Below are 144,179 nucleotides of genomic sequence, written 5' to 3' on the forward strand. Positions count from 1 at the left end.
AATAACGTGACAATTTATAAATAAAGTGTTTCTCTATCTCTGTAGTTTTGTCATTTGGAGAATGTTATACATTGAATCATACAGTATGCGGGACTATTATTTTTCCACTTAGGCCTTGAGGTTCATCCACTTGCTGGGTGTAACAGTAGTTCCTTCCTTTTTATTGTTGAATAATATTTCTATGGTATGGATGTACTGTGGTTTATTTAGTAATTTACGTGTTGAAGGACATTTATTTACATCTATAAATACAGTCCACTCACTGTATTTCATTGTCTCTAAGATGGAAACGTGAAATAAAAATCATTTTTATTTTCCATTCTTGTTTCTGTTTTTCTGTTTTTATTCCATCCAGCCCCCCTAAGTTTTTCACGTTTGCTTTTCTGAAATCAGGATGGCTCTTAGAGTCCACAGTGTGCTATTCAGGCCATGACAGAATTACCTGCACAGGGTGTGAACACCCAAATGACCAGCGGACATGTGTAACGAATACACAACTGACCAGCATCAGTGCGCTGGAAAAGAATCCAAGATTGGACAATGGAGCCCTCTTTTAACCCCTATGAATGTCGTGGTTTCAGGGACAGACTGGAGGACTGGGGCAAGTCAAATATGTGTAGTGACGTTGCTGAAGTGGGACCCGAAACAGAAAAACTGTATATAATTTTAAAGTGTCCTCAAAGCCCGGCACTCTTGACTTTCAATCTTTTTATGGATTCTTTGAAGAAATGCCATATCATCAGTGCTCGTGGATGAATGCACAGAGGGTGATAGTGTGTGGAAAAACCCCAAATTGATGAGTCTGAGTTGAACAGTGATTCACAAGAATTGGACTCAGTGTAAAGTAGTTTGAGGAATAACAGCCAATTTATTTCACTTGTATTTTCATTTTTATGTATGCACAATAGTAATATGTGATAAAAATCTGTCTAATTAAGTCTCAAAGAACTCTTACAATAAGTAAAATTAAAAATTCTAAGTGATAAGAATGCATTGTGTCATGGTTTAATTGGCAGCTTATTTTTCTTTCACAGTGGAACAAAAAATAATGGTGCTTCTTGCAATTGTGTGTCTTAGAGGTGATGAAATGTGGTATTTCTTTTGGAGACTGCCCTTATCACAAAGACATCTGCTGTGTCATTCAGTTCAATTTTAGTTGAGTTTAACAAGGCCTCTGGCCATTTAGAAAGTTGGCTCATTTGGACTCAGAGGCTACTGTGATTTTAAATTTGACCAGATACCTCGAGAAGAGCTGGAGTTTTGCTTCTAGCAAATCCATTGGGTGCCTAAGGTTAGCCTGGCCAGAGAGTCTGCTCCTGGTTGAGACTGGGCCCTCCACCCCATGGGAACAGTAAACCACAGAACTTAGGGATGTCTGTCACCATCGCAATGTTTCTTCTGCATTCATAAATCACCTGACTACTATTTAATTAATATTCTTCATTTCTGAAGCCTTTTACTTTTCAATAATTATAGATCCACAGGAAGTTGCAAAAATAGTACAGAGAGGTCCCAGGGACCTTTCACCCAGTTTCCTCCAATGCTAACATCTTATTTAACTACAAACTTTTCAGAGTGACCGTCCCATTTTACATTCATACCAGCAACTGGCTCTGGGTGACCTAGTTTCTCCACATCTTTGCTAGCATTTGGTGTTGTCATTTTAAATTTCAGCCATTTTGACAAGTGTGCAGTGATATCTTATCATGACTTTACTTTTTCATTTACCGTTGAGTTTGGAAAGTTCTTTATAATACTCTGTCTGCATATTGGCCCTTTGTCAGATATGTGGTTTGTGCAGGGTCTTTTGCAGAGTGATAGTTTTAAAATTTATTTATTTATTTATTTATTTATTTATTTACTTACTTACTTACTTACTTACTTATGGTGGCATCTCACTCTGTCATCCAGGCTGGAGTGCAGTGGTGCGATCTCAGCTCACTGCAACCTCCTCCTCCCAGGTTCAAGCAATTCTTCTGCCTCAGCCTCCCAAGTAGCTGGGATTATAGGCACGCACCACCACCCCTGGCTAATTTTTGTATTTTTAGTAGAGACGAGGTTTCACCATGTTGGCCAGGCTGGTCTTGAACTCCTGACCTCAAATAATCTGCCCATCTTGGCCTCCCAAAGTGTTGGGATTACAGGCATGAGCCACTGCACCCAGCCATTTTTAAATTTTAATAAAGTCTAATTTATGGATTTTTTTCTTTTATTGATTGTAATTTTTTGTGTGACATCTAAGAAGTCTGCTTTGATCTTAGGTCTCAAAGTTTTTCTCCAATTTTTTTCTCTAAAAGTTGTATAGTTTTACATTTAAATCTATGATCCATTTTGAATTACTTTTTGTATAAGGTGTGAGGTGTAGAATAGATTTTTCTTTTCTTTCTTTCGTTTTTGCCTACAGAGTCCATTTGCTCCAGCACCGTTTGTTGAAAAGATTATCCTTCCTCCATTAAATTGCTTTTGCACCTTTGTCAAAATCAGCCAAACATATTTGTGTGGGTCTATTTCTGGGATCTTTATTCTGTTCTATTGATTTAGGTGTTTTTCTCCATGGCCCTCTCTGGGTTACTGTTGCCAGAGAGTGAGTCTTAAAATTAGGTCATGTGATTCCTCCAACTTTATTCTCCTTTTCACAATACTTGAGTTATTCTAGTTCCTTTGCCTTTCCATGTAAATTTTGGAACAAAATTAATATTTTTCTTTAAATTAATGGTTACAACTTTATTTAAAAGGAAAACACATGAGTTTGCTGTGTCAGCTAGAGCTGTACTGTCAAAGTCAGTTAAAATAAAAATATAACAATTACAGTTTAAAAAACTATCTGTGAACCATGTGAAATGATCCCATGAACCCCCAAATTGGCCTGGAACCTCATCTCCCAGCACCCCTGTGTTGGGAAGAGCACTCTGCGGTGAACTGCTGGCTCTGCCTATCTGGGGAAACTCACGTGGCTTGGCCGCCTCATTCAGTGCTGGCTCAGTGGTGTCTGTGTAGCCCCACAGCAATCCTCTATGGATGGCTTGCAGCTAATGGATTGGCCCACAGGGCAAGCTCTGCCCAACTGTGAGGTGCCATATGGACTAAGTGAACCAATCAGATCCTCCCTCAGCACAGTTGAGTGATGGGTAGTAGAGAGTCAGTAGTTGGCAGTGGGAATAGGGTGGAAGCTATGAAGGAGCAGAGCCATGAAGGAGTGAGGCATGAAGGAATCAGTAGACTCCCATGGAAAGAGTAACTGATTCCTCGTGGTGGGAAGCACTTGAGCTGGGAGCCGTACTTCCTCCTGCCAGCAGCCTGGGAAGGATGGGAAACTAGACGATGGGCACTGGAGCTGTCCTAGGTCCTGAACAGCCTTCTTTCCTCTGTGAAAGGCCTGAAGCTGGCTTGTGTTCTCTTCTTCCCCAATACCTCCCACCCCCACATTTAAGGTAGTGTTTCCAAAGCTTGGGATTCATAGCCATGGAAGAGCACAAGATGACGTTAGGGTGCACAGAACCTGGGATTAAATAACAACACATCACAGAATCAGCAAGCTACTCCCTTTCCAGTGATCTCAGTAGAGTAGGTTGTTAACACCTAGTCCTTCCTAATCCCTTTTAACAAAGAGAGGTGGCCCTGCCTTTACAGCATTTGATGAGCAATGCCTCTAGCAAAAATTTCACAGTGCTTTTCTGTTTTCATTATCGCTTTTGACAGTAATTTGCCTACTCATATTTTCAGTGCCTAGCACATCGTAGAGGTTCAAACTCTCAGCCATTGAATTAATTTGATTATTTTTCATTATTCTTTGATTTTTGTCTTTTTAACCTCAACCGACTGTGAACTCCTTGAAGACAGGGACTGTGCTTTTCATTTTTATTTTGATTTTAATTTTTATTTTTAGACCAGGGTCTCACTCTGTTGCCCAGGCTGGAGTGCAGTGGCATGATCATGACTTATTGCAACCTCGACCACCACCTAGGCTAAAGCAATCTCCTGCCACAGCCTCCAGAGTAGCTGGAACCACAGGTGTGCACTACTACACCTGGCTAACTTTTTGATTTTTGCAGAGATGGGGTCTCGCTCTGTTGCTGGAGCTGGACTTCAGCTTCTGGTCTCAAATGATTCTCCCACCTTGGCCTCCCAAAGTGCTTAGATTACAGGCGTGAGCCACTGCACCTGGCCCTGCTTTTGTTTTTTCTTTGCTTTGCCATTTTGCTCCTAGGGCCTAGAAAAGTGCTCAAATACACAACCATTGCTTGTTCTGGTGAGTGAGTAGGCAGGTGGAGAAGACATAGGAAAGTCAAGTCTAGCAGGCTAGGCTTGGTCTCTATGCTGATGCCCAGAGGTAGCTGATGGAACTGGCTAGTGTGAGTCCCATTCAGAGTCCATGTCAGAAACTTGGCTGGTTGTCCCTTCCTTGAAAGCCTCATTGGGAGAACGGTGAGCTGTGTACTTGTTCCTCACACAAGACTCTCTCCCTTCCCTCCTGGGCTATGCCTTGACCTCGCTCCAGCCACGGCAGGCCTGGCCCTACCTGACTCTTTGGAGCTCACACCCACCTGGGACTTCTCTGCCATGGAAGAAAGAACCATGTCCTGGGCCTGTGGACTTGGAATTGCACCTTTGGGGTCCTTCTGGGGAGGAGGATGGGTTGCCCGATCAGAACATGGCCAGATTTTCTTCTTAAAGGCTAGATGGTCAGCCTGGGGATCAGTCTGAACTTTAACTTCACTTTCTCCTTTTCTTGGCCTTTATTAATTCAGTGTGTGCTAAGGATTATATTGCAAGTCTGGCCAAGGATTTCTTTAAAAGAAAATCCCCAACCAGGCTGGACGCATTACTGTTGTCAGCATGACCGTTAGCCTCCTTCAGAGTGAAGGTCAACAAATAATTTTCAGCTTTGTTTAAAGCCTCTTTAATGGATTCTATAAAATGCTCTAATTACCAGTGATTATCCGTTGAGTGCTCGCAAGCTTTTTAAAGCTTTTCTGTGCCCATTTCACTCTGTTCACACAGAGTTCAAGTTGTCTGATGTACTTAAGCAAGAGGAGGCATTTTCTTTCTTTCTATTTCTTTTTTTTTAAATCATATAATTTGGAGTGTTTATAAGGCAGGCCAGCTTTCTCTTTTTTTGGTCTGAAGCAGAGTTTTTACTCTACTTTCCATCTGTTTCCATCTTGTCACCCAACAAGAAATTAAATGCCATTTAAATGATATGACAGTCACTTCCTTACCACACACAGTAGAACATAACTGCCTTCGATGTGCACAGAATTCTCACAGGTGTCATCTCAGTTGAGCCCCACAGAGGGAGGCTGGAAGGGCTGCTGAGGCTGGGATTCCTCACCTTCTGTCCTCCTGACATGGAAGCCTGGATCAGTTCTCTGTGGTGGGGGCATCCTGGGCATTGTATGGTGCTCAGCAGCATCCCTGGCTTCTACCTGCTAGAGGCCTAGCACCCTGCCCTAGTCGTGACAATTAATAATGTCCTCAGACATTACCCAATGTCCCCAGAGGGGGAAAAAATCACTCTTGGTTGAGAACAGTTGACTTAACCCATTTTCAGATGAGGAGATGGTGATGGGAAGGGCTTGCCCAAGGCCCCACAGATGGCGTGCTATGGAGGGTCTGTCAGCCTCTTCTTTGCTACACTGATGACTCATAGACACCCTCAAACCCAGCAGAGGCACCATTCTTTCCTCTCCTACCCCCTGTGTCAACTTCCCTGCCTCTCTTCCTGGTAGAGTCACTGCCAACATCAGTGCCTGTTTTCAGCAAATGTGTCTTCTGCAGTTGATGTGTTTCAGGCTTCTGTTCTTCTGCCTCCTAAGTTTCGTGTCCTAGAGGACATCTCATTTGATTTTTATAGTGTCCAGAAGACTGTCTGGAGGGCTCTTGGGCAGGGAGGCCCAGTGAATTTGTCCCACAGTACTTGTTCCTGTTGCCTGGCCATAGGCTGCCCGCCATGCGTGGTCAGGAGCAGTGAGGAGTAGACCTGCTGGGGTGGGAGGGAAGATGTACTGACAGTGACCCATAGTTCTGAGAAATCATTTGTGGATGGTTCAGTTCACACTCTGTTCATGAACCACAGCCACAGTCTTATGTTCATTGATAACCATTTGTGGCACCTTGGTGAATTCCAAGCTGATAGTGTCCTTAGATGGTGAACTTTGACCTGACCCCTTACCCACATGTATCCTTTCCTGCCCAATCTTGCTCTCTGGTGAAAATAATTGACTTGGGTCATGTACCATTGGGCTGAGGGACAGAAGATTGTGTGTGTGTTTGTGTGTGTCATTGTCTTTGTTAAGGGAGAGGAGGGGTCGGTCCTTTAAGGTCTTACACATTTTGAAAATGTTGGATTAAACAAAGTAAAACAAGATTCTTTATTGCAGGACTTCTCAGAGCCTTTACCTGGTAATGTGCTCTATGATTATTCCAGAGCAATACAGGATGCAACATTTCCCAAAGTAATTTGACCACAAGACCTCTTTTCTTTTCGTGGAGTATCACATTCCACTGTGTGCATAATATTCTGCGGGAAAAAGTGTCACCTAGATATGAAAGTACATCTCGCCCCACTTTGTGTTTGGCCATTTCTAAGGTGGCTTTAAAACTAGGAAGGATGAAAGATTGTCAGATATGGAAGCCCACACCGTCTTTTGGTTTGGTGGCTCTCAGTGGCTGGATTCTGAGCGGGACCCTGGAGGAGAGAAAGTCCTTCTCACATGACTGGACGTTCCCAAAGCTGGGGGAGTCAGTTTGGAAGACCTGACTTCCCAGTCCATGTGAGTGGCCATGGGAGTGGTGTGGTCGGAAAAGAGGGGGCCAAGGGAGCCCATCGAGAGAAATGCCCACCCTCACCCTCCTCCTCCTCAACCGAAGAGGAGAGGTGCAAGGGGAACGAGTGAAGAAAGAGAAAGGAGAACAGAAGTTTCCATTTGTACCGGATGGTTTTGTTTTTTTATCTGTTTGCAAATGTTCAGTGTAATGGTTTGAAACCCAGCCGTGTAGCTGCCGCCGCCCACACACAGAGCTGCCGTGGCACTGAGCTTCAGCAGGCAAACCATATCACCAGCGTCGGCCATTAAACCCGAGCCCACACCAGGGCAGGCTGCACACCTACCCCCGGTGTCCCTCTGCCACCCCCACCGCCCCGGCACCCCCGACACCCACCACCCTCCACACACACAATTTTTCTTTTTTTAAATTTCCAGCAGTCGGTTTTTCTCTAGAGAAGGCATAAAGAGAAGCAGAGGCAGAGATGGGACGAGCAGGGAGAATGCTCCTGCCTCATCGGAGCCACCGGTTTTCGGGAGAGAGCAGCAGCCCCCACCTGCCTGTGGACTGAGCACTTAAAGGTGAGAGAGGACTTTGTGATTTCTTTGTGCACCTGGAGGTCTGGGATGCAAGGCCAGATGAAGGGATCTTAATCATTGAGCCTGGTCTGTTGCCTCCCGAGTGATTCTATCAGGCAAGCATGATGGATGATTCCTTCCAAGCACACGCAGTTATCTCTGACACGAGCCCCACTCAGGTCCCCGTGAGATCTTCTGAACCAAGGGGCTTCTAGCCCCTCCTCCCCACCTTTCAGTACAGCCTTGTAAACCTCAGATGTGGATGAAGGTGCCGTCCTGCCTTTGACTTGACCTGTTGATTTCCAACCGGGGCTGCTGGCCCTTCCTCTCTAGAGTGAGTAGTGACTCACACTTTTGGGGGCCTATGAAATGGTCCTCCATCCAAGGGGCTTTGGGAAGCCTGTTTCCCTAGTGGCCCCAAGCCCAGTAATCAGAAGCAATCAGACCCAGCTGTCCAGCTAATTTGTATAAAATAGGCTTCCTTCCTAGCAGAAATCAACAAAGTCTAAAATAGAAGGGACTGTAATAGGAAATGAAGCTGCAGAGTTCTGTGTGGAATGCAACAGGCAGGGACATCGGCATGGAAAATACTAAGTACAAATTACATGGCTGACAACCATGGGAGCAGGAGAAGCAGTGATCTCCTTGCTTATCGAGCATGTCTCTGGGTCGGAGGGGAGCTGAGTGGGAACATCGCTTCTGAAAGGTTTAGACCTTTCACCAAGGAGAGGAAAAAGGAAGAACAACAAAGATGGAGAAAAGGGGGAAAAAGGCCGTAATATAATATACATGTAGAAGAGAAGCAGATAAAAAGCTCCAAATTCTGTGCAGTCAGGGGATGAATCAGTTAGTAAAGATCTATTTTTAGTTTCCAAGATCTGCTGTTGCATTTTGCCTGGCATTAATTAATGTCACAGGCATGTTCCATGCACAGGCTCTGAAGGGCCCTCGCGTGTCACTGTAGCTGGAGGTGCCAGCCCGTCTTGATGGGAGCTCTCCAGTCCTTTGGGGTCTGGTCTCTGACACAAACATGTGTCCAGAATGTTCTGCTCTCTGACCTTGTCCCCTCTGGGTGTATCCGTTAATCTCCTCGCTCTGGCCCTTGGATGTCTGGCCACTGGCCAAGGGAGAATTGCAATTGTTATACTTTGTTTTTTAAAAGGAAAGGCTGTACAAGCTGAAATTGGGAAAAGACAAAGATGTTGGATCTTGGCTTAGAATTTAAAGAAAAGGCTTTGAGGGCCGCTTTCCCACTGCAAGGAAGAAGAATGAGGCCCCCCTCCTCTCCAAACAAGGCTGGTTTTGACAAATCAGATTTCATAACTGGAGAACATCTTCCAATATAGTTTAGGCAAAGTGTAATATGTTAGCAAGAACTCATTATATGACTGGGGTTGATCAGCTGTTGGCTGAAATTGTGTGTGAGACTATCTCCAAAAAGCCCGTTCATATTTCAGAGGCGAGGCTGTAAATCTGAAGAGCAACTGAAATGCAGGCATTATTGTACGCCTGAAGCTTTGCTTTCTGAGGTGGTAAGGGGGGATTACAGGCGAGAATGAAAAACCCAAGGCCACATGTCAGCACACTGTTGGGACAGCTGTTTTTGTATATTTGTACCAATTATTAGATCAATGAGAAAGTATGACTACATCAGGGACTCTAATTAGAAGAGACGTCCCTTATACTCTGACATTTTTGAGAATATTCTCCTACTAACCTAGAGCCTGATGGAGCCATCGACGCTAATTGTTCAGTGCCATTGGTCAAGGCCAATGCATAGTCTTCATTTAGTTCCTAAGTCATTTGTGGTCGACCTATCCAAGACAGGGGCACGGACAATCTCGTCAGAGTCGGCTGGGAGGGTTTCCATGATGGAATGGGGCTGGCCTCTCTGTTGAGGGGGGATATCCAAGGGGTCCACATGAGTTCCGAGGACCAGTGGCAAAGTCCCTGTTCAGTCCTCGGGAAGCATCACTACCGCTACATTTCTGATGTTCTGAAGATGGGTTAGAACAGAGTGTGAGAGCAAGCAGGGTGCTGACCTTGGGTCTCGTGTCTTGAGGCTCAATTCCTTCCTCTCACCCAGCCAGGAGATTCAGAGGTCCTGCAGCCTCCCACCTCAGACCCACATACCTGGTGTGAGTTCTGCCCTCCTGACCACACCCCTGCACCTTGGACACAGCTTACCACATCCTTCCCCAAAGCATCTTGTGCCTTGGAGGGCAGGTGCCGTTGCAGTGTTCTGGGCTGGGGGCACTCGAGTTCAGCCCTGGCCAAAGGCCGTGAGGGGCAGAGCCAGGGGATAGTGTCTCCATTGGTAATGAAGGTCTCCATCCCTTCCAGGCTGGCCATGTCTGTGGCCACAGATGAATAGGATGGGTGCCCACCTTGATGGGTCAGACAAGGTAAGGACTGTCAGACCCCATCCTCTGTTTGAGATCAGACCAGAGGTGCCATCAGAAAATCAACTGAAGATTAACCAACTTCCTCTGGTGCTCAAAACCTAGACTCCCTTTGCTGCTTTGCGATTTCTTTCTGTGTGTAGAGGTCTGATAAGCCAGATAAGATGAAGGGATGTTAATCCTTGGGCCCAGTCTGAACGGCAAAGTTCCAATTAAAGAAGATATGACCGTGGCCTGGGGCTGTGCCTAAGAAGGGCTTTGCTTATGTCTCTTTGTCTAATTTCTGTAATGGGCCCGTGTGGATGGCACCTTCACCAATACCATTTTATGGAGGAAGAAATGGAGTCTTACACAGTTCATTGTACTTTTTGCATTGTATCTTAAAGATATAAAACTTTAACCTTACACTCCATAATATATCTATTGATCTTACTATAAAATAAGATCTCCCTCCTCCAAAAAAAATTGTGAAGGAAAATGGTTCCCTCCTGAGTGAGTGCCAAAAGCCTGGGCTTAGCCTGTCGGAGAGAGAGGCTGCAGAGCCCCTGTGTGGTGAGCAGACGCCCTCCACAGGGCCCCCGACACACGCTTCGTGCCTGAGCCTTGTCCCTGTGATGTTGACACTGTGTGGATGGTGGAGCTGGAACTTGCCCTGAGGGCCCCAGGGAATCTGGCAAGGCCCAGTCTCCACAGCGTTTCTCTGTGGAATGTTCCAGCTGGCCGGTGTGTACAGGGGAATCTGAGTCGAGGGCTTGAGGGGGGCTGTCGTCCCACACAGGGCTAAGGCTCTCCAGGGAGCCTCAATGGCTGGACCCCCATCCAACACCAGTGCCAGGGCAGCCCCCTTCGCCCTGCCGTGGCCCGCCTCTTCCTCTGTGACCTGCCACGGGCCTCACATCCTGAGAGGAGCCCTAGAAACGGGCTCTGTTGATAAAAACACACATACCCTTTGCCACAGGAAATGTGGCCTCACGTTCACAATGGTAACCACCAGGCTCCTCACAGAAACCAAAGAGGAACAGATTTTAGATTTTTACCTCAATTAGGAAACACATGTTTTCTCTCTCTCCTCCCCTCCCTCTCTCCCCTCAGCAAGTCTCAATTTTCCTCACATGTAACCTCTGCCCTCCCTATTCTAGATTGGGAAGCTGCACATTTAGGAAATGGAGACTGTGTTCCTTTGAGTTTAGGTAAAAACTGTGAGAAAACAGGATATAAGTCGTAATGGAAACCAACGGGCCTCGGGTCACAGGTAGGGATGTCAGATAAAATACAGGATGCCCAGTTAAAATGGGAATTTCAGGTGAACAATGAAAACTTTGTTAGTAGAAGCGTGTCCCAAAGCCTGCACAGGATATACTTATGCTAAAACATTTATTATGTCTTTGAAATTCAAATTTAACTGGGCAATCCTACATTTTTATATATCATCTATGAATAGTAACCATAGCACAGGGGATCCACCATGTGAGACTCAGAACCAGCATCTGGGAAAAACATTGAGGCAAACTTCTCCATCCAGATTAATTCCTGATCTTCTGAGAATAACAAACAGCCCACTACGCTGTGGCCAGTACTCTGCGCCAGCACACGCTGACATTCTGTGGGCAAGGAGCTCTCCTTGAGTCTGCCCAACGGAGGTGTGTAGTTTTTTGTTGTCCAGGAGAGAAACAGAGGCCCAGGGAAGTCAGCGGGACGAGCCCGAGCTCAGTCAGCTCCCGGCCTGTCTCTCTGCATAGTACTCGCCGGCTGTGGGCGGGCAGGCAGTGCCAGCTTCAGAGGAGCAGTAATAACAGGTTAGCTTGGAAGTGCTCCTTGCAGAGATGGGAACGGCTGTGTCAACACACGCAAATTATATGCAAATACACTTGGCCTGCCTGCCCAGATGGGAGACCCATGAGCACAGCCTCCAGGCGTCCATGGGTTTCTGATAGGGCAGGGGTACCAGGCTGATAGTGGCTGGGTCTCCTGAGAGGCCCATGTTCCCAGTGCATGTGGGCTGCTGGGACACATGCACACACTTGTCCTCCTGGCGTGGATGAGGATGCGAAGGGGCTGGTGTGGAGGTGGATGCCTAAGGCTGGAGGGGGTGTGTTGAGGCGCTTGTGACCTGCCACCCTGATCTGTGTATTCCCAGCAAACCGCATGGCTTCTGTCTCCTGGGGTAATCCTTCCTGAGGCTCCAGCACCCATCTCTGGACAGAAGGAAGCGGCCCTTTCCCTGGGCACCCTCCTGCTGAGATGCCACAGGACTGCAGACCTTTGAGGAGAATAATCCTAACCACAGTGATGCTACCGTGAGCGTTAACCGGGTGTTTATGATACACCCTACCCAGTGCTGAGCATCTTGTGTTTAATTCTCCCACGTGCCTGGGGTTCTTGTGGCCCTGACTTGAAGATGAAAACCTTGAGGCTTAGGAAGGTAAAGTAACTTGGTCACAACTGGTGAGATATGGAGCCAAGATTCCACCTGAGTTCTGCAGGCTGGTCAGGTGAATCACTGACAGGTGAATGAGGGATGACTTTCAACACCAGCTCCTGGGCATGGACTTTCTGAAGAGAGCACTGTTTTGAAAAGTCCTTTATGGAGATTTGTAGTGCTTTTAGCTAAGATTGTTGGGGATTTGCGCTCTTAGAGTTAGCAGGGTTGGCCTCAAACACTGCTGCCGACTGAGCCCCATTTGGAGATGTTCTCCACGAGGCAACGCTGAACCTTCAGGAGACCCATAGGAGGTGGCTGCCCAGCCCCTCTGTCTAGCAGTGCGAGGGGAAGGTGTACACCAAAGGTGGGGCTTGGTTGAGTGGTTGAACATGCCGGTGTGGGGCCAGATAGCCTCGGCCACAGGTTGTCTTTGCCATCCTCTGGCTGAGTGGTTTGGGGTGAGCTGCTTCACTGCTATCAAGCTCCTTTCCTCATCTGTTAAGTAATATTTGTAATGACAGCATCTCCCTCACACACCAGGTTTCACTGGTCTGTTGCCTGATCAATCATAATAGTTATTACTCATTGCTGTTTGCCAGGCACCAGTTTAGGTGCTAGAAAGAGCTAGCAATGAGAACAAAAAGTACAGCGCTCACCTTTGAAGATCTTAGGAGTCCAGAGAGCTAAGCTAAATCCCCTACAATGTGAGACAGGCAGAGATTCACCTAAAAGTGTCACAGGGACCCTGCTGCTGAGGTTCGGGGGCGGGGAGATCACCACTCACAGAGGGTTGGGGGGTCCCAGAGGCCTTTGTTGAGGAGGCAGCGAGTAGGTGGACAGGTGGATTTTGGGTTTGTGGATCAAAAGAAGGAAGGGAATTCCTGGCTGAGGAACAGCATAAGCAAAGCGTGAAGGAGAACCTGGGGGCCTTCGGTTTGATTGGAGGGTGCATGCATCCATCCATGCATGCCAGGGCAGTGGGATCTGAGCTGGGGAATAGGGTACAAAGTCCCTGCTCTTATGGGGATTGCAACGTTAAGCAAGTAATGATACATTAAATTTTTAAATTGTAGTTGTGATGAGCACCCTGAATCTGAGCTGGTCAGGGAGCAGGCGCCTGAGGCTTCCCTGAGGACATAAGTGAAGCTTGAGTAGGAGGCATTTGGGAATGGAAAGAGCACTTCAGGCCATGAGTACAGCTCCCCTGGGGCCCCTGACATGGGCCGGCATCCAAGGAGCCAAAAGGTCAGTGTGTGGCTGTGCTGCAGGCAACAAGAAGTGGGGCTTGGGAAGTGGCTGAGGAGGTGGACAGAGGCCAGCCTACATGGGCCCTGCTAGGTGGAGGACATTACTTTGTCCCAAGAGCGATGGGGCTATTGCAGGGTTTTAGCTAGAGTGGGGATGTGTAGGTGGACTTTTATGTCTAAAAAAGATCCCTCTGGTGGTGGTGGAGAAGGCTTTGTATACAGCAGGAGTGAAGGTGAAGGGAGGAAACTGGACTTTGGCCAGCTGTGGACTGTACAACTTGACCAAAATCCCACTTTGCCATCGCCACCATCCTCAGCCCAACACACTCAATACCTCACTCTTTTGCCCCTGAGCAGTGTCTCATCCAGTCCCTGTTCCTGAGCTCAGCACCCACCTGATTTCCCCACCACCCTTGCTGCTGAGCACACGTGTCTTGGCCCCCAGCCCACATGCTCTATGTTCTTCCCAACAGAGCCAAATCCTGTGGAACTGGACCCGGAGAGAACAGGAAGGAGTCAACAAGATCTTAAGCCTGCTCCAGACCCCTTGCCTGACTTTTGAGAAGGTCAGGGCCCGATTTCTGTTTGTCCCTCCTCCCTGGGCTGGGCGCATCTTCCTGGGACAGCCTACCCCTGGGAACGGAAGGCTTGGAAGGAGTGGTGGATTGCCTCACCAAGGGAGTGAGTGCCGAGGCACACAGGGCCAAGTGCTTATTCGTGCTGGAAGCTGCCCTGGCAGCCTAGGTGCCCTGCTGCCAAGAGCTGATTGGAAGGCTGGACAGACATGTTCAATGGTCCTGGGGCCTCACCAGCACACCCTATGAAGGGCAAATGGGAATGGGGGCTGGCGACTCCATCAAGTTGAACTCCAGGAGGTCAAGGACAGGGCAGGAGGGACTTTGGCCAGCATGGTCTTGGAGAGGGAATTACTGTCCTGCTACTTCCTACTGTAGCAAACTCTTTGAAAAAGCCACAGCAATTTTTTGCTCTCCCAAAATAGCTGAGAGATTCCATTGGACAATTGCTTACCAAATACCTACTTGGAGCTGGGCTAAGAAAGAGAAATTTTCATCTACTCCTTCAAGGAGTGCATGGTCTGGTGAGAAAGCCTGATGTAGAAACCAGTCATTACAGGGCACTGTCGTGTTCAGGTGGTGAGGAGTGACTATGGTGGCACGGGACTCTAGAGGTGGTGGAGACTCCTGCAGCCTGGCAGGTCGGTCACGCTTCACAGAGGATGCTAGAAAGAGCTAGTCATAAAAAAAGTGCAGCTCTCACTTTTGAAGATCTTAGAGTCCAGAGAACTAAGCTAAATCCGCTACAATGTGAGAAGAGCCAAGATTCACCTAAAAGTGTCATAGGGACCCTGCTGCTGAGGTTCGGCAGCGGGGAGATCACTTCTCGCAGTGGGTTGGGAGATCTGGATTTGGTCTTCCCATGTAGGATTGCGGAAAGATATACATGCAGAGACTAAGTGCTTCTCCAAGAATACACACATGCTCATTCACACGTGTTAGTAACCTGCATAGAAGGCACACATAACCCTGTTGGGACGGGACCCAGGTGGTCCAGTCTCAGAGCAGCTTTACGAACCCCAGACTCAGAGCAGCAAGCAGAAAGCACCATGAGAACTCAAGCTCTCTGCTCGAACCCTGTGAAACCGAAGCAGGCTCCACCCCAATCCCCTGCGACTGATGCCTCTTTTCCTTCCACTTTCCTGCCATCCTGCAGCAACTCCAGTGTCCCTCTTCTTCAGACTCCGTGAGAAGTTCCTCCTTCCGCACTGCCCTCGCTGCTTCTCTTGATGACTTTCTCTCAGAGACAAGTCCTATGCCACTTGGAACAAAACTTCTCCTGTGGCCTAACCCCTGTGTCATCTGTCCCTGGCATGCTGCCTGGCTTCTCTCCTGGCTCTGCCCACTTTGTGGTGACCCTGACAACTCATGAGCCTTCTGCTGGTTTCTGCATCACAGGGAAGAGTGCCCATCTCAGCGCCTTGGCACTCACCGTACCCTCTGTCTTTCACCCTTAGCCAGATGTGCCCGGGGCTGAATCTTTCTTATCTCCCAGGTCTGTCTCCATAGACAGCCTCCTACCCCTCCCCTGTGACTCATACCACTCTCTTCCTTTTCTTCATTGCAGTGTTCTCTAAAATCACTTCACTCATGTATGTATTTTCCTATTTATACCTGTGTCTCACACTGAAATCTCAGCCCCGTGAGGGCAAGGGGGCCACTCTCTTATTCTCCCCCAGTCTTGCAGCCCTGAATGAAACTTGGGATGTGCTGGGGACTCAGTCAGTATTTGCTGGACAAGTGAGTAACTGTTGAATACAGTTTCCCTGACACCTGGAAGGGATAATGTCTTCCTCTTTCATAGCTTTTTTTCGTTACAATCTGCCTGTTTGGCTTTTGTCATTATTTCCCAATCATCTTGATTATGCATCATACAAAAGACTATAGAACAGTCTAGTAAAGGCAAAACCTCTCAGAGGTAGGAGGAAGGGAAGGAAGAGATTGGACAAAGCCAGAACACTTGTTAGCAGGTGGGAAAGCAGACAAGGCTGGGCACAGAAATGCACTCATATTTTTGTCTGCGTGCACCTGAGTCTGTGTCTGCACATACACGCCTAGAGCACTCTGATGTGAGTGGGAGCAGCTGGAATTTGGTGTTTTGGGTGACTGGCTGGGCTCTGGTGAGACGTAGGTCTGTTCTCATCTTGCTCCTTAGCTGGTCAACTTTTCTTGCTCTGTGATCTTTAGAATGAGGGGGTAGCAAATTGGTTTTAGCTCAGGTGTCAAATCTTACTGGCAATGATTGCCTTGGAAGTCCAGGTAAAGCTGGCTTCCGCTGCCCAGCACAGCAGGGAGAACCGCTGGGGCCAGGCTGCACTGTCCACCCTGAGTGTAGGAAGGAGAGAGGGGGCACCGTACTGTGATGTGGCTGTGTTAGATAATTCCCGAAGCACTGTTGGCTCTAAAATTCCAAAAGTCTCCCCCGCTTTGGGAACGGTAAGAGATGGGTTGGAGACCCTGAGTGAAAGGAACAATTCTCCTCCCCTGGGAAGACTTCATCTTCAGAGGCTGGCCTTGAGACATGTGCCAGGAAACCCCTCCTAGAGAGGAAGAAGTAGGGTCCACCTAAAGGGTACATGAGGAGTTGTGTGCTTCCCCTCATGCTCAACTAAAGACTGAAATTCCCAGCACTTAAAAGCGAGTTGTGTAAAAAGTGGTCTATATTTAACATACACTGTATGACTTTAGGGATAAATATGGGCCTGTGAGACCATCAGCACCATTAAGGCTGTAGACGTATTCACCTCCCAAAGTTTCCTCTTGCCTTCTTTATTGTTATGTGTGGCCAGAAAACGTAACATATGATCTACTCTCTTAGCAAATTTTAAGTGCATGGGCTGGGTGCAATGACTCCCGCCTGTAATCCCAGGGAGGCTGAGGCAAGCAGATCACCTGAGGCCAGGAGTCTGAGACCAGCCTGGCCAACATGGTGAAACCTTGTCTGTACTAAAATAGAAAAAATTAGCCAGACGTGGTGGTGGGCGCCTGTAAACCCAGCTACTCGGGAGGCTGAGGCAGGAGAATTGCTTGAATCCAGGAGGTGGAGGTTGCTGTGAGCCGAGATCGCACCATGGCACTCCAGCCTGGGTGACAGGGTGAGACTCTGTCTCAAAAGTAAATAAATAAATAAATAAGAAAAAGAAAAGAAAGAAAATGTTAAGTATGCAATACAGATACTCCGCTGTACACTAGGCCTCCAGAACTTAGCCGTCTCACATAACTGAAACTTTGTACCCTTTAACCCTCACCTTCCCCATTTCTCCTTCCCTACTCCCTGGTGATCACCACTGTACTCTCTGCTTCTATAAGTTTGGCTGTTTTAGATTCCACATAGAAGTGACATCAGATAGCATTTTTCTTTCTCTGCCTGGCTTATTTCACCGAGAATAACGTCCTCCAGTCCCTCAATGTTGCTGCAAAGCAGAATTCTTCAAAGGCGGAATAAACATCTCAACTAAATGTTTTTTTTTAAAAAGAAGAAAGAACTTTAAAAAATTCTTTAAAATTTTATTTTTATTTTCACTTTTTATGGGCACATGGAAGGTGTATATATTTATGGGGTACGTGGGGTATTTGGATACAGGCACGCAGTGTTTAATAACCACATCAGGGTAAATGGTGCATCCATCACCTCAAGCGTTTATTATTTCTTTGTGTTATAAACATTCTGATTATACTCTTTTAATTTTTAAATGTACTATAAATTATTGTGGACTGGAGTCATCCTTTTATGCTATCAAATTCTAGCTTATTCATTCTAACTATAGTTTTGTACCCATTAACCATCCCCACTTTTCCCCCCACTCCCCTACTCTCTATCTCCATGAGTTCAATTGTTTTAATTTTTACCTCCCACAAATGAGTGAGAAAGAAGAAAACAAAATTAAAAGCTAAAATGAAAGCAAGTCCTACTGAAAGTGTGGGGGTGGATCCCTGTGCTAAGGGAAGAGGAAAATGAAGCCAGGCTGGCTCTTTCCTCCTGCTGTGGCTGGGATTCTGAACTCTGGCTTGGGAGGCGAGTTGGGTAGTTTATCATTTGAGCCCTGCCTCCTTCCAAAAAGGATTTGAGGGGACTTACAGTGAGAGCATACCCAGAGGATAGACAGTGGGAAATAAAGCCAGAGTGAGAGGTCAGAGGCCACCAAAAGGAAGAGAAAACCAAACCCCGGGAAGGGCCAGGGTCTCTCAGGCCAGGACTTGGATTCAAGGAACAGTCGTCATTTGGTTTCATAAGGACAAAGGATTCTTGGCTTGGAGAAGAGTTGGCAGAGGCCAATATACAAATCTGTGTTTAAATCTGTTTATTGAAAGTCTTAAACATATTGTTTTTGTAAATACATCCAACAGACACTGATTAGTCAGCCTCCCGAGTGATGGGTGTGGCAGGGTCCCATCCCTGGCATTTTGTTCCCCATCTGGGCCAGTAAGCTCTTCCCTTTAAAAAAAACAAATAAGAAAGCAAACTCCTTACATAAGAAACTTTTGGGGCTACAAGGAGGGGGAACCAGCTTTTCTTGTTGTAGTTGAAATATAAACATTTTTTCTTTCTGGTCTGAAAAATTAATCTACAAAACCAGTAGGTGACACCAAAGAAATCACTTCAGGTGCTGGAAGTGATTTCATTTTCACACTCTATGATTAAAAGTCGGTAGCCAAGTGCTCAGAGCCACATCACATCTTCCTAAGCAGGAATATACCACGCCCTGCCCTCCTCTGGCTCTGTTTCTGTTCCTCAGGCGCTTTCATTATCTGTGTGATGTGGTGAGACTGGCCCGTGGCGACAGGGAGCTGCAGAAGGCAATTACTCCAGGGGAACATTGGGCACTGAGAGGCTGTGTGCCTTTTCCCCAGGACGCCACAGTCACAGCCTGGCGTGCGCAGGAAACCAGCTTGATGGAGCCATCTCCGTCAACGTGACGGGAGCATTTCCAGAAAGTGTCCGGGGGCATTTATTTCCCAAACAGCCTGTGCTGCACAGGGAGAGGGGATGAGGCCACAGGTCAGCGGAGGTGAGGGGAGGGCAGGATGCAGGGAGCTTGTTTGTGGGTCAGGAGGACACTGTCTTGGCAAAGTTCTGCCCACTCTGTGCCCACTGAGCCGCAGGGGATGGCGACGTGGATCATCCGTTTTCTCTTTCTCACTTAGCCTTCCCCGGAGGAGTTTGGGCTGGAGAAATCAACCTAAACCCAGGCCATCCCTGTTGTTCGAAGTATCAGACCATTCAGACCTGCAGGTTGCATGCCCAAAGGCTGGCATGTAGCCCCCTGGGGGCACTTTTGTTTGGTTTTTAACTTTTTACCTCATTTATTTGACATTAGGAGGGACTTTTTCTTTTTAATAAACTTTTTATTTTGGAATCATTTTAGATGTACAGAAAACCTGCACCGTTAGCACAGAAATTCCCACATCCCTTCAACCAGTGAATCCCCCGTAGCATCTTACATGCTCATGGGGCATTTGTCACGACTAAGAAACTCATGTGGGTACATTCCTATGAGCTAACTCCAGACTTTATGTGCGTGTCACCAGTCTATCAACTGATGTCTCTTTCTGTCCTAGGATCTAAGCCAGGGTGGGTGGTCACTTTTCGTATCACTTTTTTTTAAGTGCCACAATTATGGAGTTATTTTAATGAATATTACAAAAAATACCAGATCAATTATTATAGCTTGGGACAAATTAAATGATAAAAGCAAGTCAATTTGAAGAAGTGTGTTATGAAAATACATAAAGATGACATGGTACAGCCCTTTACTTCACAGACCCCACCAAGAAGCTCAGGCTTGCTGAACACCAAGCAAATCCCTAACGAAGTCCTGGTGGGGCTGGGATAAGGACTAGCAACCCAGTACCCCTTCCACCGCCCAACAGCGCCCCTCTTCCTGTTTGGATGCTGCGGAAGGGAGGAAGGACGTGGAGAGGAGAGGAACCCTCAGTGGGAATAAAGTTTCCATTTCAATTATTCAGCTGATCCTTGACCCCCATTACTATGGATAATCAAAAACTGGGTGGATGCATCATGCCTTAAAAACATCGCTGAAGTGGCCCTGAGGATGTGCAAGCAGATAATTGCATGGGGTATTCATCCAATGACACTCCAGGGGGAGGTAGTTTTCTATACGCACGGAGACGAGAGCTGTGGCCCTCAGCACAATGTCGCACATCTGAGGAGTGTTCCTTCCTGAGGGGGCTCCTTAGGTACAGCTTCCTGTTCCCTAGCATAGGGCTGGTGATGATCAACCTCTTCTGACAATGGAGAGAGCATGCAGAGGATGTTAGGGGAACCAAACCCCAAGAGGGAACCAGCTTCATTGGAAAGTGGAGCGCGTGCCTTCCCAAGGCAGGGCATTGCTGAGCCCCACAGAGGAGCCCTGGGTTCTGCTGCCTGTCCCACAGCACAAGGCGTGACAGCACCTGCACTGGAATATAGACTGTGCTTTGGAGCCTTTGGCGTCAGCTCCCACCTGGTGTGTAAGTTTGTGGTCTCTCCAGCAAGTTCAGGGAAGTGAGGGAGTTGCAGTTCTCTGTCATTCAGCAGGTGTGGACTGAGGGTTGGCTCTGTGCCAGGCCCCGTGCCGGATGCTGGCTTCCATTGTGAGACCAGGCACAGCCGAGGCAGAGATGAGCATTCCTACAGTCACTCACGACACCAGACTCCACAGACCAGAGAATGGACGGATCCACAGGAATGAGAGACAGGCTGCCAGGTGCCCAGACCTGGGGAGCCTCCGGAAGAGGAGAAAGGACCACCCATCATGGCTGACCTTGGGAGGACTTGGGTCTTCACAAATTGTGTTCCTTGGTATATACAAGAGACACAAGACACAAGAAATATTCATCTATTTCCATTCATTTATTTGACACATACTCTTGGGGCCATGAGTTCGATCCTCAGAAGAGGGTCATGATGATGGAGGGAGGAAGGATGTGGTGAGGGGCCGTGCAGGAGCCCAGGGGGCTGGTCTTATGGCCGCTCTTGATCGCACTCCTCTGAGGCCCCAGAGGTGCTCCTTCATCCCCAGCTTGCTTGTGAGGCTGCGTCAACTCCCCAAGCCCCCGTTTCCTGCTGAGACCCAGCCAGACACTTAGCCCTGAGTGTGCCAGATGGCTCCACTTAGGGTGCTGCTCCAGCCCCTCTCCCTGGGGCTTCCTGCCATGTGACTGCACATTGGGGTTCTGGAGAAGGGCCCAGGGACTGAACTGCAAAGGTGAGGGGTGTCCCTGCTCCTCCTGACCGCAGCTTCTGCACAGGCATGTGTGTCTGATGATGCAGAGCCAGAGGGGCATGGCTGATGAGAGAGTTATCCTTTCTACCCGTGAGTCTCCCTCGGACACACAGGATATCTCATGTCTCCTCCTGGTTTTCCTGCTTTTTTTTTTTTCTAGCTGCATGAGGTAGTTTTGTTTGAAAGAACAGTCAATGCAGACTTCAGTTTTCCGAATGAGGCTTGCTCTTGGCAAGTGAGAGAGACATCTTTTTGTTTGTTTGTTTCCTTTGGAAAAAAGGGCCTGAGAAAGCAAGTTAACAATTCTTTGGAATTAGTTTTCTTTTTCTTTGGTGACTATTGCCACATGCTTAGTTCATTGGATGCCTTTTATTTCTTTCTCTTGCCTGATTGCTCTGGCTAGGATTTCGAGTACTATGTTGAATAGAGTGATCAGTGCCATGTCTTAAAAATAAAAACTAATTCAAACAAATCCATGTTGAACAAAATATCACCATTGCTTTGTCAATTGCAGTGGAAATGCTCATTCTGGGCCCTCGGGAACCTCTGGGGTTACATGTGGAGGCTCTGCAAACACTTGTTCCATCCACATCTCCAGGAAAACAACCACCCAGGCTCTAATTCTTACTTCCCTGCACAGAACAACCTCATCTCTAATGCAATGGTTTTTGCACACCTACATTTCTGGGCAGCAGGCTCTGTTTATAGGTAGTTAGGCCAATAGTAACAATTACTAAAGAGCTGAGCTGTGGCTTTTTTTTTTTCTCTCTACTTCTATCTCTTCCTGTTTTCTAAGGGTTGCTATTGTGACGTTAAGTAATGTATAGGAAATAATTTACTTCCTATTTCTGGGCCATACCAAGTTTTATCTCTGCTTGAGTCTCTTCCAGGTTGCTTGAAATGGTGCTTTTCTCAGTTAAACGTGGACTTGACAAAAAGGCCAAGCCACAGGAGGCTGCCCTCTTTTATTTTAGTTTCTAAGGCTCAGGGAGCATCTCTGTGTTCTCTGAGATGCTGCCTGCAGAGCAGGAACTGGGAGAGAACACTAAAATGCCCTCTCAGCAAAGAGTAGCGGGCTCCCTACAGAGAGTGTGAGCAGGTCCTCTTGAACTCATCTCTCCTCTGCGGGGCCAGCCCCATGGTCCTTTCTGGACCTGTGGCTGTCTTCTCTGGGCAACCAGATCAGTGTGTTTGAATCAGAGCATCACTGGCTGAAAACACTCCACTCTTTACAAAGGTATGTAACATGCTCCATGACATAAGCATATATAAAATGTCAGTTAAAAAAAAAACAAACTCTTTACTCTGTGTTCTTAATGATATATTTATCTTCAAGCACGCAGTTAAAGGGAAAATGCTACGTAAAACTGTGTGACCCAGTTCAAGTAATTCTCTTGTGTGCTTAATACCGCTGTAGATTTTGTCAAAATATTTGCTACAATTCATAATGGCTGTCAAAAACCAGGTCCACACTCCACGTTCTACTAAACAGAAAAACATTTAGAAGAAAATTTATTGCTTTATAAACTGTTTTTTTTCCCCCAATGATGGACCTAATTAAACTGAAAGTGTGAATTGTTTAGAAACATATTAGCCCAAGTATTTGTGTATATATATATACATATATATATGTTTTATTAGCCCATTTTTATTTATATATAATATAATTGAAATATCAAGATATTTGATAGAGCTACTATTTATAGCAATTCTACTGATCAGCCACCCAAGGGTAGTATTTTTCAATTAGATTTACAAGGGCCAATAGACCATGTATTTATACACATATCTGACTTCCCAGTGTCCAAAATAGCAAAGAACTAGAGGCTATCTCAGATCAGCCATGGAAGCCATGCTCTGAGAGGTAACGTGTTTCTCCTTTCCCGTAGCAAATCTTTCTGTAAGAATGAAACCAGAGATGTTATCTACCAAAATGCAACGAGGGACAGGATGCAACTTAGAAAAATGATAACATTAGCTGACTGGGAAAAACAGAATCAACGTCAGGGCGAGTTTAAAATAATATGCTTTTTAACCACCCTCGCTTTATTGCCCCAGCTAAGAGCATGTATTTAGGACCATAAGCTAATATTAATCAGAGAGAATGCTTAGGTTCTGTAGCAATGTTGGGTCCTGTGAGATTTGCTTCCTTAGCTGTGCTTCTGCTGGGAAGCTGGGGAGGGGTGGTCATGAAGGAGGAGTGCCATGTGAGCAGGATTACCCAAAAGCGCCTGCCTAGGGAAAATGGGCTCACTATCAGGGGCCATGGAGTTACCAGCTAGAGAGACTTTTCTCCTGGTAGAGACCATGAACACCATGTACGCAGAGAACCAAGACTGTAAAAGGGAGGTATGGTAGGCTGTTTGGTTAGAGGGGTGGGGCAGGAACAGACACAGGGAGAGTCTACCATGTCTGGACAAATCACATTTATAGTTTTATCCAATCCTTCGAACAAATGAACATGAGCCCCACTTTTCAGATAAGGAAAACACAGCGTGGAGAGTTTAAGTGAATTATTCCAGATTATAGGGTTTGTAGGTAGCAGAGCAGAGGTTCAAAGGCAGGTCTCATCTCCAAGGTCTGGGCACTTTACCCACCGTGCTGCCTGTCTGGGTATGGCACGGCAGGGAAGACTGAGTTATGCTGGAAGGTCACACTCAGGGATTTCTGCAGAGCGACTTTGGGGCATAGGTAGGAAGCTTGTTCTCAGCACTGGCTTGTCACCAAGTGAGAGATCTTTGCAGATTTTCATTGCTTTCCTTGTAGTTCCTTTTTTTTTTTTTCTTTTTTTTTCTTTTTTTGGAGCTGTAGTCTCGCTCTGTCACCCAGGTTGGAGTGCAGTGGCATGATCTTGGCTCACTGCAACCTCTACCTTCTGGGTTAAAGTGATTCTTCTGCCTCAGCCTCCTGAGTAGCTGGGGTTACAGGTGCTCGCCACCACACCTGGCTAATTTTTTTGTATTTTTAGTAGAGACGGGATTTTGCCATGTTGGTCAGGCTGTTCTCTAACTCTTGACCTCAGGTGATCTACCTGCCTCGGCCTCCCAAAGTGCTGAGGTTACAGGCATGAGCTACTGTGCCCAGCCCCTTGTAGTTTCTTTATGATCACTTTGTATTCATAGCAATGTTGGAGCTTTTCCAGATATGGTAAATGGTAGTGATGTCAATTTTCCTTTGAATATATAAGGGTACATAAGGAAAAGTGAGTTGATATAAAGAAAATGAAAGGAAAATGGTCTGTGCGGAGTCAGTGTTTCTCCAAGGATAGGCTGTGGTGCTCATGGCTAGTGTCGGTTCTAGATACACTATGAAGGCTGTGGTAAATAACATTGACTCACACACTGGGAAGATTGTTCCTGTTTTGATTCTATTTATGTATTTATTATTTTTATAAATTAGCCTCTTTGTTTTGAGATCATTGCAGATCACCTGCAGTTGTAAGAAAAAAATACAGAGATCACATGTAGTTTTTACCCAATTTCCTCCAACAGCAACATCTTGCAAATCACAATCAGAATATTGACAGTGATATAGTCAAGATACAGAACATTTCCATCACTGCAAGGATTCCTTGTGGCCACCCCAACTCGCTCCTGCTCTCTCCCTCTCTCTGTACCCACCCCACCCCTTAACCCCAAGAAATCACTAGTCTGTCCTCCAGTTTTTTATAATTTGTCATTTCAAGAATGTGATATGAATGGAATCATTCAGTGTGGTGTGTAACCCTTAGGGACTGACTTTTTTCATTCAGTGTAATTCTCTAGAGATTCATCCAAATGTTTCATGTGTCAACAGCATCCTCCTTTTCATTGCTCAGTAGTGTTCTGTGATATGGACGTACCACAGTTGGTTTAAATATTCATCTGTTGAAGGGCATCTGGGCTGATGCCAATTTTTGACTATTACAAATAAAGCTTTAGAAACATTTATGTACAAGCTTTTGTGTGAACATAAGTTTTCATTTGTTTGAAATAAATGCCCAAGAGTGCAATTACTGGGTTGAATAATAGTTCTGTGTTTGATTTGTTAAGAAATGGCCACCCTTTTTTCCAGAATGGCTGTGCCACTTCACATCCACACTGAAATGGATCCTGGCAATGTGGGCAGTGTTTCCAGATCCTCCCCAGCATTTGCTGTTTCACTATTTTTTATTCTAGCCATTCTGACAGGTGTGAAGTGATATTTTATTGTGGCTTTAATTTATATTTCCCAGGTGGCTAAAGATGTTGAACACCTTTTCATGTGCTTATCTGCTGTCTGTATACCTTTTTTTGGTGATAACTTCCTTCATGTGTTTGTTCACTTTCTAACAGGATTGTTGTTGGATTTTTTTTAACTGTTAAATTTTCATAGTCCTCTATAGATTCTAAATATAAGTCCTTGTCAGATATGTTGTTTGTGAATACTTTCTCCAGATCCGTAGCTAGCTTTTTATTCTCTTATAAGCAGGGGTTTGCACAGCGCAAAAAAAATAACTTTGATGAGGTCCATTTTATTATATTTTCCTTTTATGGCTAATACTTTCTGTTTCAAGTCTGGGAACTGTTTCCCACTTTAGATATCCTAAAGATTTTCTCCTATGCTTTTTTCCCCTAAAGCTTTTACAGTTTCATATTTCACATTTACGACTGTTTTAACTATTTTGAGTTAATTTCTATGTAAGTAAGATGTGAGGTTTAGGTCAAGGTTTTTTTTTTTCTTTTTTCTGTTGCTTATGAAAGTCAATTGTTTCAGCATCATTTGTTGAAACAGCTACACTCTGTCTACAGAATTGCTTTCAACCTTTGTCAAAAATCAGTTGGCTGAGGCAGGAGAATTGCTTGAACCCAGGAGGCAGAGGTTGCACTGAGCCGAGATTGTGCCACTGCACTCCAGCCTGGGTGACAGAGCAAGACTCCATCTCAAAAAAAAAAAAAAAAAAAAAAAATCAGTTGGGCATATTTGTGCAGATTGATTTCTGTTTTTTGTTTTTATTATTATTCAGTTCTACTCATGTGTGTGTCTATTCTGACAATACAGTCTTGATTACTTTGGCTATATAATAAATTTTCAAGTTAGGTAGACTGATTCTTTACACTTTAATATCTTTTTTCAAACTTGTTTGAGTTATTCCAGTTCTTTTGCCTTTCTATATAAATTTTAGAATAATCTTATCTGTGCCTACAAAAATATCTTACTAGGATTTTGATAGGAATTGCATTAAGCCTATATATCAATTTAAGGAGAATTGACGTTTTCACTATGTTACATCTTCCAATGCATGAACACAATATGCCTCTTTATTATTTAGATTTTCTTTGAGTTAGTTCATCAGTTTTTTGTAGTTTTCAGTGTATAAGTGTTGTATGTGTTTTATTAGATTTACAAATACATATTTCGTTTTTCATTTAATTTTAGTTTTCAATCATTCACAGCTAGTGTATAGAAATGTAATTGACTTTTGCATGTTGATCTTGCATCCTGTGTTCCTTGCTTCACTCACTTATTAGTGCAAGGAAGGTTTTATTTTATTTTATTTATTTATTTTTTTTGTAGATTCTTTGAACATTTGTATGTAGACAATAATCTCATCTGCAAATAGGGATAGTTTTATTTTTTCTTTTCCTGCTTGCAAGTCTTTCCTTTCCCTGTATGTATTCTGTGTTTCTTCTTTGCTTTATTGTATGGCTAGAACTTTCATCTTCTGAATGAGAGCGATGAGCGTGGACATCTTTCTTTTTCCTTATCTTAGGGAGAAAACATTCAGTTTTTCACCATTAAGTATAATGTAAACTTTGGTGTTTTGTAGATGCTTTTAATCACATTAAGAGATTTCCCGCTATTTCTATTTTCCAGCGAGATTTTATTATGAATGGGTGCTGAATTTTGCCAAAAGCATTTTCTACATCAATTGATATAATTATGTGATTTTTCTTTTTACCCTGTTAATATGGTGGATTACATTGAATGCATTCCTGGAATCCTTATTCAAGGTGTATAATTTTTTTCTTATCACAGAATTCTATGTGCTGATATTTTGGGTTTTGAATCTGTGTTCATGAGGAATATTTGTCTATAGTTGTCTTTTCATGCTGTCTTTGTCTAGTTTGGTTGCTGGGTAATACTTAGGTGTTTAAAATTAACTGGGAAGTATTATTTCCTTTTCTGTTTTCTGCATAAAGTTGTGTAGAATTTGTGTTAATCCTTCTTTTAAAGTTATAATTATCCACATTAGGGCCTGGAGACTTCTTAGTAGGGAGCTTCAAAATTGCAAATTCAATCTGATAAATAGTTATAGTGTGATTCTCATGTGATTCAAATGATTGTTTCACATTAGGTGGATCATGGTAGTTTGTGCTTTTTGAGGAGTTGGTCCACTTCATCTAAGTCATCAAATTTATGTGAGCTGAGTTATTTACAGTATTCCCTTGAGGTCCTTTCAATGTCTGCAGGGTCTGTAGTGATAGCCCCTTTTCCTTCCTGACATCGATAGTTTGTGTCTTCTCTCATTTGTCCTGTGTCGGTTTTTGTAGAGATTCTAAAGACCAATTTTTGGCTGGGCACGGTGGCTCACACCTATAATCCCAGCACTTTGGGAGGCCAAGACGGGTGGGTCACTTGAAGCCAGGAGTTCGAAACCAGCCTGGCCAATGTGGTGAAATCCTGTCTCTACTAAAAATACAAAAATTAGCCCAGGGTGGTGGTGCGCACCTGTAATTCCAGCATGTTGCAAGGCCGAGGCAGGAGGATCACTTGAGATCAGGAGTTTGAGACCAGCCTGGCCAACATGGTGAAACCCTATCTCTACTAAAAATACAAAAATTAGCCGGGCGTAGTGGCAGACAATTGTAATCCCAGCTACATGAGAGGCTGAGGCAGGAGAATCCCTTGAACCCCGGAGGCGGAGGTTGCAGTGAGCCAAGATCATGCCACTTCACTCCATCCTGGGCAATAGAGAGAGACTGTCTAAAAAAAAAAAAAAAAAAAAGACTAATTTTATTAATCTTGTCTAAGAAAAAGCTTTTTCTTGATTTTCTCTATTATTTTTCTGTTTTGATTTGACCAGTTTCTTCCCCTACCTTTATTATCTCCTTTCTTCCACTTGCTCTGGATTTATTATGCTTTCCTTTTACTACAGTGAGGTGGAAGTCTAGAGTCTTGATTTGAAACCCTCTCTCTTTTCTTTTTCTTTTTAAACAGTTAATAGCAGTTTATTTTAAAATATTTTTGTGGGTACATAGTAGGTGTATATATTTGTGGGGTACATGAAATGTTTTGATACAGGCATGCAGTGTGAAATAATCACATTGTGGGAAATACTCCTCTTTTCTAATGTAAACATTTAGTGCTATAAATTTCCCTCCCAGCACTGCTTTAGTTGTGTGCCACAGATTTTGAGATGTATTTTTGTTTTCACACAACAGTGTATTTGTTGATTACCCTTGGGGCTTCTTCTTTGACCCATGGATTATTTAGAACTGTGTGCCATTTCGTTTTCAAGTATATGAAGCTGTCCTGTTATCTTTCTGTCGTTGATTCATAGTTTGATTCCACTGTGGTCAGAGAACATGCTTTGTGTGATTTTAGTTCTTTAAATTTGTTGAGGTTGATTTTATGGCCTGGAATGTGGTCTATCTTGATGTAACAGTCTGGGTCCAATCAGGAAGTGGGAGCCATACAATAGGCTAAATGAGAGAAGCTGATGATAAGAATTAGTAACTATAATGAAGAGGGACTGTAAGACATAAGGGAACTCCATGTGGCACTGTAGGATTGAGATTCAGCTTCTCAACTGAGAGAGATAGCTTCCAGTTCTCCCAGCAAGAGCACACGTGGAAGGAGTCAGACCTCCTTGGGGGAGATGTGATTTGGCCACTGGATAGCAGAGGAGTTGGCTGGCTTAGTGAGACTGAAGCTTATCTGGAGTTGCTGGGCAAACAATGGGCAACTTTCCGGAGTACAGGTGGGAGGTGGCAGGCAATCTGCATCCAGAGACGTGGGGATGTTTTGGGAGTGTGGCACTAGTAGGACAGAAGTCTCCAGAGCTCCCAGAAGGACAGTGTGCTGGCTGTGTCGTTGCAGAAGGAGCAGATCCATGTGAACCCCCCAGCCACAGGCAGGCTGTGCAAGAACTTTGGTTTTTATGTTGTGGGGGCTGCAGACAGATTACTGCTGGGCTGAGGCTGCAAGGTTGCAGAGGGAGTGAGTCCTGGGGCCTGTGGCTGGGAGGGGGAGCTCCATGGCATGTCCTCATACCCACACCACTGGCCCTCTCCTGGGCCCCTCCTGGAAACTGCAGGAAGCCTCTTCCTCCTGCAATGACCCTCCAACATCCTGTGTTGGAAAAACTTAGCACTGTGTCCACTTTAAAGGAGAAAAGCTTTAAAAGTTTGCATCTTTCATCATACAGCATGTATTGAATGGCATTTTTGGAGCTGAGAGGCAATACATTTCTACCTGGCACAGTCTATCCCTTTGCCTATGCAGCCCCATGTGTACCCTTTACATGCATTTGAACTTTCTTACAACAGAATATTTTATAGCAATATTTCCACCTAACAAGATACATCCATGCTTCTAGCAAGTGAAGAGGTTCTCACTTGTTCGAAATGAGCAGACGCAGTCATTGTACTCAGCACAGGCTGTGTCAATTGCTCTTCAAATTCAGATAAGATATCACTGAATATTCTGTTCCCTAAAGCCTACATTGTAAAGTTAACTTCTAATAACTCATGTATAAAAATTTAAAACATGAAGTAGGAGAAAGAAGTAGAGAATGATTAGTAAAGATAAAATAAAACTCATTCATATAACACATGTAGAGACCATACACGAAGCCCCTCCAGTCCTCGTTTATATAATTGATGAAGAAGTTGTAGTTCATATCTGTGACTTTCTTCTTCCACCACCTATTCCACATCTTCCTTGACCTCAGCTGCTCTGAGTTCTTTACCTCTTGGAATATCTACTAACTCCTGAAAAGTTTGAGTATTTACTTTTCTCCCAAATTGCAGTTGTTCCAGTATGTGGCAATAGGTCACTTTGAGAAGGCATAAATAAAGATTTACAAGGTGTCCTTTTGGCAATAGTAGAGTGTCCTTTTCAAGGGAACCTGGGTTTCCCTTCAATCAAGGGCCTGTAGGTCTGCAAACTGCCTTAGTTCTGAAAAGTGGGTAAAGGGCAGTGAGTCTCCATTCGATGACTGAGTCAGGTTATTTGCCACCACACTTAGAACTTTTCCTATTATTTCCTATGATTTCCTATGATATCAGGTGATATTTTAGTAGACTGACTAGTCTTTCCCTCCGTGGGACAACGTGATCAGTTAGCTACTGCTAAGATCTCTGCCAGCCAAAGAATTCGAATTCCTGCCATTCCCTATTGCTCTTGTGGTTGACATGCTCTCCTTGTCTTTGGCAATGAAGTGGTGCCACTTGGTCCTCTGCTATTCTGGGACCCCCCAACAACCACAGTGAAATGAGGGAGCCTGTCTCAATAGTGGTGTCCCCTACAACTCTTCCTGGCCTGGAAAAAGAGCAACCGCAAATCTTTTTGGGGATGCGGGTGCTTCCCTCATTAATGCATTTCTCAGTGCCCTCCTGAAGAGGGGCCTTCTGGGTCTTCTTGAGGCATGCTGTTGGGAGAGTTGAAGGTTGCCTGTGATACACCTGGCCCAGCAGGTGTATTTATCATGGTCTTTAGATCCCCTCCTCTGTGTCATGCCAGGGAAGCTCTAGCATTCCAGCCTCACTAAATGCGGGTCACCATCATTTCCAGGTTTCAGTCAACCAACCTAGGAAGCTTTAAAGCCATATCCAGCTGCACAACTAATACATTAAATTGAGATTCTCTGGTAAGTGCTCTCCTGTCAATGAATTTGGTCCGAAGGCTGGTGGTGTTTTCTGCCCTCCTTGGTATAAACCCACGGAATTCATTTGCACACACAAGTTCCCTAGGTTTCTGCTGACATGTTAGCCAAGGCATTCAGCTCTTCTTGTGTGTGAGCCATTTCCTCCTGGGTCATAGTGAGCACCTATCTCCTTGGGCCATGCTGAGATTTGACTCTAGTTAAATCTAGTTAAGTCTAGATAGAGGGAGCAGGGACTGGTTGTGGTGGATTCTGAGAATGATCAGTATCCCCTTTCAAGGCATCTACCCTATGTGAAGGCATCATAAGGTTTTCCAGCTCAGGAAGTCTGGCCTCTGTGGACAGTGAGGGGGAAGCTGCTGCCACTTGTACGGGAGGCTCAGAATGACCTGGAGGTCAATGTTGTCAGTTTCTCTAGGTCCAACAAGATGTCCTCACCTTGAGTTTTAGGATCCCATTTTTTCCTGATTATTGCCCAGATTTTCACATAAGAAGCTTGGCATGACTGTGAATTCAACTGCCATTTTAATTCAGTAACTTGCACCATTAAATTTTTTGTTTGATTTTCAGCAACGTCAGCCTTGTGGCTACAAAAATGAGAGATTCTTTTAGGACTATCATGGAAGCTATATGATTCTCAGACCATGACTCAAAGTGGGAATTAATGGACCAGAGCTTGTCATTTGCTCTCTGTAAGCGCTCAAGGACACCAAAAGAAATCCATTTCATACCACATCCCTTATGGTCATCATTCCTGCCATACGGCAGGAGCAGAAGCCACTTGAGCTTCCAAGGCACATGCTCTAAATTGGCACTTTGCCACAATCGACAACAGGTGATGGCTTTATTAGTTGTGATGCTTTTGTACCTCACGGGTTACAAGAGTCACATTTCTCATTGGCAAGGAGCTCAGCACTGTGCTCACATCCAAAAGCACAACACCACCAGTCCCTAAATCCCATCATTAGGGATCTCTTGGGACCATTCCCAGAGACAATTCTGTAGAATTCTGTGCCCAGTCAGAAGACAGAAACCACCCAGTGGGTTATGCAGGGGAAACTTAGCATAGGAATGATTAGGTACAATGAAAGAGTGACTATTAGGTACAAGGAAACTCTATAGAGTGCCCTAAGATTGAGGGAGAGTACTCAAGGAACAACACATTTGGAAGGCATTCAGGTCTCATCGGAGAAGCTGTGATTTTAGCCACCAGATAGCAGAGAAGTTGGCTGATTCAGCTAGACTTGAGTTTGTGTGGAGCTGCTAGGCCAACAGCTGACAACCCTCTGGGGTGCTGCTGGAGAGCAGACCATGCACAAGCAGAGATGCGGGCGTGCATCTGGGAGCCTGGGCACCAGCGGGATTGAAGGCTTTGGAGATTGTGGCATGCATAGAGGAAGTGGGGCTTGCAGAAGAAACGGCCACTGTGTGTGGACTCTTGGCACAGGAGGCTAGCTGGCTGTACATGGCTTTAGTTTCCCTGTCTGGAAGGGTGCAGATGGATTATCCCTGATCCAAGGCTGTAGGCTGCACAGGGAGCACTTTTGCAGCCTGCAGTTCTGGCTGGTTCTCTTAGATACCCCCACATAATGGTTGCTCTAGGTATTACTCTCTCTATATATATATATGGAATTTATCATAGTCTGCTGGTGTCATTATTTTACCAGTTGGAGTGGAAAGTAGAAATCTCAGCTCCATGTATGCACTCACATTTAGAATTATCTTAAATATTTCCTTTACATACATTTAGAACCATATCAGACAGTGTTATATTTTTTGTTTCAACCACCAAACATGATTGAGAAAACCTGCCCAGGAGTGGTGGCTCACGCCTGTAATCCCAGGACTTTGGGAGGCCAAGTCAGGAGGATTGCTTGAGCCCAGGAGGTTGAGGCTGCAGTGATCCATGTACGTACCACTGATCAATGTATGTGCACTCCAGCCTCAGTGACAAAGCAAGACCATCTCAAAAACGGAAAAACAAAAAACAAAACAAACAAAAAAAATCCCAAAACAAAAAACAAAAACTCAAAAGGAAATGTTTTTACCCACTTTTTTACTCTTTCCATTGTTCTTTTTCCTTCCTGATGTTCCAAGTTTCTCTTTTTGTTACTTCCTTTCTGTTCAGAGAACTTCCATTCTTTGAGGGTGGGCCTGCTGGTGACAGATTCTATTTGTTTTCATTTATTTGAGAATATCTTGATTTCCTCTTCATTCCAGGAGGATGTTTTCATACTTTCACTGGATATAAAATTTTGGGCTGATACTTCCTTCCCATCAGCTCTTGAAAAATATGGTACCCTTTTTTACTTGCCTCCAAGTTTCTGATGAGAACCCTGCTTTCATTAGCATTGTTTTCTCCGTAGCTAAGGCATTGTTTCTCACTTGCTTCTTTCAATATTTTCTATCTGTAGAGTTCAGGAGTTTGACTATGACATGCTTTGGTGTGGATTTCTTTGGGTTTATTCTGGTGGCGGGGGGGAGGGGGGGTAGGTGATTCTCTCAGCTTCCTGAACCTGTAGCTTTTTGCCTTCTGCCAAATTGAAGCTCCTGAACATTATTTATTTGAGCACTTTTTAAGCCCGTCTTCTTTCTCTTCTCCTTCCCTGACTCCGATGATATGAATATTAGACCTTTTGTTAGTGCCATGAGTTCCTGAGGCTGTTCATTTTTGAAATATTCATCCTGTTTTCTCTCTGTTGCTCAGATTGGGTAATTTCTATTGTCCTATCTTTAAGTTCACTGATTCTTTTTTTTTTCTGTCCTGTCCATTTTGCTGTTGAGCCCATCCACTGAGTTTTTAAATTTTTGATTATAGTATTTTTCATTTCTATTATTTGCATGTGGTTCTTCTTTTATCTTCTATGTCTTTGCTGGGGCTTTCTAGGTTTCCTTTGTTTCAAGCATGTTTGTAAGTGTTCATGCAAACATTCTCATGATGGCTACTTCACAGCTGTCGGGGAATCCCAGCATCTTTTGCATCTTGGTGTTGGCGTCTGTGCATTGTCTTTTTTCATTCGGTTTGAGGTCTTCTTGGTTCATGATATGACAAGTGATTTTTAGTTGCGACTTGGATGCTTTGGGCGTTATGGTATGCAAGTCTGGGTTTAGTGACCCTTCTGTATTAGCTGGCTTCCTTTACTACTGCTCTGGCTGGGGAAGAGGTGAATGGAAGTCGAGGTTCCCCACTTAGCCTCTGTTGGTACCCGTTGGGAAGGCCCTGTTACCTCCTGGGAAGGATAGTAGTGCTGGCTTTCTGCCAGGCCTTCACTGACATTTCCCTGTCTGGAAGAGCTAGGAATGCCTTGTTATTGCCTCCCACAGAAAGAGGGAGTGGATTAACACACTGTGGCACACCCACACCGTAAAATAGGACTTGGCAAGGAAAAGGAATGAATGATTGGAGCACACAACAGCTTGGATGTCTCTCAAAGGTATTGTCCTGAATGAAAGAAGCTAGACCAAAAAAGCCACATAATATGTGGTTGCATTTTTGGACATTCTGGAAAAGACAAACCTATAGGGACGGAAAACAGATCTGTGGTTTCCAGAGGCTGGAGGTGGAGGAAGAGATTGACCAGAGAGCGGGGGCATGATTTGGGGGCGTGATGGCCTTCTTCATTTTGATTATGTTGGTTGTTACATGACTGTATTTACTTGTCAAAATTCACAGAACTGTACACTAAAGAGGGTGCATTTTACTGTATGTAAATTGTACCTTAATTTAAAAAATACGTCCTGTTGAAAGGTGGAGAAATTTGAGGAACATGATCTCTTGCCACCTCTCAGTCTCTAGCCATAGAATGATGTTGGGTCCTAACTGACATGTCTTTTCTCAGTAACGCCCGCAGACCCTCTGTAACATGCATGTGTATTTTGCTTTCGTGCGTACGCTATGTCCATTTATAAAGAGTGCCTATCCATATCTTGTAGTTCCGACATGGGCAGTTTAAGAGGTAGGGTTAACTCATATAATATTTTGAATCACGTCAGTATTTGGGACACTTCTTTCTACCCTTTCTTTGAATTCAGCATTGCATCTGTTTGCTATTTTCCTGGATAATTGTTGTAATTATATAAAAGAATAACCATCACCAATGCAATATTCTGAATTCATTATTTCACATCATAAACAAATCTGTTGATAGCCTGCTAGGCAATCACGAATTGTGTGCTATGTAGCATTTTATTTTGTGTTCTAAGCCACGAGGAATCAAGATAAACTTTCAACACAGCTAGGCCCGTACTAGGAAGATCTGCCCTTGGCACACACGACAGCCAGCCGAGGTCACCTTCCAAGTGGCCCTCAGTGGCGGAAGGAGAGCAGTTCTGGATGGCAGTTCTCAACCTCATGCTGGCCTTGTCTTCTATCTGGCAATAAAGCTTTAGGCTTTGCTTTCTCCATTTGCCATGGAGGAGAGTAACAGTCACAGCAGTAATCAAGACAGGCCTCTTGTCATTTAATTAAGCATGGCATTCCTAGTATCCATAATTTCAGGTCATTAGGTGCCCAGACATTGTTCTCTCCATGTTGCAGATAAGGAAACAAAGTCCCAGGGAAATAGAATGCTTGCCCAGAAAGAATTAAAAAAATATATTGTTAAGCAGGCCAGCGTTTGTGGGTGCAGTTCCTCTGATTGAGTGTGTCATGCCGCAAACGTGCCAGGCACATTCCCGCCTCAGGGCCTTTGCACTGGCTGTTTGCATCCACTGGCCTTTGCATTGCCAGAAACACTCTTATCCCAGGTACCAGCATGGCTCATTCTACCAATAGGTTCCCATGTTAAAACCAGGCAAGTCTGGGGCAAACTAGGACGAGTTGGTGTACAGTACACCAGTAAATGAAAGAGCATGTGTTGCAGAGCTGACATTCTTGTTAGGGATGCTCCCCTGGCCCATCTCATTTAAAATTGCACTCTTCCCTCCTTCCTGGCCCTGCTGATGTTCCTCTGCCGTGCTCCTACCCTCCCTTCCCCTGCTGTATTTTTTTCCATAATACTTACCATTTTTCAATACATTATATAATTTATGTTTAAAAACTTTCTTGTTTGTCTTCCTAACTAGAATGTAAGTTTCATAATATAAGCTCTTTTACTTACCAATGTACTATACCCAGGGAGACCAATTCATTCTAGTTTGCCCTGGACTTGCTTGGTTCTGAAATGGAAAGTCCTGCATTCTGGGAATCCCCTTAGTCCCAGGCAAAGCAGGACCCTGTAGCTTCTAGCACATAAAATAGCACCTGGCATGTAGTAGGTGCTCAATAAACATTTGAATGGAGGAATAAATAAATATTCAATAGGTGGAAACTAAACTAGAACAATTGCCTTGGTTTTGCAATGGTCCTATGCTCCATGTAATGTCATCCTAAGAGTGTTAATTCATTCTGCCACTTTTCCTCTGAAATAGTTTACTACTATATTTACTACTATTACTAAATCAAACCTATTGCTTTGTTAATGTGGGTGCCTCAAGCACTACTGTACAGCCCCCAGCTAGTGAGACTTGGAGAGGCAGACCTTGCAGTGTCCTCTAAGCCAAGGAGAATTGAGGCTCCACATGCCCACTCTCTCAGCCAGTGAGGGTTCTACTGTACCATCCAGCATCGTGTGGCCTTGCTTTCTCTTTATTTTGCATTCCAGCCAACAGTTTGGACCTAAAATGGGTGTCAAAAAGTGTGCAAGTGCTTGAGCTGAACTGACCCAACAAACGACGGAAGAAAGTTTTACTGTGTGTTAAAATGCAAATCTGTGGACTGTCCAGGCTCTTCAAAGAAATGGATGACAAAGCAGAGGGGAAAAACCAGTTGACCACAAGTAGGCTCCAGAAGGGAAGCAGAAGAAACTCTGGTCTAAGCTGTGTCAAGGCCTAGGTGTTATATGAAGACAGTGAAAGCACAGTGCCATTTCCAGAGGGATGAATCAATAATGACTCCTTTCAATGCTGATATAATTGTTCATTCCAGTTATGCACTCTGGGAAAAGTGGGCTGTTCGTAGAGTCACAGGCTATGAGGGATGGTGGTAAGACAAAAATCACCACAGGGCAAAATTAACCCTAAAATTCTTTAGGCATGCATCATATTATTAGCCAGCATGTCATGCTATTCAGTTGCCTCTTGCTGTCTCATACATCACCCCTAAAACAGTGGCTTAGAATAACAACTGCTTATTTGGTTCATGATTTTAGGGGTCAGTATTTTAGGCTGTGCTTAGTTAGGTGGTTCTTGTGGCTAGGCTTATTTTTGTGTCTGTGGTCAGCTGCCAGGCCTGTTGGGGACTGGCTGGATGAGGAGGGTCTCTCCTGGGATTGCTCGGCTCCAACTCCACGTGGTCTCTCATCCTCCTGGGAGCTCACCTGGGCTTGTTCTCATGGCAGAGGCAGAGCAGAAGCGTGCAAGCTTCTTGGGACACCTAGGCACACCATTCCTAATGTGACACGGTGTTGCCTGGAGTTGAGGAGTGGAGAAAAAGTCTCCAGATCTTGATGGGAGGAGTAGCAAAGTGCCCTTGCAGAGGCCACGGAAACAGAGAGGATTGAAGAAGTGAGGCTGTTTTTCCAATCTGCTCACGGTACTTCTCAGTACCTCCAACTCAGCCAGTTTTTCTTTTGGTTTTGAATTTTGTCTTATTTCCTTGTTTAATCAACAGATGCGATGAGAAGCTTGTATTTTTGGCACATGCTGTACCAAAAATGCTGGAAACACTGGAATGGTGTTTAGCAGTAGCTGTGAGGGTGATGTGGGGCTGAGCCTGCTTAAGGGAACCAGGGCTTCAAGCCCCCTCCTTTCACTTGGGCATTAGAAGTTGACAGCCAGGAGCATTACCATGTGATGGAGATTGTTCTTTTTGTGTGCAGCCTGTGAGGTTGAATTCAAGTGAATTAAATTTGCATGTTAAGGGACTCTGCTGTATAAACCTTTGGGAATTTCTGAGAAATCTTAGATGGAACAGCATGGTTTGGCTCAAGTAAGTGAGGAAACTCTTCAGAGGAGTTTCATGTAAAAATGTCTTCCCTGTTTCTCAAATGTGATAATTTAAGTCAGGCCATTTCTTTATAGTCTTATCTAAGGCTATAATTCATTCACTCAACAAATATTTATTGAACACCTACTATGTGCCAGGTAGTGTACGGCGCCCTGGGCCATCCTGGGTCAGTGATTGATACTATGCAGCCATTCAGTGTAATGGTTCAGAAAGAGTCTCATGCCTTGAAAAAATTCTATTAATAACTCACTCTACAACTTGGACATACTAAAAAAAAAATTCCTTTACTCTTCCATAGCTGATCAGATCTTCTCTAAGATCAGTGGGAGTGGAAGAAAAAACATGCATTGATTGATTCCATTAGGGTTTTACTTTGGGCCAGGCACATTTACAGTTCATTTGAGTATCACATGATGCCATGGGGGAGGTGTCAATATTTTTCCATTCTACAAACAAGAAAACTGAGTCCCAGGGAGGCCGTGCAGCTCATCTGAGTCACAGGACTTGGAAATGCGTGGTGGGATTTGGGTCGTCGTCCAGAGCCTGCTCTCTTCTAAACACTCTGCAGAGCAAATGAAATAAACACCCAGTCTCCTTATGTCCCATATGTCGTGTCCTTTTACCCATCCTCCACCCCTAGCATGAAGAACTTGAAGGGTGGGTGATCCACCCTGGAGCCCTTATTATAGAGCATCTCTTCCCACTAGTTGTCCCTGCCCTGGTACCCTGTGAGCTCCACAACAGACTCTGTTCATGTCATGGGAGGACCATGGTGGCTCAGGACAGTGCAGCCCTGGGGCCCCCACTGCCTGACCGTGCCTCATACCAGGTCACACATGGACAGCCTGTGAAGATGACTTTTTGTACAGTCCATCAATGGGAAGTTGGGGGACAGCCGTAGTGTTACCCCCACTTATACCTGTTCCTCCCTGGTTGAAGCCTGACCCTCCCACTTGCCTTCCTCCTCCGCACCCATCCGCTTCTCACTACAGTCCAGCAAAGGGCAGAGCTTCCTTTCACATCCTGGATTTGTTTCCTGAGCCTACAGTAACAAATGACCACACACTGCGAGGCTCACAGCAACAGAATGGATTCTGTCACAGTGCAGGAGACCAGCGGTCTGAAATCAAGGCGTCCACAGGGCCACCCTCCCTCTAAAGTTCTGGGGGCGGGGGAGGTACGGGGCGGGGGGTCCTTCCTGGCCTCGTTCAGTTCCTGGTGGCTCCAGGCATTCCCTGGCTTGTGGCTGGATTGTGCCCCATCTCTACCTCTGTCCTCATGCAGGTCTTCTCATGGCCTACTCCCTGGGTCCCTGCATCCTCTCCTCTTCTTATAAGGACACCATCAGTTGCTGGATTTAGGACCCCCACTAAATCCAGTGTGATACCATTTGAGATCCTTAATGATGTCTGCAAAGACCCTATTTCCAAATAAGGTCCCATTCGCAGGTAGTAGGGGCAGGACTTGGATGCTGTTTTGGAGAATGCAATTCAACCCACCTTGCTTCCCTTACGTAAAGCTGCCCTCACCTATCAGGCAGCTAGGCCCATATCTTTGCTGTGCAACTGTTAGAGGGGCATCTTCTCTACAGGAGAGTTCTGGGCACAGGTCCTCCCTCCTTGGAGCATGAAACATTAAACAAAGAGCAAAGGTAATTTTGAAAAACTCTTCACTCTCATAAACAATATCTGGCTCTCTAGATGATCATTTTATTTTATTTTATTTTGAGACAGAATGTCACTCTCACCTAGGCTGGAGTGCAGTGGTGCGATCTTGGCTCACTGTAGCCTCAACCTCCTTGGCTCAAGTGGTCTTCCCACCTCAGCCTCCTGAGTAGCTGGGACCACAGGCATGTACTACCATGCCCGCCTAATTATTTATTTTTTGTAGAGACGGGGGTCTTACTATGTTGCCCAGGCTGGTCTCAAACTCCCGGGCTCGAGCAAAGATGATCATCTTACCAGAAATCTTTTTTATTTTTTATTTTACTTTAAAAGTTCTGGGATACATGTGCAGAATGTGCAGGTTTGTTACATAGGTATACATGTGCCATGGTGGTTTGCTGCACCTATCAACCCGTCATCCAGGTTTTAAGCCCTGCGTGCATTAGATATTTGTCCTAATGGTCTCCCTCCCCTTCCCCCTCACAATCCCCCAACAGGTCCTGGTGTGTGATGTTCCCCTCCCTGTGTCCATGTGTTCTCATTGTTCAACTCCCACTTATGAGTGAGAATATATAGTGTTTGGTTTTCTGTTCCTGTGTTAGTTTGCTGAGAATGATGGCTTTCAGCTTCACCCATGTCCCTGCAAAGGACATGAACTCATTCTTTTTTATGGCTGCATATTATTCCATGGTGTATATGTGCCACATTTTCTTTATCCAGTCTATCACTGCTGGGCATTTGGGTTGGTTCCAAGTCTTTGCTATTGTAAATAGTGCTGCAATAAACATACGTGTGAATGTATCTTTATAGTAGAATGATTTATAATCCTTTGGGTGTATACCCAGTCATGGGATTGCTGGGTCAAGTGGTATTTCTGGTCCTAGATCCTTCAGGAATTGCCACATTGTCTTCCACAATAGTCGAACTAATTTACACTCCCACCAACACTGTAAAAACATTCCTATTTCTCCACAGTCTTGCCAGCATCTGTTGTTTCCTGACTTTTTAATAATTGTCATTCTAACTGGCATGAGATGGTATCTCATTGTGGTTTTGATTTGCATTTCTCTAATGACCGGTGATGAAGATCTTTTTTTCATATGTTTGTTGGCCACATAAATGTTTTCTTTTGAGAAGTATCTGTTCATATCCTCTGCCCACTTTTTGATTGGGTTATTTGTTTTTCTCTTGTAAATTTGTCTAAGTTCCTTGCAGATTCTGGATATTAGACCTTTGTCAGATGGGTAGCTTACAAAAATTTTCTCCCATTCTGTAGGTTGCCTGTTCACTCTGATGATAGTTTCTGTTGTTGTGCAGAAGCTCTTTAGTTTGATTAGATCCCATTTGTCAATTTTGGCTTTTGTTGCAATTGCTTTTGGTGTTTTAGTCATGAAGTCTTTGCCCATGCCTTTGTCCTGAATGGTATTGCCTAGGTTTTCTTCTAGGGTTTTTATGGTTTTGGGTTTTACATTTAAGTCTTTAGTCCATCTTAATTTTTGTATAATGTGTAAGGAAGGGGTCCAGTTTCTGTTTTCTGCATATGGCTAGCCAGTTTTCCCAGCACCATTTATTAAATAGGAAGTCCTTTCCCCATTACTTGTTTTTATCAGGTTTGTCAAAGATCAGATGGTTGTAGATGTGTGGTGTTATTTCTGAGGTCTCTGTTCTGGTCCACTGGTCTATATATCTGTTTTGGTACCAGTACCATGCTGTTTTGATTACTGTAGCCTTGTAATATAGTTTGAAGTCAGGTGGCATGATGCCTCCAGCTTTGTTCTTTTTGCTTAGGATTGTCTTGGCTATACAGGCTTTTTTTTTTTTTTTTTTTTTGGTTCTACATGAAATTTAAAGTAGTTTTTTTCTAATTCTGTGAAGAAAGTCACTGGTAGCTTGATGGGAATAGCATTAAATCTATAAATTACTTTGGGCAGTATGGCCATCTTCACGATATTGATTCTTCCTTTCCATGAGCATGGAATGTTTTTCCATTTGTTTGTGTCCTCTCCTATTTCCTTGAGCAGTGGTTTGTAGTTCTGCTTGAAGAGGTCCTTTACACCAATCTTATTCTGCATGCCAGCCCAGGCTTCCCTGTTCTCTCTTTCTTCACTAGAAGGAATATACTTCCTCAATTCCTTGATGTTGGGTGAATCCCTCCATTTCTCAGCGCCTTATTCCTCTTGTTAGAATAAAAACAGAACCTCCCTGCTGTGTGGATTAGATGGCTTAGGGCATGTATAGACCTTGGGCCTGTGGCCTGGACATGGTGTCATGTAAAGGTCAGCTCCCTGTGCTCTGAACCTGCAAAGCTTAGGCAGAAGATGTCTTAGGCAGATCAAGGTAATGCTGATGGGCTTGGGAAAAAGAAAAAGAGAAAATTATCTGAATAATTTTCAGCAGATTTTCCCCATTTTGCATTGTGCTGTGATCAGTGCTTGTAGGTAGCATCTGTTTAATCCTCGTTTTCCCCATATTACAAATGAAAATCCTGAGGTTAAGGAACTTGCTGAGCCTCACAGGGAGGGGGAAGGTGGCAAAACCAGAACTCAAACCCAGGTTTTTTTCTTCTTCCACCAAGAAGACAGGGAACGGGGACGGCTGAGTGCAGCTGGCAGGCCCTCCCTCCTGCCAAAGCCAACCTGACATCAAGCTTCTCCCTCCACACATCTGCAACCGATTGACCATCTACAGGGAAACCACGTAATTTGTGTATGAAAATTAGGCAATTGCTGGAGACACTCTTCTCCTCCAACTTGCCTAAGCTTTCTGCACACTGTGTGTTTGTAAACTCTCTTCTGGCCTGCTTCTTTATCGTAATTGTTTAGGCAAAACATATTTTGTCACTAAACAGAATGAATTTGGGTGAAGTCGTAGTGGGAACTAACACGTATTTGGCCCTGACAGGAAGTGGGCAGCCTTCCCTGCTTTTAGGGAGGTGTCGTTTCTAACCAGCTACTCTCACCCTCGGAGACCCTTTCCGACCCTTCCAGAATCTGACAAAAGTTAGGGCTGCTCTTGCTCTCCGGGAACATTCACCTACACACATAATGTAAGCTGTAATTTCACTTTGGGTCCTGGCTAGCCTAGATGCACATTCAAGTGGGTAGGCAATTGAGAGGGGTTTAGATGCGGGGCCATTTACAAAGTGTGGGCCTGGTTCTGGGATGTTGGGGTACCTGAGGGCTGGTAGCAGTGGGGGAGTGTTACTTACCCCAGGCATGAGAGGCCAGCCTGGGAACCGTGCTTGGACCTAGAGAGGACCACCTAGCGAAAGTCTGTGCCCGAGTAGAGGGACAAAGGCCACCTTGGAGCCAGGCCTGACCTTCCTCTCCTTCCCCTGACTTGCCAGCACCTCCCTTTGGGCAAACCTCGCTGGGCAGCAGTGGACTAGGGAGCATGTTGCTACAGCTTTGCAGGTAGAGGGTCTATGCCAAGGGTGTATCAGGTGAAGATTTTAAGTTAGGGAGGTGCTTCTCAAAGTAGAGGGCCGTAGCACTCAGGTGTGCGAGAGCATACATGGTGGCCTACAGATACATATTTTTTAAAATGTAATAGGTATTTATGTTAATGGTTCATAGGGAAAAACGATCTTCTCTTTTTGATGATGATTTATTTAGTATCCCCACTCCCCACTTTCATGCCCAATTATTACAAGTATTTATCTCTTTTGGCTCCCTTGTTCCTGCAATAGGCAAAACATGACATCATGGTTTACACCTTGCATTTCTTGGCTGATCAGGATAAATATCTTTTCACATTTCTTTTTAAATACTGTTTTGATTTAAAACAATTTTTGAATAGACAATTTTTAAGAGTAGTTTTAGGTTTGTAGAAAAATGAGGATAAAGTACAGAGATTTCCCATCTGCCACTTTCAGCCTATGCCCCCACTGTTTTCCCTGTTATGAGCATCTTGCATGAGGGTGATGCATTGGTTGCAATTGGTGAACCCATTGATAGACACCGAAGTCCAGAGTCTACACTAGGGTTCTCTCTTGGTGTTGCATGTTCCATGAGTTTGGACAAATGTGTAGTGGCAAGCATCTGGTATTACAGGATCAGAACAGTCCCTTTCACTCCACCCACCTCTTCATCCCCTCCTCCCCCAACCCCTGGCAACCCCTGATCTTTTCACTGTCTCCATAGTTTTGCCTTTTCCAGACGGTCATACAGTTGGGACCACACAATGCAAAGTCTTTTCAGATTGGCTTCTTTCACTTAGGAACATGCATTTCAGGTTCCTCTCTGTCTTTCTGTGGTTTGCTAGATTATTTCTTTTTATCGATGAATAATATTCCATTGTCGGGATGTGTGTTTACTGATGTTTGTTTACTGAAGGACATCTTGCTTTTTGCAATTACAAATACAATTGCTGGCCGGGCGCGGTGGCTCACGCCTGTAATCCCAGCACTTTGGGAGGCCGAGGCGGGCGGATCACAAGGTCAGGAGATCGAGACCATGGTGAAACCCCGTCTCTACTAAAAATAGAAAAAATTAGCCGGGCGCAGCGGCGGGTGCCTGTAGTCCCAGCTACTCGGGAGGCTGAGGCAGGAGAATAGCGTGAACCCGGGAGGCGGAGCTTGCAGTGAGCCGAGATTGCGCCACTGCACTCCAGCCTGGGCGACAGAGCAAGACTCCGTCTCAAAAAAAAAAAAAAAACAAATACAATTGCTGATGTTTACATCAGTGTGCAGGTTTTTGTGTGAACGTCAGTTTTCAACTCACTGGGCAATGATATAGTTCCCCTTCCTCCCATTTGTTTTTCTTTTACTTTTTGAAAATTGTGATAAAATTTACATAAAATAGAACACTTTCACCATTGTGAAGCATACAGTTCAGTGGCCTGAAGTACATTCACATTGCATGCATTCCTTTTAAAGCAATGGCGTTCCAGCCACAAGGCTCTCTACAGGTAGGGTGGGACGGAGTAACAGTGCAAGTGGGCCCCATACGCAGCCCAGTGGGTGACGGTGGTCCAGGATGAACGGAAGTCTGGGAAACTTGTAACTACACCAGCCGTCTTAGCACCCAAGTTCTGTCTGCCTAATGTGTCCAATATGCTTCTCCATGGCCTTCTCTTTCGGGGCCCTAAATGTAAATTCTAAAAACCTACTTATGGCATTTTCGTGTTCTCTCTTGGCCCAGGCTCATTTATGGGTTGCTTTTGCAAAGGAGGGCTTGGGAAATTGTCACTTCTTCTCTTCAAGTTTCTCCCACCTCTTTGCTCCCCCTCTCCTCCATAAAGCTGCACATTTGCGCCGAAAGATATGACTGTTTGTGGGGGGGGGGATTGGGAGGAGGTGGGGAGCTGCACACGCAGCAGATGAGGGATGTGCCAAGTTCCCTGCATGCGGGAGTCTGGGGATGGCAACAGGGTGAGGACTTGGCATTCAGTCCAGGTGATCAAGGGGCTGTCCCGGACCCTTCCCTCACTCACACAAAGAGGTAAGCCTTCTGGCGACTGCCTTCCCAGTCCTGGCCTCCAGCTTACCCATCAGTCCAATGGGGACAATAGGACCTGCCATCTCTTTGATTCAGAGTGAGCAAAATTATCTGCAGCCTTTTGAGGTTTTCCTGAGAAAAGCGTCATCTCCCTGGAGGAAGGTGTTAGTCAGCTGTCATCTTGCCAGCAGGGATCAGCTGTTACTCAAAGGCGTCAATTTCGCTGTGCTCACAGAACAGGCTGCAGAGAGCACAAAACGATCATCGTGGCAGGTGTGTCAGAAGCGTGGCGCTCTTTCCTGGCATTTCTGTTTTGAAGCCTCAAGTCTCCCACCCTGTGAGAGTCAGTTCTGGGCTCCTTTTCCTCCTCCCCCTACCCCCAGGTTGGGCTAAAGTTTGTGGGGGGTGTGTGATGCTCAGCCCTCAGCTCCCCAGGCAGGCCCTCACTGAGACATCCCTCAGGTGACAACCCCCTCAATTTGGCCCCATTTTCCCAGCCACTTCAGGGCCTTCCTGGGTGCTCTGGAATTCGTCCTGCGGCGAGAGCTCTGCATGTGCCTTGTCCTCCTGTCTGGATGCGCGCTCTGGGCTGTTGATGCTCTGTGTCCTGGCACCCCTCTTTCCAGACTGCCCTGGGGAATGGAGCAGGAATTGCCACTGAGGCAGGAGCTGGACGCACTCACTCCTCCCTTCCTCCCTTCCATGACCTCCCCACCCATGACCCTTATAACCAGGGGATCAGGACAACAGGCTTGTACTCATCCAGTTTCCTTAGGGTTTAGGGCTTTTGGAATTAAAACACCTTTACTGAGTTTCTGCCACAGGAACAGAAGCTCTGCCCACCTATTCCCCGACTCAGCATTTCAGAGCCAACTGCAGGCAGTGCTTCTGTGTCCGATGGCTCCCTGCGGCCAGAGTCTGCCCCGTGCATTCATGCATGCACCTGGAAATGCCAGGACACGGCTGCTCCCAGAGGCAGCCCTGATGCAGGCAGCTCACTTGCCCCTGGGGTGCATGTTCTACACGATCTCCTGGTGTCCCCCGAGGGATTAAGCTCCAGTCACCCACAGTGGGGACTTGCTGGACATTTTGTAGCCTCCTTCACCCCCAGCCTTCCCATTTCCTTACAAGTGTTTCCTGGGATCACCTCCCAAATAAAATACTTGGAATGGAATCCTTTTCTCAGGAACCCACCCTGAGACAGCATCCCTTGCTAGAGGCGATGCATGGAGACTGCTGAGCTGACGGATGGGGGAAGAGACAAGGGTAGGAGGAAGACAGGGTGGGGGAGGAACCGGTAGTTAATAGTTCAAAATATTATGGCGTATAATTGAAAAGTGAAATAAATGGAGCGCTTATTCTGTGCTGGGCACAGCACTTGGTGTTTTCACATAACTTATTTCATCTGATCCTCCTGGTGGCTCTGCCCCAATACCATTGTTCTTAGAGATGAAGAAACAGTCTCAGGGTCACCCACTAGCAAGATGGTTAAGCAGGGACAAGAATTCAGGCCTACTGGTCTCCTAGGGAGATTCCTGAAATTCTTAACTAGTAGAAAGGTTGCAGCGTCTTGAGGTAAGCCTTTATCTTCCATTACTATTAGCTCTTATCCATTCTAGTAGCCACCTGTTAATCTCAAAAGATTCCTGCCTTTACATCTTTCCTTAAAAAATTAGAATGTCTCAGATTGTTTTGAAGCCAGGGGCTCTTGCGGACGGTGTGGTGTGGTGAGATTCATAATGAGACCAGAGGTTTAGGAGAGGGACAGAGAGTGGGTGCAATGGTCTTCTGGGTCCTCCCTTCTGCTCAGTGATGTGCTGGTACATATTGAGACTGACTTTCAGGATGAAAAAAAAAAAAGGACTGACTTGTAGCATTTGCAGATTTTTGTGGTGTCAGTGCTTCCACTGTGGCCAGTTCAAGCTGTGAACATGATGCTACTGACGCTGAGGTTGGGAAGAGCCAGAGGTGTGACGTTCCACACTGCCAGGGAGCGTTCCCACCACACCAGCACATTCCACATAAATGGCCCCAAGATCCCTGAGAATGGAAGATGCCATAGAATCCTTAGCAGGTGGTGAGCTCTGAGTATGTAGGAGCTGGTATGAACTGGATGTTTCTTCCCCCCAGCTCCAAATCTACATGTAAAATCCTTACTCCCCATGTGATGGTATTAGGAGGTGGGGCCTTTGGGAGGTGGTCAGGTCCTGACATGGAGCCCTCATGAGTGGAACAAGTGCCTTATAAAGGGGACCCCAGAGAGTGCTACTGGCATTTCCATGATGTGAGGGGGCTGCAAGAAGATGGCCATCTAGGAACCAGGATGCAGGCCCTTGCCAGGCACTGAACCTGTCTTGGACTTGGACTTGATCTTGGACTTCCTGTCTCCAGAGCTGTGTGAAATAAATATTTGTCATTTAAGCCACCCAATCTAGGGCATTTTTTTTATAGCAGCCCAGAGTACTTTTAAAAAATTGAGTACCTGTGCTCAATGAAGACAATACTTTTTAAAAAAATTGAGACAGTACCTGTTTACAATTGAGGTAAAATTCATATAACATCAAATTCACCATTTTAACTATTTGAAAGCGTGCAATTCTATGGCATTTAGTACATTCATAGTTTTACGAATTATCACCTCTGTCTGGTTCCAGAACATTTTCATCACCCCAAAAGGAAACATCATACCCAGTTAAAGCCTCATTTCCCATTCTCCCCCTCCTCTGGCAACCACTGTAATTTGTTTTCTGTTTCCATGAGTTTGTCTATTCCAGGTTCTTCAGACAAATGCAAAGAAGAAATGCTTCTTTATATGAAGAATTATATATTCTTCATATAAAACACGTGATCTTTTGTGTCGGGCTTCTTTCACGTAGCATGACGTTTTCAAGGTGCATCCATGTTTTAGCATGTGCGAGCACTTCGTTGCTTTTTATGGCTGATTACGATTCTACGGTACTGTATATTGCCGTTTGTCCACTCATCAGCTGACGGACATTTCTGTCATTTCTCTCTTTTGGCTATTTTGAGTAAAGCTACTACGAACATGCATGTACAAGTTTTTGTTTGAATACCCGTTTTCAATTCTTTGGGATATGTAACTAGGAGCAGAGTTGCTGGATCATATGGTAATACATGTTTAACTTTTTGAGGAACTACTCAATTGTTTTAAAAGTGGCTGCATCATTTTACATCCCCACCAGTCGTGTTTATGGGTTCTAAATTCTCCACATCCTCACCAATACTTGTTATTTTATTGCTTATTAGTTTATTATTATTATTTACTATAGCCATGGTTGGAGTCCTATCTCATTGTGGTTTTGATTTACATTTCCCTAATGGCTGATGGTATGAAGCATCTTTTTATATGCTTTTTGGGCATTTGGAGAAAAAAAATCTATTCAAGTTCTCTGCTCATTTTTAAATGGAGTTGTTACAAAATTTAGCTGGGTGTGGTGGTGCATGCCTACAGTCCCAGCTACTCGGGCAGCTGAGGCATGAGAATCACTTGAACATGGGAGGCGGAGGTTGCAGTGAGCTGAGATAGCACCACTGCATTCCAGCCTGGGTGACAGAGCGAGACTCTGTCTCAAAAAAAAATTAATTAATTAATTAATTGGGTTGTCTTTTGTTGTTGCATTGTAAGAGTTTTTTATATATTCTGGGTATATCATGCATATGATTTGCAAATATTTTCTCCCATTCTGTGGATTGTTTTTTCACTTTCTTGAAAGTGTCCTTTGATGAACCAAAGTTTTAGATTTTGAAGTAAAATTTATTTTTCTTTTGCTGCATGTGCTTTGGGTGTCATACTTTAAAATCCATTGCGGCCAGATGTGGTGGCTCACGCCTGTAACCCCAGCGCTTTGGGAGACTGAGGTAGGTGGATCACTTGAGGTCAGGAGTTCAAGACCAGCCTGGTCAACCTGGTGAAACCCGGTCTCTACTAAAAATACAAAAATTAGCTGGGTGTGGTGGCGTACATCTGTAATCCCACCTACTCGGGAGGCTGAGGCAGGAGAATAGCTTGAATCCGGGAGGCAGAGGTTGCAGTGAGCCAAGATTGTGCCACTGCACTCCAGCCTGGACAACAGAGTAGGTCTCCATCTCAAAAAAAAAAAAAAAAAAAGAAAGAAAAAGAAAAGAAAAGAAAGAAAGAAAAGAAAAAAACAATCCATTGCTAAATCCAAAAAAGTCATGAAGTTTTAATCCTTTGTCTTCTAAGAGTTTTATGATTTTAGTGCTTACATTTGGGTCTGTAATCAATTTTGAATTATCCAGTTGTCATTTATTTGTTTTTAACATTATTTAATTATTAGTTTGTGTAATGTATCTTTTAATTATGGCTGTGTTTCACAACTGGCTTGCATAATTTTTGAAAATTTAACAATCAGCTCTCGAGTCAGTGTGAGTAGTATGAGCCAGTTCAATGTGCCATTACTTCTATGTTTTTTATTATTTTTAAATTTTTATTTATATATTTTTTGAGACAGAGTTTCACTCTGTCACCCAGGCTGGAGTGCAGTGGTACGATCTTGGCTCACTGCAACCTCCACCTCCTGGTTTCAAGCAATTCTCCTGCCTCAGCCTCCGTGAGTAGCTGGGATTACAGGCTCCTGCCACCATGCTCTGCTAATTTTTGTATTTTTAGTAGAGATGGGGTTTCACCATGTTGGCCAGGCTGGTCTTGAACTCCTGACCTCAGGTGATCTGCCTGCCTCAGCCTCCCAAAGTGCTGGGATTACAGGCGTGAGCCACCATGTCCAGTCGTGCTACTACTTCTACCACACCCTGCTTAGAACACCTTGCTGCTAATGGCTGGAATGTGGTTTTCTTGGGGAACGGAGCTGGGGATGGGTGAAGTGTGCTTATGGAGTTCCTTGGCAGTGGGTATCTGTGGAAAAAGGATCTGGGAACCCCTGATTCTCTAGTCATGGGCCTGTCCAGAATTTCCTTCTTGCATCTGGCTTTTCCTTTGTGATGTGAACAGCATAGCTGGACCTCTCTTGCTCTCTCCCCTAGCATTTGCCAAGCTACTCCTCCTGGCTTAGAGGGAACCAGTTTTGTCCTAACTCAATGTGGAGGGGCTTTGGAAGCCCCACTTTTAAGCAGAGATCTAAGTCTTGTCTTGAGGCTGAGGAAGTGCTCCTTTTCCTGGTGGTGTCACCAGATCAAATACAGGATGCCCAGCCACATTTGAATTTCAGATAAGCAGCACTCAGTGTTTCAGTATAAGCATGGCACATGTGAGATTTGGGACACACTTATACCAAAAGTAATTCTCATGCAATATTTGGGACATACTCCCACGAAAGAGCTATGCATTGTGTATCAAATTGAACTGGGAGTCTTGGATTTTTGTTTGCTAAATCTGGCAAGCCTTTCCTTGGGTCAATTTTTTTTCTTACTGTCTTCATCCTGCAGCGGAGACTCAGAACCTCAGTGTGGGAAGGCCCTGATTCCCTGTCCATTTTGCAGATCTGGAAACAGTCCCAGAGAAGAAAAGGGATTTGTGCAAATGCATGGAATCACTGTGAACTCCGAGGACCTTGACAAGCTGCATGACTTTTTCGTGAAGTCAGCACATTTTCTGAGTCTCTGCATGTGGCACTGTGCTGGTGCCAGGGAATGATGGTGGCAAACCTGCCATGGACCTGTGTAGATGGCATGTTAAATAAGAGGCAAGATTCAGACAGATCTGGGTCCAAATCCCGCTTTGCCGCGTGTCAGCTTGCATGACAAGTTCCTTCTGCTCTCAGAGCCTCAGCTTTCCCTTTCGGATGAGAGTACATTCGTAGGGCGATCGTCAGGCTTCTGTTGGGTAGTGAAGTGCTTGGTGCGGGGTAGGGAAGATTTACTGCATGAGGAGAGAGGAGAGGTGCCCATGGTAAAGTCTGGTTGTTGTCTGCAGGTTCTCCAGCATCGTGGGCCGTCCAGATGATGTGGAATGGAGGTTCCAGAACCCACCTGCCCTGCCCCTCCTCCAAGGGACCAACCAGCTCCCACTCCTGGCCCTCCAGGGGCCCCAGGTGGCCAGGCCTCACCCCACCTGACCCTGGGCCCCGTCCTTCTGCCGCCAGAGCAGGGCCTGGCCCCCACTGTGTTCCTGAAGGCCCTGCCCATCCCACTGTACCACACGGTGCCTCCTGGGGGCCTCCAGCCACGCGCCCCGCTAGTGACAGGCAGCCTGGATGGGGGCAACGTGCCCTTCATACTTAGCCCTGTGCTGCAGCCTGAAGGGCCTGGCCCCACCCAGGTGGGGAAGCCGGCGGCCCCTACGCTGACGGTGAACATCGTGGGCACTCTGCCTGTCCTGTCGCCAGGCCTGGGCCCCACGCTGGGCAGCCCAGGCAAGGTGCGGAATGCTGGCAAGTACCTGTGTCCACACTGTGGTCGCGACTGCCTGAAGCCCAGTGTTCTGGAGAAGCACATCCGATCCCACACGGGCGAGAGGCCCTTCCCGTGCGCCACCTGTGGAATCGCCTTTAAGACCCAGAGCAATCTCTACAAGCACAGGCGGACACAGACACACCTCAACAACTCCCGGCTGTCCTCGGAGTCCGAGGCGGGTGGGGGCGGCCTCCTGGAGGAAGGAGACAAGGCCGGAGAGCCTCCCGGAAGAGACGGCAGGGGTGAGAGCCGGAGCCAGGAGATGCACGAAGGGGCCTCGGAGAGACCCCTTTCTCCAGGTGCCCACGTGCCCTTAGTTGCCAAGAACCTGGATATGAAGACCGAAGCTGCTCCCTGTCCAGGGTCCGCATTTGCCGACAGAGAGGCTCCTTGGGACTCTGCCCCCACAGCGTTACCTGGGCTCCCCGCGGCCAGCACACAGCCCTGGCGCAAGTTGCCGGAGCAGAAGTCTCCGACCGTCGGGAAGCCTTGCGCCCTGCAGCGGCAGCAGGCGACAGCAGCTGAGAAGCCCTGGGATGCCAAGGCCCCCGAGGGCCGGCTGCGGAAGTGTGAGAGCACCGACTCGGGGTACCTGTCACGCTCAGACAGCGCGGAGCAGCCGCCCGCGCCCTGCAGCCCCCTGCACAGCCTCTCAGAGCACAGCGCCGAGTCCGAGGGGGAGGGCGGCCCGGGCGCGGGACCAGGGGGCGCGGGGGCCGAGCCCGGGGCGCGAGGAGCCGGCCTGGAGCTGGAGAAGAAGCGGCTGGAGGAGCGCATCGCCCGGCTCATCTCCCACAACCAGGCGGTGGTGGACGATGCCCAGCTGGACAACGTGCGGCCCCGGAAGACCGGGCTGTCCAAACAGGGCAGCATCGACCTTCCCACGCCCTATACCTACAAGGACTCCTTCCACTTTGACATTCGCGCTCTGGAGCCGGGCCGTAGGAGGGCCCTGGGCCCCGCGCGCTCCACCTGGACGCCCCCAGACAAGTCTCGGCCCCTGTTCTTCCACTCCGTCCCCACTCAGCTCTCCACCACCGTGGAATGTGTCCCCGTCACCAGGAGCAACTCGCTGCCCTTCGTCGAGGGCTCCAGGACATGGCTGGAGCCCCGGGACCCCTGGCCCAGGACGCAGAAGCCTCTGAGCCCCAGGCCCGGCCCAGCCCGCCTTGGCTGCCGCTCGGGACTGAGCTCGACTGACGTTCCTGGTGGGCATCCCCGGGCCCTGGTCAGACAGGCCGCGGTGGAGGACCTGCCAGGCATCCCCACTGGCGATGCCCCGGTGCCCACAGAGGACACAGATGTAAAGAGAATTGCTGCGCGGGAGGCCGTAGCCGGCAAGGGCAGAGCAGGCGGCAGGAAGTGTGGCCAGAGGAGGCTGAAGATGTTTTCTCAGGAGAAGTGGCAGGTGTACGGGGATGAGACATTCAAAAGGATCTACCAGAAAATGAAAGCTAGTCCCCATGGAGGCAAGAAAACCAGGGAGGTGGGAGTGGGCAGTGGGACAGAACTGGGCCTTCCTCTGCAGAAAGAGGCAGCAGGGAGCTCAGGCACAGTCCCCACCCAAGACAGGAGGACCCCTGTCCATGAGGACACATCCACAGGGGCAACGCCAGAGCCTTGGGGAGATCCGCCAGCCCCGGAGGCCTCCTTGGTGACTGAGCCCACTAAGCATGGGGAGACGGTGGCCAGGATAGGAGACAGGAACCGACCCAGGGTGGAAGAGGCTGTGTCATCCCCTGCACTGGGCGGCAGAGACAGTCCCTGTTCAGGCAGTCGGAGCCCCCTGGTCTCTCCAAATGAGAGGCTGGAACTGGGGTGGCAGCTGACCCCAGCACCTGGCCCCCTCAAAGGGGGTGACCTAGAGGTCCCCAGGCCAGTTTTGCCAGACCCCAAGCTGGAAGGAGGCGCCCAAGGTGTGGGGGATGTTCAGGAGACCTGCCCGTGGGCCCAGACTGTCCTGAGATGGCCCAGCAGTGGCTCTGGGGAGGACAAGCTCCCCTCGGAGAGGAAGAAGCTGAAAGTGGAGGACCTGCACAGCTGGGAGCAACCAGAGCCTGTGGGCGCAGAGACCCCGGGTAGGCCCGTGCAGGCTGCCTCTTTGTCATCCCAGAAGCAGGACGCCGATCCCGGGGAGGTGCCAGGGGGATCGAAGGAGAGTGCCAGGCAGGGGGGCGAGCTTCTGGAGTCCTCTGGAGCCTCCTTGGCTGCTGATTCTGTTGCCCTGAAGAGGGTGGGGCCAAGGGACAAGGCTCCCCCACTGCATCCTGCAGTCCCAGCCCCTGGGGAGCAGCCCCCACTGGCCACCCCACCTCAGGCTCCCAGAGTCCTCTCTGCCCTGGCAGACAATGCCTTTTCCCCGAAGTACCTCCTCAGGTTACCTCAGGCAGAGACCCCCTCACCACTGCCCATTCCCCGGGGACCCAGGCACAGCCAGGACTCTCTCTGCAGCAGTGGGTGGCCTGAGGAACGGGCATCATTTGTTGGGTCAGCACTGGGGACCCCTCTTTCTCCCAGCCCAGCCTCAGGCCCCTCCCCAGGTGAGGCGGACAGCATCCTGGAGGACCTCAGCTCTTCCAGGCCACGGGATGGGAGAAAAGGGGCACAGTTGAGGGGGGACAAGGGGGACAGGATGGCCACTAGCAGGCCAGCAGCCAGGGAGTCGCCTATCTCAGCACCCGCGGCTCCCAGGGAGGCCACCTCCTCCCCGCCCACTCCAATGTGTGAGGCACACTTAGTTCAGGACATGGAGGGTGACAGCCACCGTATCCATCGCCTCTGCATGGGCAGCACTTTGGCAAGGGCCAGGCCCTCTGGGGATGTCCCAAATCCCTGGGTACCCAACTGGGAGCTGGGGGAGCCTCCTGAGAATGCCCCAGAAGATCCTTCTTCAGGGCCCCTGGTGGGCCCCGACCCGTGTTCCCGCCTCCAGCCTGGCTCCTTCCTCACTGCCCTCACTTGGCCTCAGGGTGTGTCCCCAGGCTGGCCAGAGCTGGCCCTGTCTTCCCACTCAGGGACGTCCCGGAGCCACAGCCCCCACAGCCCCCACAACCCCTTTCCCTCACTGAAGGCTGAGCCGCGGCTCACGTGGTGTTGCCTGAGCCGCAGCGTCCCTCTGCCCGCGGAGCAGAAGGCAAGGGCGGCGTCTGTGTACTTGGCAGCGCACTTTCCCGGTAGCAGCCTCCGAGATGAGGGTCCCAGTGGCCCTCCTGGGAGCAGTGGAGGATGGACCTGGACAAGCCCTGGAGAGGGAGGGCTGGCGCAGATGTCCAAGGTAAAGCTGGGTTTTGCCCCAGGGCCCAGGGTTGAGAGAGTGTGTCGTGACCCCGCAGGACCTCTCGTGTGGGGGGGAAGTCTGAAGCCATCCCATGTAGCATCTGCTGCTCACTGCTCACTTGTTCCTGAGGCAGGCTGGGGATACCACAGAGATGGCAGGAAGGAATAAAGGCCCAAATGCGAACCTTAACAGAGTTGTGGAAAACATAAATTCCAAAGGAAAGAATTACTATCCTCGAGACATTAGGTGAGATAGTCTTCATAACCAAATGTAAAATTTAACTGAGCTTCCTGGTAACAGAAGCAAAAAGTAAAATGAAACACTCCAGCAGAGAGGTGAGCTCTCTGGATCATTCTAAGATTATAAACCAGAGACTCCCAATAATTCAGAGAGTCATTATACTGGGGATTCTGGAGAAGGAATTACTGTTGATTGGATTCAGACCTCCCTCTCAGGTTCCTGGGAGCAGAGAGAAAAGGGGGAAGGTGGTGGATGCTCACAGCTGTTCTCACTTGGTGATGAACTGATAATGCCGAGCTCCACCTTGAGAGGGAGTTCACACACCTGGTTGTGATGACTGAGAGCTTAGTCCTGCTCTGGGGTGGCTTGGGCCACGGCCACTGAGGAAGGTGCTGGAGGCTCAGCTGTAATTTAACCCTTGTGGACAGTGACAAAGGCCTGGAGACCAGAGTCTTGCAGGCTGTTCAGCTTTCCCTAGGTGGAACCCAAAGTTGTGGGGAGTGCTGTTTTCATCTTGAGAGTAGTGGGTTAATCAGGAGGGCCCCAGAGGTGCGGGGGCTCCCGGGGAGGTGGATTTAGGGGAGAGTAAAGGGGCTGGTCACCGTGTTTCTTTGGCCTCCAGTTAACACCGATGGCATAGGCTTTCCTCTGTGGATCGAGCCCAGGCAGGGTTTCAGGAGGTTCTGTCCAGGAATGCTCTGCCCTTGCCTGGTTGAACTTTGCAGGGGCTCAGGCCATTTAGTGATGCAGTATCTCCGCTTTGATTTCTATAGACAGGCATCCTGTCTGCAGAGTGAGAACCCTTTGGAGTTTTCCTCATCATGAGGACTTTGAGTAACGTGATGCCAACATGCTTGGTGTTTTCAGTTCTCCTACCCAACAGTCCCAGGGTTGATGTCCCAGCACCAGGTGTCTGAGCCAGAGTGGAAGAAAGGCCTGCCTCGGAGGGCAAAGATGTCTCATGGGAACGGCAAGCAGAGAAAACTGAGGATCAACCCTAAAAGGTAGGGTGAGTGGCCACCTCGGTCACTTCTGCAAAACCCCACGAAGAATTTACTATGGGATTTGAAAGGTATCCGTGTGCTCCAGAGAAAGAGTTCCTGTTTGCTAGGGTTTAGAGTTTCATGATTAAAGGACTGAATTTGTTTCCCCGTTAGTTCCCCACCCCTTACAACTCACCGCCTGTGTATTTTTCGATGGCACCTTTCTAAGGCCAGGAATCCAGCAAATCTTTGAAATAACTGGGTGGAAAACAAATCCATTCAACTTAAGTCCAGAAGAGAGAGCCTGTTAATTATTTACAGCTTTTATTGCTTTTTTAATTATGCAAGCAATGAAAGTCTTTTGCAGAAAAATTAGACAATACAGATGAGCAAAGAGAAGACAATAAAACATCCTAGTAATCTCACCACGCAGAGATAATCACCGTGAGCATTCAGGAGTGTGCCCTTCCAGGCTTTTCTTTGCAGTATGCATATGCAAATGTCCACCCCCAACAAACGGGCGGCCATGAGGATTTTCCTGCCACTCTTTCATTGTGTCTTTCTTGGATTGTCTTTCTCCTTTGCTCAAAACCCTTCAGGCTGCCCATTGCATACAAGCTAAAAAGCAAATTCTCTAACCCCTGTCCTCTTTCTGCCATCATTTTCCCTGTGATCTCCTTCTCTCCTGCTCGCCCTCCACCCCCACCCTCACCGCATTCTCTAATCCACATTCTAATCCCAGATCCCTGATGCATTTATACTCCACACCTCAACTGTCAACATTCTCCCTCTAGACCGTCAGTCCTTTTTTCCCCTTTCTGTTTCTTTTTTGAAACTGAGTTTCACTCTGTCGCCCAGGCTGGAGTGCAGTGGCACAATCTCGGCTCACTGTAACCTCTGCCTCAGGGGTTCAAGCGATTTGCCTGCTCAGCCTCCTGAGTAGCTGGGGTTACAGGCATGGGCCACCATGCCCAGCTATTTTTTTTTTTTTTTTTGGTATTTTTAGTAGAGACGGGGTTTTGCCATGTTGCCCAGGCTGGGCTCGAACTCCTGGCCTCAAGCAATCCTCTTGCCCTGGCCTCCCAAAGTGCTGGGATTACAGGTGTGAGCCACTGCACATAGCCTGTCAGTAATTTCTCCAAAACCTGGACATTCTTTAAGGGGCAATCCAAATTCCCAACTCTCCCCTGTAGCTGCTCAGACCCTCAGTGGCTGGAGATGACCTCTTCTCTTCTGGCTCCCCCTTCCGCCTCTATCAATGGTCTTCCGGGACCATGTGTTCAGAGCTAACATTATGGGGCACTTGCTGTGTGCCAGGCTTTCCCTAATTGCTTTCTGGTGTGCGTCGTTTCAGGCGATCCCACAAAGTACTGCCCACGATGTGGATGGTATTATTATCCTATTTTTCTCATGAGGAAATGGAGACACAGAGAGCTTAGATAACCTCCCCAAGGACCCAGGCGTGAACCTGGGAGGTGGAGCTTGCAGTGAGCTGAGATCCGGCCGCTGCACTCCAGCCTGGATGACAGAGCGAGACTCCGTCTCAACCAAAAAAAAAAAAAAAAAAAAAAGAGCTGTGCTCTCCTCTGCGCTCTGTAGCTCACCTCTCCTTAATGTCTTACCCACGGCCAGCCTCTCTCAGTTATGCTATCTGCCTGGCCCCTATAGGATTTGAGTTCGCAAATTTTGGCCTTGTGGGACTAGACAGCCTCTCCACTCAACAAATCACAACAAGAGCCCATGGATGGGCACAGGAGGGGGGCAGGGGCATTACAGAACAGGGAGGAGTCTGAACAAGGACTTGGAGCTCTAACCAAGAGCTCCTGACTGGGTCAAATGAGAAGGAAGCTGTTGAGCTTTTTATATCCACAAACATTTATTGGTTGATCGTGATTTGTTTATCATTGATCCTTTTGTTGGCTCATGACTGTCTTTTGAGTTAATTTCAGCTTCAAGGCCTTTGCACCTGCTAGTCCCTCTACCTCCACCTGCACATTCCTCCTCTTGCTCCTCACATGGCTGGCTCCCCTGTCTCAGAAAAAGAATCAGCACCACGAGGGCATGGAGATCTAGGCACGGACATCTTTGAGGGGAGGTATTACTCTGCCTACCACACTGTTTATCCAACCACCCATACACATATGTTTGTAGATATTTATCCATCCATCTGCCTACCCACCCACCCATCCACTTACATATCTATCTCTCTATCTCTCTGTCTATCTTCGGTCTATCTATCATCTAACCCTTGTGTTCTCTCCTCAAGGAGGAAGCCTAGTGCTTGATTCATTTTCCCACTTTCAGTTGTTTTAATGTTCTACAGAAAATGAAATACTGTAGCAGAGGTTGCTCTGTAGTCCTTAGCTCACAGAGAATGATAAAGTTCTCTTCTAAGTAAAATATTACCTTAAATATTATATAACAATACATAGAAAAGAAAAATTTAAAAGATGATTATGTTGTTTTATGTATTTGGCACAAATCGTATCAATCTGTGTTTTCATACTTTGCAAATCACCAATAATATATAATATTGTTTGGTGTCTTTAAAGTACATATAAAAGTATCATAGTTATTTATCATTCTTCAACTTGATTTTTAAGGTCAACATTGTGTTTCTGAAGATCTCATCGTGTCAGGACATACTGATTAAATTTATTCATTCTGATTGCTACAGAGTGTCTCATCCATGAGTGAGAGTTTGCCCTTCATTCATATGCTTCCTAATATTTGTTATCAAATTTTTAAAGTGATGAATATAATTTATAGGATTCTATATATATCCTAGATTCATATGTATTATTTGCCTGTTATATATACTGCAAATATGTTTCCAAGCCCATTACTTGTCTTTTTAAGCCCATTTATTTATATGTACCCACATAATTGTCCATCTCTTGTCTTTTCATTTGTTTCTGCATGTCAGATCTTCCTTCTGGGATTATTTTCTTCTACCTAAATCATATTCTTTAGAATTTCCTTTATTAGAGAAGAAAATTCTCTTAGTTTTTATTACTCTGTAAATATCTTTATTTCATCATTGATGTTGGAAAATATGTCTGCTGGGTACACAATTCCAGGTTGACAGTTATTTTCTCAGCACATCAAAGCTATCATTGCACTATCCGTCAGCTTCCATTTTGTGGTAAAGAAGGCAGTTCTTAGGCTACTCATCTGTCTTTTGAAAGTCTTTTATCTCAAGCTAACTTTAAGATCTTCTTTTATCCTTTGGTGTTCCATAGTTTTACTTTGATATACATAGATGTATGTTGCTTTTTATTTGCTCCATTAGGAATCCACAGGGCTATTTTGATTTGTGGATTGGTGTCTCTCTATAAAAAATTCTTAGCCATCATTCTTCAGATATTGCCTCTGTCCTGTTCCCTCTCCTTCCTTTCTGAAATACTGATATAGTATATATTAGGCCTTTTCTATCTTTCATGTCTCTTAATACTTTTAATAACCTTGTTTCTCTGTGCTATAATCTGGATACTTTGTTCAAATCTGTCTTTAAAATTTTACCAGTTTTTTAATCTACTGAGTTATTTTTTGTAAAGCTTTATTAAAGTATAATTAAATTTTAATAAATTACACATATTTAATACATACAATTAAATAAATTTTGACATATGTATATGCCTGTGAAACAATATAACCAGGATCATGAGCATATCTGTCAAGTCCAAAAGTTTCCTCCTGTCCCTTTGTAATTCCTCCTTTCTGCCCATCCTGAAGTCCTTCCGTCCCCAGGTAACCACTGATGTGCTTTCTGTCACATAGGGATAGTTTGCTTTTTCTAGAATTTTGTAGAAACAGAATCATACAATATATGCTCTCTTTTTTTTTTTTTTTTTTTTTTGCCTGGCTTTATTCAGTTAGCATTACTATTTTGCGGTTCATCCATGTTGTGTTTATCGATAACACATTCCTTTTTGTTGCTAACTAGTATGCAATTGAGTGAGTATGTCACAATTTGTATATAAGTGCACCTGTTGATAGACATTTGGTTTGTTTCAGTTTGGGGCTATTACAAATAAAATGACTACAATTATTCGTCTGCAAGCCTTTGGATGGACATATGCTTTAAATTGTCTTGGGAAAATATCTAGAGGTGAAAAGCCTGGACCATATGGTAGATGTATTATTAACTTTTTAAGAAGCTGCCAAATTGTTTTCCAAAGTGGTTGTATCATTTTACATCTCCACTATCAGTGTATGAGAGTTCCATTTCTCTACATTATTGCCAACACTTGGTGTGGTAATTCTTTTTAGTTTTAGTCATTTGAATAGTTGTGTAGTGGTATCTCTTTATAGTTTGAATTTGCATTTCCCTAACAAGTGATGATATCCAGCGTCTTTTTGTATGCGCTTATTTAGTGTTTGTATATCTTCTTTGGCCAAGTGTCTCTTCAAATCTTTTGCTCATCAAAAATGGGTTGTTTTCTTATTGAGTTTTGAGAATTTTTTTATATATTCTGATTATAAGTTCCTTATCAGAAATGTGATTTGTAAATATTTTCTTTGAGTCTGTGGCTTATCTTTCTTTTCTTTTAGTAGCATCTTTTAAAAAGCAACTGTCTTTCACTTTGATGAAATTTAATGTACCTTTTTTTGTTGATTATGTTTTTAGTGTCATAGCTTAGAAAAGTGTGCCTTAACAGAGCTTCAAAGCTTTTCTTCTAATTTTTTCTCTAAAGTTTTATAGCTTTAAGTTTTATATTTAGGTTTATAATACATTTACACTTAATGTTTACATATGGTGTGATGTATGGATCAAAGTTCTTATTTTGCCTGTGGATATCTTATCTGGTTGTTCCAGCATCATTTGTTGATCTATTTGTCTATTTCAATGCAAATACCACGCCGACTTGATTACGCCTCTTGACTCTAAGACCTACTATAAAGCTAAGGTATGCCAAAGAGTGTGGTATTTGCATCAAAATGGATACACAGATCAGTAGAGCAAAATAGAGAATACAGAAATAGACCATGCTGTGGTCAATTGATTTTTCATACAGGCTCAAAGGAAATTCAGTGGAAAAAGTATAGTCTTTTCAACAAATGGTTCCAGACCTGGAAACTTTCTTCATCAATAAGTTGAGGTGTCATCAGGCTTACCTCATCTGTTTCTCTTCTTTCATGGATCACTGCCCTTATTGCTCAATGTCCAATGCCCTGAACACTATTGTTTTGTATCTTTATTCAGTTTTTTACTTGGGATGGTAAAGTTGGTTACTTTTGTAAAGTCTTGGTCAGAAGTCCCCGGCCTATTGCAGTGCCTCTTAGTTGATCTCCCCTACTTTTATTGGTCTGCTAAATTTTAAATTTAATTATTTATGTGAATTATATTTTATTTCCAAAAAGTTTTATTTAATTATTTTTCTAATTTGCTTGATCACGTTTGTAGTCTCTTGCCCTTGACTCTGATTTTCAACCTTTTTTTTTTTTTTTTTTAAAAACACATCTAATGTTTTGCATCTGTCAATGACAACATATGAAGTCTTGGCACATCTGACTCTGTTTTATATATTTGCTGTCACATATGTTAACTTATTTCCTTGTTTGTGTTAAAATTTTTGACAGTTGATATTTTTGGAACTTTGAGATGTGGGTTGAAGGTGGATTCCTCCAATAAATATTTGTTTTGCTTCCCCTGGGTGCCTGGGGGTGCTCGTTTGTTTGTTGTTATGTTCCCTGGGCAGGTGGTGGGGGTACTGAGTATTTAATCCTAATTCACCCACATATTGAAAGTATGCCTTTCAGAGGTCTCAGCTTTATGCAGGAAGGGACGTTGGGTCTTCCACTTGCCTCTCACTGAAGAACATTCTGGGCTTTGAGTCCTGTACCCTCAACTGCACCAGAGCACGAAAATGGGAAGGTCATCCTCACCTGGTTTGGCAGATTCCTTGAAGTGAAAGCAGTCTCACTTTTCCAGGGTGCAGCTCTCACTTGGTTTTTGCCTTTGAACTATTTCTTACCTTTTAATCAGAACATAAATAAATTTAAATATAAGTTTAAAAAAGTTTTACATTTTATGCTGCATTTTAAATTATTTTCAGTATAAGGATACTTTTGGTGGTAATCAGTCAGAGTATTGAGTCCACTGTGCTGTTGGAAATGGAGTTCTTATTTTTTAACCTTGATAATCACGGTTTTTTCATTAAGAATTTATAAATTTTGATGTAGTCAAATGGGGCTGTCTTTTCCTTTATGGTTATTACTTTTTGGTATATCAAAGAAATATTTCTTTAGTCTCAATTTCCTACTTTCAAAAATATGCAGATATGTTCTCTTATATTTTCTTCTTATATGAATTCATATATAGAGAAATATTTATTTCTATTTTTGTTTATAAAGACAACTATGGACCATGGGTTAAATATGGTTTTTAACTTACTTTAACCATGAGCAGCACATTATTTATACATATATATATTTGATCAATAGGGTCTCAGTATGTTGCCCAGGCTGCAGAGCCGTGGCTATTCACAGGTGTGATCATAGCGCACCACAGTCTCACACTCCTGGCCTCAGTGGTCTTCCTGCCTCAGCTTCTGGAGTAGCTGGGAGTACAGGCACACACCACCATGCCTGGCTTGGTTTGTCTATTTTTAAAAGCTTATCCATATAAAAACAGAAGAAGAATATGTGGCACAGATTGTCTGTGGCATACAAAGCCTAAAATATTTATTAGCTGCACCTTTCCGTAAAAATCAAGCAGACCCCTCCATTAATGCACTTTTGGCCACTTACATGTTAAATTTTAACTTCTTGTTTATACTTGAAGTTTCTTTCAGGGCCTTTCATTCTGCTTTCATTCATCTCTATGTTTTTTGCCAACTACAAATACCACACTGTAATGAAAACGGTTGTTTTCATTAACAAAACTACATGAGTTAAAGGAGAGAGATTAGAAAATGCAGGATCCACTTTCAGAGTGGAAATGGAAAAACGCAGAAAATTCATACTCAGAAGACTAATTGCCCTGACATTAAACTAGAGGCATAGAGATCCGGAGCGCTCACAAAATACCTCCCCGCCTTGCCCAAAGCAAGCGCAGGACCATGGCATTGGATTTTATTGATTAATTTGTAGCTGTGTACCGTGCTGTATGAAGCATGAAACACTCAGAGACTTGTTCCTAGGAAGCTTCCAACAAATGGAACAATGAATTGTGAAGCCCCAAGTGAATGGAAATGAGCAAGGAGAAGATTGCGGGTTGTATGGGAAAAGGGCACCCTGTAAAACCCTAAAATATACATTAGTCATTGAAGGGGAGAGTAGAGAAGAAAAAATCCTGGGGTTTGAGAATGCAATTCTATTAGTAGCTAGTGCTTTTCCTTATGGAGTGGATGTTTATCTGTCTAAGCCGTGTGTCTATTCACTTTAGTCATCACACAATTTACTTATTCAATGAGATAGCACTCTCAGTAATGAGGACACAATCTCTGCAGTGAGGTAAAAACAAAGGCCTACAGATGTGGCCCTGAGTCCTCGTGGCCTCTGCTGCATGTGACCCCCACCACACGTGGCTGAGACTCTTTGTCATGTTGGCCACAGCCCCAGAGTTTTGACAGCAGTCCCAGGTCCTGTTTAGCAGGATACAGCGGCTCTGCCATCCACACCTCCACTGCACTTCTCTTTGCTTTGTTCTCTGTGGGGTCAAGAGAGGAAAGTGAGGGAAATAGCATGTCAGATCTCATAGTTTCGCCCCAGAAAGGAATGTGTGTGTCGTGGGCTGCGTACACCTGCCAGACCCAGTCCTTGGGTCTACTGTCCCTCCCTGAGAGAGCCTGATGAAGGTGTCAGCGGGGTGAGGAGCACGTCACCCTCACAGCCGGGTGTGGAGGTGCAGCCTGGCGAAAGTCTCCTGGATGGGGCCCCAACAGCACTAGCCACACCCTGAGGGGCCTTGCATGGCTGGTGGTGGAGATGAGCTTGCAAAACCTTCCTAAGCCAGGATGCTGCTTCTCCAGGAGGGGCTGCACACAGAACGTTCTGGGAGAACCAGGAAAGACAGAAACCTACCCTGCCCATGACTAAACTAAACAGTCCTTTGAAGACATTGCCAAGGTCCACTTGGGCTCTTCTCGAAGACAAAAGGGTTGAAATTCCACCTTGATGAAGTGTGAATTCAGAGGCTGGGCCTTTCCTAGCTCTCTCCTCATTATTTTGCTTGAGTAGAAAGATCCCGGTTTCCTAATTTTCTAAAAGTAAAACCTCCCTGCAGTTCAAACTGTGCCGTTCTTAACACCTGCAAGTGTGTGGCAACCACCCACTGACTCGTGCAAAGGTGACCCAGCAGCAGGTAGAAGAATTCTCTCCATGTGCCACCCCTTCCTTCCTCCTTTTGTCTCTGCACTTTGAAATCTCTCTCCACCCAGGCCCTGCAGGATTTGGTTCAGGGGTTTGTCGGTCCCCACCCTGGCTCAGATAGCTCTTTCAGGAACCTGTGGTCTTGACAACTGCATCAAAGAACAAACCAGCCACCACCGCCCCCCCAAACCCCACAACCGCCCCCCAGGAATAACAGCTCCTGCCCCAGGCAGGGGAGGCAATCATGCCCAGATGAGGGGAGCTTCTCCCAAACACAGAGGCCAGAAAAGATGAACAAAATGTCACTTTCTCATTGTTGCTGCCAGGAAAAACCAGTGCCCAAGAGGATACTGCATTCTGCAGATCTTATTTAAAATTCTGTGAGCAGCCCTGGTGATTACGGGACTGCGGCTGGATCTTGGCAGTGGCTCAGATAAATGAGAAAGGAAAATAGCCAGTTCTGAGGAGCACTGTGGAGTAGAAATATTGTAAACTGAGGCTCGTAAAGGGAAGGGATTACTTGTGGCTTGACCAGGCAGTTAGAAGCAGTGCAAAGATCTTCTAAAAGAGCTTAAGGCATATTACAGGCCTGGCTTTTCGTCTCATTCTTGCTCCTGTATAATGGCGGTGCTGGACTAGATTGATGGCCTGTTTGTGGTTGCACATTCCTATTAGTAAAATAATTTATAGCCTGCACTCTATTAAATGTGTATTTGTTCATTTACAAATTATACATATATTCTACTCTATGACATGAAACAATAGAAATAAGAAATGACATGAAACAATAGAAATAAGAAAGACTAGATGAAAATAAATGTAAATAGAAGCTCTAGTATTTTTCTTTCTCTACTGTCATCATGCCTTCCCTCTGAGATGTGAATACTTTGTTTTGAAGATAAATAAATCAGATGATTCCGTAGGTCTCCTCCAGATGGAAGGTCTACGAAGAATACTATCCAATATGGTGGTCACTAGCCACATGTGGCTATTCGAATTCATTAAAGTGAAATACAATTTAAAACTCAGTTTCTCAGACACGCTAACTACATTTCAAATGCACAATAGCTACATGGTCCTAATGGCTACCGTATTTGTCAATACAGATTACAGAACATTTCCATCATTGAAGAATAATCTGTTGGACAGTCTGTGAACCAAGTAGTCAAGACCACATAGCTTAAAACCTAATTGCAGCAACTATCCTTGACTAAGCCCTTGCTATGAGTTAGCATCCTGGGAAGCATTTTGTGACCACCTCATTTAGTTCCTACAACAACCTCTGAAGCTAGGCGCATTGTCCTGGAGAGGTGGGGGATGAGGTATGGAGGGATCAGGAGTTGCTCAGAGCTGACCAGCTAGTTAGAGGTTGAGCCCCATGTTCTCCTGGGCACCCCGCAGGGACTTTCCAGATTTTTCCAGGCATGTGCTCTCCAGGCTGGTTGCTGTAAGTGTGCTTCTCTCTTCTACAGGTACAAAAGGAATTTCTTGCAGAGCTGTGTTCAGCTGAGAGCCAGTAGACTTCGCACACCAACCTGGGTGCGAAGAAGAAGCCGCCACCCTCCCCCACTTGAGGGAGTGAAGCCATGCAGGACCCCTGGACAGACCTCTTCAGAAATAGCAGGTAATGCTCTCTTTGGAGGTGCATCCAGACTGGGCACTCGAAGGCACCCACCCAAGGCATAGACACTGGGGATTCGGGATGGGCAGGAGTCAGCCCCAAGTGCCGCAAGGGTCAGGCCCAAAAGGGAGAGTAACAGAGGCGTGACGTCTATGAGACAATCAAAGTGACCCTAAACTAGTGGGGAGGGCATGCGGTAGAAGACGGAGAACTCAATATTGAGAAGTCATCAACATCCCTTGAGTACTGGCCACCTGTGCCAAGCTCTGAACCAGGTGCAGCTTCCCTCTGGGACCCAGGAGAACATGAATCACAGCTCTTGGTGCCTCTGCTTTCACCATCTCTAAAAAGAAAGCTTGTTTAGTTCTCTCTGCAGGGCTATTGTAAAGCTAAAGTGGGTCTGTGGATGGGCTTGAGAGCCCATGTGAAGTAGAAGGATGAGTAGTTCTGTGAAACTGCAGGGTACATTGCTTACATGTGGAGTGGTAAGAGGCACACTCTTCACCATGCTCGGAAATAAATAAAGGGCGAACCAAGTGGGGCTGCTTCCTGGAAAAAATGGCTATTTTAAGCTGCAATCACTGGGCAACCGGGGCAAATGGCTCAGCTTCTCTGGACCTCAATTTCCTCTCCCTTTCTCCCCTCTCCCCAGCATTAAGGAGCTCAGCCTTAGCCTTGCTTGATTGTTGATTGGGAAAAATGAATACCCTGTGGGAAAGGCTGCAGGGTCCCATCTGGCCAGCAGTGCCTGAATTACCATCCTTCTGTGGTTCATTGTTGTCTGTTTGGCTCAAGGGCTAACCCTGGGCTTTTTCTCATGCTTGAGGTCTTTGGCCCTAGGGGATCCTTTGCTGGGGCAACTCCGCCTCCACCTTTGTGTAGCTCCAGTGCCCCCTACAGACAGATGGCACTTGAGTGCTCTCCCCACACCTCTGCTCCCCAACCCCCAAAGGCCTCCAGGGTAGGCAAGGACAAGGACTAGTCTTGCTTCCCAGAGAGAATTTAAATCCAGGCAGGAATTCGTCTTACAGTTGGGGCCAGTTGTTGAAGAGGAAAGGTTGTTTTTGTTAAGGAAGGTCAAGGGTCAAGCCCCATGTGGGAGAGGCTGGGATGCAAGGGGGTGGGTAGGTGGAAATTCTATCAGGGAACTGGCTCTGAGCTCTCTTCCTCATCTGTGGCTCTCATCCGCACCTCCATCTCCCTCCTCTATATCCAGCGGAATTGCCCATTGGGCTGTGCTTGATGCTGCCATGCCCCATGGAGGGCATCTCAGGGCTAAATGCTGGTCTGTACCACCAGGACAAGAGGGTGTGCTCCCCCATGCAAAGGCCAGGGGGCCGTGCAGCTTTCTGCTTTATCATTGGGCCTTCTTGTGACAGCCACAGGGGCCATTGATGTCACCTCTGTGCTCTCCAGGTGCCCTGTGGATGCCCCTCCTCTCTCCTTAAGAGTTTTCCAATGTATAACCCATAGCCGGGAATCCAGGGCCAGCCCAACCCCCTCTGAAGTGCCAACTCAGGGCACCTGGGAATTGTGCACAGAATTGTGTGTGTGTGGGTGACTTCCAGAGGTGTGGGAACTCCAAGTGCAAAGTGAGCTCCCGGGGGTCATGGTACTTGCTGGTTGACTCCTTGTTCCCTGTTCCCATGGACTCTTCCCTCACTTTTGCCCCCATCAGCTCCAGTTCTCGAATTTTCCTTTATGGAGTAGAGCTTGGATGGAACCCCTGCTAAGATGCTGGCAGACAGCTGGTAGCCCCTCTACCTAGGAGGTTCTGATGGTCATTGGTAGAATCCAACAAAATCAGCCAGAGCTCTGCCAGTTGCCCCCATGGAGGAGCTTACGACCAGCTCTCTTCCCAGCACCTTAAGGACAGCCAAATGGAGCTGCTCCTGGAACTCCCCGTCAGCCTCCCTGCTTAGCTTCCCAGGCATTGGACTAGGCACTGTGACAGGGAGGGGAACAAAGGCGACCCCTGCTCTCGATAAATGTGGTACAGGACAAAGACAGACAGACTGACCCACTGACCACCCCTCAGCTCAAATGCCACTGGGAATGACATTGGCAGATCAGTTTGCTTCCCCGGGACATCTCCTGTCTGTCTGTCTAGGATGTTGATGGTCTGTCAGTGTGAGATTCAAGGTGCAGCAACGCCTTGCAGACTCCAGCACAGATGGCCAAGTATCATCATACGCTCAGCATTATAAACACAGGTGCACGACAGTTAGCACATGCTGAGTGCCCATGAGTGTGCACGTGGGTAATGAGTGTTTTCTTGTTGTTCAGCAGAGGACGAGGTCATCTCATTAGTGTTGGGCGGGGGTGGGGGGGGAACACAAAAAGGAGGCTCTTTCTGGAAAGATGGTGGTTCTTTTGGAAATCTGGATGTAGGGAGAACAGACAGAGGCTTTCTGGACTGGGGATTGAGTGGATAAAGGCTCAGGGTCAGGAAGAGGGAACATGGGAAGGTCAGATAGAGTGTAGGTGGGCTGGGCCCATGCTGGGTCGCCCGAAGATGTGGGACTGCCATTGATGACAGTGTCTCCAGTTGGGTGTTACCTGTATCAGTTTCCTAAGGTAGTTGTAAGAAATTGCCATAAACGTGGTGGCTTTGAACAATAAAACTGGATTCTCTCCCAGTTTTGGAGGCCAAGAGGCTCATGCTCCCTCTGGACTTTCTAGGGGATGATCCTTCCTGGCCTCTTTTGGCTTCTGGGGCCTCCAACTATTTCCTTGGTTTGTGGCCTGAGCTACATCTTGTGGCCTCTGCCTACATCTTCATGTGGACTTCTCCCTGTGTCACTGTGGATCATATCTTCTTCTGTCTTTCTCTTATAAGGACACTTGTCATTGGATTTAGGGGGCTCACTAAACATGGGCTTATCTCATTTCGAGACCCTTAATTTGATTACTGCTTCTGAGACCCTTTTCTAACTCAGGTCATAACCATCCACAGGTTCCAGGAACTAGGACCTGAGGGCCATTATTCAACCATCCTTACAGGTTTTATCCTATCTCTGAACCAACAGAAGTGACCTTAAAATGTGTTTGTAAACAAAAAAGGCAGGGACACACATGGATACTCAGTGCACAAGAATGCACATAATCTGGGCTTTCATTGTTTGTAAACCATTTTTGCAGGAAAGTTCTATTGTAAACCTAATACAATTCAAACAGAATTGCCCCAGCCACTGCCAGCAGGACATGCTCCACACTTGGGGGAACAGTTGTCCAAGTGACCACGGGTAGCCTCCATGCTGATAGCTATGGGGCCCACTGGCTTCCCTTCAGGAAAAAAGCCCAGTGGCTGGTGGGATGGGGCTTGACGGGGCTGCCATGTATGTGGATGGTGTTTGTTGGAGCTGAAATCTGGCTGTGGCCTGACTTGTCCGGCTCACATGCTGGCCCTGAGCATGAGACTGTGTCAGCTGCAGCAGGGACACCTGCTCCTCTCTCCCCCTCCACAGGGGACACAGTTCCCAACATGCTCCATGGAAGCGGGCGCCCCTGCCTCATCTGCAGCTTACCCTGCATGCTCATGGTGACCCTGGGGGCCTCGGTGTGAGCAGAAAGCCCAGAATGAAAAGCCCTTTCACCCCTTCTTCCCTTCAGTGTCAGGGAAGGGTCCTGCACACTCACCCCATGGACTAATGGAGGAATCCCAGAGATCCTGAGCTCCCTCCATGCAGGGGAAATCCCACTTCCATACACATCCTGTTTCAACATCAGTATTGCATTGCTTTCTTCACACTTAAATCCCAAGAGCAAACTGGGGGCACCAATGAATGGTGAATAAAACCAAATCCAAGGAAAAAAAAATTCAGAAACAAAACCTGAATATAGATCTAAGAAACAAGCGGCTTTCCATAGCTCAGATTCCTGCTGGGAACACAGCTCTACCACCCCATCCCCTTACATAGGTAATAAGGCCCCAGGAATAGCCTGGAATGGTGACAAATGTCTATGCTTTCATGTTTGTTATTTGAGCATCAAGTTGAACCAGGGGCCTAGGGCCCTGGCTCCCATTTTCAGAGGCCCTCCTCTCCAGCAATTAGGAAGGATGTAGAAGATGTCCATTGCAGGGCAGCTGTGAGCTGCAGGACGTGGTAGAAGCCCCAGCCCAGAGAATATCAATCACCAACTGCTCCTTATTGAAGTGTCAGAGAGGGGACCGGGAAGGCTGGTAGGGCAAACCAGCAAGCCGGACTTGACAGATCATGATGGACACCATGGAGTCGGAGGGTGGAAGAATGCTTTAAAATAAATACCACTGGAAATCAAAGGGGCACAGGGGTTTTATTACCAGCCCTAGCCAATACCAATATTTCACAGTGGAGTGACAGGCACTCTGAGGGCACTGGGTGTTTGAAGACAAAGCACTGTCACTTCAAAGGAACCCAGAGCTGAGCCTGGCGGTCCACTGCTTACAAACAACTTTCTCGAGTCTCCTTTGACCTGGCACGTCCCGGATGGAGAGATCAGAGCTGGGTCCTCGGTGAGGGAGCTGACCGTGTGTGTGTGTGTGTGTGTGTGTGTGTGTGTGCGCGCGCGCACACACGCGCGCGTGTACATGGGTGTGCTTGTGAGTGTGCCTGTGTTTTTTTCTTTCTGAGGAGAGATGACCTGTTTTCCATGGCAGTACAGTGATGGGGTAATCTGTTTTGGGTGACCAAAGGGGCTGTAACTTGGAGAAACTTGGTAGAATCCAACAAAGAAATTGAGAAGGATCTTCGTGTGTCGGGGGGGGGGGACGGGGGGGGGGGTGGGGGGGGGGGATTTCTCAATTTAAAGGTAGAGAAAAACTTTAGATCCCAATCCTTATAGGCCAACTAGAATCAGTAAAACATTCAGAAATAAGAAGTCATGAATGCTTTTGTCCAGGGACTGAAATAAGATGTGATAACTGATCATTTTTTCTTCTTTATTTTTTGGAGACACTTCCTGTCAATAACTTAAGAGGAAGATGGAGAGAGGATGTTTTTTTAAAAAATATTTTTTAAAAAGATGTTTAATTTTCCTCTCTCCTAAACTATTCCAAAAGCATGGTTCTAATCATTTGAATTAACAGATGGCTTGGCAGTGAAGTCATCTGAAAGCAGAAGGCCAGAGGAGTTATGAGGGATAAAGACCTAATGTATAAGATTGTACATTGATTGGAGTCTATGAGACTCCCTGGACAACAGAGTCTTTTTTCCCTAATCCTAAATCCAGTAGTCCATTCCATCCAAGTTTCCAGCTAGTTGGTGCAGGAAACTTGAAATTTCTTTTAAAATATCAACTAAGGTGTATTTCCCAGGCACCTCAGGCTGTGTGACTAAGAATGGACAGAAGTTTTGCTATTTTAAAGAACATCCTTCCTCATCACATTCGCTTTAGGATAAGGGCTGAGGGGTGCATTTAATCTCATAGACTAGGGCTGTCTCATTGAAGGGATTGGTAAAAAAGTTCTTAGATATCAAGTCATTGATGCGCCAGGGAAAACAGGCGTCTACCTTAAAATCCAGATGTTCTTTATGGAACACTCCAGTCATAAGGTTGGCTGGTTAGGTAGGAATATGATAACCTTCCCTAATAGACTGCTGGTAAATATAGACCCCATTCAATTCTCTGTCTCCCTGCCTACCATCACATCCATCCATGCCCTTCAGATTAATTTTTGCAATATCATGTAAATTGATCGCTAAGTGAAATTGCAAATTGTGCTCAAGATGTTGCATTTTGTGAAATTGATAGAAAAGACCATTGGCAGCCTGCTGATTCACACCCACTGGCAGAATCAGACTAGGTGACAAATGAACAAGAGAAGAGTGACAAAGATGATAACTCTAGAAGAGTGACTTGAATATCAGAGGCTTAAGAGAAGTCTTTGGAAAAATTGATAAAGCTCTATAATATTTTTTTGGGGGGGTATCCTTCTTGATGACCTAGCAATTAAAGTAAATGCAAGGTAAATAGTCCATTGGTCTACCCTACAATTTTATGTAAAAATGTATGTCCTCATCAATACTTGACTAAGTTTTGCTGATTTTTAACAATTAGCTCGTAGTTTGCCATTATAACCTCCAAAATGGAGGTTTTATTTTCATCTTTGTAGGCATATTAACTTATTTTCACAACTTTTGGTTTGGTCGTTTTTCCAGACAAATTCTCAAAGTCCTTAATACTATTCACTGTGAAATTGTGGTATTGCGAATGAATTGTGAATGAATTAATTTTAGGTGGCCTTTCCCCTGTAGCAATGATCTCAACTAAAGAAGACCTTATTTACCAAGCTGCTAGGTCATCTCCTCCATGTGTGCATCCAGGGGCCTAGCACTGTAGCAGGTCCTCAATAAATGTTTGTTGAATGAACAATTTAACAAACATAAGTTTCTTTACCTTGAGGTTCCTGAAGCTTAGTCTCAGATGAAAGCACAAGCAAAGACCAGCCCCCAAATCTTCTTTGAGCATGAACAAGAGCGAGCACGCCACCTGGAGTCTTGGTTTCTGAGTGTGCGTTGTGTCAATAATGGAAAAACCCAGTGGGTATCCAGTGGGATGGCAGTAGAGGAACCATAAAATTCAACTCTATGGAATCACCATTTCCAATCTTAGGAGTCATCTTATGTCACCTCTGTTTTATGGATGGAAGCTCTGGGGAGGTAAAAGTAGTAATGGAACTGCTAATGTCGTTTCCATGCCTTTTAACCTGACGTCCTCTCCCACACTAAAGTGGGGTCATGTTGTAAAGGGTGGTGAGGTTCATTTCCAAAGCTGGCCCCCAAGGCACAATCCCTATTGTCAAAATTATCTTTGAGAATCCTGCAAATCTATCATAAGGGTACGATTTGTGTATACAACTCTGAACAGAAATTCTCGCGCACAATATGTTTGAGGACTGCTGAGATGAAAGAAGGAAAGAAAAAAGGCCATCCATCCATGTAGGCAGCTTTGAAGATAAACAGCAAATCCTCCCACTGGAGAGGGGTATGAGAAATTCCCAAGTATCCCTGCTTCATTGCGTGGTGTGTGCCATTTTGTTTTAGCATTAAACCTCTAAAACTGCTTAATGGATTGAGTTGTTGTGGTGAGGATTAAGCAAGAGAGTGGAGTTGTGTCTTCTTGGGTCAGGGAAGGGTGAGCTTCAACAGTCAGGGTGTGGGTTAAATGCATGTGTGATGGGACTGTGCTGCCGATTCATTTCTTACCTGGAACGCCTTTCTTATTCTAGCATAGGAGCTGGGGGCAGTTTTCCCCCGGACAGCTACTCCATGTCATCTTGGGTCAGCTGGTGCCACTCAGTCAAAAGCCATGCCTTCTAGCCTAAGGAGAAATTCACAGCAAATCATGTCTTGGAAATGCTCTTTCCACTATTTTCCCAGTTAGAGTCTCGCTTAGAAAGATAAGCTTCGCATGTATGTGTGTGTGTCTGCATGTGCTCACGTGCTGCTGTGTCATTTTTCCATTAGAAGAAGCAACTGAAAATTACACATCCATACGAAGGGCGACGCTACCTAAGCAAAAGCTGCCGAAGATTCTCTGTGGTTGTGGTTACACAATTTCTGATGAGGTCACTGCTCTGAAATGATTATTTTTCAGAATGTGGGGAGGTGGGGGGATGAAGGCAACATCATTGATTTTGTTTGTATTTCAACTGGGACGTCCTGTTCTCTGTGATCCTAATGCCCATCAACATACAGCCTTATTATCATTCTCCTAATATGATAGTTATTGACCCTTGGGCTGCAAAAAGTAGCCTCATAAATAGATTTGCCCTGTTTTTATATTTATGTGCACATCTCTTTCTAGCTGATGACATATCAGCTTTGTAAAAAATTATTATTATTGAAAACCTCTGTGCTAAAAGTTCCATTAACTGAGACCTGTTCTATTTACTTGAATGCTTGGGTACATTAAAACATTCCGTGGTATAAAGAGTGCTCTTATATATTTCCTTAGAAACACATTTTGCGGAACTGAATGGAGAACATTGATGTGGTTGAGGTTAATTATTTGGGCTTTTGCTGGGCACATTGGATGTCGTGCCGCTTCTCCTGGTACACAGACTAAAATTGGAACAGTGAAGAGGAGCTGAGCGTGGCCCTGTGCCCAGATGACACATCTGAAGTCATATTGATTGAGGGAGATGTTTTATTGAACGATAAGAACTACATTGAGTTTATGGTTTTGCAATTTCCTGCAGCTGGCATGGTTTATAACAGTAAACACGGTGAGGTTCAGGGCTATATTTCCAATGGAGATTTTAGAAAACTCTCTCAATAACTAAAATCAGGAGGCGCTTTCAATTTAGGAAGGTCAGACACATTTATTCCCTTGGGCAAACCTGTGATGAGTGACTTTTATCCTCTTTTGGCAGATGGAGAAACTGAGGCTTAGAGAGTTGTCCAGTGACTTGCCCAGAGGCACCCAGATGATTGATCTGGGGATCAGCACTGATTCCTAAATTGAAATCATCTAGGTGCTACCTTCAGAACTTTTGTTGCATCTGCATGTCACCTATGTGATTCTTATTTTTACCCCTAGGTACACTTACAAAAAAACTTAGGTCCATTTATTTCAAAGAGAAGCTGTTTATCGAGACTGAAAATGAAAAGTTAATATTATGTACCATTAAGGGAACATTGCAAAAATACAAACACTACAATGCTTTTGGTATATAAGTTCCAGGCAGAATCTGTTGTGAGCTGAAGTCCGTGAGCCCTAGGAATACTCCTGCTAAAAAGAGATTTGGAAGTGTTAGGGAAGCATTCAAGATGCATTAGCACCTAGTCGAGACTTTCTTCTTTCCTTAATCAGCAGATTAACAAGAGAATAGAAGAGAGAACAGCTTCATCATTGTGCAATTCAGTTTTCTTTAACTTTTTGCTTATGAATCACCTAAAATAACCACCAACCCCCACACCCTTCCCTGGGCCCCCACTCTTGGAGGGCCATACCCCCTTTTTCTCTGTCAGTAGGATCCTCATTGACTTACATTGTTTCATCTAGAATTTCCTCAACTTTTGTAAGGCCTTGACCTGTATGAATTTAAACCACTGAACCAATTCAGCAGAATTGGCTGCAGAGGCCAGAGGCAACATTCTGCAAAGACCCTCCTGGAAGACCCTTCCCTTCTCTGCTTCATTGGGCTAGCGTGAGAGACACTCGCCAAGAGTTTCGGAGTCAGCCCGAATCCCTGCATTTCTTATTGATTGACCGATGGATTGAGATGGAGTTTCACTCTGTCGCCCAGGCTGGAGTGGGGTGGCGTGATCTCGGCTCACTGTAACCTCTGGCTCCTGGGAACTCTGCATTTCTGAGATTCTGGGGCACTGATTGGGAGCCCATGGTGGGCATGCTGCCTGTGGCAGGAGGAGGTGGTACACACGTCATAGAGAGACGGCCAGTGTGCCAGGGTGCATGGGGGACGGGCGCCGGCACAGCGGAGGCTCACAGGATGGCACGTGTGATAGAGAGATGGCCAGTGTGCCAGGGTGCATGGGGGACGGGCGCAGGCGCAGCGGAGGCTCACAGGACGGGGCATCACCTGCAGGGCTTCTCAGGCCTCAGTAGGGGCCTGAAATATTTTTCCTGAGAACAGGGAGCCACTGAAGGGTGAAGGGCAAGGTGCAGCTAATCCCATTTAGGTTTTCTAAAGTTCACTGTAGACATGCAGTGGAGCAAGAATTGGGGTAAACAGAGTGGGTATGAGGTGACGGATTAGAAGATCACTGACAGGCAGAGCACCTTTGTTCTTAAAAAAAAGCATGGAAAAAGTGATGCTCCACATAGGGGAGCAAAAAAGTTAATTATTAGTTTTTAATTACACATGTAATCATGAATAATATTTATCTTAACCCGTTAAAATGCAATACATAAGGCTGATGTTCAGTTTCACCACTACCCCATTCCAATACCATCCTCAGGTAAAATGACAGTTTGGAGTCTGGAGTGCATCTGACAGATCTTCCTCTCTCTCCCCCCCCCCCACTCTGTCTCTGTGTGTGTGTGTGTAACACAGCAGCATCACACTGCATATCTCATTGCACAACTTGCTCTTTTTACTCAAAAATGTTTTGTGGTTCCACATTATGAATACATGTAGATTTATCTCAACTTCCTGAGCAGGGACAGAGTCCCTCTGGGTGGGGATACTCTTATTTATGAAGTCATTCTCCTATTAATCAAGAGTTTGGTCATCACCAGTGTTTCACGCATGATGCTCCTTGGACACACTGTTCATATCTCCTTAGCCCAGGCAGGGTTTGCTCTAGGGGATAACCAAGAAGAGAAATTGCTGGGTCTTTAAGTGTTGTGTTGCACATTTTTAATAGCCATTTTCAAATTGCTTCCCAGTTTATACGCCTACCAGTAGCATATTAAATACCACTCCTTTCCTCCAGCTTATAAAACTTTTTCTTCTTTTCCCCTTGGATGAGTAAAAGATATTACCTTCTATGCCTATGGACGGGAGGGCCTTTCCAGCCCTCCTTGCTTCTCACTAGGGGTCTCTTATCCATTCCATCCGTGGAACGCTGGCATTCTCTAGTAGAAAAAAGAACATGGAGGGACGATAAGACTTTTTTTTTTAAATAACAGAGAAGTGTGTTTCTCTTGACCAGACGTTATGTCCACTGGGCACAATTTGATGTTCTCACCAAATATTAATAGATTTGTTCCTCGGCAGAGGCACGACGGATCAGCCTGCTCTGGGGGGACTCTGTCACTGCAAAGGACACAAGGCCTTCCTCTGTGCCCAGCCAATTCATTAGACCCGGTTAGCAATTTGCAAAAGAGATGAGTTGATCTGCAGGCTGCTGAGGCCCAGTGTTACTCAGCTACCTCCCAGAAAGCTCAGAGAAGCCCCGGCCTCCGGGGGCCTGAGAGAGCAAACACTAATATGCAAGGCTTTAGGCAGAGGCTGAGCAGAGGCATTATTCCTCGTTATAAACAGAAGCTGGAGAGATGAATTTCTCAGCCCTTCCTGGGTTAGGGTGGGATTTGGGGCCACAGTCCAGACTCCTGGGATAAAATGAGAAGGCTCACAAAGCTGGGGCTGCAATATGAGAGCAGTGTTTCTTTTTTCAAGCTTTTATTATTCCCAAACAGATTCCCTGGTTATCTTATTTTGAAATGTTGCTACTGGAGGCAGAACTTTAAACTCGGCATGCCTGTATTAGGAGAGACTCTTTGGGGTGTGAGGAAAAGAGGCTCTATTCAAATTGGCTTAGACAAACAAACAGAACCCAATTCATTATCTCACAGAACAATGAGAATTGCTTCAAGCTCAGCTGGGTCCAGAGGCTCTGTAGGTGGGTGTTCGTCTGTCTCCATCTCTGGGCAGCTCTGGTCCTGCCCAGCTGTTCCATGCTTGTGTTAGCGTGACCTTTTTTTTTTTTTTTTTTTTTTTTTTTTAATAACTGAGTCCCCAAACTCAGTCTGACTGGCCTGGTTTAGTCATGTGCCTGTCCTTGACCCCGTCACTGGGGATGTTGAGTGGCCAGGTATGGGTCCTGCACCTGTCCTTGTACTGAGGGTTGAGTTGGGGCCATCTCTGCTACAGCCATTAAGAAGAGGCTGAGGAGGGGAGATCACCTGAAGTCATGAGTTTGAGACCAGCCTGGGCAACATGGTGAAACCCCCTCTCTACTAAAAATATAAAAATTAGCTCTGTGGCATGCACCTGTAGTCCCAGATACTTGGGAGGCTCAGGTAGGAAAATTGCTTGAACCCAGGAGGCGGAGATTGCAGTGAGCCGAGATCGCGCTATTGCAGTCCAGCCTGGGTGATAGAGTGAGATTCTGTCTCAAAATAAAAAATACAAAATAAAAAGAGTAAATGAGAGATGGTTCCCCCTAAAGAAGGGGGGTCAGGCAGGTAATCACAGCAGATGTCCCCTCTTCCTTCATGCAGACCTGGGGAAACCATCTTACTCATGGCTTAATGCAATTAGGTATGCATTTGTGAGCCACTGAGTGTCTTTTGAAGCTCCATGAGAGGAGAGGAACAGAAGATGTCTTGAGCCCTCACCTCAAGGAGCTTAGGAAACAGTTGGTGGAGCAAGACACCTTTGTGAGACAGATGAGAGTCACGCGGCCTGAGGGTCCCAGGCAATCACTGGGGCCTGTTCTGCGCCAGGCAATGTGTGGGAGCAGGAAGAGAGGCAGACGAGAACATGACATGGCCCTTGTCCTTAGGGAGAGCCCAGTGTGGCAAGGGGAGCCGGCACAGACTGGTAAACAAGTCATTACAAATGCAGTGCGGTGAGCTTGCTGATATGATTAAGCTTCCAAATGAGGGATCCTGACAAGGCCGGCTGGAGCGGAGAAGGGAGAGTGTGCTAGCATAAACAGGAGCATGGGGAGGGGCACACTTCTGACGCTCACCCCAAAAGCCTCTCCATCCGGCCCCCCACTGCAGAAAGGAGTGTCAACAGGGCATGTGGGAGAACCGAAGGCTGTCACTCTTTATCATGCCTTCTTTCGTCCCTCGATCATAAAGAATTTTTGCCATATACTCTAAACTGCTGGGAATGGAGCACTTAACTACTATGTACTTATTTATCTAAAATGCTAAGTGTTTCCCTTAGCAATCACTAATAGATTCCTGTAGAAACAGAGTGCCATGATTAGAATTCTGATTTCTGTGCCAACAGAAGGTGGGAAGGCAACAATAGGTAGTGCACTAATGATGGGTTCAGTGGGGAGGTGGGTGGGCAGGATGATATAGTCATTGAAGGAGAAGGTTGAAATATGGGCATTTTAAAGATAAATATGTGTTTATGTTAAAAGTTGAGAGAGAGAGAGAGAGAGAAGAGGAGAGGGAGGGAGAGAAATTCTTCTAATCCTCTTCAATCCCATCCCATACCTGAAATGGGGACGGTTCTGCTTTGGAAAGACTTTCTGAAAACCATTCTCACATTTGATTTGGAAGACCTCCTTCTCAGCAGAGAGCCACAAATGAATCCTGAGTTTTGTTCTGGAATTTTCCTATGCAACGTGCTGGAACCAGTAGCCAAATAGAATCAGAGGATGAGGCAGGAAGAAAAATGAGGATCTCAGGCATGGAACTCAACAGGCTACAAATGGGACACAAAGGGCATGACTCATCCTCAACAAAATCACGGAGGCACCAGGCATACCTTGCGGGGTCTGTTTCCCCAACACCCACCTGCTGCCTGGGCTTCACAAGGGACCAGGCCCTTTTGGTTTTGGAGGCAGATGAGCCTGTAGGATTAATTCTAACTAAGGTGTGAGTGGAGCCTAGGGGAGAAGTAACTTTAGGGGCTACAGAGAGAAACCTTCAGTGACACTGACTCATAATGGGAAGGCGATTCTCTTCTCAGCTCCCTCTCAAGCCTCTTGATCATGCCATGGAGATAGTCTTGTTTTGATTCCATCTTTAACACTTGCCTAAACCCCTTCCTAACTTTCCTTTTAATCAGAGAGAAAGAGGTTAGGTCTCAACATCTAGCTAGAGTTTGAGAACACAATTCTGCTTTTATTGTTATTTTTACAGAAGAATCGGCTCCTTCTGATGCCAGACACTCCAAAGTCTCCTCAACCATCTTACTCCATTAACCTTGGAAAGCCAAATGTTTCCCTTTCTCTCTCTCAGCCTCCTTTGAGGCCAAGGTGGGTACAGGATAAATAATTTTGCTTTCTGGATTTAGAGGAATTGGTTTGAGTTTTGACTTTTACTAGTTCTTTGGGCAAGATTGTTCCTTCTCCTTGTCTCAGGTCCTCATCTGTAGAATGGGCCTGGAGTTTCTGAGTCCATAATTCATTTAATCTGATGCCCAAGAACCCCATGAAGCCTGTCTAGGAATACCTGACTCATTTGCCCTTAAGACTGAGGAGAGGCTCAAGTTACATGAGACAGTGACTGTGAAAGTGCTGTGTGAACTACAAAGGGCTTTACAGTGTGTGGTTATCATGGCTGGGAGCTGGCAGGGGTGAGCATGTGCTGAATTTTCACCCCAGGTCTGGATAAGACGTCTTCAAGCCAAAGGAAGGAGTCAGTAAACGGTGCAGGTCCATACTTCCCGGAGCAGGGAGCTCTTGGGGATTCGGGAGTACATTCGGGGCCCTTGAGTTTGTGCTACATGCATGCCTACTGTGCTCTTCCTGTGGGGGTGAGACCTGCCCTCAAGGTTGAGAAAATAACGAAACTGGAATAATCCTCCAAGCTCCAGCTCGTTCTAGCGGCCTCCCTGGCAATACTGTGCTCTGGTAGGGACCCCATCGTCCTCTAGGTAAACGGTTCACAGTGGCCCTCACCCCACTGCTGGCTGCTGGCAGGGAGCATGGGGAATCTGCTCCAAAAACAACCACTGCTTCCTGCAGTAGCATTTTGAGAGTTTCCTCCAAATGTTTTTCCTCATCTAATTTTCAGTATGGCCCCGTGGGGTCAGGAGGTGATGTGTGACCAGCCCTGTCCTAATTAGGAGTCTTGCCCAAGTTCATACGTTGAGGAAAAGAAATGCAAGCTCAGTTCCAAGGTTTTTCCCTTGCTAAAACTCTTAAATTTTTGGCTTGCTTATTTCCTTAACTTCCAAAGGACGTGAAAAGTGATTTTTGTACCACCCTCCATATAGACATTAGCGATCATTTTCAGTCGTTTTCAGTTTTCCGGTTTTGCTAGGAGGCACCTGGCGTGCCGGGAACGGACAAAAGCCATTTTTCTAAGTACTAGCGTTTGAAATTATTAAGTGTTCATTAAGCACCCCCGGGTGCAAAGCACTCTCAGAGATGTTTATTTCTCAATTTTCCATAATTTCTTTATTTTTTTTCCCCTAGCTAAAGGCAGATTGAAAAATGAACTCAGTGCATCGGAGTCTGAATCATAGTTAATGTGCGACGCCCCCTCCCTTAACTGCGCTGTTTTCTTTCTGCCTCCTCCTGTCTCCTGGCTTATCAATCTGATAAAGTTCTTTTTAACCCCTACTCAGGGGCTGTAACTTTTGCTGTATTCCCATGGCATGACAGCAAGCGATCAACGCAGAGCCCCGAACCCCACTCGCCCCACGGGCTGGGCTGGGCTGGGCTGGGCTGGGCTGGGCTGGGGGTCGAGCTCAGCGAAGCCTCGAGAAAGCTGCAGGGCGCCCGGGCGGGCGGCGAGGCGGGTGCCGACCCCTGCCTGGGCGCTCCCGAGACCTCCCCACCCCGGTGGGTGGGCGCCTGGGGGCCTGGAGAGCCGCCTATCCACATGGACGCTTCTGGAAGAACACAAAGCCCGGGCCCCCTCCGCCCCCGCCGGCGCCGAGCCTCAGTCTTGCAGGAGCAGAGAAAAAGGCTCTGTTTTTCTCTCTCCTTTTTTTTTTTTTTTTTTTTGACAACAACCTCACATAACCTCAAAAGTTACCCATGAATTTACCAAAACTTTTTATGAAACTATTTTAACCTCTGGTGGGGGTTAAAAAACAAGCCTTGTGAATTTATTACCCGGAAAAAAGCGCAGCGGGCTGGGGTTTACAGCAAAGCCGCCTTCCAAGCTCCGTGGGGGCCCCCTAGCGCCCGCCGCGGGTACTGCCGGCGCCCGGCTCGCTCCTCGCTCCGCGGCGCCGCAGGGCCTGGGGTCGGCCCGGGAGGGAGGCGGGCGGACCCCAGACCCAGACCCGTGCAATCGGGGGCACCTACTCTGAACACCAGGGACCTGGCGGTACAAATTTATTTTATGTTTGTAGGGGTTTCCGTGGTAGAACCAAGGTGGCAGGCTGAAGCCGAAGGAAGGGAGAGCAGGGTTTTGATCCCAGTTCGTTGGTTTCTGGAAATCGGCTGGGACCCCCGCTGAACAAGCGACTGTCGTCACGACCTCCGCACCAGACGACCCCAGCCTGTGGATAACGTTTCACTGCCCTCACATAAACACCGCCCAGAAATGCAAGAGTAAGAATGTTCACGAAGAAGGGAGGCAGGAGCCCCAGCTGAGAACAGGAGGAAGCAGGAAGGGGGCTTTGGAGGAGGTCGGAGAGAGGGGCATGATTTCAGTTTCCCAGGACCAAAGGGTGAGAGATGGGGGTGAAAGAAGAAAAAGGACAAAACGGGGTGCCGAAGGCTGTATTGGGTGCTGCCTGTCCGCAGGGATGTAAAGCAGAATCCAGGATTCTGCCGCGAAATGCAGGCTCCCAATCGCTGCACAATGACCAGGACTCTCGGACCCTTCGCTTGCCAAGTGTGTGCGATGGTTCCTTCCTCTCCATGTTGCAGACACACCGGTTCTCTTTCAGAACTAGCCATGTTTTTAAAAAGCACGTGGAAAAATACTAGCAAGCAAACGTTTTAACAGAGAGATGCAGGAGCGAGCCGGCAGCAGCCTCCCAGCAGAGGCAGCGGTGCTCCAGCAGCTATGGGAACGGGCCTCGGAGAAAAGCACTCAGGCTCACAGCAGAGTCTCACCACCTGTAGTCATGTGGTCCTAGGGATGTGTCTCAGCTCTTCTATGCCTCGGTTTCCCCATCTTTAAAATGGGGGTGATGGTAACACTACACAAAATACATCTGGAATTGGAAAGAGTGCTTTGAATCATATAGCCTTGGCTGTTGTGTGGTGAGAAGGCCAGCTGGCTGGTATTCATCTAGCTCTACAGGGAAGACAGAACCTAGAATTTTACGTTAAGTAAAATCTCTCAGTTTTTACAGGGTGCTAATTTAAACACACATACACACGCGCGCGGATGTGCACGTGCACACATACCCCATCTGGGCCCAAATACAGTCAGCTAGTCTGAGACCTTTACTTCAAAGGCTGCCAGGAGGCCACGGGACAGGAGGGAGGAAGGAAGGAGTCACCTCTCCCTGTCATCCGCCACCCCCGCATCCAGGTCACTTGAGCCAAACACTGAAACCAGTGTGGCCAGCGCTCTTTTGGGGGTGGATGGATTACGGGGAACCATGTCCTTCTTTTCCATTCCCCCGGGAGAATATAGGAGGGCACCCACTTTAAGTCACTTTAAGTACCCTCGCACCAGGAGGCCTTCAGAAGCTGCCTTGGAAATGTGATGGTGCGTGGTGGGTGGGGGGACTTCCTCTTATTCCAGGAGACCCTGCTTCCCCTCCTATCAAGTATGGGCCCTGCATGCCCGGCTTCTCACCAGCCGAGGTACCTCGACACCTGGTTGCTTCGAGGTGCCGTGGGCTTCTCATCCGTGGTTTGGTAGCATCCTCTTCCAGGCTGACTTCTCATGTGTTCCAGGAGAGGCCAACACTCTCCTGCACCCTACGGCAGGAGAGCACTGGGTGGGGGGCGCCTCTTCTGCCTCATCTCATCCCAGCCTTCCTTCGTCCCCTCCTGATGGCTTTACCCTGATGCCCTGATCATCTAATCTACTCTAACTGCCCAATTGTCTTGACAGATCTTACTGTTCTTTGCACATCATCCAGCTCTGGTAGCTTCATTCATTCAAGCATCCATGCATTCAGCAGCTGTTTGCTAGGCAACTACTGGGCATTAGACATTGTTTCTTGAGGGGCAAATCAAGCACATTTCTCTGACTTCCCATTGTTTCTTAAAATGTTGAGGCTTTACAGTTTAACAGAGAAGATTTAAGAGTTGCTCAATCTAATAGAGAAAACAACAACAGAATTACTTGCTACAGTGATTCCAAAAGGGCAGCCCAGAAAGACATGTATTCTCATTTATCTTTGTCCAAACAAATTAAATATGTTGTTGATTTTTAAGAGTCCATACACTAATTGTTGAAAAGTAGTTGGTTGTGTATGTTTTAATATGAAAACAATATTTTTAAAAATTGCTTCCTGGATTTGTAGGGTTTTTAAATTTTGTAATTTTTTTTTCCTTTTTCATTCTGTAGAGTAGAATACTGCATGCTTCTAAGTGGTGGGGGAAAAGCTCTTTATTAGTCGTTTCATTAGTCTATATCTGTTGTGTTCCATTGTGTTTAATTTCAATTAATCTGGATTCATTTAAGTAATATTCCATTATAGATTCAATGCATATATATATTTTTTTTTTTTTAACTTAAGAAATGGGGAACATTTTTTGGTCAGTTTTAAGTAACTCTGCATTAAAGCTAAGAAAACCCACTTAACATGGTTTACTCTGGAAGTCTCCTTGAAGACGTTGTTCTTTTTTATTTTGTTAGGTTTTGTGTTTCCCTTTCCCAATCTTGCCTTGGATTTTCCACGGCTGGTTTAGCAAGACTTGCTTTGGTCCTGACAGCTCGAGTCTTTCAGTGCTTCTGAGGACGCAGGGCATATTTCTTCTTTGCTTCCCGTTTCACCACTCAATAAATTTGTGGAGTCACCAAGCAGTCACCTGTGTAATTTGATAAGGCAGAAAATGATGATTTCTCTATTATTTTGCTTAGAAGGATGAGAAACTAGATTAATCAATGTCTGTTGGAAATGCCTCTTTATAGAAAAGACTGGCTTCTTTCATCAGAGTCATGATTTGTGGCTCATATGCAGACACATTAAATGGTTTTCCAGGGGGCAGGAGCAGACAATCAAACTCTGAATTTTAAGTCTGTCATTAGATGACATGAGGTAAACTTTAGTCCACCTTTAATATGGTTAGGAGGGTGGTGCGGGTCAGCAGGCCTCCATGGAGTTCACCCATCTCATTCTGTGGGGCATCAGGGAAATTGTGCAATGTCTGTAAGAGTTAGGAGAATGTTTTGGTATGGGTTATCATTCTTGGTAGAAAGAGACTAAAACCCAGCTCAAAAAGGCTTAAGCACAAAAGGGAATTTGTTTGCTCATGTGATGGAAGAGCCCAGGGTAGCTCCAGCTGGATCCAGGGATGTAAACATTGTCACCAGGACTCTGTTGATCCCTCTTCAAATCAGAGTAGACTTCCCTCTGGGTTGCCTTCATCCCTAGGCACATGGTGGCCCCATGGCCCTGGCTTATATCCTACCTACTTTCTGTTCAAAATCCCAGCATCAGTGTGGGTCTTATGCCTGGCCCCAAACCTTCTACTTGGCCAGGCAAGTAAAATATGCTCACTCCAAGAGATGAAAAGGAGTGGTCCTAAGTCTCCTTCAGGGATGTTCCCTGAAGGAGAATTGAGGTGGGGCGTGGCTGCTGAACACACAGCACAGTGTTGATCACAGCCTGATCTGCTTCCTAATGGGTAGAGGTGCTCAGTGATTTGCTCAGCCAGCAAGCTGCCTTCTCCATGTTTTGTGCTACAGGTGATGTTGGTAGTAGATGCTGTTGGTGTCCTGCCTAGAACCCCTCTCCACCAGGCCAGGCCTCCACCCATTCCCATCTTTGTCTCACCCCTTCCTGCTTCTCTTATTCCCTCCACATTTTTCTTGGGAGTACCCCCTTAATAAATCACTTTCACAAGAGCCCAAGTGATATGTTAATCATGAAATGCAGCTCTTTCTCATTCATGCCAGATATAAGGCTATCCCCTATTTTCTCAACACAAAGACTGAAAATTTGGGGGCCAACCCGAAAATATAAAGATGTAGAAGAAAAAGGCAAATTTCTACTTATAATATTTAGTTTATTAATCTAGTTGCCTATGTCCCTTTAAATCATGCATTACATAAAATCTTAGTTTGGGGACATTATGTTCTCTGCTCACATTTTGCAAAGTAATTCTAGCTGAACTTGTAGCAGGCATCTTTGATAATGTCTTTGTCATTACCAGAGCCACTTGTTTGAGTCATCTAATAGAGTTTTCAGAGCATAGCATTTCACTTTCATCCCAGCTCTTTGAGATTTAGTCCTTTTAGAATCCAAGTACAATGCCATAATAGAAATCTATCCACAGCCATAAGCACCCATTCACCTGACATTAGGACAGTCACTTTCATTTCTCCTGTAGGTGCCTATTTGCAATTTCCAGCAAATAAACATGTTCTCTTTTGCTTTTTAAATCAGTTTTTAAGAGATTTGTTTACAATAGCATCCAATACTTACTTATAATTGTATCCCAAATGCTCAAGAACAATGACTAAATTTGTGTTAAAGGTTCCCCTTCCATCACCTTTTTCTAAACCAATTTTCTCAGATGATGTCTATAAGTGACCCAGACCAGCACTGAATGGCGTCATTTCAGGCTAATGTATCTTCCCAAACAGTATTTTGTAATTCAAAATGAAGTAATTGAGAGAGTTCTCTGTAAAATGGGAGCCTTTGTATGAATTTGATTTTTAAGGTAACTATTTTCTGAGATAAATTTTGGAGGAAAAATCTCTTACACTGAGGCGTATCTGCTCCTTAGTATAATAGATGCTCTGAGATCTCATTAGAGGGGTTGAAATGGGACCAACTCCACTTGCTTGACTCAGATATAACATTTGGAAAGTAAAATAACATTTGGCTGGACATGGAGAAATGCCTTATTTATTTCAATACAAACAGAAGTAGAAAAAGACCTAGTATCTACTTGAAGGATCCAGTCATACAGGGATATTTGGGAGCAACTCTATTTCCTCATGCATTATTTTAAGTAATCATTTATTTTGACCTTCAGTGTTTTAAATACCCTCAAACTTCAGTTATATTGATTCCTCATTTGTATTATAATTGGTTTCCATTGTCTTATATTATGTAATAAGAATAGTAGTAGGAATAATCTTAGCTAACACCATCATAAACACCCCACTGAGGTGTTTATGATGGATCAGTGACTATTTATGGGCCCTTTTTCTTTCTCTCTTTGAAAAAAATATAAGTGCCATAATGATAGTGATTTTAAAGATGAGAAAACATGCTTAGAGAAGTTAAGTGACTTTACTGGAGGTTACAGAAAAAGCAAGAGCTATGAATCTAGGAAGTCTGACTCCAGACCCTTGTTATGAAACACTGAGCTTTCCATTTCAACCACATAGGTTATAATGATAATTGCAAATAAATATTCAGAAAAAAATTTAATAAAAATATGCATATTAATCACCATAAATATATAACATCCGCATGTTATATATCAAAGGTACCACAGGTATATTTGTAACACAGCAGTGTCTACTTTCTATCAAATGTATGTTTACCTGTTATGTAAGTTAGATGTTGTTATATAGCAAACCACCCCAAAACTCAGTGTCTCATGACAACATGTGTTTATTTCTGCTCATGGATCTCTGAGTCAGTTAGGTATTGTGCTGGTTTGAGCCAGGCTCGGCTGATCTTGCTCGGTTTGTTCATTCATCTGTGGAGCCAGCTGGGGGAAATGCTGGCAGGTTGATGGGGAATTGGCTGGTCTAGGATGGCCTCACTCACAGGCATGGAAGTTAGTTGGCTGCTGATAGCCAGCCAAGTTCCATGCAGCCAACCAACTTCCATGCTTGTGAGTGAGGCCATTCTAGACCAGCCAGTAGGGGTAGAAGACCAGCCAATGGGAACATCCTAGGCCTAGTGAGGCCATCCTAGACCAGCCAGTGGGGGTGAAAGAACCTTATGTCTTCCATCCTCCCATGAAGGCTAGGCATGGTGACAGAGGGAGGAGAGAGAGGACAAGCGAGTGAGCACAGGAGCACAAAGGCCTCTTTAAAAATTGATATATATATATTAGTTGCACATTTTTTGCAGTCCATGTGATATTTTGATACCTGCATACAATGTGTAATGACCAAGTCAGGGAAATTGGGATTTCCATCACCTCAGATGTTTATCTTTTCTTTGTGTTGGGAACATTATAAATCTTCTAGCTATTTGGAAACACACAATATATTGTTGTGTAATTCGAATTTTGTTACTGTACTATCAAATACTAGATTTTATTCTTTCTGACTATATTTTTGTATGCCTTCACCAGTTTTTCTTTATCTGCCCCTCCCCTTCCCAGCCTCTGTTAACCACCGTTCTACACTACCTCTGTGAGATCTACTTCTTTAGTCTCATGTGAGTGAGAACATGTGACGTTTTTCTTTCTGTGCCTGACTTATTTCACTTAACATAATGACCTGCAGTTCTATCCATGTGGCTGCAAATGGTAGAACTGTATTCCTTTTTATGGCTGAATACTATTCCATTGTGTATATGTACCACATTTTCCTTATCTGTTCATTCAGGTATGGGCTCTTAGGTTGATTCCACACCTTGGCTGTTGTGAATAGTGTGGCAGTAAACATGGGAGTGCAAGTATCTCTTTGGTATAACGGTTTCCCGTCTTTTGGCTAAACACCTAGCAGCACAAGGCTCTTGAGACCTAGATTGGGAACTGGCATGGCATCACTCTGTTGCATTCTGCTGGCCAGGGAGAGTCACAAGACCAGTTGAGATCTGAGGCGTGGGAAAATCAGCCCCACCTCCTGATGGTCCTGATGGGAGACCTTGAAAATCGCATTGCAAAGGTCATGAATACAGGGAGTGGTGAAGAATGGAAGCTCTTTTCCCCCAATCAGTCAATCATACCTTCTACTTTAGACGTGTGTAGCAATTTAGAACACATTTGCTAGAAACTTTTAATAAACGAGGGATATATTTTTCCATATAACAAGGCATCTGGGTATAGGTGGTCTGGTTACTATGCCTGGTCCAGGATATCACCATTGACCTAGGATCCTTCTCTATTCCCGCCGTACCCACCCCTACTCTTTTCATTTAATTTTTTGGGTAGCATGATCGCAGCAGCAGGGTGAGGCACCATGCTCGTGTTTCAAGCGGTGGGGAGGGGCGGGGAATAAAGAACCTGAATCCCTAAGGGGTATGCCTTTCAAAAGCACTCTGGAGGGCTTCCAGCAATTCCTCTGTACAGCTCATTGTCTAGAACTGGGTCACAAGACTACCCTGGCTTTGGGGAATCCTGGAGAAAGAGTATTCCAGAGTGACACTAAACATCACTGGAGTCTTGCTGGTGAGAAAGAAAGGGGAGAATGAGAGTAGGTTGACATCTCACAGTGTCTGCCCCAGCATGGAATACTAGTTTTCCATCTGAGGTAGTAATATAAAATTTATTTTTAAAATAATCTTATTTAAGTGAAAAAAGAAATTCATTAAATACTTGAATGTAATTACTAGTCTAAATCATACGTTGGCAAACTGTTGCTGTAAAAGGCCAGAGAGTTAAATTTTTTTTGTCTCTGCTAGCCATGCCATCCTGTTGCAACTATTCAACACCATTGTGGGGAGAAAACAGCCACACACAACAATGTAAACAAATGGAACCCCACCCCTACTAAAAATACAAAAATTAGCTGGGCATGGTGGTGGGTGCCTGTAATCCCAGCTACTTAGGAGACTGAGGCAGGAGAATCACTTGAACCCAGGAGGCAGAGGTTGCAGTGAGCCGAGATCAAGCCAGTACACTCCAGCCTGGATGACAGAACGACAGAGTGAGACTCTGTCTCAATAAATAAATAAATAAATAAATAAATAAATAAATAAAATATAAACAATTTTATATTTTATTGATTTATTTATAAAAATAAACAAATGGACATGGCTGTGTTTCAATAAAACTTTAAAGATAAATGGACATGGCTGTGTTTCAATAAAACTTTATTTACATAAATAGAAGGCAAAAAAGATTTGGCCTGTAGGCTATAGTTTGCTTATGCCTGGTCCAGATAATTTGCAGATATAACAAAACAATGAAGTCCTAATATTTGGTGGTTGACAGACATAGCAAATTTACCAAGGTTATATGGGGATAGCCAAAGTTTAGGAACTAGGCTAAAATTTAGAGCTCACACTGTAACCTTTCACATTACCATGGTGTTAAGTACAATACAGTTTTGGCAGTCTCATGAAGACTGAAAATGCCAATGAGTTTAAAAAGATACATAAAATTTGTTTCTCTCGCAAATAACCACCAGGTGAGAGCAGTCTGGGTCTATTAAGGAGGCTCCATGGTGTACTGGAGGCCAGGTTTCTTCTGTCCTATTCCTCTGCTCTCTTCACAGTAGGTTTTCCTTACTTTTTTGTGGTCAAGAATGGCTGCTCCAGCTCCTGCCATTAGATCGGCATTCCAGCTGAAAGAAAGAAGAAAAGAGGAAGGAGAGAGTACCTACTTCCCTGTAAGGACATGTGGTGGATATTGCATGTATCACTGCCTCTCATATCTCTTTAGCCAGAAATGCGTTACCTGGTCATACTTAGCTGTAAGAAGACCTGGGAAATGTAGTTTTTAGCAGAACAACAATGTACTCTAGCTGGAAAGTAGGTTCTTATTACTGAGGAAAAGGATCAGAAATAGGCAACTTGCATGCTCTGCCACATGAGCTAGAGATCTAGATAAGGTGAAAATCCACATGTTTTTTTCCTTACAAAGAATAATTTCAGTTAGTCTTGATGCCGGAATGCCATTTTCCAGGTGCTGTTTTCAGGCTAAGATTTCCCTTATGCTTCGACCATTAGTCTCTCGAGGCAGTAGTAAAATCTTACTCATTATTGCGCTCCCCAGCACAGTGTAAAAAGTCAAGTTAAAAAAAAATGACAAATTTTAAAATTCTAGTTAGAGAAAAATATGTTTTTGCTTGTTTATCTGAAGAAAGCAAATGATCCTGTTTCAAGAGTCTTATGCCTAAGCACCCGTGTTCCATGTTCATGCTTATGAGCCTGGAGATGCACATTGCTCTCAATTTCTTTTGCTTTCAAACACTTCTGTTTGAAACCTCTCTGCACATTCTCCCCACCACCCGCCCCTTGCCATCTGTAAAAGAAGGAACAAGGTCTCCCAGCTATGGGTGCTGCACCTGGGGAGGTTAGTTTTCTTCCTTGTCACTTCCAGTCAGTTACTGCTGCTTTTCCACTATTGCTCACTGAAGAATTCTCAAATTATATGGTGAGCTACAGTAATAAGAGAAGTAAAAACATCATGCTGTGACTGACACAGAACAAGGCGTGAGAGACCATCACCACTGCATGAAAGGGTCCCATTATTTGTGTATATTTTGTTGTTCCTTCCCAGTAGACCCCACTGATCACTGAGGGAGAGCTTATGGATAGACCTATACACCCTTCCAGAAAGTTAATACCGTATGTAACAAGAGAAAAGAAACTCTGGCACAAGGAATACACAAACCTGGGTTGGCTCTCACTTTCCGTTACAGCAACAGTCCCTGCCGAAACAGGGCTGAAATTTATGGGCACCTTTAATCCGTTTCTTCTTGGAAATACCTTCAAAATTCATATTTAGCTTTTAAAGAGAACTACCTTTTTAAAGAAGAAAAAACCACTTGATAAGTGCAAATTGACATTAAATGGAGTTTAAAAAATGATCAGAGTTTTAAAATATGATAGTAATCAGAATAGTGGAGCAGAGTCAAATCATGATTGATCTTGCTCATGGGGGTGGGAGGAAAGAACTGCTCGGAATTAATCAGAAAAGGAGAGTTTCTGTAAAGCCTATCCATATGTGAATTCTCCTCAGAGTCCAGTTCAGCCCTGGGACCCCAAAGACACTGGGCACTGAGTTAACCCTTTGATGAACCTTCCAAGAGGATCTACATCATGTTAAAGGAGAAAACATCTCCGTGCAGGGATTATATTTGAGATGTTGATAAATGAACTGGAAAAGTAGTCAATGGTATAAGTTTTGGAGTCAGACAGACTAGTTTTCATTCGTTAATTTTAGTAGCTATCTCATGAGCATCTATTATGTGCCCCACACAGTGTTTTAGGTGTTGGAAAAACTGATGATCATGGCAGATTACTCATGGAGCTGATGTCCCAGCTAGTGGGAGATGAGCCACCGACCACAAGTGAATGAATCAGACAACAACATACAATGATGTCATAAAGACAGTACTAACAGGAATAACAGCCCCACGTTTTTGGAGCACTATGTTTCAGATCCTAAACTTGGTGCTTGTAGTATCAATTCATTTAACTTTCCCCACCTTCGTTGCAGGAAGTTCTAGGATTCCTCTCATTTATAGGTGAGGACCCTGAGGCGTGCGCGCACACGCACACACACACACACACACACACACACACACACACACACACAGAGACAGAGACCGACAGACAGACTTGCCCCAGGTTACATGGCTTGGTGGTGGCAGAGGCAGGATTTAAACCCGGCAACTGGCTCTGAGGTCCAAGTTCTTAGTGGCTGCATTGTTACCTGCCTCTGCATGAAAGTGAGAGTCACCATTGTCTTTACAACCTAGAGACACAGGAGCTGTTGTCCCTTCCCTTCCCATTCAGTACTGGGCACAGGACAGTGGCTGGCACAGCGAGCTTACCCAAATGATGGCCAAGGTTCTTCTCCCAATATTTGCCTTTGAGTCCCTCCTGGTGCAGTGGGAGAAAAAAGTCTGAGTAGCAAGAACACAGGTGGCCTGAGAATGAAGGGGAACTCAATAGGTCTGTTTCCCCACTGGACAATAGTAGAGCCAAAACGCAAAGCAAATGACAGACCGAAAAACACACACGAAGAAAACCTCAGTCTTATCGGGAAACAGCAAAGAATTGAGATTCTATGAAAGCCAAAGCCTCCATAGATGATTGTTTCAGTGGAAGGAGAGTAAACAAGTGGCCATCCAACCTCTTCTCCATCCGAAATACCTTGTGTTCAATAAATATGGAAGTATCATGTCCCCTTTAGGGGACTGTGGCCATTTGAAAGTTTTATTTCTCAGACCTACGTCACTCCTCTGCTTTATCCCAAACTCATGACAGGAATCAGGACAAGAACCTTAAAGAATTTTCTCAAGCCCTCCCTAATTTTCCTGGGGATCAGAGCTGAGAACTCTCATCTGACAATTGCATGCCCGCTGTTGAGGAGTTGATCCTAGGGTGGGTCACACATGCATGCGCACACACGCATCTGGCAGCCCTCATCCCCACTTACTTGAAAGCAACAGAAGAGAAAACAACCCCGATGGGCCATCCTCTCCTGTCTGCTTCTTCTACTTCTGATGATAAGCAGCTTTTTCTACAATGGGCTTTTGGGTTCCTTTCTAAGAAGAGAAGTCAGCCAGGGGTCATGGTGGGCCACCTTGGGGTAGCCACAGAACACAGAGGGGTACAGTGCTGTTGGCGGGCAGGGCTCGTCTTTAAGGAGCAGCCTCACCTTGCTGCAAGCACTTTCACGAGAGTTTCATTCCTTGGTTCTTCCTGTCTTTGCGGTTGTTGGATGGGTTGTCATGGTTGGTATTAAGAACTGCTTCATAATAAGAAATAAACATCTTCCAAACTAGAGTTTAGAACAATATCCAAGGCCATCTTGATGGGTGTGTGACCAAGGTCCCATGCTCAGTTTGATGCTCCCCTGTTGTGGGCTTGAAATTCTTAATAATGTTGAGTAAAGGCCCTCCATTTTCTTTTTTTTTTTTTTTTGAGACGGAGTCTTGCTCTGTCACCCAGGCTGGAGTGCAGTGGCGGGATCTCGGCTCACTGCAAGCTCCGCCCCCCGGGTTCATGCCATTCTCCTGCCTCAGCCTCCCGAGTAGCTGGGACTACAGGCGCCTGCCACCTCGCCCAGCTAGTTTTTTTGTATTTTTTTAGTAGAGATGGGGTTTCACCATGTTAGCCAGGATGGTCTCGATCTCCTGACCTTGTGATCCGCCCGTCTCAGCCTCCCAAAGTGCTGGGATTACAGGCTTGAGCCACCACGCCTGGCCAAGGCCCTCCATTTTCATTTGCATTGGGCTCTGCCAATTAGATCGTTTGTCTGGACAGTACAATACCCCAAATACTGTTAAAGAAAGTGGCTTGAAATGAGAGAACTGAAAAAATAATGTGTTTATTTCACGGCCTATCAGGGAAGGAAAGATACCCTGAAGCAACATCCTAGAAGAAGAGCTGTATTGTCCAAGTCCCAGAGAATAAAGGAGAACGTGTAGACTTCCAGGGTTTTAGAGACAGTCAAGGTTTTGAGACACTCAAAACAACAAAAGTGAAAGATGCCCCCTGCAAACACAAATCCCTCCCCCAAGACAAAGGAGTTTTCATGATCTTTTGAAGACCACCTAAGGAATTGGGCAGTTGTTGTTTTTAATAAACTTTTAATTTTATAACAGTTTTAAATGTACAGAAAAGTTGTAAAGATACTACAGGGAAGTCCCATAAACTCTGCGCCTCCTTTCCCCTATTATTAACATCTTATATTCGTATGGCACATTTTTTTTACCATTAATGACCGTTAACTGTTGACCCATTATTGTTACCTAAACTCACCATTTGTTCAGATTCCCCTGGTTTTTCCCTCATGCCCTCCTCTTGCCATTCAGGGTCCCACATGACATTTAGTCATCATGGCTCCTAAGGCTCCTCTCAGACCCAGCTCTCAGTCACTGTCCTTATTTTTATGGCACTTTGGAGGACTGGTCAGGTGCCTTGTAGGATGTCCCTCTGCTGAGGTAGGTCTGACATTTTCCTCATGGTGAGTCTGGGGCTGTGGGTGTTGAGGAGGAAGACCACAGGGATGAAGTACCATTGTCATCGTGCCACAGCCAAGGTCCCCTTTGCCAACATGACGTTTCCCCATTGTGATGCTGACCTGGAGCACCCAACCACGATCATTTTCTGCTTCTCTTGTGAGACTTTTGACCCACAGGGGTCTTGCTTTTCTCTGCTGAATGTATTTGGTGCCTGCCTCATCTCTCTGCTGCTGCACGTGTTTCCTTTCATTGTAACCTCTGCCCCCTACCCCCAGGAGTTTCCCCATTCACCCCACTTGTATTTCCTGTGATGCAGGCTGCAATTAGTGTTTCCAGAGCAGAGTTAACCCAGACCCTTATCAGAGCTGCTGTGTGAGACCAAGTTCATTATAGTCTTTACCCAAACCAGAACTTTGTTGGATGCATAAATTACTTTTATTTTCATTGAAAATATTTGAGATGAGCTACATTAGAATCCTCACTGAGAAAATATACCCTGGACCTATAATCAGAGAAGAGTGGCTACCTATTAAAAAAAAAAAAAGAACCATAAGGTAGACTTTTGTACTGACACCTATTTTATATTGTATTATTTGCCCTGTACTGTTTCATCAACTTTCATCTCTTTTCCTGGTATTTATTAGCAGGTGGGCATAGCTTTCTCCCCCTCAGAGAACCTTCCAAAAGAGTGCAGCACACGGCCGATTCTCTTCCAGTGAGCAGAAGACCAGCTGATGCTCAGTGCTGAAAGACAGATAGCCTTGGGTTCTCACATGTAGGGGAGAAATAGTTCTGAGGTAAATAGAGTAATAATTTTTAAGATAGAATTTTTGAAGGTTGCTTTTGCACAGTGAGGTTAAAAATGTTTCAAACAGACAAGAAGGATAGAGGATACCAGGTTTTCACCCTGGCCCTCTGTCAGTCCCTTGCCTTCTGTCGATGTACTGTGGCCTCCCAAGTCTGTCTGACATCCTTGTAAATTGATTCTTCCTTCCTGGTCTGTTCGAGATCCCTCCCCAGTCAGGAGGCACTGGTGATGTGGCTGCACCTTTCTCTGCCTCTGTGCAGCCAGGTGAGGAACAAAAAGCGCAGGGTGTCTGTCCATCCCTGCCCAGCCAACGAGTCTCTTGGGCCAAACAACATGCCCTTTTGTCCTCTTATATTTCATCTCTCTCCTCTCCCAGGTACAGAGGACAAATGAATATAGAAGGGTCTTCCTGGCTTGCTTGATTTCTCCCTTTGAAGAGCTTTCGCCTTCAGGCTGATTCCTTTTCCCTGCATGACGGGCCATTTTCTTTTCTCCTTTTTTCTTTTTTTGTTGTTTTTTGTTTTTTGAGACAGAGTCTTACTGTGTTGCCCACTCTGGAGTGCAATGGTGCAATCTACAGGCACGCACCACCATGCTTCGCTAGTTTTTTGCATTTTTTTTTTTTTTTTCAGAGATGGGGTTGTACCATGTTGTCCAGTCTAGTCTGGTCTCTAACTCTTGGGCTCAAGTGATCCCCCTTCCCAAAGTGCTGGGATTGCAGGCAGGAACCACCTACCATGCCTGGCTTAGGGCCATTTTCCTATGAGCCCTTTGCCCTCAAGTGGATGACAAAGATGTTTTCGGTAGAAAAAAGTCAACTCCTGCCCTTCTCTGAAGGCCATGCTATTGACAACTTTAATAATAAAAGCCAAAGGTTATGCTCTTTTTCTCCCCCATCCCAGCTTAAGACAAGAAGAAAAAGATTTTTTTTCCCTCTTTTTTTCCTTCCTTTTAAAATTGAGGGAGAAGTTATGAGCATAACAAAACTCTCATCTAGAAAATGTTCCCGAACCTGCAATTACTGGAGTGTGGCTGCCTCATCCGGAACACCAGGACGCATTTCCACATAATGTCCCTTTTAAAGGTTATTATCTACATCATGCCATTTCTGTTCCCCTCATCCTTTCCCACTCTCATTTATTAGAGGCTAGCTAAGGTTTCTCACCCAGAAAGAACCTTCATAATAGTGAACTATACCTAAAAGCCTTTCCTAGTTAGGGGACCATTCAGGGAAGAAAATGGATAGAGTGGGAGAAGTATTTTTGAGATGATCATAGACTAATGATTTTTCAAAGTAGATCTTTAGAAGGTTATTTTTCATGGTGGTCCTAAAAACTTCCCAAGAGGATAGCAGGGCTGTGGGATGCTGGTTCTCTCCACAGACCTGTCCCTGTCTTACCTCTTGCTTGTGAGCTTTTTATTTTGAGACAGGGTCTTGCTCTGTCACCCAGGCTGGAGTGCAGTGTTGTGATCTCGGCTCACTACAACCTCTGCCTCCCGGGTTCAAGCAATTCTCCTGCCTCAGTCTCCCGAGTAGCTGGAATTACAGGTGCCTGCCACCATGTCCAGCTAATTTTTCTAGTTTTAGTAGAGATGGGGTTTCACCATGTTGGCCAGATTGGTCTCGAGCTCCTGACTTCAGGTGATGCACCTGCCTTGGCCTCCCAAAGTGTTGGGATTATGGGCGTGAGCCGCTGTGAACTTTTTCTGCTGAGTTTCGGGAGCTCATGGAAGTTATTCTCTGAGGGCTGTCAGGGCCATCTCCATGCTTGGGATATTTGTGAGGTGCTCCCCCCATGGAGATGTCTTTATTGATGATAATTACTCGTCCCAAACCGCAGCCCACGGTCATCCTTGGATGTACAGCTTGTAGTGCTATAGTGCCCGGAGCTGGGAGGAGGTGGCGACTGCCAGGCCTGACATCTTCAGACTGACTTATCTAAGCTCGGCCAGTCCCTGCCCTGCTTCCTCTCCCACCTCCCTAAAGTTGGATGGCCAGATTTTGCAAATAAAAAAAGAGAACTCCCAGAATACATAATTTCTTTTAGCATAAGTATGCCTTGAACATTGCGTAAGACATACTTATGCTAAAAATGATTTGATGTTCACCTGGAACCAGGCATCCATATTTTATCTGCCAACCCTTCCCTATGGCAAAGCGGTAGAGACCTCGGACCCTTGTCCTTTCTGGCGTATTCCTCTCTGGGGGACTTCATCTTCTTGAAAATTACCCAGTTCTGATTTTTTCTTTTTAATCCTGATCAGTTTGGGCATTCCTGTTCGTCCCTGCTCAGTCGGCCTGGGGCCCTTCTCACAGCTGGGTTGATTTCTGGGCCTTCTGTTTTTCAAATACTAAACTGGTTACCTCTGAAGAACTGGGAAGCTTGTTCCCATCTACCAAGTGTCCTGACCTCCCAGTTTCCCCTGGAATCAGTCCATCTCGATTTCTCTCTCTCTTCCTCTCTATTTCTCATGTGGTCTCTGCCCGCCCCTCTGTGTGGGGCTGCCTGGCTTAGGTAAGGCCTGGCCTTTTCAAGACCTGGGGCATTTTAGCCAAACACCCTGACCAGAGGAGAGAAGCAGCCAGTCGCCTAGATTATCCAACCTTGACTTGGCCACAAAGGAAAGGCCACATTTGCTTTCTTTGTTTTCAAAGCTAATACATGGAAGAAAAAGGGTTAACTTTCTTTTCTCTTTGAAATTCATGAGGGAGACAGCATCAAAACTGCACCCTTCTGACTTGGAAAATACACCCAGAAGCGATAATGAGTACCGAGTTGAGATCTTATATACAGGGTACATTTCTACGCTAAAACCTATTTTAAATTTTCTTATCCACCTCATGCTATTTCATCTCCTCTCGTCCTCTCCCCCTTGTATTTATTAGAGCCTGGGTATGGATTTCTTTCCCTGAGATAACCTTCATAATCATGAAGTATACTTGGCAGTCACACACAGCAGACGTGGGGCCAGAAGAGGTTCAGCAAGGAAAATGGTAGCTTTGTTTTCCTCTCTGTGAGAGAAATATTGGAATATTGGAGGTAAAATGGACGAATAAATTTCCCCGAATAGAAGTTTTGAAGAAGGTTGCTTTTGCATAGAGAAGTTGAAGCTCCATAAAGTGATAGAAAGCATGTGGATATGACAATTATTTTTCTTTTACTCCCCCCACATAGCATCCTTGGGATGCAGGCCCACTTCCCATTTTCTTCCCCTTTCTCCACATTGACTTTTTTTTTTTTTTTTTTTCTTTTTTTTTTTGAGACGGAGTCTCGCTCTGTCACCCGGGCTGGAGTACAGTGGCCGGATCTCGGCTCACTGCAAGCTCTGTCTCCCAGGTTTATGCCATTCTCCTGCCTCAGCCTCCCAAGTAGCTGGGACTACAGGTGCCCGCCACCTCGCCCGGCTAGTTTTTTTGTATTTTTAGTAGAGACGGGGTTTCACCGTGTTAGCCAGGATGGTCTCGATCTCCTGACCTCGTGATCCGCCCGTCTCGGCCTCCCAAAGTGCTGGGATTACAGGCTTGAGCCACCGCGCCCGGCCTGACTTTTTTTTTTTAATAAATTTTTATGATGGCCTGAGTGAGAAAACCAAACAGAACCCACTCCCAGCGCTTCCAGCCCTCAGGTTTTGTTGGATGTTCATGCAATTTTCTCATTATTTTTCTGTCAGTGTTCATAGAAACAGTGTAAACTACTTTATTTCAAAACCATTATGTTAGTTTACTCCGTGATCATTTAAGCTGTGTATTATTTTTGTGATTTGAATTTAGTCATAACATAGTTTAAAATATAAGCCAAGAAGATGTCTCGAATACATTTTTGATGACAACTGCTTAAGGTTCAAGTTTCCCTCCTTCTTTCATCTCTTTTTATTTGACTTTGACTTTTATTTTACATCCTTGATTTAGTTATTTCTTTAGTAAGTTTTTTTTTTTTTTTTTTGAGATGGAGTCTCGCTCTGTCGCCCAGACTGGAGTGTAGTGGCATGACCTTGGCTCAAGCAACCTCTTCCTCCTGGGTTCAAGCAATTATCCTGCCTCAGCCTCCCGAGTAGCTGGGATTACGGGCATGCACCACCACACCTGGCTAGTTTTCGTATTTTTAGTAGAGACAGGGTTTCATCATGTTGGCCGGGCTGGTCTTGAACTCCTGACCTCAGGTAATCAGCCCGCCTTGGCCTCCCAGAGTGCCGGGATTATAGGGGTGAGCCACTGCGCCTGGCCATCTGTAAGCATTTTAAGCAGACCTTGTGACTTCTATTGAGAGAAGATTCTGGGGCAGCACAGTCTTACTTCTCCAGTTTTGTCTCACTCAAGAAAATACCCAGGTAGACACCCTGTGCTATGGTGAACCCGTTCCTCCAGCCCTCACCCCGGCCCAAGACCACCCCCAGGGGAGGATTCAGGGAAGTGCAAGCTGGAAGACTCTAAAGATTACCTTCTCTCCCCTTGGGGAAGGTTTGCGTATTTTTCATTCTGTTCTTCTCACCGCTCCCCCCGCCCCCACCCCGCGCCCCGCGCCCCCACCCCCAGCCCCCCAGCTGCTGTCTATCTTTTGTGCGGAATTGTGTGCCTGCCACAAGATTCCCTTCCTGCGGCATCCTCTACCCCTTCTCCAGATGGAATTTTCTGGATGCCTGACATTGTTTACACTCTTCTCCGGACGAGAGTTAATGACTACCTCCATTTTCTGTCAGATCATGGATGTCCTTTCCTATATTGCTTTAGAATTGCCAAAGAGACTCCTTTTGTGAGTGGTAGAGTAGAATTCTTCAGGAAAGACGTAAAGGCTTTTTCTATACCTCAAAAATTGGACTTTCTGGGCAGTTCTAGCAATACATCAATTGCTACTCTTTTAAAAACATCTAGAAATGAGATTTACGGATTGATTAGATTGGTTTGAAAATTATTTTTAGGGGTTCACGCCTGTAATCCCAGCACTTTGGGAGGCTGAGGCGGGCGGATCACGAGGTCAGGAGATGGAGACCATCTTGGGTAATACGGTGAAACCCTGTCTCTACTAAAAATACAAAAAATTAGCCCAGCTTTGTGGTGGGTGCCTGTAATCCCAGCTACTCCGGAGGATGAGGCAGTGAACCGAGATTGCACTCCAGCCTGGGTGACAGAGCCAGACTCACTCTCAAAAAAAAAAAAAAAAAAAAAATTATTTCTAGGGAAGTACTCTTCCTTTTTTATTTCCTCTCTTTCCTAAATGTTGCTTTTGTTGTCCTACCTGTATTTTCAGGTAAGCTTTTGGGTTTGTGCGTGACTGAGCTTGTAAATTTTTAATGCATTTTAACCAGACTGATGAAATTTACAGGAAGACAGAGATGCTACTGTTCGTCTAGGAGAGAGTTTCTGAGGTAAAAAAGAAAAAAAGTCCTATAATTTAAGTTTCATTTTTAAAATAATTTCTACAACTGGTGTGAGGACAAATGAGCGACTTCTCAGAATTCTGTAAGAATGTGGCCCCTCTCTTCCTATTATTCCTCCATTCCTCTTTGTTACCCCACGTCTCAGCTTCCAAGTTATACGCAACTTTGAGGTTCAACTCTCCATGATCTGTTCATAGCAGGGCAGATCTAACTCTTGATATTTTATTCCTTGCTTTGGTCTAAAAGAATTCATAACCGGCCCACTTTATTTATTTATTTTTTTATCAGAACCCATAGAAACTATCAAGAGGCTTTTACTGGAAAAAAAAAAAAAAACAAAACACGCCACTTGAGCTGCATTGCTAAGGATTGCAGTTCCCGGGGTACTCTTTTCTTTTGAGGTGGAAATCTTGAGAAAAGAAGCCAAGTTGAAAGTATTTCAGTGACCCCCACAGTCCACCCAGTTGAGTTTGTTTTATTATTAAGAAAACGACACTTGTGAAATAAGCCAGAAAGCATAGATTCTTGAGTACATTTCTGCGTGTGAAAGTTTTTAAAGAGTATTTTGGGCGATATTTATTTCTTTCCTCTTTATCTCAGTCCTCTTGTCTTAAACAGTATTTAAGAAATGCTGTTGAATTTGGTACCTGAACAGGATTTTATATTACTGAAATATTCAAATTGACTGTTCCACTAGTATTGTTTAGAAGAAATATCTGGGTGAAAGGAAGTTTTCTGCTTTCCAAATGCTTCACTTTCCTCTACGACACAAAAAATAAGAGAACTGAAAGAGAAGCAAGAAAAGTACAATCGCCTAAGTACTCTATGAGATAGAGTATCTAAACGCGTTATGAAAACAGAACAGTATTCCCCCATCATCTTTTGCTGGTTTTCTCGTCGAATTAAGTTTTACTCGTCTGAAGTCTTGGTTTGAGCGAAGCCCTGAATACTCCTTCAATATTTGTCGCTTCACAAAGGCTGGACTTAGAAAGTTTTCTTTCCTAAGGTGATTAGAAAACCAAAATTGATGATGCCAACTCTAATATTTTCTTTCTTGTTTCTGTTTCTAGTTTGACAAGAGCCCATTTTTTTCCCCCCTCTCAGGATTAATGAAGGAGAGAAGGGGAGATCTTTCTTCCCAGCTATTATCATTGAAATGGGTCAATTTCTCCTTTTTAAGGATGCAAATCTTGAGGAAAAATGAGCTCTCTCCAATACCTTAATTATATTTCAAGAAATGGGCTGTTGTTTATGAACTCATCCAGTGTTGAGAAACATTGAAAATAATCATTCAAACAGTAGATACTCTTGATTTCAATTTTGGCATTATATATTTCAAGAGGTATTTTCACTAATCATATTTTGTTTCTCCTCATCTTATATATCCTTTTGCTCTCTAAATTTTCGATACACACTTGTGGTCTGGGCACAAATTTTAACTTAAGGATTGATTTTAAATATGACTTTCCACTAAATATTGTTTAGAAAAATTAAAAAAAAAATCTCTAAATGGGAAATCTTAAATTGATTGCCTTTTATCAAAGAAATAAGAGAAATAAGTACCACTCAGAAAAATAATTTCTGAAAGAAAATGCATGATTACTTTAGAAGAGACAAACTTTCAAAAAATTGCACTAGGAAAGAGAAATACCCTGGCCTGGGTTGCTCGATTTTGATAAATGTATTTTTCTGCTCTTTCGACGGGTCCTTCAGCCACATCTCGCTGAGGAACCAGGGCTGAGGTTTCATCACCAAGTCAGCCCTCGTTAGATAGTTTTGTGAAGTGGCGATTCCTCAGGCTGGTCACTTCTGACTCTCAAAGCAGATGAAGCGCCCTTGTGGTGTGGAGATGGGATGATTCATAACCCATCTCCTCTGTGGCATTTACCACAATACCAATCATTGTGTAGTTGTGTCCTGTTGTTTTTTTTTTTTTTTTTTTTTTTTTTAATCTTCAGCTACGTGTATACTACAACAAGTACATAGAATTAGAGCTTCTTAATTATTAGCAATAAACCTGTATTTAACTCCAGGGCAAGGCAGGGCAGGGGATGAGGGAGACCTCTATTCTTTCTCCTTGTCTTTCTTACTTTCCCTCTCACTGGAATCTCTTCTTTTGAATTCAGCACATAACTAAGGTTTTAAGTGACTAAAATATTTTAACTGGATTTTTTTCCCCCACTAACATAGTTTAGGAAAATTCCTCTGGGGCTGAAGTTATCAACGCAGCTGCCTTTCATTGAAAAAATAGAAAAGCAAAGAAAACTGCTCAGACAGATACTTTTCGAGGTAAAAGGTTTACCTAATCATGTTGAAGAGGTCGAATAGCTAAGTATTATGTGAGGATGGTGATGTAATTCTCTGAAATCAAGTAGATGAGAGTTATTTCTTCTTTTTACCCTTTGCACTTGTGTTACTCTGCCATGAGGTGATGGAGGGAGGTGGGAGGAAGCGCCCTTGGTGTTTCTTGTGCCCGATCTCTCTGTCACAAATCACCTCAAAATGTTTTCCCAAGGAGAAACAAAATGGCAGCCTGAACTCTAGGACTCCCTCATCCACTCTCTCCCTTCTTGTTTCTCTGACTAGAAGTAATGGTTCTGTACCATTATTTTTCCTGTCAGAATTAATAGGGAGATATTCTTTTCCTAAAGCCATTAGTTAAGTAATATTGCTTACAGAATTGCTGAAACAGGATAACATCTCCTTCCCCAGGGTGTAAATCTTAAGAAATGATGAGGCAATTGCTTAAACACATCAATTATGTTCCAAAGCCTGAACTTTTCTCTCCACAATTTTCATTTAGAGTTAAGAAAGTTTGAAATTAATGATCCATAAAGTAGATTCTCCTGATTCAATTTTGGCACTGAAGAATGCAAATAATATTAGCAATTTGTTCCCTTCATTTAGTTTTCCTTCTTCATCACAATTTATCCTCCCTTTATTTTAGAGCATTCTCTTCTTGTCTGGGCACAATTAAAGTTTTGACTTATCAAAAGATTTTAAGCATACTTTCCCCACTAAAAATGAAGTTTTTTTGAAGAAAATGGTAAGTGAAGTGTTCTTCAACTGATTGCCTTTCATCAAAGAAAGAGAAGACAAATGAGAACCATAGAGAAAAGTGGTTTCTGGGGGAAAAAAAAAGAGACAGATTTTAAATTATTACTTAGAGAGGCAAAGCTTCAAAAAAAAATAGGATAGTACAGAAATACTCTAGATTTGGCTAGAGATGGAAAAAATATATTTTTCTCTTCCTTTCATGAATCTCTCAGTTTTTCTGTGCCTGAAAAACTAAATTTTAGTTACTGATGTGTGAGGATTTATCTCTGTCTTTCAGCAACGTGTTCTGATCTTCTGGTAAGAGGACTGACTTGACTTTTAGTTTTGCCTGAGCATATTCAGGTATAATATACTTTGGGGGTTTTCTCATTATTTTGAGTCTGAATTTTTGAACCAATATGATTTTGTGTCTCTTATTTTTCTTTCCAACTGATAACGCAAAATCACGTTTGTTGCAAAAAAGAAAGCAGCATTGACTTATCCAAGGAAAGCCTGACAACTTCCAGCCTCACTGCCCCTGAGGCCACGAAAGTTAGGTTGACACACATCCTTCTACATCTTTCTCCACTCACATACGAATACAGACAGACACATTTTTTTTGTTGTTGTTTTTTATACAAAGGCTTATATCAGATGTAGTAATCGGCAGTTCTTTTCTTCTTAATATGTTTTGTACATAACTCCAGGCCGATATGTATATGGATTGTTTTAATAGTGGCATCCAATCCCCTAGTTTGGATGTACTACTGTTTATCTATTCAACCCTTACTTTATTGATGGATGTTTATGTTGATACCTATTGTTTTTCCTACCACAGCTATTGCTGCAGTACACATGCTTGCCTAATTTCCCAAAGAGCGATTGCTGGATCAATGGTTTTATACTTATTTGTATCACCTTATAAGATACCACCAAATTACTTTTCAAAAACAGCTTTACTCTCCCATCAATATTTTTAACAGTATTTTTAAAAAGAAACTTTGCTTCAGCAAGACAGCAAACAAAACCAGGGTGAAGCTTTGCTCTCAGAGTGGGCGGCGCATGTGAGTTTCTTAAATAACAAGAGGTCACCACCAACCGGCCTCTCATTAGCAAATTCAGGCCACAGGTGTGTTGGGTAGCACAGTGCTACTGTTGTTTTGAAAACTAATTAGTTATGAATGTTTGAAAGCATGTGAAATACAGATTTCGACTTTTCTCCTGAAAAACGAACAGATCTGGTGAGCTGGACCCTCCAACCTTCATTGTCTCAGTTGGCTGGAGCTGGGGGTCAGCCGCCCCTGGGGCCTGCGCTTGCTGTTTGGCCATCTCCAGGCAGGCGCCTGAATTAGTGATTTGTCTGGCTCCTGTAGCATTTGAGTTTGTGATCTTTGGTTTAAACTAGGGTTTCTCAACCTGGGCACTGCTGACATTTGGCGACATACCATTCTTTGTTGCAGTGTGGGATGTGTAGCAGGGTCACTAGTCTCCACCCACAACATGCCAGGAGCATCCCCTCCACTCCAAGTCAGGACCACCCAAAATGTCTGTAGACATCACCATTGCTTTGGAACCACTGGTTTTTAACAAACTCACAAAACGCATTTTCCTCAGTCAATTTTGAGATAAACTTTTCAAAGACTGTTCCTGGGCAGTTTTCATTATTCCACTTGATGAAGGAACACTGTTGAATTCTGTACACGACCAAGCTTTATAGTCACCGAAATGTTTCAAACCAGCCCCATTCACTGAGTTTGGAGAAAGTATTTGAGAGGAAAAAGTGATCAAAACACGTTCCTTTCATCTCAGGAACAGAAATGGAGAGACGACGGCGATTACAGGTGGTTTCTGAAGTAAAAGCTTTACCTAATTACACACACATAAAAGATACAATTTCTAAATACTGTATGAAGAGGGTTGAATACATCTCTGGCACAAAGGTAGACATTGGCTTTTTACCCTTTGGTTTTCTTCAGTGGTTTCTTTTGTTCGTTCATCACGGGTCTGGGTAAGCTCACCTCTCCCTCCACAGTCTCTCTCCTTGGGCTCACATAATCCTCCTCTGAAGGGATTTCTGAGGTATTTGGAGCCAGCAGGAGGCCGGGGATGGGTCAGGGGGGTCCCTCCAGAGCCCTCTTCTCTCTCTGTGCCTTCATTCTCCTTCTCTGACAGGACTTCCGACATCTTTTCTCATTAGAATTAATGAAGAAGTATTAATTCTGTCCCCAAAGCTATTAAGTCATAGTGCTCTGAAATTGCTGAAACAGAATAATTTCTCCTTCATTCTAGGGCGTAAATCTTGAGGAAAGATGAGAAGCTGTTTCAGGTATATCGATTATGTCCCAGGGAAGAGACCTGCATAGACAATTTTCATTTAGCAACAAGAAACTTAAAAGAATGATACACAAAGTAGATCAGCCAGTTTCTGTTTTGGCGTTCAATCTTGCAAATGGCATTTGCTTTTTTATCATCTTTTTTCCTTCTCCAATTTCATAATCCTATTTTCACTCTGTATTTTAAGGGCACACTCTTGATGTCTGGACATGACAGAATTTTTAACTCAAAGCAAAATTTTAAACACCACTTTGCACTGAATTCAGGATTTCTGCAAGGGGAGGGTGGTTATCTTGATTGCCTTTCATCAAAGAAATAGAAAAGAGATGAGAATTACTAAGAAAAATGGTTGCTGAAATAAAAGATTTGTTTATGATTACTTAGAGGCAAACTTTCAAAAGATTGCATTAGGATAGTGCAGAAATACCCGAGGCAGTACTTGATAAATCCATCTTTCTGGTCCTCTCCCACAACCCTCCCTGCCTGTGCAGCTGAAGTCGGGGCTGCTTCTCACTGCTTACCGCCCACTAACTTCTGATTATTTTTTGATTGGCATTGACATCCGACGTCTCCCGTTCTCTCTGCCTGAGAGGAATAAAACCTCTTTCTTCCATCATTTTTAGCCATTTTTTTTTTCCTAAAGAGGCTTCATAAACAAAAAATGTAATAGGATTGCAGAAACAAATGAATTTACTGTTAAACTTTAGCATAACGTCAGGTATGCGACAGAGACTTAAAGAAAATTGGTTGAATAATTACATGAATAGATGATTCAGACTTAGAAAGCCGTCCAGAACAGGGGCGATGTCAGATAATTGACTGTGCGCATGGTTTTACTCTTTTCCATAGATAGATGTTGGGTTGGGGTCCTATATCATGGCCACCTAGTACCTTCATGCTTTTTCTTTCATGCTGTTTACCACATTTGCTTGGTGAATTTTTTATATAATTATTTGCTTACTGAATTTCTCCCCCAATGAACTAGAATTATCATGTGGGTGTGTCTGCTTCATTTTCCAGGGAACAAATGCCCTGTGTTTAGCATAGTCCTTGGCACAGTTGTTGGCTGTGCTCGGTGCCCAGTAAATATTTAGGCTCAATAACGTAGGCTCGAAAACAGGCTTAAAAATATTTGAATAATTAACTATCCACAAAGTGATTACTTTTAGAGATCTGCCCAGCTTTCTTTAAGTAATTGCTAGCACATTGTGGATCTTTTAATTCTAGGGATGCTTCTAAACAATTTAATCACAGATCAGTTAATAGTCTAGGAAATTACTCCTATGTTCTTGTTCATATTTGCAGTTTGCTTAGAAGGTTGATTTTGTAGACTCATTTTTAGCCCTTTTTAAAAATAATAATTCAGTCTTTGGAATCCAAATTCATGGAGTTTTGGTGTATTGAGACAAACCAAAAGACATATATCAAATTACTTACATTTTTAGTTAATGATATTTGAGCAGTGTATTTACAGCATTTTAGTATGGCTTAGACATTAGGCAGCTGGAAGAAGGTTTGGCATTAAAGATGTCTACAGTCATGTTGTAAGTTTCATCATGTTGTTTATTTATTTCATTTTCTTTCTAAGTATTTTACAGTTTCCTATAGCCTTTTCAAGATGGCCACATTTAAAATTGCTGTAACACTTTAAGCGGCCTCTTCCTCTAAATGCAGTCTGGCAATTATTTCTGAGGGAAATTATTAAAAACACAGCCTTTAATCAGGGAAGGAAGAGCACGGCACAGAGAGCTGTGATGAGAGATGGTCTCTCTAATAAAAGTCACATAATTGTGTAAGAGCGATTGAATTTCTGAAGATTGCATTAAGACAGTGGAGTTTGTAATTTCTGAAGATGTAGGAAGTGATTCATATAGTATGATACTGAAGCCTAAACAGAATCACATTCTGTGATTTAAAATTTGGCCAGGGAACTACTTACTTTTTGAAAAGGGCCATTCATTTAAAAGCAAGTTAGTGTCCTTCCTCAATAATCCAAATCAGTTTAACACACTTCAGTGACATTATTTGGGCATTTTTCACAATTATTAAAGATAACTCACTTTTCTCTGTAGACTGTAGGGTCAAAAACAAATCAGATCAGTGGATTTTCTTCCTTTGCTTTCATAGATGAGTCAGAAGTTATTGGTCAAATGTGTACATGACCTTTCTGCTTAAGCTTAAAAACCAAAACAACCTGTTGGGAAGACATTTGGCCAATCTGATTATTTTCTCTACACTGATTGGTTTTACTTCTTCATTGAATTGAATGAATTGCCTGGTTGTTTTGTCACTGTGGGGACAGAGCTTAATTCACTTAGAGTGAGCGCTTGTGCTTGGTGAACGATGAGGCTAAGGAAATGCATATCATCACCATTAATTTTTGGTAATTTTTCATGGGTGAGAATGAAAACATACCTTGAATCCACCTCTTTTTTCCCTTTCTACTTCTGGTGCTCTAGTCAAGCCATCTCATCTGGCCCCTAGATTATCCTAGTAAGCTTGTACCTGTTTTTCCCACCTCTATTCACCTCTCTCCCAAGTTTGGCTTCAAAATTTAAACTTCTTACCACAGTCACTTGTACTCTGCAAGATCTGAGTCCCTGTTGACTTCCCCCACATCATCTTGCCCCTGCCTCTTCATTCATGACTCTCCTTCCACATTGGCCCCCCATGAGTCCCTTGCTCCCCCAAGCTGCTTTCCCCTTTAAGGTCTCTGTATTGTTCCTTCTTTTGTCTAGAACATCCTTCGTGGACTTGTTCTTTCTCACTCTGAAGGTCTCATTTCTGATGTCGCCTTTCTGAGAAGTCTTCCTTGACTATATAAAAGTCGTCCCCAGTTACTCTTTGGAATAAGCCCCCTCATTACTCTCTTTACTACCCCCTGCTTATCGTGACTCTGTAGTATGCTTCCCTCCATTTCTCATTAGTCTCTGGAATACCCTCCTGTTAATCGTTACTGCCTGTAATACTCTCATTTTCACTCTCGGTAATACCCCCCTCCTCGATTTGTTTCCTTTGTGACCCCATCACAATATGTGTTTGCTTCCTTGTCTTTGCTTCTCTTTCCCCATTACAGTAGAAGCTGTTGAGGGTCAGCGCCATCTTTGTTTTGTTCTTCTCAGACTCTTCAAGGTGGAGCATGGTGCCTGGATCATTGAAGGGGCCCAGGATGTGGTTGTTGAACAGGTGAATGGAATAACAAAAGCCTCATTGTGTGCCATTAGACTACCAGAGTACACGGGAGGGTCAAGAAAGATTGTGTGGAAGAAAAAAGCATTGCTTTCTTTCCCAAACTGTGCACTTCTCTATGGATTTTCAAAGTTGATTTGCTCAGGATTAGCACACTGGGTAATCTTTAGATATAAGAAGTGGAACTGTTCTTTTGGTTTAAGATGGAGGATGGAACACATTTATTTACCTCTACTTTTCTCTAACAACTCACAAGAGGTTAGTAATTAAAGGTGTTTGTAATGTGTAAGCTCACAAGGAGAAACGACTTGGAGAAGAAATGATGCCACTAGTTTGAAAGCTGGAGTGCAGAGTCTGAATGGGAACTGATGTAGCTGACCCCAAGGAATGGAATCCTGATTTAACAGTGGGAAGACTCCCCACAACTCAGACATTCATGGTACCAGGTGAGGCTGAAAACAAGATTGATTGAAAGACTAAGAAGCAATCAGACTTCAAATCCCACCCCGTTTCTAGCTTGGTAACTTCCTTCACCCTTGTGGAAGTCTAGGGGCTTAGTCTCTGGACAGCATACAAAATGCTGGGGGACACTTGGCGTAATTAGTTCAGCAGGGGAGTGAGGGGACTAGATTGAAAATGGGGTTTGAGCAAATGTGAATACTGCATATGAGCCCCCAGAATCTCTTCTCTAATTTTGACTTCAGAATGCCAGCAGCCTGGCTTCTATTTTACAGTCAGGAGACCCAAGGACTCTTCCTGTAGAAGCTGACCAGTACACATGGAGACCTGCAGATAACTACTTCAGGGTTCCCACTGAAACAGAGCAACCACATAACCTAACAGTAGAGCCCATGGTTGACAGATTGCACTTGTAAAGAACACCAAGTCAGCCTTTTTGTGCCCATTTCCTAAACATAAGCAGCTAAGATTGCTGTATTTCTCAGGAAAGCCACTAACCTAGAGAGAAATAAAAATAAACTAATGGAAACAAAGGAATTTGGAAGAGGGACTATGGACTTCAACAACAACAACAAAAAACCATTATTAACATTGCTGGGGGTAAAAGAGAGGATGTTAGAGCCATGAAATAAGAACAGATGCTATAAAAAAAGAACATGGGAAAGAACTCTTAGAAATTAAAAGCATATAGCAGAAATAGAAACTCATTGGAATATAAAGTTGAGGAAATTCCCCTGAAAGTGAAACAAAAAGACCAAGAAATAGAACATCAGAGCGAAAAGATAAGAAAAATAGAAGATTATACTAGGAGATCCAATAACCCAATAAGGGCAGTTCTAGAAAGAGAGAAAAGACAAAACAGAAGGGAAAAAAAATCAGAAATAACAGGTACATTTAAGAGTTATATTGTACAACATGGTAACTATAGTTAATAACAATGTTTTGTATTCTTAAAAATTGCTAAGAGTATATTTTAAGTGTTCTTGCCAAAAAAAGATAAGCATATGGGCTAATACGTATGTTATTAATAATAAGCTAATTTAGTCAACCTACAATGTGTATATATTTCAAAACAATGCATTGTACATGAGAAAGAAAAAGGAAATAAAAACAGAACCACATTTTTCTAAAACCTGAGGACATGATTCAGGTTGAAAGAATTGATTGAGTGCCCAGACAATGAATGAAGATAGACCCAGACTGTGGTAACACCAGAAATAAGGAAGAGCCTCGGGGATTCCAGAGAGCGACAAACAAAAAGATTTCATCCAAAGGATCATGAATCATAAGTCATATTGTCTCCAGACTTCTCAACAACTAGAACACAACAGAACCATGTCTGCAACCCCAAAGGGAAATGATTTCTGATTCAAAATGTCATACCCAGCCAAGCTGCCAATTACATCTAAAGACTTATACTTCATGTACCCTTTCTCATGAAACTACTAGAAGTTTTGTGTTAGGAAAGCAGGAGAGTAAACAAGAAAAAAGAAGTTGTAGAGGTTCAGGAACCAGGAAAGAGGTGAAGAGAATCAGCACAGCGGGGATGAAGGGAGACCCTGAGGGCACAGCCATGCTGTAGAGAAACATGGTCCACTTGGAGCAAATCAGAAAGTTTCAAGGAAACGTTTCTCAGGGAATGAAATGAAACCCCAGACAATTGGAGAGGCGGTTGGAAAATGATTTTAGAAATAAGTCCATAGAAAACTCAGCGAAATTTTTAAAAAGTAAAATAATTCCAGGGAAAGCAGTTTTGGCAAGAAAGGCAACATAATCATAGTATACTACATGATTCAGTGCTGACAGGTAATATATAATAATAGATTTTATATTTATATATATATATATATATATATGTATATACACACACACACACACAATAAACACGGAATATTCGCCTAAATGAAAACAGGCCATCAGTGTTAGAGAACTGTTGAGAAGATAGAGAGGTGGAATGTGTGCTTGTGTGTGGGGTCGTGAAGGTTGAAGAGTGGGGGAGCTGGAAGAAGAGGGAAACCCTCCTCTCTCCCCATGAGAAGTTACAGCTACTACTTCCACAAGATATAGTCCTATAACAATGTTATTAGACATGAAGGAGATAAAAGTCAAAAGACTCCCAAATGGGAAAAGATGGATGGGTTGGCAGGGGTTGCTGTTTTTCTTAATACATAGTTAGGCCTGACTTTTCAGACTGCACGTGTGTACCTTTCATCAAAATGAAAGCACATTTAAAAGTGGGTCTAGTGCTTCTTCTCTAGTGACACAGTCATTTTAAGATATTTCCCTGATCTCATATCATGATGGAACCTGCCCTCTCTGAAATTTTGTGATCCTTTTGACTGGTCTGCCAGGTCATTAGTGCAGGTGAAGGATGAGGGAAAGACAGGTACAAGAAATGCTGTTTTGCAGATATTGTCAGGGCCCTTCTTTCTTTCCACAATCACAACAATAACCACCACAACAAAACAACAGCATCACAAAAGCCAACCTCATCCCTTGCTGCCCAGCACTCTAGTGGGAATTAAGACATGGTTTATTTCTAAGTTCCCACTATACATCGATTGAAACGTCTATTCTGACCACTTTGTAATATGTCCAGAGAATTCAAGCTGATCTAAAATTTACCTAAACAGACATGACCAGGAATACAACTCTGATGAGAAGAAGCAACATGAAATATAGATATATTTTATGATATGTATCATTCAGGGATTTTTCTCCTTTGAGAACTGGTTTGGCCATTTCCTTTTTTCATAGAGTGGATATATTTTATTGACCAAGCGTGAATTGGTTGGAGATAAATTGAGTTCTTGTACACACCCTGTGAGATGAGGGTTAATGAGCTCAGAGGCGATCATGAAGTCATGGACCACCTCCCAGGAAATTACTCTTTGCTAATTTTATAATTCCAGATGTACGTAAATGTGCCTCTCCCCTTTCAGGTCTGAATCTGCAAGAGGAGCCATCTCATGCCACCACAGAATCACCTCCTTGTTGTGGGAAGGAAGAGAAGAAGGAAGGTGACTGCAGACAAACCTCAGGAACCCTCTCTCTTGATACAAGTTCAAGGACTGTCAGGGAAATGGACAAACGAACTGTGAAGGTGGGCATGATGATTTTGAACTGCCCCTACCTATTGCTGGTCTAGATTTATAGCTCTGCTTGTTCTTGTTGCTCTTGTTCAGTGTGGCAGAACTTACTCGGATCACCTTATGAAGATTCGCCTCACAGAAAGCCCATTAAGACAAACAAATAAGTCAAAACATTCTGTATCAAATGACTGAGCAGCTTTGGTAGTGCAAACATTGGGATGATTTCTGATGGTTTCTTTAAAAAACCCAAGTATGTTATTACTGCACACCTGAATAGAGAGATGGCTGACAGGTGCCACTGCAACATGAAGCCCCCCAGACAGATTGTGGGGCTGCGTGTTGAAAACCACTAAAATACGTATCCAGACCACACTTGGAAAAACACTCATCTGGAAAAAAACAAAAACAAACAAGCAAAAACCTTCAATACACAGTCCTATAAAATAGTACATCCGCTTCATGAGCAGTAGTGACTTAAAAAAGGAAGCTGAGAACTGGTTAGATGATTGAGCAGTTCTGTTTTTCACAAAGCCAGATAAAAGCACAGGATCTCAGCAACCTATTTTATATCAATCGGGAGCTTTATTCGAGTTAATGCACCAATTAGTTATTAATGGAAACTTATTGAGGGCATCATATTGAAGTTCACGCTTGGTAAAGAATCATTAAGACCTCAAAACCTGTTTTCATTGAGGACCACGTTTCTGACCACATTTTTCTTTGTACCAATTAACCTTTTTTCCCCCCATTTTTTCTCTTTGCACTTTGTTGCAGGATATTTCTCCATCTGCCGGTGAGCACAGTGACTGTACTGCTCACAGCACTGCTGCCACATCAGGATTCTCTCTGCAATCTGACACCTACCTGGCAGTGGTTAATGACGCTCCTCTACCCCCTGGCAAAAGTCTTGACCTTGGGTTGCTGGAGACTCAGCTGCCGGCCTCCCAGGATCCAGTCTCAACAGATCCCAAACCATGCATTTTCTCAGATGCTCAAGGGCCTTCTTCCTTTGGGTCCAAAGGAACTTTTCCCCGCCACGACATTGCTACCTCTGTGGCTGCCATTTGTATATCTCTGCCAGCGAGAACAGATCACATAGCCCAGGAAATTCACAGTGCTGAACCACAAGACCACAGCCAGACTGCAGGGAGGACTCTGATACCAAGCTCCCCGGACAGCAAAGCCACAGGAGAGGGCAGAGCACAGACCCTCTTGCCAGGGAGACCTTCATCTGGACAAAGAATTTCAGATTGGGTTCCATTGGGGTCAACTGAAAAAACTCATCTTGAAATACCAGCTTCAAGACCAAGTTCAGCTAGTTCACACCAAAAGGAAGGGAGACAAAAGACATTTTTTCCTTCCAGAGGCCAGTATGGGTGTGGGGAAATGGCCGTCCCCTGCCCCTCTTTAGGAAGTGACGGTAGGAAACGTCAGGTATCTGAATTAATCACTCGGAAGGATTCTGTGGTTCCTTCTAAGCCAGAGCAGCCCATAGAAATTCCTGAAGCCCCTTCTAAATCCCTCAAGAAGAGGAGTCTGGAAGGAATGAGAAAGCAAACTCGAGTGGAGTTCAGTGATACCAGCAGCGACGATGAAGACCGATTGGTTATAGAAATATGAAGCTTCCAGAGAAAGATGGTATCTTTGGTCAAAGACTGTTGACGCTTCACAAGTAAATGTTGTCAGACTGGCGGAAGAACTAAACTCTATCTGTGAAACACCTACAGATTAGGAAAGCCATTCTGAGTTATTTACAAGCCAATTCCAACCAACTCCTGACCCCCAACTCAGCCACAGTGTTCCCCAGCTCCCCTTGGGAGTGCTCTGCTTATGTTCACATGGTGCCAGGCAGGGCAGACATGGCAAGGAAGCAAACTCCGGAAATGGTCAACGTGCACAGTGACTGGGCCTTGACTCCCAGCCTCCTCTTCTGCACCTGTCCCCCACTGCCTCTCTGCAATCAAATGGCACTAACCAAGAAAGCCACAATCAACACGTTTCTTCACAAGTGGATCCCACACAGTCGAGGCAACTGGCTTTCTCCGTTAGTAAACTGAGGGTTTGCTTCCAAGGTAGAGAGCATACTTGGGATAATTGGAGTAGCTTGACAAAGAGACAGGGGTGTGAACTGGGCACAAAGATACTTCTGTTCATTTTGGAGACAAAATTCGGATACATTAAAAAACTGAAGCTTGTTCAGAGTATTCACGTCCTTAGTGGAGTTGTAAATACACTTCAAAATGCCTATGATCCGGTGAAATGCCGATTACTTTTAAATGTTGCACAAATGGTCAATGCTTATTTATGGTCAGATGATGCAAGTACATGCTCTTGTGCCTGGTGCCTTTGCTGTGGAGATCTCTGAGACCGTTGGTTTTTCTAGTTTTTGCAAAGGAACATTGTGTTAAAAGTTAATAGAACTGTCTGTCTGTAATGAGTCATTTTTAAGAGGGAAAAATTCACTTATTTTCCTCTGATTCTTTTTGTCATATTGTGCTCTGAGCAGTTTCAATTAGAGGGTTACATTTTAGTAATCTGTACAGCTTAAACTGATGCCTGCTCATCGTGACGGGAGCCTTTTAGATTTCCTTCAGAAGCTTCAAGGATACAAAACTAATTGGAGTTTTGACGCTGTTTTACATCTCAGTAATTTTATTTTCGGGGCTTACTGTTACTTTGCTGTCAAATTAAATCAGCCTCTGTATTGTGCACGTCAGAACTGCACAGATAAAATTCTCCGGTATTCCAAGCCAGTGCGCCCCTGTGCAGAAGAAAACAGCAGGTCTGCATCAACCAGCCCAGTGAGCAAAGCCTCAGACCCACTGCCTTCCTCTCCCCATCCTTCCATGGGAGAGGAGAAACTTAAAGAGGTTTACATTGCTGTATTTCAATAAAATTTTATACTTGCTTTTGGTATGATTTTGTACAATTTGAAATTTATAGCTGAGCTCTTTTGGTTTAACTTTGATGTAATGATGTTCATGTGACATCTTGTGCTTCAAAGACACGGCAATGCAGAGCATCTCACACATACGAATACACTTTCGTCAGTCTGTGCCTGTGACTAAGTATGGTCAAATTTCAAGTATCTTCATGTGAATTTTCCAATTTTGGTGTTATTCATAGAAAACTTCAATGCCAGACCAGCTTCCCTGGTTACTTAGTATATATTTGTGACCATTTCATATGCACTCATAAATATCCAAGGATTTCAGGCCCAGCCAAGAAAAACATAAGAAGGGAGGTAAAAAGGATGTTGGACATTCACTTAGTGTACTTTTTAAACCCAACAAAAGTGATGTGGTGATTATCTCCCTTTTTGAATGATTCATGCCACTATAATGAGAGAGGCAGTGTAGGCAAATGGTCTGAGCCTTGGATGGAGATTGAAGTCCTGACTTTAGCTGGGAAATCTTGGTTAAGAGTCTCTCTGTACCTCAGTTTCCCTAAGTGAGAATAAGAGAGTTGGACAAGATGAATGTATCTCCAGGTTCCAATTTTTCTGAGAATGGTTGATAGAGAAGCTGCTCTCTCCTTAAAATGCGTGGACTCAATGGCTTGAAGATATTCCCCATGGGGAACCGTTGCCACGGGGGCCTTGCATGCAAGAAGTTTGGGTGGGGACAGTGAGGAACTGAAATGCAAACACCTTCCACCAATTATTGCTGTGAAGAACCTGAACCTGAAGAAGCTCCATCTAATTTTTTCCCCAGAGTTCCAGATTTTAGGGTGCAATCATCCAGCCTATACATGTGACTCATAGTTCAAAAAATTAAAAGCAAAACCAGAACTCTCCGGTAAGAATGGAGAAAACCTATCTGTAGGCTGAACTGGCTCCTTTGTCTTAGGAGGCACTGGTCAGGGGAAAAAATCTGTCTTCTAGACCCCTCCTTTCTGGGTGGCTACTGTGGCATGAACGGGATCACTGGCTGTAAATCAGTAAGTCATAGCTCCAAATAGCACCAACTTCAGGATAATGGTGGAAGCTGTGTCCTTCTAGGAGCCACCGTTGCCGGCTGTCACATCCCAACCTGGGTCAAATATGGCAGAATATTGATTTCATCTCTAACTCCCTGTATCTCTTACAAAGGTAGAACAGGTAGCCAAACCACCTTGTTTTGCTGGTCTTTGGCTAGTGGCTGGCAGTGTTTACAAGTGTACCTTACTTTATATCAACATGAATTTGTGAAAAAGCTGTATTTCAATGGATTTTTTAAAATTAAAAATGTATTTTGAATGACCCTAAGGGAGCTGGCTCTTGAAAAGCATCCTAAGGTAAAGATTTTTTTTTTTTTTTAATGAAGAATCTTTTTATAAAGCAATGAACAATCTCTGATTTTATAAATCTTAATTTTCCTTTGGGTTTCTTAAAGCGAAATACAATTATAAGAATACATTTTAAGGGTAACATCAACAACCTAGAACCCAGTTTGGGTTAATGAAAATAAAATGTCAGTATTATCAATTGATAACTACCGCAGTTGTATACTCTGCAAGTGTGTACTGCATGATGGTTAAGGAAAAACAAATTTATTTTAGAACAAAGCAACCAGAGTTTAAAGATCAGGGATTTCCTTCTTTCCCCAGTGCTAATTTTCCAGTGTTAATTTTATTGTATCTTTAGGTAAGGGTCTTAACCAACTGATGCCTCAGTTTCTTCCACAGAGAGTAGTTCAAGGGACGCTGTCATGACCTAAGGAAAGGGCACTGAATTTTTTTTTTTGCCGATCTCAAAAGTGACATTTCCCCATGATGTTCAAGACTCACCAAGTTTCTCTCTCCACCTGTACCTACACCCAGCTAAATCTTGCTGTTAAAGATGTATGGAGGGAAGAGGGTTCAATCCTCCCCTCCTTGGCAACCTACGTTGTTAAGTGACTCAAAGTCATGTGATTTTTAGTGGACAACTGGAATCCTCCTTCTTGTAAAACACATTGAAAAACAGCTCATCTCTCCTGTTAGGCTTAACCCTTGAGATATGAGACAAAGCTAATAACCCCTTTGGTTCACATCTCACAGTAACCAGGAGAACCTATGGTTCATTTGCCAAGTGATTAAAAAAAAAGATGGAGGAGAGTGTCTCTGAATTTTAATGAAAACACTGCCAATAGCATGGTGGTAACCTAGGGTAAGTCAGACTTTTTCTTCCTGAAATCACTCTTCTAAAGCTGAGACCGGAAGAGGAACCTTGTAGAAGCGCACTGTGACCACAGTTCTTGGCATGAAAGATAAACAATTTGCAGTCTCATGCCAAAAAGTATTTCCTTGCATTTACATTCATTACTTAGAATGATCACATTATTCATTTTTTCCCCCCAGCACAGAAATTTGCATTTTGCACAAAATTTGCCTGGTGCAGCAGATTTTTATAGTTATGGAAACTGTCATCATTATCGGAATGTGCTGCTGCTCAACTCCCCAGACATAATTTAATATGGTGAGGAGAAAATGGCCTGCCCGGCTCTATGGGTGATCATATTTCTACTATTGCAGCAAACTGGGCTTGTGTATTTTTCCTCACTTCAGTTGTTATTCCCATAGTTCATGTAGGGAGGCACTTTGGCTTTTGAAACACGACATTTCTCAATACTTAAGCACAATTTCTTGTCCTTATTTTTCAGAACCCATTAAATATAAGGGTCAGGACCTAGAAAATATTATGTGCTAGATTTATACACTGTATGATTCGTTTCATCCATGCTTTGCACTTATACATAATTTGGTCTGAAGAAGTATAGGAACAGTCAAGCACATTACTTCACCATTGGAAGAACAGGAACCAGGGAAAAACATCAGCCTCTGCTACTTGGAGCACTAGAGGATGACGGAATGTCTTTTATATGCGGTCGACTGTTCAGGATTTACTACTCAATTGCTTGTTCACAATCAGGGAATTGATTGGCTTCTGGGTTGGTTGTTGAAATTTCTTTCTTTATATGGTTAAATTATTTTGTTTTGATAAAAATAAAACTTAAAATGCAAATGTCTCATGTGATTTGTTAACATTTTAACTAAAACCATTGCAAACCATATCCTTTATGAATGGGACATCTGATTATTCCTAATCATTGACCCAATGCCTCGTCGGCCATATTGGTATCCCATTCCACTCAACAAAGGGATTAGGTCATGTCCAATGATCTCATTTTCTTGTGGTGCTTCCTTTTCACATATAGCTTGTTTGTCATTATCTGCCATATTTTATAGTCTGTAACTGAGGAACCTAATTTTAAATTCTTAAATGTAGCGAAACTTTGAAGCCACAGGAGGGCACGATCCCACAGTGCAATAATCTAGAACCTTTTTCCCTTGGAATTGATGTTTTCTGGACATTTAGCATTACTCATTAACAGAGAAAACATCCTTAAATCAAAATCATAGCTTGTTATGAGGGTGATTTATATACTCCTTGCAAGAATAAGTAGACTTACTTTTATAGCCCAACACAATATTATTAGTCTATTTACATATTTCTTGAAGACACTTGAAGTCAGTGGGGTGCAATTCATTGGAGGGAAAAGTGGGATTGAGGATATGGAAGGAACAGATATGCTAACTGATGGCTCTTAATAGCTTTTTTCCAAACTCATCAAACTGTAATCGCAATTATTATAATTAATCTGTTCCAAACTTCAGTCATTTGAGAACCATCTTAATGCTTTTTGCTATATGTATCAAGATGCCACGTATGGGTATATTTTTTACTTAATACTTTTATTTAAATTATCTCTGTGTTAAAGAAGCAATTATTGCCCTAAGCAATAATGTCTATGAAAACTTGTTGAATTTTTTAGTTAAGTATATTTTCAAATATGCATTAAAATATAGTAAAACTATTAAAAATTGTTCATGTGTCAGTTAAATATCATCTTCATATTACCAGTGGTGTACCCAGTGGACTTGGGGAAACATCGAGATAACCTAAACAGTATGTTTGCTGTTAGGTTCTCTAGTTATTCTAGCTCCTGTTAAGCAGAGCTCTGTGTCCATTTTTTCTCCAATACAATAGAACTGGTGACCACAAACAGAATTGTGGGATTATTGGATAAGGGTCTTTGATCAAACTGTATAGTTAAATAATCGACATTTCAAATCAAAGGATTTTGGTCTCAAAGGAATAATCACATAATGTTTTGTTGCATAAACATTTTTTTTGTTTGTTTTGGTGTTTTGAGTGTTGGCTGATTAGTCAGTGAGTACAGAAATGATATATAGGAATGCATAGTTAGGAATTCATGCCCAGCTACAAGCACTGCCGTAAGTTCTGCTGAAATAACTGCTTCCATACTTCTAACTGTGAGGAAAATTGATTTGGCCGTACTAAGAACCACAGAGAGCACCTTTCAAGTCTCTTTAGTGTCAGCTTGTTGATCTTTGGGCTGTGTATGCAGAGTTGCTCAGTGGCGTCTGGGACCTTTGTTTCCAGTGGTGACAGATTCAGTCTGCCTTCGCTTTCCTTCAGTTTCTGCCAGAGGCAAATTCAACAGCCTCTACCATTGAGCATCTTGGGATTAGTCCATGGCTATTTCAGCCCAGAAATAGGTGACTTATTTTTCTGTGTAAGGTATGAGTGAATGGATATCTCATTCCTATTGGGAATGAGAGGTTTTGTACCTGCAGCACCTGGGAAAGAGTGGCCCAGTTCTGCCTGTGGCCACAGAGATCTGGTTGCCTTCTGTGCATATATTGTGTGCAATGGGGTATAACACAGCAGGATTGAGGCCTGTTGGCTCCATCATACGTGAAAGGTCAGATATCTAGCCTTGCTTTTTCTACATGATGTGTAAACCACAAATACGAATACTCTAGTTGGACATATTTGCCTGAAGGAATCCTTTACACATACACACACACACACACAGAAAGAGAACCTTACACACACACACACAGAGAGAGAGAGAGAGAGAGAGAGAGAGAACACATTGAAAACTTCCTCAAAAGTCCTCCCCTTGTTAAAATAACTGGGTGGACTAGGGCCGATGAGTTAGGAAATGAGATGACTACATATATGGCCCAAAAAGGAGCTCCTTGGAGGCAGAGCCCATGGTGTCTTTATCCTGGTTTTCATAGCTGCTGGAAGAGTGCCTGGCTCATAACAGGCATTAGTGCACTTTTACTGAATAAACAAATGAAAATGGCTCGCCGAGAGTAAACAGGGAAGAAAAAAAGAGTCCAAGATAAATAATATAGCCCAACTCCTTCTTCTTTTTTTTTTTTAGATGGAGTCTCACTCTGTCGCCCAGGCTGGAGTGCAGTGGTGCAATCTCAGCTCACTGCAACCTCCACCTCCCTGGTTCAAGCAATTCTCCTGCCTCAACCTCCCGAGTAGCTGGGATTACAGGCGCACACCACCACACCGGGCTAATTTTTGTATTTTCAGTAGAGATGGGGTTTCATCATGTCCTTAAACCAAAATCATAGCTTCTTATATAGGTGATTTATGTACTCCTTGCAAGAATAAGTAGACTTACTTTTACAGTGCAACACAATATTATTAGTCTATTTACATACTTCTTGAAGACACTTGAAGTCAATGGGGCACAATTCATTGGAGGGAAAAGTGGGATTGAGGATATGGAAGGAACAGATATACTAACTGATGGCTCTTAATAGCTTTTTTCCGAACTCATCAAACTGTAATCGCAATTATTATAATTAATCTATTTGTTCCAAACTTCAGTCATTTGAGAACCATCTTAACGCTTTTTGTCATATGTATCAAGATGCCACATGTGGGTATGTTGTTTATTTAATACTTTTATTTAAATTATCTCTGTGTTAAAGAAGCAATTATTGTCCTAAGCAATAATGTCTATGAAAACTCATTGAATTTTCTAGTTAAGTATATTTTTGAATATGCATGAAAATGTAAAACTATTAAAAATTGTTCATGTGCCAGTTAAATATCATCTTCATATTACCCAGTGCACTTGGGGAAACATCGAGCTAACCTAAAAGGTATATTTGCAGTTAAGTTCTCTAGTTGTTCTAGCTCCTTTTTAAGCAGAACTCTGTCTCCATTTTTTCTCCAAGATGATAGAACTGATGACCACAAGTAGAATTGTGGGTTTCTTGGATAAGTTTCTTTGGTCAAACTGTACAGTTAAATAATTGACATTTCAAATCAAAGGATTTTGGTCTCAAATGAATAATCACATAATGTTTTGGTCAGGCTGGTCTCGAACTCCTGACCTGAAGTGATCCATCTGCCTCGGCCTCCCAAGGTGCTGGGATTACAGGCGTGCCACCGCACCTGGCCCCAACCCCTTTCCTTATGAAGATCCATCTCATTATCAGAGATGAACAATGGCATTATTCATCCACTTCAGAATTTAGCAACTGTTTCCCATTACTTACTCCGTCTTGTTAGTTCAGCCAATATTTGTTGGGTGCTTAAGTCTGTAGCAGGCACATGAGGATATAGGAGTGAAAAAGACACAGAATCCATGGAGCTTTTATTTGGGGGCGGGAGAGGAAGTATTTCAGGAGTCAGGCAGACACATATGTAAACTACATAATATCAGATGGTGGTAAGGGTGAAGAATGTTAAGAGAATGTTAGAAAGTGTATCTTTACCCTAATTCAAAACGCTTAATGCAAATAAAATGTTTAAAAATTGTCCTCAGTAGAGAAGAAGAAATCATCCTATGCATTAAGATGCGTCTCCTCCTCTGTTTCATGCCAGCAGCCTCATTTCTCCTTATGTGGAGCACAGAAGCTTGAAAGATGCTTCCCACTAGTCTTGTGCTTACAGTTTTTATTATCCTCCTGGTAGCTTCAATCCGTGTCAGTGTCTTCTCCCCCTGAACATGGTAACTTGGGACTACTTTTGCTAGAAGGTAATTTCCAGGCACCTCAGCATAAAGGAAATGAATGCGTCTTCGATCCCACATAGCAAAGAAACCCAGGTGGACACTATTTGAGGCCTAACTTCCTTGGGAGAAACCATCAAATATTTGATGCCTGATGTTATCCCCAAATTCTTTTTCCCAAGAAAGATTAAGATATCATGCTTTAAGGCAGTGGTTCTCAGAGGGGGCAATTTTATTTCCCAGGCGTCTGTATGCAGAGGGCAGGGATTCTGCTCAGCATCCTGCAGTGCATAATACAAGGCAGTTGCTGTAACAAAGACGTATCCAGTATGTAGTGCAGTGGTGCTGAGGTTGAGAAGCTCTGGTCTTGGGCATTAGGGTGACAGTGTAGTGCCAGCCCCAGAAACAGCTCAGCCCTCATGCTGATGATGAGACTGGAGTGGAGAGAAAGACGTACCCTGGCAGGACCACAGGCAGAGTCCAGGGCCCACAGTCCAGTATTTCTTCCCAGCTCCATTAGGACATGTTTCTAGAGCCTACACACAGCACAACATTAATTGGTGATAATTTAATCAAATCCCAAAATCTTCCCCCTGCCCTGCTCCATTCCACCTCAAGGAGAAAGAGCCAGGAGAAAGGATGACATGTCTATGGGAATAGATGCTGTTTATTGCTTTACCATTCCTAAGCACACTTGAACACTGAGTAGACACTAAGGAAATATTTACATAGGGAAGGATAGGATTTTACTGTGAAAGTAGATGCAACCCAAACGCTCTACAAACTTCTGTAGCCAACTGGAACGAAAAATAATGAACATCAATGCTGGGCACCACATTGAGAAAATCCAGAGCGTTGGTTTGCACCTTCTTCCTTTTAGGGGAAACCAAGGACCAGAGGGTTTTGCCCGAGCTTGAGTCAGAGGCAAAGTGGTGACTGACACCAGGACTTCACCCCTAAAGTCCAACATTTTTGCCATGACACCACCACCTTCTGCTTTCAAAATTTTCCGTTATGCTCTACCGCCTTTGCCAGAAGTGGAAAGAAGAACATTTTTATCAAGATTTTCTGTATCAGGGTTTGAAAACTTTGATGACGTTTTGGTTAACTGAAAATTACCCAGAAAATCAAATTATCTAGACTGCTCATCCCCCAAATGTTCCAGTTAATCAAGGTTTGATTGTGTTTGTTTTCCAAAAAGAAAACTTCTCTCCTAAGACATTTAGACTCGAATAGATGTGCCTGGTGCCTATGTGGTCTCATAATTTATGCACTTGAGTTACTGTTCCATGGGCAATTTGGCAGGGATCACAGGCATAGACAAAGAAGACATTAACAGCAAAAAAAGACATCACCAGAAAGCCTTTGGAAGACAAACACTTCACATCTTCAATTGTAAGACAACCTGATGCAGAAAGAGAATAAATTAATTTAAAAACCTCCTGCACAAAGAAAATAATGGAAAAATACATCACAGATAGTTATCCCTTTTGTGCTAAAAACAAGTGATTTGGAGAAAATAACTGCATGGGGCTGAATGTGTTAGTCTTATAATCTCCTCTAGTTTTAAATTCTTAGGGGAGAAACTGAGAATAAGAAAAAAGAAGCTTTCATTGTTGCAACGAACATTTATTGAATATTTAATATGTTGCCAGGCACCAGGCTACACTTTCTGTGACTTTTTCTACTCTTAAAATTACTTTCAGTCACGTGAAAGAAACTTCTAGATGTCTCATTACTGATTCCAACAGTAGCTCTAGAAAGGCCATTTTTTTTTTTTTTCCTGAGGTTTTTGCAAAAACTGTTTTGACTCAACTTAGAAGTGCAGCTGGGAATATCACCTGGTGTTTATCCCCCTGGGAACCCGAGTTCTCTGTGATTGGTTTATCCTAAGCTTTGGGGGCCACCCATTTGCAGGGAGAGGGCCTTAGATTACTAGGGATTGTGAGTATTTCAGGTTGAGTTCTCTGGGAAGTAGGCTCTGAAATGGAGCTTGGTGTGCCAGGGGTTTATTAGGGAGTTACCATGGGCATCCATATCTGTGTAGAGGAGGAAGTGGATACAGGCAACAGTGCCCTTGGCCAACCCATGCTCTGCAGCTAGAATGGGCCTTTAAAGTTGGCTAGACCAGGAGTTTAGACCCCTCCATTCTTCAGTCACTGGATGTGGGCTGCCTGGGGCTACCTGAGAAAGTTGTGACCTTGGGGGAGGCAGCTCTCTGCAACTGAAGCAAGCTCTAAAGGGACAGATTGCTGAAGGCTGCTTGCTGACAATCTTTCACTAAAGGGGCTCTGGGTGACATATCACAGCATTCACTACTGTGAGGCTCCGTTGAGGACTGAACTAACCTTCCTTCCTTCCTTCCTTCCTTCCTTCCTTCCTTCCTTCCTTCCTTTCCTCCTTCCTTTCTTCCTCCCTCCCTCTTTTCCTTCCTTCTTTCCTTCCTTCCTTTCCTTCTTCCTTTCTTCCCTCCCTCCCTCTTTTCCTTCCTTTCTTTCCTTCCTTCCTCCCTTCATTCCTTCCCTCCTTCTTTCCTTCCTTCCTACCTTCCTTCCATTCTCCCTCCCTCCTTTTCTTCCTTATTTTCTTTCTTTATTCCCTCCATTCTTCCTTCCTTCCTTACTCCCTCCCTCCCTTCCCTCCTTCTTCCTTCCTTCCTTCCTTCTTTCTTTTGTCCCATCCATGCATCCAACATATATTTATTTTGTGTTTGCCATCTGCCAGGCACAACCTGATGGAGAAGATGTCATTAAACAAAATATTATACATTATTTATTTACTACTTGATACACACTAGAAAGTGACCACACCAAGTGAGATGAGAGAAGATAATTGGGGGAACCAGGAACCAACAGAATCAGGGAATGTTTAGGCTGAACTCTGAGGAATGAATTAGGATGAAAGAGAAATGGGTTTTCCAGGTGGAGGGAGCTTTGAGTTGGAGGAATTGGCTTGACAATGGGGGTGGCCCAGGGATAGTGGGGAGGGGAGAGAAGGAAGAGATGAGACGAGATCTGGGGATTTCAAGAGCTCAGGAGTTTCATCCTAAACCCTGGGACCAAAAAATCCACATTGTGTCTGGAGATCTAGGAATGAGGTTCTTCTGGGACCAGAAAGCTAGAAAGTTAGTTTAAAATTTAAATGTACACTCCTACCTACAAGGTTTGTATTGTTCTTGAAAATGGGAGCTAACTAAGATTAAAATAGCTTCATTCAGTGTGAGCTGTACAGTATTCCACACAGACTTAGTGGGTTTTTGTCTCAGCATCCCATATTCCTGAGCTTTGTAATTTTCAAACCTCATCTCCTTGGAATAATCCAAACTGTGAAATGAAACACTTAAAGGGCCAGTCAACCACAAGATTTGAGAACTGCAGTCCATAAACCCTTGGATAAAGGAGTAGATGACTTGAATCATCTTGTAATTTTTGCCTTCATGTAGGTGAGAAGATAAAAAAGTCTCAAGACCACATCCAGATGAGTCCAAATATCTGCTGAAAACTGTTGTGTCTATGGAATTTACAGAGAAAGAAGTTTCTCTTCTGACTTATTTAGAAACATAATTTTAATTTTTTCTTATTTTTTTTCAAATAGATAAGATGGTAAATTTTATGTTATATGAATATATGTGAATATATATGAACATATATGTATATTATATACAGTTTACCATTTTATCTGCTTTTAAGCCTATAGTTCAGTGATATTAAGTATATTCATATCATTGCAAAACGATTCATCTCCAGAACTCTTTTCATCTTGCAAAACTGAAGCTTTATAATAATTTAATAAAACTCCCCAGTCCCTCCTTTCAGAAAGGGTTGACCTCCCTCTCCTTTCAGGAAGGAGGGGTTGGAGAGTTGTTTAAATTATTTCCCTGGAAATCCCCATTCTACTTTCTGTCACTAAGAATTTGACCACTCTAGGTCCCTCATATAAATGGTGTTGTATAGAATTTGTCTTTTTATGACTAGATTATTTCACTTAGCATAATGTTCTCAAGGTTCATCCATGTTATAGCATATGTCAGAACTTCCTTTCTTTTAAAAATTCAATAATATACCATTGTTTGTATATACTGCATTTTGCCATTCATCTGTTGATGGGCAATTGAGTTGATCTTCATTTTCATGATTGTGAGTAATGCTGTGAACATGGATGTACAAATATCCTTTCGCTTTCAATCTATTTGTGTCTTTGGATCTAAAGTGAGTCTCTTGTAGACAACATATAGATAGATCATGTTTTTAATGCACTTTGTCAATCTCTTTGATTGGAGTGTTTATTCATTTACATTTAAAGTAATTACCAATAAAATCTACCATTTTGTGATTTGTTTTCTATATGCCTTATAGCTTTTTTTGTCCCTGATTTCCTGCATTACTATCTCTCTTGTGTTGAGATATATATATATATATATATATATATTTTTTTTTTTTTTAAGAGAGTGTCTCCCTCTGTCGCCCAGGCTAGAATGCAGTGGTGTGATCATAACTCATTACAGCCTCAATCTCCTGGGCTCAAGCTATCTTCTCACCTCAGCCTCCTGAGTAGCTGGTACGACAGGCATGTACCACCACACTCACCTATTTTTTTATTTAATTTTTTTTTGTACTGAAAGTGTCTCCCTGTGTTGCTCAGGCTGGTCTCGAACTCCTCTTGCCTTGGCCTTCCAAAGTGCCGAGATTACAGGCTTGAGCCACTGCACCCAAGCTGTGTTGGTTTTTTGCAGTGAAATGTTTTAATTCCCTTCTGATTTTCTATTTTTTTCTTTTTAAATTTTTGTTTCCAACTTTTACTTCAGATTCAGGGGATACATGTGCAGGTTTGTTACATGGGTAAATTGTGTGTCATAGGGGTTTGGTGTACAGATTATTTTGTCACCCAGGTAATGAGCAGAGTACTTGATAGGTAGTTTTTCGATCCTCACCCTCCTTCCACTCTCCACTCTCAAAAAACCCTGGTGTCTATTGTTCCTTTTTTTGTGTCCATGTGGACTCAGTGTTTAGCTCCCACTTACAAGTGAGAGCATGTAGTATTTGGTTTTCTGTTCCTGTGTTAATTTGCTTAGGATAATAGCCTCTAGCTCCATCTGTATTGCTGCAAAGGACATGATTTCATTCTTTTCTATGGCTGCGTAGTATTCCATGGTGTATATGTACCACATATTTTTTATCCAGTCTACTGTCGATGGGCATCTAGGTTGATTCCATGTCTTTGCTACCGTGAATCATGCTGTGATGAACATATGCATGCACGTGTCTTTATGGTGGGATGATTTATGTTCCTTTGGGTATCCACCCAGTAATGGGATTGCTGGGTCAAGTGGTAGTTTTGCTTTAAGTTCTTTGAGAAATTTCCAAACTGTTTGAGGAAGAGAATTTAAAGGACTTGGGATCTGATAAAATTTTAGAAACTTTGATTCTTATCTGGTGTTTCTCCCCGCCACTCTCTACCCCCATCTTGTTGTCTCTCACTGGCTCTTCATACCGAGAGAATGGTGGGGGAGCATTTGAAAAACACACCGCTTCTGTCTTGAGGAAGAACAGGCTGTAACAATTTTGCAGTCTTGCTTGGGCTCCACTCAGAATGCCTCACCTGCTGGGGCTGCTTTGTTTTGTTCATCAGTTGCAGTCCTTATTTAACATGAAGTTTGAAAAGCTTGACCTTTTCGATTAGTAGCTGAGCTCTCCCCGACAGAGGTCATCCCATTAAAAACCCAATTCCTGGGTTGGTGTCTACGAGATGTCTTTTATTTGGTTCTTATGAAAAAGGTCCATGACCAAGAAGGAGCACATCAGGGAAAAGCACCTCAAAATGTCCTGTCCTGAAAGTGTCTTCAGAAGATAACACTTCAGGCTTGGAGGCTGGGAACAGAAGGTGCCTACTGGTCTTTAATTAAGGAAACTGGTGCAAATGAAGGGCATTTAACATCTTAAACCCCCAGTGGTTCAAAGGCAGCATGAAGCCGGCGGGTAACAAAGATGCATTTGTTGTCCCAGCTGTCCTGGTACCTGCATTGGCCTGTGCAGCTGACCTACAGCTAAACGCTTCCCAGCAGGGGAGATTATAAGTGATCTTGGACTCCCTGGGCTGTGACAACTCAATTTTCACAAGTGGCAAAGAAAGTCAAGCTGCTGTCCCCTCCCATGGAACACATCTGCCATAATGACAGAGCTGGAGAAGAAGCAGTCCTCTGTCAAGAGAGACCCCTAGACCTGGGGACATGCAAGGAATGCTGAAGAATCAGAATGTCGTTGTGCAGATTTCATTACTATTTCATCTGGGGGAGAAAGAGCCGACAAGGAGGATGGAGCAGGAAAAAAAACCCCTACAGATTGTGCTCTGATTCTTTAACCAGATTGTTGGAAATTACTGACAGATTGAATAACATAATATGCTTTGGAGCAGCAGAGAACATAAAGGTGGAAATTTAATTGACTTCTATCCTAAACCTGGGGGGGGGGGTAGGGGAAGCTATATTATTAATCACCACTGTGGTCACGCCTGGTGGTTGCATGTGCAGTGAGAGGAAATGTAGCTTTCAATTACATACATATGAATTTCAAATGACTACCTGGTGTACTAGAGAGGAGAAAGCATGCAGACCAGGAGCTGTACCCAATGTGTGTATGTACTTGAGCAGAACCACACCACCCTGTAAAAAATGCAATTAGAGAACAGGGTGTGAGTGCCATGGGCAGGAGGTAAAGCCCTAATCTGTGAGGGCCCCACCTTGTCTGCTCTCTTTGAAGCACATGTGCTTTTTCTTCCTGCAAAGCATTTGCAATAGCCCTGGCCTGAATGGATTTCAGATCTGCCTTGAATATGAAATACCTCTGGATGTATTCAACCATTTTCTACCCTGAAAGTCAGAGGGACAAAAGGTGGATTGTGTGGGGCCTTAAATGATATTTCAGGAGTTCATTAAATGTCAAGATAAGATTAGGGGTAGCATAAGCAAGGAATTCTCCTAATTCATGGGAATTCTTTAGCATAGAGTATTGCAAGATCCTCCTTTGTTAAGCTTCCAGAGTTTTCTCCTCTAGTGTTCAAACAAAAGACAAGATTTTTGTGTTGGGGTTGATATAAGAATTATTGAGATTTTTCTTTAACAAGAAATACTTTTACTTTCATGGAGAAGAGACCCCCCACCCCCCAAAATTTGAAAAAAAAAAAAAACTTTGTCTTGCTTATTTGCATATTGAGTAGCTACTGTGAGTCCAGCCTGTGCTGGACATCGGAGTCCTAGAGGTCAATAAAGACATGTCCCCAAAGTGTATTTCAGTCCCAGTGTCGGCACAAAATAAGGTCTGCTGAATTCTATTGCCTAAGCTGGAACTCTCGCACATTCACTGATTCATTCAGCAAGCCTTTCAGAGGCCTCATATATGCAGACTAATAGTCAACTAGCCACCAGATTAAAAAAATGGATTGAATCAGAATCAATTCTATCTCTGACTAAACACTCAGGCTTTGTATTCAGACAGACCTGGACTTGAGTCTGGCTCTGCTCTGAATCTGTCTAGCTTTGCAACGTCTCCATGCCTCAGTTTCTCCTTCTATACGATGGGGACAGGAATAATCATCTCTCAGGTTTATTGCATGAAATGAAATACTAAGGCCTACTGTTTAGCACTGTTCTGAGTGCTTTGCATCTACTGTTAGATATTAATGACTTCTTTCCCCAGCTGCTTCTGATTGAACCTAGAGTGTTTATTCATGATTTAGGGGGCAGTTCTGCTCTTTGATACCTTAAAAGTGATTGACAACCCCAAAGAGTTCCTGTTACACAGTCTCTATTACAAAATAGCTACCCATATTTATTGTGTTATAAATTAAAACTGAAAACATTTGAAACCACTTGTTAATTCATTAAAATATAACAATAATAAACCTATTACATGCTTTAAAATAAAAAAACACTTTTCAGAACAAGGATTTAGTAAAAACAGGGGCATTGTTTTCCACGTTCTGCATATCTTCTTTCATGTCTGTTATAAATCACATTTCATGTAGTCTCTCAAAAACTCCGCTCTGAGCTCCTAAGAGAATCTGAGCATAAAAGGCCAATTACATCTTAGCATTACTGTGCCAATTGTGAGCCAAACTCCCTGACAGGGTCTAGGGGACCTCAGGTCACACCTTGAGCACGCCTGTATTAAGTCACTTGCTCCTCACCACAACCCTCAAGGGTAAGTACTATTTTCATTCCCATTTTATAGATGAGGAAATACAGGCACAAACGTCTAAGGAGCTTGCCCAAGGCTACGCAATTAAGGGTAGCAGAGCTGGCATTGAGACCCAGCTGGCTATCCTCAGGGTCTGTGTCCCCACCACCATACCACGGTTCACGCCGAGAACCCAGAGCAGTGCTGGCCACAGGAGGCTCTGGGCAGATGTGAGCAGCTGGACGTCCTTCTGTGATGAAGGTGATATCACCCCATTCTGTGACGGTCAGTTCACTTCCTACCGAAGGTACTGGCATAACTCTTTGAAATCCATGTACAGGGCTTTGGAAAGAGCCACTCATAATCTGAACATTTCCTTGATTGCCTAAGTTTCATTCTAAAGCAGCTACAGGGGCTGCAGCCACTCACAGAGGAAGACCATGTCTGTCTGTCTGATCACCTAGAAACCATTAGAATCCCCTGGCTATCAGGGCAGCTCTCCTCACCTTGTGGTGAGGCCAAACTGTCATGCACATTTGCAGACAACAAAGAAAGCAGGTACAGGGAGAATGTGGAAAATGTGACTTCAGCGTAGACCTCTCCTGCTTTATCTCATGTGACCAAAAAGGTGAGGAGTTGATTGAAATGGCTTGCATCTGGGACTACACCAGGAAGTCAAGCAGAAACAGGAGTGTTTCCCACTCTTAAAAAAAAAAAATCCATATACCATTTACTCTTTTCAGCTCAAAATACTCCACAGACTTTGCAACTTACCTCTTCCCATGTACCCGTTAAAAAGGAAAAAAAAAAAAAAAAGAAGAAGAAAACCACATTAGAATTCATGGGAAGAAATGAGATTGTTTTTAAGACACGGGCAGCTGGATTTCTTTGTTTTTTTAGCATCAGTGAATTATTAATTCAGCGCAAAAAAGCATAGCTCTTTGTCATATAAAAGATCATCAATACCACAAGAGACACTCACAAGCCAGGATGATGATAACTTACTTATATTTGCACAATGCTTTGCAATTTACAAGGCCCTGTTCTATACTCCATGGATTTTACTCTGTTAACTGTGTGGAATGGAGTTTTTGCTCTGGCTGGAGCCAGCAGGACAGCACAGAGATTTTACTTCCTCACCATCACGCCCCAAATTATGGAGAACCACTCCAGATTTAATCAGAAGTACCTGGGAAGAGAAGTCATTAATATTCAATCATTTTTAAAATTGCATTCCCAAACGATGTCAAACTTTTTGAGAATTCACCTTGAAGAATCAAGAGGTGCAGGCCTAGCTTTGGGGAGTGATCCAAGCAGAGGCTTCTGTGAGCTTCATTCTTTTCCTTAATTGGATGGAGCTATTCACTACAGTGAGGGGACCCATCTGTCCTGGTTTGCTTAGGACTTCCCACTTTTAGCATGGAAAGTCCAGTGTCCTGGGATCTGCCACTTCCAAGTCCCAGGCAAACCAGGATAATTGGTCATCCTATGTGCAACAAATGCCTGAAAGCATCACATATTCTGAGTCTACACCACACTTTTCTTCATCTCCCTGGTTTTTCTTCTGGCAGAGTTGCTTGGTGCTTCACGTTTGACAAGTGTATTTGGTTTTGCTGGCCTTACAGCCCAACCCAGGACCTGCGCCCCTCCAGTCTTCCTTTCCCAGCTCTGTCAGAGCAGTGGGGCACACTTATCCTCTTTGGGGGATATCCCCTTAGTGTGTCAGTCCCTACCAGAGCCAAGGGGCAGTAGAGGCTCTTGTTCCTTCTCTGCCTCCCTGTGGCAATGGCTGAACCACCTGTCTTTGCTTGGCCAATCTTATACTCTCAGTGAGGACTTGGAATCTTGGGAGTGACAGGTAAAGACTTCAGGACCACTGGAGCCTGCTCATGACATGGCAGTGGAGTTCTGAGTGTGCAGTAGAAGAGCCAACTGCCACGTCCAGATTCATGGTCTCTGTGGCAACTCAGCTTCCTTGGAACTGGCTTGCTTTCTGAGTCCAATGAACCAACATTTTTGTCAGTTCTGTGTGCTCATTGATGTCCTGCTGATCCATTCCTTCAATGTTTAAGCTAGCCAGAGTCAGTTCTGATGGCTGCAACTTAGAACCCTGCCAGCTATGCTGGGTCAAGAATGGTAACATTACCCATCTCCACCAACTAGCTTTATCTGTCAATTTATCCATCCACCCATGTATCCATCCATCCAGTCATCCATCTATCTGTCCCCATTAATATCCTACTCCACTCCCTTTCCCCTCTGCCCCACTGACCACCATACAGATGCATTAATCATTTGTTTTCATTTTTGGAAAATGTGAATCATTGCTTTGTATGCATATACACATAGATATACAAATATTAAGCGTATCTCTTGATGGAGCTCACATATATCTCTACTCACAGCCACCAACCAGATCAGGACGCAGAAGATATCCAGCACCCGGAAATGTCTCTCATGCCCCATCAGTCCATTACTATCTCCCCCATCCAGAAGTAACCATTTTCTGACGTCTGTCACCATAGATACATTTTTGGCATGTATTTTTTATTGACATACATGGTCTTGTTATATATCTTGCCTGTTTCTTCATATTTTTCAAGCCCTATGTTGTTAAAACCCAATGCGTTGCTAGGTTTTCACCTTAGGCAACTCCTGATTTCTAACTCGTGTGTGCTACTCAGCAGGCAGGGTTTACCTGCTTAGCCTCGTCCATCCCCCAAGCTGCTTCCACTGCTGGTCACGGCATTGTGGTCATCTCCGGAGTCCTCATGCATGGGAGTCCGCTGGATTTCTCAGTTTGCCGACACTCCAGAAGGTCAAGTTTTAAACCTGGGGGATGTGGGGGAGGGAGATTAATGGGTGAGCCTGTTTTGTGTTATGTCCTTGATGTTTTTGCTGAATCTTCAGTACCTCCCAGGCAAAGGTGGTGTGGCTACTTTCTGGATGTAGAATGCTCCTCCCACCCTTCAATCTGATGCATAGCATCTCCCGCTTCCTCTTTGGCGTGCTGCAGGATGACACTAGCGAGCCACAAGAAGGTCAAGTGTGTTCACTGGTCCTTCCTGTGAGGGCCTGCTCATTCTTCCTGACACTCAGCAGCTTAGAAATCCTAAGAAAAGTCTTTAAAGAAAGCCACAGGGAGGAAACAAAAGTGAGGGAGAGTAAAGCCAAGTTTGCCTTGAAATCTTTCATGTTTTCTCGTTATGTTTCATTGTCAGAACCAGTGGCTGGGAACATGTTTCTCACAACCTGGGAGGGCACAACTTGTTTTTATTTGGCTTCAGAGGCATCCAGTTTGTGAAAGAGTTTATAGGAGTGTTGCAGAAATGTGTTTTCTTTGTGGAGCCGAAAGTTTGCAGACAAAATAGACCAAAAGACAAAGACCGTCGAAGTGTCTGACCCACCCCCACGGAGCCGACTTGCTTAGGAAACAGCAAATCCTTCTCATCCTGTGCAATTTTAGGAAGATCAGGAAGGTTGTACTGAGGAGGATTTCATGACTGAAGCTGATACAAAAAGAAAATAAATGAATAAAAGAAAATAATCACTGTCATCTGACTACAGCATGAAAAATATCAATATGACCCTGATTTCATAACTCAAACCAGATGAAAAAAAAAAAACAAAAAAACCCTTCACATCCAACCCCATGCCAATTCCTCTGATTTCTTTCTTTCTTTCTGTCCTCCCTTCCTTCCTTCCTTCCTTCCTTCCTTCCTTCCTTCCTTCCTTCCTTTCCTCTCCTTCCCTCCCCACTCCCTCCCTCCCTCCCTCCTTTCTTTCTTTCTTTTCTTTCTTTCTCCCTTCCTTCCCTTCCTTCCCTTCCTTTCTTTCCTTCCCTTGCCTTGCCCTGTCTCCCAGGCTGGAGTGCAGTGGCGCGATCTCGGCTCACTGCAACCTCCGCCTCCTGAGTTCAAGAATTCTCCTGCCTCAGCCTCCCAAGTAGCTGGGAGCACCCGCTACCATGCCCAGCTAATTTTTGTATGTTTAGTAGAGACAGGATTTCGTCATGTTGGCCAGGCTAGTCTCTAGCTCCTGACCTCAAGTGATCCACCCATGTCAGCCTCCCAAAGTGCTGGGATTACAAGTGCGAGCCACCGCACCCAGCCAATTCCTCTGATTTCTAATCAAGTTTTGTGGAGGTGGCATTAACAGAGTTCATGGAAGTGGAGGGGACTGTGACAGTGGAACCAGCTCCAAGGCACACAGCTGACAGGGGGGACAGTGGGGGTGATGGGCCCAGGCTCCAGAGTTAGGCAGGAAGGGAGCTGAGTCTGTATTTTTCCGTGTATCATATATGTGATTTTGGGGAAATTACCTACCTTTCCAGACCTTCAGTTCCACATCTGTAAAATGGGGTTATAATTGCACGTCCTTCACAGAGTTAAACACACACGAAGTTCTAGAGGCAAAGAAGCATCAGAGAGCCTGACACGCTGAGGTGCCCACTGAATGTGAGCTCTGTGTTCACAGGGCAAGCTACAAAGTCCCAGCGGGGAGTGACCACGGAGACCCTGGGTCAAGGTGAGTGATACTGGAGCCACTTGAGGTCTGTCGCCAGGGAGGTACTGCACATTTTCGCTTTCAGGTAATATGCCCATCCACTTCTAGACACTTGTCCTACAGAAACAAGTGTGTGGAGACTTTTGTAGGAAGATGCAGCACTGTTTATAACAGTGACTGAGTGGGAACAATCTAAATGTCCATCCAAAGGTCAATGTTAGATAAGCCATGGTGTGTTCATTCAATGGGATACTCTGCAGCGTTCAAAAGAAAAAGTAAATCCGTAAGTATGGCATGGAAGGGTGACTGGGTCCAAAAAGAAAAGTGTATACAAGTGTTAATAAGATGTCTGCATTTTTTTTTTTTTTTTGAGACAAAGTCTTGCTCTATTGCTCAGAGGCTGGAGTGCAGTGACGCCATCACAGCTCACGGCAGCCTCGACCTCCTAGGCTCAAGTGATCCTCCCACCTCAGCCTCCTGAGTGGCTGGGACCACAGGTGTGCACCACCATGCCCAGCTAATTAAACATTTTTTTTTGTAGGGATGGAGTCTTGCTATGTTGCCCAGGCTGGTCTTAAACTCCTGGGCTCAAGTGATCCTTCCACCTCAGCCTCCCAAATTGTTGGGATTACAGGTGTGAACCACTGTGCCCAGCCCAGATATTTGCATTTTTGTAGAAATAAGGGAGAAACAATAATGTGTTTGAGTGTAGAAGTACATAGTGAGAAGAATGTTTATCAAACAGCTGGTGGTGAGTTTATGGGAAGAAGGTGGTATTCTAAGTAACATGGTCCTGTAATTGGTCCACATGGGGCACTTCAGGGAACGAAAGAGGCAGGCACTTTGCTAAAGCTGTGCAACGGGTACTGACCTGCAGCCACACAGGTAATCTGGGAGACATCATAGGGGACTTGCCCTTTGGTCGTGGAGCACTCAGGACTCTTGTTTGTTAGTGGAAAATCCAAGTCAAATATGCTTGGTTCATATTCCCTCTCCCTGAGTCCAGCATTCACTAGGACTGTGAATAAGCTGGGACTGGACAGCGGAGGTGGGACGTTTTCTATGAGAACCTCAGAGATGAGAGCCAGCTCATGGGGGATGTAGTGTTGACCTAGTTGCTCTGGGAGGCAGGGAGAACAGATGCTGGGAAGGTCAAACACAGAGGCATCTGCCTTGCAGTCCACTGCATATCTGGATAGCATGGGAGTTTATAAGGCTGAATGTTATGGGGAAATCCAGCTGGCAGAGGTGAGCACTGGGACGAAGGGGACCTTTCGTGAAGTCCCTGTGTGTGATGCCAGAGGCATCCGAGGACTTGGGGAACCCTCCCTCTGCCCACTATGAGAAATGCAACAGCGTTATCAAAGTGAGGAGAAGAAAGGGAGGAAGATGGGCCAGGGATCTTGAAAGGATGTGTTTTTTTCCCTGCACTGGGTGTACGAAGGAACTGTGCTTGAAGGGCCAGCAGTGGGAATGTGTGAGAATGTGGTACCCTGGATAGTTTGCTTTCCTTGATTGGAAGCAGCTGTGGGCCTTTGACTTTTAGGAGGGACAGAAAGTTTGGTGTCTTTATGGCATTAGAGGTTATGCCCGACGATTTCCTGCCTCCGGGGCCCCACTGAATTGGAACCATTTTTCATCCCACTCAGACATCCAAGACTTATAGGGGTTCTAAGGAGGTCTCCAAATGCCCCTCTAAATCAATCTCCAGACATTTTTTCCCTGGGAGTGTTCGAATGATTCAATTACGGTGTCAGACTTTCATAGCCAGACCTCACAAGGTCCTTCTCTCTCTCCCCTCCCAGCAATTTGGGTCACTCATTATTCTGAGCAGAGAAACTATCCCTTGGATATCTTTCATGATCTAATTCTCAGTAGTGCTGGTGTAAACAGGAGCCTCAGAGCAGGGTCCCAGAAGTTACTAGAATGATCATCAGCTTAGGAGACAATGATTCTGAACTCACCTGGACAGTTTCCTTACCCATCAATTGCGAAAAACAATGGTAGCTGCCTTAGAAGGTTATTTTTTCTTTTTTTAGCAAATGTTTTTACTTAAATAAATTTTTAACTTTAAAGTCACTTTAGAGTTACAGAAAAGTTGCAAGGAAAGTACAGGGAGTTCCTGTAAGCCTCTCACACAGGTTCCTCTCTCCCTGTATGTATGTCTTCTTACATTCCTGTAGTGCGTCTGCCACAGCCGCAGAGCGAACAACGGCACATTACTATTAACTGAACTCCATGGCTGATTCAAACAGCACTCGCTTTTTCCTAATGTCTTCTCTGGTCCAGGGTCCCATCCAGGACACCACCTTACATTTAGTTGTCTCCTTGGGCCTCTTTGATCTGTGACAATTTTCTCAGACTTGTCTTGGTCTTGATGACATTGACAGGTTTTTTTTGTTGCTGTTTGTTTGTTTGTTTGTTTTTTGAGGTGGAGTGTTGCTCTGTTGCCTGGGCTGGAGTACAGTGGTGTGACCTCAGCTCACTGCAACTTCCGCCTCTCGAGCTCAAGCTATTCTCCTGGCTCAGCCTCCCGAGTAACTGGGATTACAGACACCTGCCACCACGCCTGGCTAATTTTTGTATTTTCAGTAGAGACAGGGTTTCTCCATGTTAGCCAGGCTGGTCTCGAACTCCTGACCTCAAATGATCTACCTGCCTCGGCCTCCCAAAGTGCTGGGATTACAGGTGTGAGCCACTGCGACCGGCTGACATTGACAGTTTTAAAAGGTATAGTCAGGTGTTTTGTGGAATGTCCCTCAATTTGGGTTTTTGTCAGATGCGTTCCTCATTTTAGACTGAGCTTATTGATTTTGGGGAGGAAGATGTCAGAGGGGAAGCATGCTTCTCATTAGCCTATCAGAGGTCCAGACTGTCAATGGTAATGTTGGCCTTGATCATATAGGACTATATTGAGAATTCAGTGACATCACCCATGTAAGGTGCTTAGAGCACATAGCAAACCCATGGTTAGACAAGTGGGTTAATTGAGTAAGTGGCTATTGAGGATTTCGACTTTGTCAGGTAATGTGTTGGTTTCAGACAAAGAAGAATCAGACCTGAGTCCTGTCCTCAAGGACCCTTCGGCCTGAGGTGTCGATGTATCCTTCATCTCCCATCCAGTGACCTTATCGACTTTGCTTTGTTCAGCTGCTTTCTAGCAGTCCCTTTCTGCTTGGAGTTACGGCTATAGCTGCTGGCAACTGGGGTGTGTAGAAAACAGAAAGCGAAGAACCGTGGCAATTTCTGGCTGGAGATGAAAAGCCCAGTAAACAAAGGGACAGAGTCTTTCAGAGTGATGGCTCAGCTTGTGGCGGGGAAAGTGAACCACAAGAAGGGAGTAGATTCTCAGGAGAACAATGTGGCCCAGATATCTGCTGTGGATCTTTTATGACCTTCCTATGTAATGTGGCACGATCCCTCCAAACGCCAATTTTTGGTTTTCTTGTATGGACAATGAAGACAGTGACATTTGACTGGCTTTTCTCAGAAAGTTCTACTCTATCTAAGCTGATGTCCAAGAACTTTGGGTACACATGGGTGCAAAGCCAAAGCCCCAATCCTCAAGAAGCTCACAGTCTCAGAATGCTGTAAGGCTCCAAAGGCCCACTGCATGGCCATGGAAGTCCCGCGGCCACTGAGTGGCTGGCTGTGCAGAACAAGGAAAAACTTCCTTCATCTTTTACAAGAAATAGGAGCTTTTTAAAGGACAAGCCTCCAACCAAGCCAAACACGTGGTCAGCGAGACTCCTCACAACTCCAATGCATCACTTCTTTATGATTTTCCACTGAAATCTCTTAGGAAACAGCTCAGCAATTTGCTTCAATACTGCAAACTTTATGGTTTCAAAGAAGGCATCTAAAAAGTTCCTGATACTTGTTTTCTTGGGTTCTTTTTTGCTCCAATGAATGTCTGGTTGAACTCAAATGGTTTTTGTGGCTGAGGAAGAAGCAGTGATGTGTGTGTGTGCACATTGCCCTTTGCTCTTTTTAATTATTGGAACATATTTAGTCAAACCCTTCTAATCAATAAAGAGCCCACAGCACATTTAGGGCTATAGGTGAACCATGGAGACTAGGGAAAACCAATTTTTTTTTTTTTTTTTTTTTTTTACTTTTGAGGAAAAGAGGAAGATGCTAACTTAGTACTGTGCTTGGCCCGATCTCTTAGGACTTATAGATGCTCCAAAGCTTACCAAACAGCCTCTCAGCACTGTGCTGCCCAGCAGAGCTGTATGCAACATCTCCAAGTGACACCGTATTGCACAGTACATGTGCTCAAGTTTCAGAAGTTTTAAATTTATGCTGTTTATAAATTGCATTTATGTTAGCCACTATTTTCCATAGAAAAGTTCAAACCCCAGAGGAATAACCAGTCCTAGAACAAATCTACAAGACAATAGAAAATCAGAGGGCTCTGCTCTCTTTTTTCCTCCTCTTTCATTGATGAGAAACACAAGTTCTGCTTGGAGAAGGCAGATGGCCTCAACAGGATAACACACATGAAAAAGTGCAAACCACAGCTTTCATTTGTAGATATGTTGGTGCATCTGAACAGAATCCATGTGTGGAACCGCGTATACTTAACTCATGAAAGGTTCCTGCCATGCGTATTAGTTACTAGGGCCAGTGGATTACCTATTCTGTCTGAGCTTATGAGTTGGGTTTTGCCCTTTGTAAGCTACAGTCTCCTCTGAGTATTATACACAGTGCTTAGCGTACAAAGGGTTGCTCGGGAGGGTTTGTTGTCTGACCTGCTGAATGCTCTAAAATGCACAGTCCACTGGACAAGCGTTTTCCAACCTTGGCACATTGACATCAGGGCCAGATCCTTCTTTATAGGGGCTGTCCTGTGTATTGGGATGGTGAGCAGCATCCCTGGGCTCTACCGTTTAGATTGCAGCAGCCAGCAACACTTCCTCCATATTGGTTGTGACCATCAAAAATGTATGCAGACATTGGTCAGTGTTTCCTGGGGGTCAAACCACCCCCAGCGGAGTACCACTGATGTACATAAATCTACAATATCTAATTTTGAAGAATTTATTGACCACCTTCTATAAAAAAAAGATTGGATTGGATGAGAAAACCAAAACATAAAATAAGATGAAATGAAATGAAAGTCAAGATTTTGCTCCCCGAGCTACTTATGATTTAGAAGAGATTTGCCATCCTCAAATACTGAAGTGGAGCCCAGCCATGTGCATTCCAGGGGCTTCTGGGAGATAAATGGGTTTCATTCATCCAAAGCTACCAGTCACCATTCACCCGCTTTTGTGTTTGGAGTTATTTCATTTCTTCTTGAGTGCTTCCCATCTTGCTCAAATTTGCACCCTGTCTCTGTCCTTCTCTCTCTTCATAATGAAGGAGGTTGAAGTAGGTAGAAGTTTGCTCATCACCCTAATCGCACTTATTTATTTAGAACAGAAAAATCCTCTCGAGATGACAAATTTGCTTTCTGCCAAAGTTATGCAGCTGGCTGTTTATAACAGATCCTGTAATTAATTGGATTTTGTCACTAGAATGCATGCTTTTTTCCCTTTGCTTTGCAGGTGTGAAAATCTCAGAAACGGCCTTGTAAGGTTGTAGCTTCCAGACACATTAGCCAGAGGGGACCAGACCTTCATCACCTTCGTTTTTTAATTGGCTTTTGACGTTGGACATAGTTTCTTAATGACACAACCATCTCCTCTTACACAGCTTTGAACGTTCATTATGCCACAGAATTGGTCTCAGCTTATTTCAGAATTATTGTTTCTCCAAGCTTACTTAGAGAACCTCTGGCCTCCTTTTTGGGTTATGTAATTATTTTCTCATGCGGCCCATGCCTTGCTTCCCCGAGTGTCTAAGGCTACTGCTAACCATGAAATCTTATTCATAACTCTATTGTGAGACAGAACAAAGGCACCCAATTTACATAACTTCACCAGAGGTAAAAAGCAACTCTATCCTTACCCAGTCTTTCCCACAAGGCTTTTCTGTTTGCCAGAAGTGTCAGTGTTCTCTACTCCATTGGGGAAATGTACCTATGGCAAAAAAACAAATCTAAAAATCGCATAACTGCACTCGTTCTGTTTTGCCTGAAATTTTATTAATCCTGCTTTGTCCAGAATTTTTTTAATCTGTTGAGGTAAGTTTCCAATCATCTCTCCTCCCTCCTTCCTACCCTGAACACATAAACTTTGGGGATAAGGGAAGGAGGGTTGTATCAAGAGGAAATGCCAGGCAACAAGAGGAGGTGATCATCTATCCCTCGTGCCACATACAAAGATTGATTTTAAATTAATTAGCCAATGCAGGAAAACAACAACAACAAAATCCCCAGCAAGATCAATTGCTCAATATGCCATGTTTTTAGACTGATTTGATCAAATCAGTGGTTGGTCTGAGGTCCTGCCTAGGTGAACCCATGGAAACATACATTAGAAAACAGATGTTTCAAGGAAATCTAAGGGGCTGATACACCATAAATATTTAAGTTAAACCCAAACGTGTAAATAGTCAATAATTTTGTTTCCTGTTGCTCACAGCTCCCTGGAACAGTTTACTATTTAATGTATCTGAATATCGAAAGAATCCCTTAACTTGAAATATTTTCCAAAAAGTCATTAAATAACGTGTTTCTTCCAAACACAACCCAAGCTGGAATGGAAACCCTCATGCATATACCTATTGGTTAATTAAGGTTAGGACTCCCTCAAGAGAAAAGAACTGGTCAAAAAGAGGTTGGTTCTGTCCAAAGACAAGATAAGTTTAAACATTATAATTCAGGTGACCCCAAAGGAAAGGAGAGGACCTGCCAGAGGACTGTCAGTCAGAAGTTGGCACAGATGTTTTTTCTTCTGCTGCAGGTGTGAAATGGAATGGTAGTATCCTCTTACTTTTGTGTAGAGACCATTCCACCCAGGACATCAGCCTCTGTGCATCTATTGAACCAACACAACCCAAGTTTGCAATGTTCCTCCCAGAGAAAGAAAGAGTGTAGTCTGTAACAAAATGGCGTAGTTTGATCCTTGGGGTCATAGCCCCACTGCAGCACCTCTGCTTCCCATTTGCGCAGAGAGGATGCTGGCAATCTGATACAGGACTTAAATGCAAAATGAATGCCACATTGGGGTTTGTGCCCTCCCATTTCATAATCACATGACCTTTATTTCTTTCTTTTCTGCTGACAATTTTTTCTAAGAGATTTGGAGCGTCTCTTGTGCTTGAAACGTTTATGACTTTTAAAACTCCTGCCTCCATTCTCCCTAAGACTGCCTTCAGAAAAGATGCAGCTGATCCCAGCACATGACTCACACAGCATCTACTGGTCACATTCCAAGTGCCTCACTCTGTCCTGGGCATCAAGTGGCAAAATGAGCAAAGATCGAATGTCAGGAGGCCCTATCCAGGGTCACATGCTTGGCCGCACTTCCCCTTTCAAGAGCTGGTGGGAGAAAGATTTTGAGCAGGGTCACTGGAGACAGTTATGCTCTGTGGGGGAGCAAAGAGAAGGAAGAAATGCTTTGCCTTAATGACTTTTTCAAAGACTCAGGATTTCCCTGGATGCCTTTCTGGCTTTGAACTAAAGGGCTCTGAAAAATCAACTTGCTCGGCTATGTTGCCCTTGGTAACTTTTCTTGGGGAAGACAGGAAGCTTCCCCCCTACGCTTTTTTTAAAGAAAAGTATTTTTTAAATTGTGGAAGCCAGGTGGGAAGCCAGCCTCCCGAGTAGCTGAGATTACAGGGATGCACCACCACACCCAGCTAATTTTTTATATTTTTAGTAAAGACGGGGTTTCACTATGTTGGCCAGACTGTTCTCGAACTCCTGACCTTGTGATCCACCCGTCTCGGCCTCCCAAAGTGCTAGGATTACAGGCAGGAGCCACCATGCCGGCTGTCATTATTCTATTTTTAGTCTTCTGAGGAGCTGCCATACTGTTTTTCACAGCAGCGGTACCATTTGCATTTTCACCAGTGGTGCTCAAGTGTTCCGATTTCTCCATATCCTCACCAAAACTGGTTTACTTTCTGTTTTATTTTGATAATAGCCATCCTAATGGGTGTGAAGTGGTATCTCATTGTGGTTTTGTTCTGTTTTTCCCTAATGAGGAGTGATGTTGAGCGTCTTGTCCTGTGCTTATTGGCCATTAGTACATATTCTTTGGAGAAAAGTCTATTCAAATCCTTTGCCATATTTTAATTGAGTTTGCTTTTTTGTTGTTGCGTTTTGAATTTTTACATATTCTGGATATTAATCCCTTAAGAGAGAAGCAATTTGCAAATACTTTCTTCCATTCTGTGGGCTGCCTTATTACTCTGTTGATGGGTCCTTTGATGTACAAGTTTTTATTTTTGATGAAGTCCAATTTGCCTATTTTTTTCTTTTGTTGCCTGTACCTTTGGGGTCAATAAATCATTGCTAAAATCTTTGTCATGGATTTAGCATGGAAAAAGCTTTCCCCATATGTTGTCTCCTAAGAGTTTCAGAATTGTAGCTCCTACATTTAGGTCTTTGATCAATTTTGAGCTAATTTTTGTATGTGGTGTTAGCTAAGGGTCCAATTTTATTCTTTTGCATGTGGATATCCTGTTTTTCCAGGACCATTCGTTGAAAAAATTGTCTTTTCCTCTGTTGAATGGGTTGGCATCCTTGTTGAAAGTCATTGTCACATACATTTGATGGTTTATTCTTGGGCATGCCATCAGGAACTTTTACGGTATTCGTGCATTCTTTCTTTGAATTTGCCATATTTTTATGTTATCCATGTTCTCTGTGCCTATCTCACTGTTCCACCAGATTACAAACTTCTTGAGAATGGTGTCTAGATTGTTTTCACTAGTTTGTGTGTTGCCATTGCCTAGTGGCTTTATTTATTTACTGGGGCTAATCTGATCAATGTAGTCAGGCAGGCTATATTGGCATAAATGACCTGGCAAGTGGGTTTGCATTGATCCCCGTGTGAGGCTTACCCACCCTGAGCACGTTGTAGGATGATTATGAGTATTCTAATGATTTTGCTCTACCAGCCTCCTTCTCTAGCCAGTGAGCATCTTGGCAGTGGCTGGCCCATTGCTCACTTCTTAATAAGTGTTTTGAGCAAACAGATAAGCCTGTGGATAAATAGCTGTTGAGAATATGGAGTAGCCACTGGAGACTGCTACACTCATTGGGGGAGCGTGGCCCAGAGGGGTTGAATCACAGGTGGAT

General features: G+C 44.2%; 1 protein-coding gene across 9 annotated transcripts; it reads left to right on the top strand.

Annotated features, from left to right (window-relative positions):
- The first annotated feature begins 3,886 nt into the window (after positions 1-3,886).
- On the top strand, positions 3,887-118,473 carry ZNF831 (zinc finger protein 831). 9 transcript variants are annotated; one of them, XM_031656872.1, is made up of 10 exons: positions 3,895-7,346; positions 11,883-12,167; positions 13,241-13,412; positions 13,888-13,980; positions 19,752-22,452; positions 51,061-54,813; positions 55,924-56,060; positions 65,828-65,979; positions 112,345-112,505; positions 113,269-118,473. In XM_031656872.1, exons 6-10 carry the CDS (start codon positions 51,097-51,099, stop codon positions 114,112-114,114), a joined length of 5,013 nt encoding a protein of 1,670 aa, XP_031512732.1. In that variant the 5' UTR covers positions 3,895-7,346; positions 11,883-12,167; positions 13,241-13,412; positions 13,888-13,980; positions 19,752-22,452; positions 51,061-51,096; the 3' UTR covers positions 114,115-118,473. The 9 variants fall into 9 exon arrangements, with proteins under 9 accessions (XP_021776562.2, XP_021776558.2, XP_031512734.1 ...); XM_017944662.3 differs by lacking the exon at positions 11,883-12,167; XM_021920870.2 differs by lacking the exons at positions 11,883-12,167; positions 112,345-112,505; positions 113,269-118,473 and adding an exon at positions 73,425-77,364 and having other exon boundaries at positions 3,887-7,346.
- The last annotated feature ends 25,706 nt before the right edge of the window (positions 118,474-144,179 follow it).

The sequence above is a fragment of the Papio anubis genome, chromosome 16 (genome assembly GCF_008728515.1).
Source record: "Papio anubis isolate 15944 chromosome 16, Panubis1.0, whole genome shotgun sequence".
In the NCBI taxonomy this organism is placed as follows: Eukaryota; Metazoa; Chordata; class Mammalia; order Primates; family Cercopithecidae; genus Papio; species Papio anubis.

Bases quoted from the DNA above. Each gene is read 5' to 3' on its own strand.
- ZNF831 (XM_021920866.2), top strand. From the start codon at position 51,097: ATGGAGGTTCCAGAACCCACCTGCCCTGCCCCTCCTCCAAGGGACCAA. The intron at 54,814-55,923 runs GTAAAGCTGGGT...TGGTGTTTTCAG, and splicing joins GGCTGGCGCAGATGTCCAAG to TTCTCCTACCCAACAGTCCC. The intron at 112,506-113,268 runs GTGGGCATGATG...ACTTTGTTGCAG, and splicing joins TGGACAAACGAACTGTGAAG to GATATTTCTCCATCTGCCGG.